Genomic DNA, 121,896 nt, shown 5'->3' on the forward strand with positions numbered 1-121,896 from the left:
GGTGCACATGCTCATCATGGTGCACATGCTCATCATGGTGCACATGCTCATCATGGTGCACATGCTCATGCTCATTATGATGTTGATGCTCATCATGATGCTCATCATGATGCTCATGCTCATCATGATGCTCATGCTCATCATGATGCTCATGCTCATCATGATGCTCATCATTAGGGATGAGCCGAACACCCCACGGTTCAGTTCGCACCAGATCTTTCAAACGGACCCCAAATTCGAACGAACTTTAGAACCCCATTGAAGTCTATGGGACTGGAACGTTCGAAATTTAAAGTGCTAATTTTAATGGCTAATATGCAAGATTCTGTCCTAAAAAGGGTTTGGGGACCTGGCTCCTGCCCCACGGGACATGGGTCAATGCCTAAAATGTTTTTAAAAATGGCCGTTTTGGCGGGAGCACTGATTTTTTAATGACGATTAAAGTGAAAAAAAAAGTGAAATATTCCTTTAAATATGGTGCCTGGGGGGTGTCTGTAGTATGCCTGTGAAGTGTCACGTGTTTCCCGTGTTTAGAACAGTCCCTGCACAAAATGACATAACAGAAATAACATCATTGAAAACTGCTTGCAGTTTTAATGTTATATCTGGTTCCTGCAATATGGTTGAAACCCATTGAGAAAGATGGAAAAAAAAGGAAATGCGTGTGGCCCCCAGGCCCTATATACTCAGAACAGCAGTATACAGGTGGTGCAAACAAGACAGGGACTGTGTAGGTTTGTTGTGTTAAGTTGAATCTGTTTGTAATTTTCAACTGGTACATTTTTAAAGTGTAGCTCCAGTCAAAAAAACTATTTTTAACCACTTCAATACAGGGCACTTAAACACCTTCCTGCCCAGACCAATTTTGAGCTTTCAGCGCTGTCGCACTTTGAATGACAATTGCGCGGTCATGCTACACTGTACCCAAATGAAATTTTTATCATTTTTTTCCCACAAATAGAGCTTTCTTTTGGTGGTATTTGATCACCTCTACGGTTTTTATTTTTTGCGCTACAAATAAAAAAATACCGAAAATTTAGAAAAAAAAAATGTTTTTTTTTTGTTTCAGTTTCAAAACTTTGTAAATAAGTATGTTTTCTCCTTCACTGATGGGGCTACACTGATGGGCACTGATAAGGTGGCACTGATGGGCACCAATGTGGCACCAATGAAGTGGCACTGATAGGCGGCACTGATAGGCGGCACTGATGGGCGGCACTGATGGGCGGCACTGATGGGCGGCACTGATGGGCGGCACTGATGGGCGGCACGGATGGGCGGCACGGATGGGCGGCACGGATGGGCGACACGGATGGGCGACACGGACGGACACTGATAGGTGGCACAAATTGGCACTGATAGCTGGCACGGATGGGCGGCACAGGTGGGCACGGATGGGCGGCACAGGTGGGCACGGATGGGCGGCACAGGTGGGCACGGATAGGCGGCACAGGTGGGCACGGATAGGCGGCACAGGTGGGCACAGATAGGCGGCACAGGTGGGCACGGATAGGCGGCACAGGTGGGCACGGATAGGCGGCACAGGTGGGCACGGATAGGCGGCACAGGTGGGCACTCATAGGCGGCACAGGTGGGCACTCATAGGCGGCACAGGTGGGCACTCAGGCGGCACAGGTGGGCACTCATAGGCGGCATCGGTGTTATAGTAATGGATGCCAATCAGTGCCAAACAATAATGCATGCCAATCAGTGATGCCCATTGTGGCCACTGATTGGCATCCATTATGGGCACTGATTGGCACCCATTGTGCTGACTGGCACCCTGGTGGTCTAGGGAGGATTATGGATTTTTATTACCTTTTCCCTGGTGGTCTAGTGGTGTCCCTGGTGGTCCAGTGTGGGCATTCTCGGGGGGGCTGTGCTGATAATCGATCAGCACAGACCCCCCCTGTCAGAGGAGCAGCCGATCGGCTCTCCTCTACTCGCGTCTGACAGACGCGAGTGAGGGAAAGCCGATCACCGGCTCTTCCCATTTACACTGTGATCAGCCGTGATTGGACACGGCTGATCACATGGTAAAGAGTCTCCGTCGGAGACTCTTTACCGAGATCGTAGTCGCCGGGTGTCAGACTGACACCCCGCAACAACGATCGCCGCGATGCGCGCCCCCGGGGGCGCGCAGCGGCTCATTATCCTAATCACGTCATATGACGTCCGGTTAGGATAATGAAACCACTTTGCCGCTGTCAATTTGTAATAGGACGGGCGGCAAGTGGTTAAGCTTTTTGGAAAACATAGGGAAGGGTTATCACCCCTGTATAATTTGTTTTGTCGTCCATCTTTTTTCATCTCACTTGCTGTTGTCTCCTTCCGTTTGCAAGTAGGAGATGTTTGTAAGTTGGATGTTTGAAAGTAGGGGCCTTCCCTATATGCTCTGCAGAAATGACGGAACAAGGTGTTGGTTTTGCCACAACATTGTAAGCCCTCAAAGTGACTCTTGGTGGGCGCTGGAGCGCCCTGCTGTGAACGATTATATCAAGAATTGTAATTACATGCCATTTGTTGAACAGTGGTAGAAACATTGATCTTTGGTGGTTGTGGTGCTGGTGCAACACTATAAGTCCTCACAGTTACTCTGGATGGGCACAGGAAAGGGCCCTCCTGTGAAATACAACAAGAATTGTAATTACATGTTCCTGTTAAACAGGGGCAGAAAAATTGGGCCTTAGGCACTGGTGCTGGTGCCACCACACTGCAACCTCTCCCATATACTCATCATCATCATCATCATCAACATGCACTAGATGCACATGCTCATCATCATCATCATGATGCACTACATGCTCATCATCATGATGCACTAGATGCACATGCTCATCATCATCATCATGCACTAGATGCTCATCATCATGATGCACTACATGCTCATCATCATCATCATGCACTACATGCACATGCTCATCTTCATCTACTACAATATATTCTTCGTCATATTCTTCATCTACTACATCATATGCTTCATCTACTATATCATATTCTTCATCATATTCTTCATATTCTTTATCATATTCTTCATCAACTACATCATATTCTTCATAATATTCTTCATCTACTACATCATATTCTTCATCTACTGCATCATATTCTTCATTTACTACATCATATTCTTCATCATATTCTTCATCTACTACATCATCTTCATCTACTACATAAGATTCTTCATCATATTCTTCATCTACTACATCTACTACATCATATTCTTCCTCATATTCTTCATCTACTACATCATATTCTTCATCTACTAAATCATATTCTTCATTTACTACATCATATTCTTCATCATATTCTTCATCATCTTCTTCATCTACTACATCAGATTCTTCATCTACTACATCTTCAACATCATATTCTTCAACTGCTAAATCATATTATTCATCATATTCTTCATCTACTACATCTACTACTTCATATTCTTCATCTACTACATTTACTACATCATATTCTTCATCTACTACATTTACTACATCATATTCTTCATCATATTCTTCATCTACTACATCTGCTACATCATATTCTTCATCATATTATTAATCTACTACATCATATTGTTCATCATATTGTTAATCATATTGTTAATCATATTGTTCATCATATTGTTCATCATATTGTTCATCATATTGTTCATCATATTGTTCATCATATTGTTCATCTACTACATCATATTGTTCATCTACTACATCATATTGTTCATCTACTACATCATATTGTTCATCTACTACATCATATTGTTCATCTACTACATCATATTGTTCATCTACTACATCATATTGTTCATCTACTACATCATATTGTTCATCTACTACATCATATTGTTCATCTACTACATCATATTGTTCATCTACTACATCATATTGTTCATCTACTACATCATATTGTTCATCTACTACATCATATTGTTCATCTACTACATCATATTGTTCATCTACTACATCATATTCTTCATCTACTACATCATCTTCTTCATCATATTCTTCATCTTCATCTATTACATCTACTACATCATATTCTTCATCTACTTCATCATATTTTTCATCATATTTTTCATCATATTTTTCATCATATTTTTCATCATATTTTTCATCATATTTTTCATCATATTTTTCATCATATTTTTCATATTCTTCATCTACTACATCATATTCTTCATCTACTACATCTACTACATCATATTTTTCATCATATTCTTCATATTCTTCATCTACTACATCATATTCTTCATCTACTACATCATATTCTTCATCTACTACATCATATTCTTCATCTACTACATCATATTCTTCATCTACTACATCTACTACATCTACTACATCATAGTCTTCATCTACTACATCATAGTCTTTATCATAGTCTTCATCTACTACATCATATTCTTTATCATAGTCTTCATCTACTACATCATATTCTTTATCATAGTCTTCATCTACTACATCATATTCTTTATCATAGTCTTCATCTACTACATCATATTCTTCATCATAGTCTTCATCTACTACATCATATTCTTCATCATATTCTTCATCTACTACATCATATTCTTCATCTACTACATCATATTCTTCATCTACTACATCTACTACATCATAGTCTTTATCATAGTCTTCATCTACTACATCATATTCTTTATCATAGTCTTCATCTACTACATCATATTCTTCATCATAGTCTTCATCTACTACATCATCTTCTTCATCATATTCTTCATCTTCATCTATTACATCTACTACATCATATTCTTCATCATATTCTTCATCTACTACATCTACTACATCATATTCTTCATCTACTTCATCATATTTTTCATCATATTTTTCATCATATTTTTCATCATATTTTTCATCATATTTTTCATCATATTTTTCATATTCTTCATCTACTACATCATATTCTTCATCTACTACATCTACTACATCATATTTTTCATCATATTCTTCATATTCTTCATCTACTACATCATATTCTTCATCTACTACATCATATTCTTCATCTACTACATCATATTCTTCATCTACTACATCATATTCTTCATCTACTACATCATATTCTTCATCTACTACATCATATTCTTCATCTACTACATCTACTACATCTACTACATCATAGTCTTCATCTACTACATCATAGTCTTTATCATAGTCTTCATCTACTACATCATATTCTTTATCATAGTCTTCATCTACTACATCATATTCTTTATCATAGTCTTCATCTACTACATCATATTCTTCATCATAGTCTTCATCTACTACATCATATTCTTCATCATAGTCTTCATCTACTACATCATATTCTTCATCATATTCTTCATCTACTACATCATATTCTTCATCTACTACATCATATTCTTCATCTACTACATCTACTACATCATAGTCTTTATCATAGTCTTCATCTACTACATCATATTCTTTATCATAGTCTTCATCTACTACATCATATTCTTCATCATAGTCTTCATCTACTACATCATATTCTTCATCATATTCTTCATCTACTACATCATATTCTTCATCTACTACATCATATTCTTCATCTACTACATCATATTCTTCATCTACTACATCATATTCTTCATCTACTACATCATATTCTTCATCTACTACATCATATTCTTCATCTACTACATCATATTCTTCATCTACTACATCATATTCTTCATCTACTACATCATATTCTTCATCTACTACATCTACTACATCATATTCTTTATCATAGTCTTCATCTACTACATCATATTCTTTATCATAGTCTTCATCTACTACATCATATTCTTCATCATAGTCTTCATCTACTACATCATATTCTTCATCATATTCTTCATCTACTACATCATATTCTTCATCTACTACATCATATTCTTCATCTACTACATCATATTCTTCATCTACTACATCATAGTCTTTATCATAGTCTTCATCTACTACATCATATTCTTTATCATAGTCTTCATATTCTTCATCATATTCTTCATCATATTCTTCATCATATTCTTCATCATATTCTTCATCATATTCTTCATCATATTCTTCATCATATTCTTCATCATATTCTTCATCATATTCTTCATCATATTCTTCATCATATTCTTCATCTACTACATCATATTCTTCATCTACTACATCATAGTCTTTATCAACTACATCATATTCTTTATCATAGTCTTCATCTACTACATCATATTCTTTATCATAGTCTTCATCTACTACATCATATTCTTTATCATAGTCTTCATCTACTACATCATATTCTTTATCATAGTCTTCATCTACTACATCATATTCTTTATCATAGTCTTCATATTCTTCATCTACTACATCATATTCTTCATCTACTACATCATATTCTTTATCATAGTCTTCATCTACTACATCATATTCTTTATCATAGTCTTCATCTACTACATCATATTCTTTATCATAGTCTTCATCTACTACATCATATTCTTTATCATAGTCTTCATATTCTTCATCATATTCTTCATCATATTCTTCATCATATTCTTCATCATATTCTTCATCATATTCTTCATCATATTCTTCATCATATTCTTCATCATATTCTTCATCTACTACATCATATATTTCATCATATTCTTCATTGTATTCTTCATCTACTACATCTACCACATTATATTCTTCATCTACTACATCTACCACATTATATTCTTCATCTACTACATCTGCTACATTATATGCTTCACCATATTCTTCATCTACTACATCTACTATATGGAGCAACATCGAGGGCATGTTGGCAGGGTGCTGCTCCGGCAGCACGGATTATATGCCAAGGCTGAGAAATGCAAGTTTGAGCAGCGGACTATTCAATTTCTCGGTCTCGAGATTTCCCCGGCAGGCATCAGAATGGATCCACAGAAGGTATCCACTGTACTGGACTGGCCGGCACCCACGGACGGGATACATCGTTTCGTGGGTTTTGTGAACTTTTATAGGAAGTTCATCAAGGGGTTTTCTGCCATCATCACCTCCATCACTCAACTCACTAAACAGAATGTACGTTTCCGTTGGGGCTCTGAGGCTCAGGAGGCCTTCAAGAGGCTCAAAGGTCTGTTCACTTCTGCCCCCATTCTCAGTCATCCTGACCCATCTCAGCCCTACATCCTTGAAGTCAATGCTTCCGAAGTGGCTGTGGGGGGCGGTGATATCACAACGTCAAGGCAGTAATGACCTGATGCACCCCGTAGGGTTCTTCTCCTGCTGAAAGAAACTATGACGTTGGAGACCGGGAGCTGCTGGCCATCAAGTCAGCATTGGAGGAATGGAGGTACTTGCTGGAAGGTGCTGTCCATCCTCTATTGATTTACACCGACCACAAGAACCTCGAATACCTCCGAACCGCCAAGCGTCTGAAGCCCCGGCAGGCCTGCTGGGCCCTGTTCTTTTCTCGATTCTGCTTCCATATTACATACCGCTCTGGTTCGAAGAATATAAAACTGGACGCGCTATCGCGCATGTATGACTGTTCTAAGAATGCTGCGCCTCCAAATACCATTCTTCCTGCAAGAGCAACTCTGGGGAACCTGATGTTAATTTGTGGCCTTTTTCTCTGCACATCCTGAAAAAAGAGACGTTAGGGGCACCTGGAGATTGCCCCTTGTGGGGGGCAATGTCAGGGTTCCGCTCCCACTGTGCGAGCGAATTGCCGCACACGCGCCATTAGGCAGCCTGGGCATCGGCACGCGCCGCTGTGCACCCCCGGTGCGCGCGCGTGCTAACACGATTGGCGCCAGTGGCCCTATTTAAAGGTACAGCTGCAGATGTTCTGTGCTGTTTGCCTGCAGCTAGTACCTGAAAAACCCTGTTTTCTGTCTGCTGATTCCTGTTATTTGACCCGGCTTCCGTTTGACTCTGCTGTCTTCTCTTGCCCCGATCCCGGCTTGCCTGACCTTGCTACAGACTGTTTGCTGTTGCTGAACCTCTGCCTGTTTGTGACGTTGCACTGCCTATCACCTGCCTGCTTGTCCCAGCCTGCCTGACCTGCCTTGTCTGTACCCACGTTCTGAGACCTTCCAGGATCCGCTGCTGCCTTCCAGGGTCCACCGGTCTGCCTGCCCTGCCGCCAGCTCTGCCAGCCGTCTCCTGCTTCCACCAGCTCCTGCGGTTCCAGCATCTGGAGGTTCATCTGCTCCTCCTGCATCAGCTGATGTATCCAGCCAGACGCTCCTACCCCGCTGCGCTCACGTACTACTGTTCTCACTCCAGTGGAACTTGAACCAGAGCCGTAAGAGAGGTCTTCTTCCGTAAAGTCAGGCTCACCACTCAGGTGCCTAACACTCTCCTACGAGTGATTTTCTTTTTTAAAGTTACTTTGCAGTAAAGCAAGGAATCAAAAAACCCTCTGTAGTATATTAACCTCCCTGGCGGTATGATTCAGTCTGGAATTAGGTGCTGAAAGCGGTACAATTATTTTGCACGGAAATCTGGCTTTTATTTTGTAGTCCTGTAATTCTTAGGAATAACGCTCTTAAATCTGTTAAAACCAGAGTCTAGCAGACATCCCGGGTATGATAAAGTTTATAATATAATAAAGAATAATAAAAATGATTCAATAATGTAATCAAATCCAAAAACACTGAAAATTTACACTTTTTGGTTGCTATGGACAATCTCCAAATTCCAGGCAGTAAAAAACAGTATTTATAATATAAAAGTGCATGCAGGGCACTGCACAGACCACTAGGGACAAAGGGGGGTGTATTTTTTAATACAGCACTGTAATCTGTAAGATTACAGTACTGTGTGTGTTTTGTGTCCTTTTCCATTTTTAAATTTGCCGCCGTTCTCCGCTCCCGTGCGCCGTAACGCCGCAGGGAATGGAGCTCGGCGGCATTCGGCACTGTGAATCGAGCGGAGGACGGCTCGATCACACAGCGCGGCGGACATCGCTGGATCCAGGGGACAAGGTAAGTAACTCTCCCTGTGTCCTCCCCTGCATCGAGCGAAGCCATCCTGAGTCTGGCTCGGGGTTACCGCTCCTATCAGTATATTCCTACCCCGAGCCAGACTCGGGATTACCGCTAGGGGGGTTAAAGGGGTTGTAAAGGCAGATGTTTTATCTTAGTGCATTTTATGCATTAATATAAAAAGCCACCTGTGTGTAGCAGCCCCCCTAACACTTACCTGAGGCCCCCCTCTGTCCAGCAATGTCCACGAGTGTCTCAACCATCCGAGAGTCTCCTTCATGATTGTCTGAGTCACAGCAGTGGTGCAATTTGCTCCTGCTGCTGTCAGTCAGCTAGCCAATCATGGGAGAGGAGATGAGGCCAGAGGGCTCCATGTCTGAGTGGACACAGGGAGCTGTGACTCGGCTCGGGTGCCCCCATAGCAAGTTGCTTGCTGCGGGGGCACTCAGCAGGAGGGAGGGGCCAGGATCACAGAAGAGGGAGCCGAGAAGAGGAGGACCTGGGATGTTCTGTGCAAATCCACTGCAACAGAGCAGGTAAGTATAATTTATTTATTATTATCTATTTATTATTATCTATTTATTATTTTGATAGGGAAAAAAGGAGGCTTTACTGAAATGCTGTACTCACACACTACATACAATTTTATGAAAATACACAACATACAGAGTATCATAAAATATGCATACAATATATGCATGCAAAAGCTATGCCATCTACCCAGAATGCCAGGCGACCTACCCATGATCACCTTGTACTGAAATGCATGCTGGGTAGGCTATAAAAGGACCCCGCATGGCCCTCTTAAGTCTCTTCTGGACGCATGAGGACCTGTGGAATGCCTGGAAGACAGTCCAAGGTATTTAGTAAGAGGCATGGTGAGTTTTTTGAAGTTGTCATTTTTTCCAACAATTCTTTGCAAAATCAAGATTTTTTTTTCCTTTTTTTTTTTTTTTTTTCACAAAATTGTCATATCATCAGGTTATTTCTCACACACAGCATATGCATACCACAAATGACACCCCAAAACACATTCTGCTATTACTCCTGAGTATAGCGATACCACATGTGCGAGACCTTTACACAGCCTGGCCACATACAGAAGCCCAACATGCAGGGAGCACCATCAGGCGTTCTGGAGCACCCAGGCCAATTCTAAAATTTCTCTCCTATATGTAAAAATCATCATTTGTTTGCTATAAAATAAAATAGAACCCCAAAACATTATATTTTTTTTTTTAGCAAAGACCCTAGAAAATACAATGGCGGTTGTTGCAACTTTTTATCTCGCACTGTATTTGTGCAGCAATTTTACTAACGCGTTTTTTTTGGGGGAAAAAAAGTTTTGCGCTTTCAAAAAAACAAAACAGTAAGTTAGCCCAATGTTTTTGCATAATGTGAAAGATGAAGTTACGCCAAGTAAATAAATACCTAATATGTCACCCTTCAAAACTGCACACACTCGTGGAATGGCGCCAAACCTCGCTACTTTAAAATCCCCATAGGCAACGCTTTAAATTATTTTACTGGTTACATGTTTTTGAGTTACAGAGGAGGTCTAGGGCCAAAATTATTGCTCTCACTCTAATGTTCGCAGCGATACCTCGCGTGTGTGCTTTGAACACCTTTTTCATATGTGGGCAGGACTTGCGTATGCGTTCGCTTCTGCATGCGAGCACACGGGGACAGGGGCGCCTTAAAAAATAAATTGTCATTGTTCATTTTACTTTATTTATTTTAGTTTAACACTTTTTTCCCGCAAAAATAAATTTTTTGATCACTTTTATTCCTATTACAAGGAATGTAAACATCCCTTGTAATATGAATATGGCATGACAGGTCCTCTTTACAGTGAGATATGGGGTCAATAAGACCCCACATCTCACCTCTAGACTGGGAAGCCTGAAATAAAAAAAAAAAAAAAAATAAAAGATTCCGGCTTCGATCGTAGCGGTGAGTCAGTAGAAGCACCGGAGGGTGGCGGGGGGGAGGGGGTGTCCCCCATGCCATGCATGCTCAGATCAAATTACAAGACCAAAGCTATTGGCTACTAGCCGCAACGTAGTCCCGTCGCAACAAACAAACGTCATCACGTTCTGAACGATCGGATTTTCTGACAACTTTGTCCTACCGTGTGTATGCAACACCAGTTTCGGACAAAATCTGTCTCAAAAAATCTGACGGATTTTGTTGTCGGAATGTCCGACCATGTGTACAAGGGCTAAGTGTCACTGGTGACGCTGGTTAGCCAGTTAGTTATTTAGGTTCCCCGTCAGGTATCCCCATGTATTACCTAATAAAGATTTTAACCCGATTGCCCCTAGAGTTAATCCTTTCACCAGTGATCACTGTAAGTGTCACTGGTGACACTGGATAGCCAGTTACTTAGGTTCCCCGTCAGGTTTTTATATAGCGTCAGGTACCCCCATATATTACATAATAAAGGTTTTAACCCCCTGATTGCCCCTAGTTAACCCTTTCACCAGTGATCACCGTATAAGTGTTACGGGTGATGCTGGTTAGTTAGTTTGCTTTTTATAGCATCAGGGAACCCGCCATTTATTACCCAATAAAGGTTTAACTCCCTGATCGCCCGGCGGGTGATATCAATTAGGTTTTAGGGCCAGATAGGGTCTGTGTCGCCCCAGGCAGCATCAGGATAGTGCCAGTACCGCTAACACCTACGCGCAAAGCATACACCTCCCTTAGTGGTATAGTATCTGAACAGATCAATATCTGATCTGATCAGATTTATACTAGTGTCCCCAGTAGTTTAGGGTTCCAAAAAACGCATTGTTAGCGGGATCAGCCCAGATACCTTCTAGCCCCTGCGTTTTTCCCCTCCGCCCAGCCTCGATCGATCACTGTCACTTACAAAACACAACACACATAACTGCAGCGTTCACAGTCAGGCCTGATCCCTGCGATTGCTAACAGTTTTTTTTGGTAGCGTTTTATACAGTTGCTGACAGCCTAGGTGCGTTTTTACCTGTGAACCTCACTAGCTGTACCACTAAATTTAGAGCCCAAAATGGCAAATCAAAGGTACACTAGTGAAGAGGCCTACACCTTTCTGAGCATGACAGATAGGAGGTCACTCATCTGTCAGATTCAGGCTCAGAATACGATCCTGTAGACGACAGCGGCTCCCTGACAGATAGCTGATGATGAAGGTGAGGTCCCTGCTAAGGTCAGGCGTACTTGATCTCGATCTTCTGAAGTTATTCAGGTGCAAGAACCGCAGGTTCCTCATATGGAGCAGAGAGCCAGTACTAGTGCCGCTATTCCTTCTGGTGAACTGGCAAGCACCAGCTGCCTAGTACACCCTGGACATACATCCAGCACTGCAGTAACACTTGGTGAGTCCCTTAAGTGCAGTTCAAGCTGGCGAGGTGGCAAGCACAAGTGGTTTCCCGCTGCCACCAAGAAGAAGACAAAGGCAGGCCCGTCGTTCCCAGTGTCCTTCCTGCAGAATTCGCCAATCCTGATTGGGTGCCCACCACTTCTGCAGAACCCGTACTTCACCCATTCACTGGCCAATCCGGTATTCAGGTGGAAACAGCTGATTTTACGCTGTTTTTTATTCGCTGTTTTTCACTGAAGATCTCTATAGATCTATTGTGGACCAAACTAATTTTTCTTCATCATACATTCATGGGACACAGGAGCTTCATTACATAGTGGGTTATAAAGGAACCTCTGGTGATTGGACACTGGTTAACCCCCAATTAAGGAGAATTCCTCCCCTATATAACCCCTCCCATATGGGAGGCACCTCAGTTTTTTCACCAGTGTCTAAGGTGGTTGGTCACGTAAAACATGTGCTATGAAGAAAGCTCTGTGCAGGTCCCTGCAATTCCTGCGGCGAGGACAGGTAAGAGAAGTTAATCCTATATAAATTATATATTATGGATTTCTTCATGTGAGTAGTTGTATGTCTTACCTGGGTTCCACCACTAGAGGGAGTAAGAGCAGCCTGATGCATACTTACATGCCTTTCAGATACACACGCTCAGTGAAGCCTGTTTTTTCCAGATGACTCACGTCTCCACTGCAGTCTCTGCCACAATGAAGGTAAAAAGAGGGGTCCCACGTAGTCTAGGGGTCCCGAGCGGCTCCTTAGGTGATCTCCTTCCCCCTTTGACAACCGGCAGTCCTCGTGCACGCGCGCTCCCATGTTAATGGAGGGGGGGGTGTGGTTGCGAGCCGTGCACGTCGGCGTGCACGGTGCTGTACTGCGCAGACACCAAGCGGCAATTTTAAAAAGCCCAGAGCGCCAGGGGGCTGTAAGTGGAAGACACATGAGCTGTGGGCAGTAAGCATCCTAAGGGATTGGATCCAGGCAAACCTAAGACACCTACTCAGCATCAGGTTGTGCAGTTTAAGCATATATATTTATTGTGAGACTTGGAGCACAACAGTGATTGCACTTTTGTACTAGTACCTTTGCTTTGTAGCTTAGGACTATGTCTCCTCGTAAGAGGGTCTCAAGGGGAGGTAACAAGGGCACTGGTAAATCACCGCCTAGGTCTAGGGGTTCTAAAATGCCTGTAGATTACCATCCCCCCCTGCAAGACTGGAGCCAGCCTCACAGGATGAATCAGTGCCCCTGTCAGGTTTTGCAGCCTCTCCTAATGTTTCAGCCCCGGTATATGTCACTGAAGACTCCCTTAAGGCTACATTAGAGGGTTTTGAAGGGAGAATTATGAATTTTATTTCAGCTTCCCTAAAAGATAGCAGGAAAAGGGGTAGATCCCCTCCCTCTGCTGAGATTCCTCTTTCAGATGACACCTCTGACAATGAGGAGAGATCCCTATCATGGGATAGGGATCAAGAGCAGTCGGATGAATCAGAGGAAGAGGAGAGAGTCCCCTCCTCCCAGGCACTCAGAAAACAGGTTCAATATGCGTACCACATTCAGAATGCCCGCTGCTGAGGTCGCCACATCCTCTGTTTCTTCCCTGGGGGTCAGGAAAATCCCACAGACTGCCTTTACCTTTCCAATTCATCTCTTAATGGATAAATTGTTGTATGAGGATTGGGGGCATCCAGATAAACTGTTTGCTCCTCCTAAAAGGTTTTCTATGCTTTATCCTCTGGAGGAAAGTTTCATAAAAAAATGGGGGGTCCCATCGGTCAATGCGGCTGTTTCTTGTGTGAATAGAAACCTGACCTGTCCTTTGGATAATGCTCAGGTATTTAAGGATCCAACTGATAAGAAGCTGGAAACTTTATTGAAAGCCTCCTTTTCCATGACTGGCGCTGTAGTGCAACCGGGGGACTTTACTACATATTTTCTGGACATGTCCCAGGATCAAACAGTATTGGAAAGACGTGCAAAAAATTATGCAAAAATTTACAGAATATCCAATAACGGAGGACCCGGCTTTTTTCTTGTTGCACCTCTCACATATCCCAATAAGAAAATATAAGGGCTCGGTATTGTGTCACATGGTTAATGAGGCTAAGGGTTGCATTGCTCGTTCCTGGAAAGACTCTAAACCACCAACAATAACAATGTGGTTAAATAAAGTGAGGAAGGTGGGGGCTGTGGAAGATTTAATATACTCGGCCCAAGACAGAAGCGAGCAATATGCTAGGATATGGGCGGGATGGAATATTTTCCTCTCTTCAGAAGAGGGAAAGAAACTGCTGGGGAATAGGGAAAGATAAGGAGATCACCATGTAGTGGGAATAAGTAAATCATATGGGCTGGAAGCAGAAGGGGTGGTGTTTTTTTTTTTTTTTTTTTTAAGTCCGGAGGGTGGGAGGGAAGGGGGGGAAAAAAAAAAACTAAAATAAAAGGAGGGAAAGTGGAATACGTAAAAACAGTAGAGATAAATAAGAAATGGGCTCTCAGTTATGTAAACCAGGGAAATTGTATTTTTGGTAGAGATTGAAAGGGACTGAGCACCGACGAATGTTTGTATGTATTTATGAAAATGTATGTAACTGGACTATGTAACCTCCTTGAAGTTTAAATAAAGAATATTAAAAAAAAAAAAAAATGGGGGGTCCCATCGGTCAATGCGGCTGTTTCTTGTGTGAATAGAAACCTGACCTGTCCTTTGGATAATGCTCAGGTATTTAAGGATCCAACTGATAAGAAGCTGGAAACTTTATTGAAAGCCTCCTTTTCCATGACTGGCGCTGTAGTGCAACCTACAGTCGCAGCTGTGGGGTTGTGTCAGTTCCTCAAGGAACAAGTTAAGCAGATGCTTGGCTTTCTTCCCAGTGAGAAAGTAGAGAATTATGCAGAAATACCTCAAATTCTGTGTTTTATGATTAATGCAATTTTGGATTCTGTCCAACAAGCGCCTCGTTTGTCTCTCCTGTTGGTTCACATGCGAAGGACCCTATGGCTAAAAAATTGGACAGCTGAGCTATCATGTAAGAAGTATTTGATTGGGTTCCCGTTTAAAGGGGAACGCTTATTTGGAGAGGAATTAGACAAATTCGTCCAAAAAATTTCAGGGGGTAAATCTACTCTTCTTCCAATCAAAAAGAGCAAACGTCCATCATTTAGGTGTTCTCTTTCTCCCGGAGCATCAAGCTCTAAGCAGTGGCGACGGCCTTCCCAACCTCCCTCTACAGGAAAGGCTCAAGGCCATGCCCAGGGGCAGAAAAAGACTTGGGGGCGAAAGCCTGCCAAGCAGAGCCCAAAAGCTTCCTTGTGAAGGGGCGCCCCCGCTCGGCCGAGTGGGGGGAAGGCTCCTGCAGTTTGCAGAAGCCTGGCGGGAAGAGATCCGGGACAAGTGGGTAACCTCCTCGGGAATCTCTGGGCTACAAGCTAGAGTTTCAGGAGATTCCACCTTTTCGCTTCCTAAGGTCAAGGATCCCCAAGGATCCAATAAAGCAAAGATCGCTATTTCTGGCCTTAGATCACTTACTATCCCAGGGGGTGATAGTGGAAGTGGACCCAAAAGAACAGGGTTCAGGCTTTTACTCAAATCTCTTCACCGTTCCAAAGCCAAATGGAGGTGTCAGACCTATCCTGGATCTGAAGGATCTGAACCTGTTTTTGCGCAGCCGGTCTTTCCGAATGCAGTCAATACGCTCTGCGGTCTCCTCCCTGCAAGGGGGAGAGTTTATGGCATAGATAGATATCAAGGATGCATATCTTCATGTGCCAATTTTTTCCGCACACAAAGTATCTAAGGTTCGTGGTAGATCGGCGCCATTTTCAGTTTGTGGCCTTGCCACTCAGTCTCGCTACGGCTCCTTGAGTCTTCGCGAAGATTCTAGACCCTCTCTTGGCAAACCTAAGAGCTCAGGGTATAACCGTCATGGCTTATCTAGACGATTTACTTCTCATAGAGAAAACAGTAGCGCTTCTAAACCACCGTGTTACCAGAACGCTAGAACACCTGGAACGCCTAGGTTGGATTATAAACCTAGAAAAGTCATCCCTACAGCCTGCTACCAGCTTGGAGTATCTGGGCATGGTCATCGACACCGCTCAGGGTGGGGTGTTTCTACCAAGGCCAAAAGCCATGGCTATAGGGAGTCTGGTGCGCCTAATTCTGGGCAGATGATCTTCACCCATTCGGTTGTGTATGAGACTGTTAGGAAAAATGGTCGCCTCCTTCGAGGCCGTTCCATTCGCCCAGTTTCATTCAAGGCCTCTGCAAAGGTGCATCCTTGCGGCTTGGAACAGGAAGCCCCGGGCCTTGGATCTTCCTATGTGTCTATCCCCAGCAACACGCAAGAGTCTCGTTTGGTGGTTACAAACCAAGAATCTGCTGAAAGGCAAAACTTTTCTTCCTTTTCCATGGAAGATCATAACTACAGATGCCAGCCTGACAGGCTGGGAAGCAGTGTTGGAGGAGAGGTGCTCGCAGGGGAAATGGTATGCGATCGAGAAGCTATTGCCCATAAATGTTTTGGAGATCCGGGCAGTTTATATGGCTCTCATAAACTGGTCTTACAGACTACGGGGTCTCCCTGTTCGAGTTCAGTCTGACAATGCCACAGCAGTGGCCTATATCAATCACCAGGGTGGCACCAGGAGTCTGGTTGCACAAAGAGAGGTGAATCGCATACTTGCTTGGGCAGAAAGGCATGTTCCATGCATTTCTGCAGTCTTCATTCCAGGAGTGGAAAATTAGCAGGCGGATTTTCTGAGCCGGCAGCAGTTGTGCCCAGGAGAATGAGCTCTACACCCCAACGTATTTCGGAACATAGGTCGCAGGTGGGGCACTCCGGATGTAGATCTGTTTGCGTCCAGATTCAACAGAAAGCTGGACAAATTTGTGTCAAGGACAAGAGATGCACTTGCTCAGGGGTCAGATGCTCTGACAGTTCCCTGGGATCAGTACAATCTAATTTATGCCTTCCCACCATACCCACTTCTACCACAGTTCCTGGGAAGAGTCAAGAGGGAAACAAAGTCGGTTCTTTTGGTAGCCCCGGCTTGGCCCAGGGAACCTTGGTACGCAGAGATCATGAAGTTGGCAGGCCATGGATCCTCCCTCTCCGACCAGATCTACTCTCACAGGGTCCAATTTACCATCCTGCTTTACACAGTCTGAGTTTAACGGTTTGGCTGCTGAGACCCACATTCTGAGAGATCGTGTGCTTTCGGGGCGAGTCCTTTCTACTCTGGTCAATGCCAGAAAGCCGGCCTCCAGGCTTATTTACTACAAAATCTGGAAGGCTATGTTTCCTGGTGTGAACCCAGGGGATGGCATCCTAGAAAGTATGTCGCTAGCAGGATCTTGGCCTTCCTCCAGTCAGGCCTAGAAATGAATTTGGCCGTAAGCACTATCAAGGTGCAGATTTCGGCCTTGTCAGTGTTTTTCCAGAAGCCACTTGCATCACATTCCCTTGTGCAGGCTTTCATCCAGGGGGCTATGCGGTTAAGGCCGCCAGTCGAACCTCCGGTTTGCCCATGGGATCTGAATTTGGTTCTCTCGGTTTTGCAGGGGCAACCATTTGAACCTTTGCATCAGGCTTCATTAGTTCTTTTGACTAAAAAAATTGGTTTTCTTGGTAGCCATATCCTCGGCTAGAAGAGTGTCAGAACTAGCAGCTCTCTCCAGTAAGGAACCTTATCTAATTATCCATAAGGACCGGGTGGTAATGCGTCCCAACAGGTCCTTTCTGCCTAAGGTGGTTTCAGGATTCCATTTGAATCAAGATGTAATCCTACCATCCTTTTTTCCAGACCCACAGTCCGCAGAAGAAGAATCTTTGCACACTTTAGATGTGGTAAGGGCAATCAGTATCTATCTTCAGGCAACTTCTCAGATAATAAAGACTGATTGCTTATTTATTTTGCCGTAAGGCCCTAGGAAGGGCCAGGCGGCATCAAAATCCACTCTCTCAAGGTGGATTAGACAGGTTATTTTTCAGGCCTATAGTGTAAAGGGGAAAATCCCCTCCTTTTCAAGTGAAACTCAACGAGGGCTATAAGTGCTTCTTGGGCAGTGCATCACCAGGCCTCCCTGGCTCAGATCTGTAAGGCTGAAACTTGGTCATCAGTCCACACATTCACCAGATTTTATCAGGTGGATGTCAGAGGGCAAGAGGATATCGCCTTTGGGCGCAGTGTACTGCAGGCTGCAGTTTAGATCCTCTGGTCCTTGGCGGTCTATAATTCTGATCTGTCTCTCCCTCCCCTCAAACTGAGCATTGCTTTGGGACATCCCACTATGTAATGAAGCTCCTGTGTCCCGTGATGTATGATCAAGAAAATAGGATTTTTATATACAGCTTACCTGTAAAATCCTTTTCTTGAGAGTACATCACGGGACACAGGGCTCCCGCCCCTCTTGGGTTTTACATGGTTTCTTATTGCTTTGCTACAAAACTGAGGTGCCTCCCATATGGGAGGGGTTATATAGGGGAGAAATTCTCCTTAATTGGGAGTTAACCAGTGTCCCATCACCAGAGGTGCCTATATAACCCACTATGTAATGAAGCTTCTGTGTCCCGTGATGTACTCTCAAGAAAAGGTAAGCTGTATATAAAAATCCTATTATATGCTGGTCAACACATCGCTGCTAATCCCCAGTTGCCTTCCCTTGCCAGAGATTGGAAACCAATTACGGTTTCCAAATTTAAGACCTTTCTGGGCCTTTCCCTCAACATAGGCATACATAAATTCAAGACGTTGCGGACATATTGGTCCACGCGCCCAATTGACCATATGCCCGTGTTCTCTGCCTCCATGTCCAGGAAACGATACGAGCAGATCTTGCGGTTCATGCACTTCAACAACAATGAACTTTGTCGTCCTTATGGAGACTCTGAATACGATCGGCTTTACAAAATTTGGCCCCTCATAAACCACTTCAACCAACGTTATGCAGCCTTGTTTACTCCCGATCAAGTTGTCTGCGTTGATGAGTCCCTGATTAAATTTTCTGTCCGCTTGTCATTCAAACAGTCCCTTCCCAGCAAGCGTGCCAGATACGGGGTCTAGCTCTATAAGTTCTGTGACAGGGCAACAGGCTATAGATGGAGCTTTATGGTTTGAGGGAAAAGTTACGTAGAGCCGGAGAACTGCCCAGATCACATAGGGAGCGCTGGCAAGATAGTGTGGAACTTGGTGCCACCCTTATTCGGAAAGGGGTACCTCTTGTACGTGGACAATTATTACACGAGCGTGCCAGTGTTTAGTCATTTGTTTGACCAGCAGATTGGAGCACGTGGCACTGTGCAAACTAATAGCTGGGGATTTCCCCAGCAGCCTGTAGATTCTCGTCTTAGGCTGGGGGAGAGAGCCTGCTTGCAGTGTAATAACTTGCTCGCTATGAAGTGGAGGGATAATAAGAATGTTTTTGTTCTTACCTTCCTTCATGCAGACACCACAGTCCAAGTTATTAAGGCCACTGGTGTTGTGGAGAAACCCCTCTGTGTCCACGAATATATAACCAAAATATGGGAGGGGTGGACCTCAACGACCAGTTGTTGGCGCCATATCTAGTTGCCCGATGGGCAAGACGCTGGTACAAAAAAGTGCCTGTTTACTTATTTCAATTGGCTTTGCTGAACGCTCATGTGCTATACAGAGCTTCAGGCGGGACTTTATCCTTCCTTACATTCCAGGAAGAGATTGTCACAGACCTTCTGTATCCAGACGGTTCTGCACCTCACTAGGGATGGCCGAACTGTTCGCCCGGCGGTCGGTTCACGGCGAATATCGGCTGTTCATGGTCCGCCCGATCGGCGGACTATTGCCGCTGTTCGCCCGGCGCACTTGCGTGCTTACTGTGTGAAAGAACTTTGACCTATGATGACACATCCATCATGGGGTACAGGACAGCCAATTGAGACATTGCAGCACATGGACAATTGGACATTCCCCCTAACTTATAAATAGACCCGATCCGGCGGCCATTTTACATTCTTTCTACTGTCACTATAGGGAGAGGTTGCTGTGTGGAGCAGGGAGAGACTGCAGTGACCCAAATCGCTAGCTATTAGGTCCACAAAAGTCCTTTTAAGGACTGGTATGGTATAGGTGTAGTTCAGGATATAGGTTTGAGGCACTGCTATTCAAGTCATTGTTGCAGCAGATTGTCTTTTGTCAGTGCAGATAGGGACAGACAGGATGCTGTGTGTAGCAGAGAGGGACAGTCAGTTTAATCTTTAGCTGTCACTATTAGGTCCACAAAAGTCCTTTTCAGGACTGGTATGGTGTAGTACAGGATATAGCTTTGAGTGCACTGCTATTCAAGTTATTGTTGCTGCAGCCTGTGTTTTGTCAGTGTACAGAGAGACAGACAGGACGCTGTGTGTAGCAGTGAGGGACAGTCAGTTTAATCATTAGCTGTTACTATTAGGTCAACAAAGGTCCTTTTCAGGACTGGTACGGTAATAGGGTTGTACACGTATAATATTCTTTCTTCCAAATATAGAAAGAATATTATACTTGACTGCTGCCCTTATGCTGCAGCAGTCCTTTATCAGTATAGGGACTGAGGTACAGTCTGCTAATCACAACCTACTAGTTCTACAAAGGTCCTTATAAGGACTGGTAAGGTATAGCGTAGTACAGTATATAGGGTTGAGTGAGGTACAGTCTGCTAATCCTTAAGGACTGGTATAGGTCCACAATATATAGGGTTGAGGTGCACTACTGCTGAATGCTGCCCTATTCTGCAGCAGTCCTTTATCAGTATAGGGACTGAGATACAGTCTGCTAATCACAACCTACTAGTTCCACAAAGGTCCTTATAAGGACTGGTAAGGTATAGCGTAGTACAGTATATAGGGTTGAGTGAGGTACAGTCTGCTAATCACAACCTACTAGTTCCACAAAGGTCCTTATAAGGACTGGTATAGGTGTACTATTTGGTGTGCAGTATATAGTTGTGTAATACACGTATAAAATACTTGCACATATAGATAGTATAGTGTGTTTCCACTGTGCAGCATTGTGACTAGAGGTCGACCGATATGGGTTTTTCTCTGGCCGATGCCGATATTTAGAAATCATGGCGGCCGATGACCGATATATGATGCCGATTTTTTTTTTTGGGCCGATATGTTAGGCCGATTTTTTTTTTTTTTTTTTTATTTTTTTATCCCCCTTCATCTCATAAAACCTAACAGACACCTTTCCCACTGGGGCGTTTTTTTAGGCGCTTTTGGGCTAAAAATAGCGCCTGTAAAGTGCCTGCAAAACGGCTCCCCTGCAGTCTGTGTGAAAGACAGAGTGCTTTCACACTGAGGCGATGCAAGCAGCACGTTTGGAGTGGTGTATACCGCTTCTCCACCACTCCTGCCCATTGATATTAATGGGCACCACTGCCCAAGCGTGTGCAATGCGATTTGGCAGCGGTGCTTCACGGGCGCATTTAACCTCTTCTTCGGCCGCTAGCTAGGATTATATGCGCCCCACTGGCAGCCGAATAGCACCGCTAAAATGATGGTAAAGCACTGCTAAAACTAGCAACATTTTACCATCAACGTCTGCCGGCTCCAGTGTGCAAGCAGCCTATAAAATAAAAACAAGTACTCAAAACTTTTGGACAAAAAAAAAAAAAGGGGACTAACTTTACTGTTTTAGTTTTTTTTTAATTTTTTTTTTTTTTTAAATCATTTAGTGTATTTTTTTTCCCCCCAAAAAAATGCATTTGAAAGACCTTTGCGCAAATGCCGTGTGACATAAAATGTTGCAACAACCGCTATTTTATTCCCTAGGATCTCTGCTAAAAAAATATATATACTTTTTGGGGGGTCTAAGTGATTTTCTGGCAGAAAATACAGGACTTTTACTTGTAAGCAACAAGTGTCAGAAAAGATTTAGTCTTTAAATGGTTAAACTGAGAACTCTACACACTGAGATGACTTCATTCATTCAAGTGTAAACATTGTATCTTTCTGTTCTTTTCTTGGCAGGCTGCCCAGAGAGGAGGAAAGACGTTTCTATGACGACTCAGGCAACTTGCACTGACTTCTATTACAGAAGTCATTTCCAAGTCCCGCTGTTCTAAATCGGCCTTTTTATCAGCTCAATCGGCCGATGCCGATTAATTAAAAAACGGCAAATATCGGCCGATATATCGGTCGACCTCTAATTGTGACTGCTGAGCGGTTCTGCAGCGATACTACAAAGAGTGACAAACGCAATCCAAAAAAAAGTATTGTAACTGATGTGATAGACCAGTGGCCCTCAAAAACAACAGATTGAAGCGGGGTGTTATATACCTTCTTCCACATACATACTGCACTTCTGTAGAGAGTTTTGTCACAGGGTCATTTAAAAAATTACAGGCAGAGGAAGAGGCAGGCCTTTCCGCAGGGGTAGTAGGGGTAGGGCAGGAGCAACAGGCTTGAGCCAAAGTGGGAAATTGCAGAAGGTGCGTGCGATTACGTCAAAGGAAGCACCAGAATTGGTTGAGTGGCTCACTCAGCCTTACTCTTCTGCACCCTCCTCATCCTCTTGATCTGCACCCTCTTCTTCACTCTCTGCTATGTGCACCCCCAAAGACACTACCACCAACACCACCACCATATACCTTCCACTTGAGTCACAGGAATTATTTTCCGATCCATATCAAGACATTTCTGATGCGCAGCCACTCTTGGCATTGAATCAGGAAGAGGAGGTAGCAACAACCGCCACTCAGCAGTCTGACGAAAGTACGCAGATCAGCCTAAGGAGGAGGTTGGTCCCCGGTGTTGCTGCCTACTCCGAGATCTCTAATTATAGCGGTGGGGAAGGTGACGTCGATGATGACGTGTCTAGTGATGTCACGTGGGTGCCCACAAGAGAGGAAGAGGAGGGGAGTTCAGAGGGAGATATGGACCAGCAGATAGGGAGGAGAAGCAGGAATAACTTACATTGCACAGGAGGGACAAAGACTGCTAATGTATCAGGAGTGAGTCATCGACCATGTACGGTCATATCTGGCGCTCCCAGGACGCCGCCACATGGCTCCGCAGTGTGGGCTTTTTTTAACGTGTCCGCTGACAACAGTGTTGCCATCTGTAATCTTTGCAGTCAACGCATTAGTCGCGGTAAGCCCAACACTCACCTAGGGACGACCGCCTTAAGAAGGCACATGAGCTGCCATCAACGAGCCCAGTGGGAGCAACGGAACACACAAAGCCACACTCCAGGCTCTCACCGTCCAGCCTCGTCTTCTACTTCTCCTTCTCCTCTCTCCTCACAATTGTCCTCCACTCCACCTTCCATCATGCCAAGCTCACGTTTTTATGCAAAAAGGCAGTCTTCCGTGGGCCTAATGTTCGAGCGTAAAAAAATGATGACGCCGGATAACCCTCTTGCCCAACGGTTGACGGCTGGCTTGTCAGAACTGATAGCCCGCCAACTACTGCCATATAAACTGGTGGACTCGGAGGCCTTTCGAAAATTTGTGGCCATTGGAACACCACAATGGAAGGTCCCAGGAAGGAAGTATTTCTCACAGAAGGGCATCCCAGAGCTATATGGCCATGTTCAGCGGCAAGTGAATGTATCTCTGGCACACAGTGTCGGTGCCAAGATACATCTGACCACCAACACATGGTCTAGCAAACACGGGCAGGGAAGGTATATCACTTTTACTGCCCACTAGGTGAACCTTCTGACGGCCATCAAGCATGTAACCCGTGCAGGGCCTTCCGGGGGAGGAGCCTGTAATGGTGTGTGTCTGTATCTAACGTCCAGGAGCTCCATGGCCCCCACCGCATGGACAACGCCGCCGATAGCGGCTCCCCGATGATCTCCTCCTTCTGACCCGTCCCCCTGGCTGCCTCTCTCTGCAAGGATCTTCCCTACCTTCCTCCTTCGTGCCTTCCCCTCGGACCGGGACGCACGACAACGGGCTGAGCGGCACCCTCGTTGGTGACTGCGACCCCCCAGTGCGGCTTTGGTGACCCCCTCGTAGGAGCGCTCGTTCACCGGCGCTGGTCTATTTGCTCTGCGGGCAGCGCAAGGCTCCGCTCGGAAATGTTCGGTAAGCCTCGGAAAGGTATGCTCAGAGCTCCGGACGCCATCTACTGGACAAAGTAAGATACTGCCCATAGTATACATAAGAATGTATTGTGCTTAGGAAAAAAAAAAAAAAGGGTTTGTGTTTGCTGAATCTTGGATAGATCCCAATAATGAAGATAAAGTCTTACTCTAAAAAATTACGGGGTAAGTGGATATACTAATATAAAATATTGAAAGTACACCGTATTGTATTTTCTGTCAAATATTGGGACTAAGTGGTAAAGCAGCAAGATCAACATTTGCAAATAACAAGGAATATACTTTTTCTGTGGCGTAAAATTTTTGGCAAGTAAATGTATTGGCAAGTAATTAAAGCGGCAAAGTAAAAGTAAGCGAGTTACCTCAATAAAAGGAAAGTTGGTATACTATGTGATCCTACTTCATTAAAAATGAAATAGAAACTATTGAGTGGAAAAACGAATATGAAGAGGTTGGAATGAGGGTTTATTTGGGCCATACCGAAGGTAACGCAAAAACACAGTGATAATAAGAAATTTTAAAACTATAACGCAGTAGATAAGGAAGATAAGGAAGATCGCTGACACCCGTGGACATTAAATAAAATACAAAAAAAAAAAAAGGGGCAAGAACGGGGAAGAGGCACATCTAATAATAGCAATAGAGGCGATTAATTAAAGCTGTGCTAGATGAAGGGAAAAACAGCAAAAGCAGGGGTAACCCCGAAATCCCCACGTCGGAGCTTAGTCGCCAGCCCAGGTGCTATGAACAAATATGTTACACAGACGGCAATCACAGAGAAACAACAGGCAGAAAAACCTCAATCCCAACACATAAAAATCCAACAGACAGAAAGTACCGAAAAAAGGGAAAGAGAAAAGAGCAGAAAAGAGAAAAGAAAACTTCAAACACAAAATTCACATGACATGGATGTATTACTTGACGTTCCACCAGAGGAAGGAACAGGCTCAATAACTGAACCAGATCAAAGTATTGAATTTTCAACATCCCAACAGACACAACTAGAAAATCCTCAAGTATTGCCCACTAAAAATGAGATAATCTCTATGTTTGCAGCTCTGGAAAATACCATGAAAGTAGAAATGGAAAGATTACATCAGAACCTAGGACATATACTTGAAAGGATGGTAAAGGTGGAAGAAAAAGTGGAAAAAGACACGAACATAATAAAGAATTTGGAAGCAGAAATACAAAGTTTAAAAATGACACAACAAGAACAAGCATATCAGATCGAAAATCAAGAAAATAGACACAGAAGAAAAAATCTAAGAATACGAGGGGTCCCAGACGCACAACAACGAGAAGATTTAACGGTTATAATTAAGAAGATTTGCATTCCTTTAATGAACAAAGAAAGAAGTAATGAGATAAAAATAGAAACGGTTCATAGAGTAAGGAAACCTAAAGGTCTCCCACAAGAAACGCCACGAGACATTATAGTGCGATTCCAAAACGAAGAAGATAAATATCAAATATGGAAGAATATTAGATCAAAAGCACCATTAACATATGAAGGAAATGTTATTCAGATATTTCAAGACATCTCCCTGGAAACTTTGAAGAGGAGAAGAGCCCTTAAACCGTTACTGACAATCCTGGTTGAGAATGAAGTGCAATATAATTGGGGCTTTCCTGCAAGTTTAATAGGGAGAAAGGACGGCCGCACAGCAAGATTAAGATTTTTAGAAGAAACCGCAGAATTTTGTGGAAAATTGGGGATCCCAGTTCCGGGGGAGGGGACGAGGTGAGGGGAGGGAGCAGAGATGAAAATTAGTCCCTCCTCTTCTCACGAGGAGATGGAGGGTGACGTGAAGGATAAAGTTACAAACTAGTGAGGGGGGAGTTATACTCCCAGTAGGGTGGGACGTTTTTCTTTCTGGGTGAGGAGGGGGGGGGAGGGTGCGGTGGGGGTAGGGGAGCCCCTTGTACGTGGATTAACCACCCCGCCAATGAAAGACGGGATGGGCGATCGCACCTTTGAGCAGAATTCCACCCTAGGGCCAAGGGATAACTGGAACGAGGAAGTTCCAGATAAAAGGTCCCGGACCAGTTGGTCAAATATACATCTAATGGGGGGATGGGGTGGGGGACGGGATGGGAGGGTAAAGGGGAAATGGGAGGTGGGTGGAGGGAGGGGGGGGAAGGTTAAATCTGTTGACAAGAAACCATTGCTCCTACTAAAAAAGGTTAGAAAAAATTTTAAACACATATAATGCCGGAAATTAAAATAGTAACATACAATGTCAGAGGAATGAATTCTCCAAAAAAAAGGTATAAAATACTAAGGGAGCTGGAGGGCTATTCAGCAGACATTGTGTTTTTACAAGAAACACATTTGGCTCTTGATCTAAGTCTCAGATTAAACACACAGAATTATCCAATGTGGTATTATGCAGACACCCCAATCAGGGGCTCTAGGGGAGTGGCAATTGGGATCTCTAAAAATGTCAAATGGAAAGTAGAAGAAATAAAAACGGATCCACAGGGGAGGTACTTATTCGTAAAAGGATTAATAGAAAGAGACAGATACACACTAGTAAATATATACTGTCCCAATAAAGGCCCAAAGAAATATCTAAACAAAATGCTGAATATTTTAGAAACATGCAAACAAGGCCATATAATTTTTGGAGGGGACCTAAACTTCGCCATGGACCCATATATAGATAGCACTTCACTGGGTATGGTACACGAAATCAAACAACATAGAACCTTGAAAAAGAAGATGTTGCAGCACCAATTAATGGACACTTGGCGAATATTTAATTTAAGGAAAAAGGATTACACATATTATTCCACAGTACACGATATGTATGTTAGGTTGGACTATATATTTGTAGACCACGAACTACTAGAAAATATATTAGAAGTTAAAATAGGACCTATAACCCTCTCGGATCATGCACCTGTAATAATAAAATTAAAAGATCTAGGAAGAGAACATAGTAAACGGTTATGGAGACTAAACGAGTCCCTTCTGGAAGACGTGGAAACTGAAAACATTATTAAATATGAAATTGAACAATACTTTCTAGCCAATGACTCAGAGGAGATCCCAAGGGCTACACTCTGGGAGGCCCATAAAGCCCTAATCAGGGGGAAATTAATATCTATAGGATCCTGGGTAAAAAAAGAGAGTGAAAAGAAGCTAAACGAGTTAAAAAAAGAACTTCACTTATTAGAACAGAAACACAAGGGTCAACTTGATAAAAACATTTATAAAGAAATAATACATAAACGTACGCAACTAAACAATAGATTGGAGCAAGAAGCAAGAAAAATCTATAAGCACGTAGCTAAAGAAAGATACATGTGGGGTAATAAACCTGGGAAACAATTGGCCAGAATAGTAAAGGACAAAAAAGCTATGAATTATATAGAAAAAATCAAAAACGCAAATGGTGAAATAAAATATAGAACATCAGAAATAGCTAACACGTTTAAAACATATTATAGCGCCCTATACTCAATCAGGAACAAGGAGACTGAAAGTCAGAAGGAGACCAGGAAAATTAAAATACAAGAATACCTGAGGGAAGCAGATCTACCAAAGATAACCCCTGAAGTGTCTAATAGCCTAGAAGCCCCAATCACGCCAGAGGAAATTGAGTTTGCAATAAAGGACACGCCCAACGGGAAAAGCCCAGGACCAGATGGTTTTACCATCAGGTATTATAAAAAATTCAAACAGCTGTTGGTCCCACAGTTATGTAAACTCTGGAACAAATGGGCAGAGGAGGAGCTTCCGAGGAAAGAATCACTCCTAGCTAATATCACATTAATTCCAAAACCAGGTAAAGATCCTTCGAGTTGCTCTAATTACCGTCCAATTGCACTCTTGAATACAGATATTAAACTGTATGCAAAAGTGTTGGCAACGAGGATAAAAAATCTACTCCCAGAATTGATCAATGAAGACCAAGCAGGATTTGTACCAGGGAGGGAGGGTCGTGATAACAGCTTGCGAACGCTGTTATTAATGGGGAAAGATAAGGAAATCTATCCTCCAATGATTTTGGTCTCGATCGACGCAGAAAAAGCTTTTGACCGAGTCGATTGGAGCTTTATAATGGAAACATTACAGTCAACGGGACTAGGCCCAAAAATGTTAAAATGGGTAAACAATCTATATACGTATCCATCAGCCAGAGTGGGGGTAAATGGGAGTATGTCGTCCGCGTTTGATATGCAGAATGGTACAAGACAGGGGTGTCCCCTTTCGCCATTGCTATATGTGTTAGCTCTGGAACCCTTACTAGCAAAAATTCGCAACAACGCAGATATCGAAGGAATAAGATTGGGGGGGGAGGAACATAAAGTGGCGGCATACGCGGACGACATACTCCTATACTTGACCAACCCCCAAACATCTCTATCAGGTATGATGAAGGAGATCAGAGACTACGGGGCCCTATCCAATTTCAAAATAAACCCAATTAAAACCGTTATCCTGAATATCGGATTAGATCTATACGAAGAAGAAAAGATACGGCATAAATTCCCTTTTACATGGGAAAAAAAAGAAATAACATATTTAGGGATCAAAATAACAAAAACAATCCGGGGGCTATATCAAGCTAATTACATCCCGTTGATAAACGAAGTCAAAGCGCTATTAACGAAGATGAACAAAGGAAAAATATCCTGGATGGGAAGGGTTAATGTGCTGAAGATGGTGGTATTACCAAAAATTGTATACAAAATGCAAATGCTTCCGATAAACATCCCAATAGGTTTTTTCAATATATTAAGAACGTTATTTTCAAAATTTATTTGGCTAAACAAAAAACCCAGGATAAAATTTAATTTATTAACCAGGAAAAAAAATAGGGGAGGAATGGCACTACCAGACATTCACAGATATTACTTAGCAATCATTTACACGAGATTGGTAGAATGGACAAATCAAAACACGAAAAAAAAATGGGCAAAAATGGAGGAGATATTGACCGGGTCACAATTAAAAAAAAAATATATGGATTCCACCAAAATTTAGAGCAATTAGTAGTAGGACGCACGATATCACTTTAACGGCACTAAAAAAATGGGACACAACACAGCGTAAAAACAAATGGCAATATAATTCACCATTAATCCCCCTGGAGGGAACGAGTTTTTTTATACCAGGTCATGACACATCACTAGGGAATCGATTGAGGGATTTACAATTAAAAGACATCATAAGGGAGGGGAAGTTAATGTCAAAACAAGATTTAATGACGAACCATAATTGGCAAATATTGAAGGACTGGGAATACCTCCAGATTCAGCACTTCTTTAATTCCATCCCAAAACCGATAAGAAATGAAAAAAGGTTAACAGCAATGGAAAAATTATGTACAAAGAAAAGAGCAGTTAAACATTGTGTCTCACAGCTATACGACTGGTTATCGGAAATAGAAGGCCAAGGACAAATCCCATCCATAACTAAATGGGAGAGGGACTTGGGTTATGAAGTTGATGAGACCCAAATGATTAACTCAGTATATCACTCTGTATCTGATATTAGATCAATTGAAGTAAATTATAAATGCCTAATGAGATGGCACTTAACACCAGATAAATTACATAGTATGGAACCATCCAACTCCAAGTTATGCTGGAGAGAATGTGGGATACCGGGAACGATATTCCACTTCTGGTGGGAATGCCCAGTAATAAATCAATATTGGAGTAAAATTACAGTATATATAGAGAAAATAACAGGGCAAAAAATACCTTTTAACCCCAGGGGTATGTTTGTTTTTAGGGGTAGATGTAAAAACGAGTAAGCTCCTTAAAAGAAGTATACAAAACTCATTAACACCCGTTTTACTCAATGCCGCAAAAGCTTTAATACCAAGAAATTGGTTACAGGTGAAACAACCCCTGATCAGGGACTGGATCCAAAGAATAGAATATATCAATAATATGGAATACCTAAGAAAAATGGAGGAAAATAACATGACAAAATACCGCAAAATGTGGGAAAAGTGGAGAATATTTAAAAAGACGAAGCATTATACTCAAGCATTATTGGAATAAAGAGTAGTGGGTATGGGGAAGGTCAACAGATGGGGAGAAGATGGAAGGGTGGGCGGGAAAAAACTAAATAAAACAAGGAGTCAAAGAGTTAAAGAGTTAAGGTAACAAGAATAAGAAGGCAATAACAACTAAGTAGAGGTCAATTTTATTGTTGGTTCTTCTTTTTTTTCCTCTCGATTTCCCCCTTTTTTTTTTTTCTTCTCTATGTGGATAGTTCTTTCTTTTTTTAATGTAAAATATTAAACTGAATTATGCTAATAAAGGAAAAATTTAATTATAAATAAAAAAAAAAAAAAAAAGGGAGATCGAGAAAAGAAAGTGAAATTTTTGCCACAATGATGTTAAGAACACAGGATAAGATTCAGACAGTCAATCTGATTAGAATCCATAAAAAACAAACCTAAAAGAAGCATGTAACCCGTGGCACCCGTGTAGATTTGGTTTTACCGCCACGGATTGCATGCAGGCCTGGCTCTTCTTCTCCTCCTCCTCCTACTCCATCCTCCTCCCTCTCCTCCTCGGCTGACTCCTCCTTTTCCGCTGCTAGCGTCTCTTCCGCTGCGCCGCCCAAGCTCCCCAGAACCTATTCGACATGCCAGGTGAGATGTTGCCATGCCGTGCTGCCTCTGTTGTGCCTGGAAGCCAAGAGCCACACTGGCCCGGCACTCCTTTTAGCTTTGCGTTCACAGGCAGATCAGTGGCTAACACCGCTCAATTTGACAGTTGGTAAAGTGGTGTGTGAAAACGGTGCCAATCTGCTTAGCGCATTGAAACAGGGCAAAATTACGCACATGCCATGCATGGCACACGTCTTAAACTTGGTCGTTCAGCGATTCGTTGTCAAATACCCTGGGGTCCAGGACATCTTGCGGCAGGCAAGGAAAATCTCGGCCCATTTCAGAAGATCTTACCCGGCCATGGCTCGCTTTGCTGACATTCAGCGGCGACACAATCTGCCGGTCAGACGTCTTATTTGCGATTGCCCGACGCGATGGAACTCAACCTTCTATATGCTTGATAGGCTGCTCCAGCAGAAACGTGCAGTTAATGTCTACCTGTATCAACTCTGCGGCAGAACAGGTTCTGGGGAGCTGGGGTTTTTTTCACCGCGCCAGTGGCTGCTCATGCGCGACGCATGCAGACTTCTGCGGCCATTTGAGGAGATCACCAAACTGGTCATTCGCAGCCATGGCGCCATCAGTGACATGGTACCTTATGCCTTCTTTATGGAGCGTGCATTGCGTCGTGTCATTGATCAAGCTGTGGAGGAGCAGGAGCTGGAAGATGAGGAAGTCGCAATGCTGGATGAATCCCCAGGGGGGCCTACTCTATCTGAGACGAGTCAACAACAGGAGTCTGAAGAGGAGTCAGAGGAGGATGGTGCCGGGGCGGATGAGGAGGAGCAAGAATAGCATGCTTTAAACCTTTCTGGGATCCCTGTTGTTGTGCGTAGATGGGGATAGGAGAATGAAGAGGACGACATTATCCTGGATGATGAGCAGGAGCCAGGCCACCACACCGCTTCCAGTTTAGTGCAAATGGGGGCCTTCATGCTCCAGTGTTTTAATAGGGACCCCCGTATAAAAAGCATAAGGGTCAAGGACCAGTACTGGGTGGCAACGTACTTAGACCCCCGGTACAAACACAAAATGGCGGAAATGTTACCGCCGTCACAGAGGGCTGTCAGAATGGAGCACTTCCAGGCCTTGCTTCGAGAAATGCTGCATTCTGCTTTTGCGTGCGCTGGCAGAGGAGCAATTCCCACTCCCAGAGAAGGAGTTGCGGGTACCAATCCAACAGCGCCTGCAAGAAGAGGGCGGTTTGAAGATGTGTTGGTGACTTCTGATATGAGGTCATTCTTTCAGCCGACCCATCGACAGGTGTCATCCGGATCCAGCATCAGGGAACGCCTAGACCGTCAGGTGTCCAACTACATCGGGTTAACGGCCGATGTGGACACTCTGAGGAGTGATGAACCCCTGGACTACTGGGTGGGCAGGCTTGACCTCTGGCCAGAGCTTGCCCAATTTGCAATCGAACTGTTGGCTTGCCCCTCATCCAGTGTCCTGTCCGAAAGGACGTTCAGCGCAGCAGGGGGGATCGTGACCGATAAGCGTACTCGCCTAGCTCACGACAGTGTTAACTACCTCACATTTCTAAAAATGAATGAGGCATGGATCTCGGAGAAATTCAACACATGTGACCAGTAGACCATGTATATGTCTATAAACGATTTTTTTAATTGAGCATACAGACCTTCTTTCTTCATTTGGCTCACTTCCTTGTACAAAAAAAGCACACCGTTCTATATGCCCGTACCCTCCTGTTTGAAGAGGTTGAGCTGTGTCATAATTTTGGGGCCCAGCAGCAGGTTGCTGGTGTCAGTGCTGCTGTTGGTGCTCTCTATCACGGTGCAGGTGTCAGTGCTGTATATCACGGTGTTGGTGTCAGTGCTTTATGTCACGCTGCTGATGTCAGTGCTCTCTATCACGGTCCTGGGTTAGACATGGGCGCCGTCAATAAATTTGTTCCGTTACGATTCGTATTAAAATTAATTCGTATTTCGTGTCCGAAATTCTGTATGGTTTCATACGAAATACGAATTTCCGTTAGCTTCGTTAATTTGTATGAACGACGTTCGTTGCGATGAATTTAAAGGCAAAAATATACCTCAATATGACAGTCGATGCTGATGGAAGTTTGGTTTTTATCCGAAATACGAAATTCCGTTGAAGAATTTCCTATCCGAAATACGAAGTTTCATTAGATGAGAGAGAGAGAAGCGGATTGTCTGCCATGCACCGCTGCTCCTCCTGGGGCTGCTTATTATGAGGGGCTCCCACCATCCCTGTGCTATGCTGACTTCCTTCTGGGGCTGCTTATTATGAGGGGCTCCCACCATCCCTGTGCTATGCTCATTATGAGGGGCTCCCACCATCCCTGTGCTGTGCTGACTTCCTCCTGGGGCTGCTTATTATGAGGGGCTCCCACCATCCCTGTGCTATGCTCATTATGAGGGGCTCCCACCATCCCTGTGCTATGCCGACTTCCTCCTGGGGCTGCTTATTATGAGGGGCTCCCACCATCCCTGTGCTATGCTGACATCCTCCTGGGGCTGCTTATTATGAGGGGCTCCCACCATCCCTGTGCTGTGCTGACTTCCTCCTGGGGCTGTACCTCTGCTGTGCATATTAATGAGGGGCTCCCACCATCCCTGTGCTATGCTCATTATGAGGGTCTCCCACCATCCCTGTGCTACGCTGACTTTCTCCTGGGGCTGCTTATTATGAGGGGCTCCCACCATCCCTGTGCTATGCTGACTTACTCCTGGGGCTGTACCTCTGCTGTGCATATTATGAGGGGCTCCCACCATCCCTGTGCTATGCTGACTTCCTCCTGGGGCTGCTTACGGTGCAGGTGTCAGTGCTGTATATCACGGTGCTGGTGTAAGTGTTTTATGTCACGGTGCTGATGTCAGTGCTCTCTATCACGGTGCAGGTGTCAGATCACTCTATCACGGTGCTGGTGATTAGGGATGAGCCGAACACCCCCCGGTTCGGTTCGCACCAGAACTTTCGAACGGACCCCACGTTCGTTACGAACGTTAGAACCCCATTGAAGTCTATGGGACTCGAACGTTCGAAATGGAAAGTGCTAATTTTAACGGCTAATATGCAAGATACTGTCCTAAAAAGGGTTTGGGGACCTGGCTCCTGACCCAGGGGACATGGGTCAATGCCTAAAATGTTTTTAAAAATGGCCGTTTTGGCAGGAGCACTGATTTTACTGACGATTAAAGTGAAAAAAAAAGTGAAATATTCCTTTAAATATGGTGCTTGGGGGGTGTCTGTAGTATGCCTGTGAAGTGCCACGTGTTTCCCGTGTTTAGAACAGTCCCTGCACAAAATGACATTAAACGGAAATAACACCATTTAAAACTGCTTGCGGTTTTAATGTTATATCTGGTTCCTGCAATATGGTTGAAAATCATTCAGAAAAATGGCATGGGTAGCCCTCCCTGCCCATTACCAGCCTATTTGGGTCTTGTACGCATATTAAGGGGAACCCTGTACCCATATTAAAAAAAGGAAATGCGTGTGGCCCCCAGGCCCTATATACTCAGAACAGCAGTATACAGGCGGTGCAAACAAGACAGGGACTGTGTAGGTTTGTTGTGTTAAGTTGAATGTGTTTGTAATTTTCAACTGGTACATTTTTTAAGTGTAGCTCCAGTCAAAAAAACTATTTTTAAGCTTTTTGGAAAACATAGGGAAGGGTTATCACCCCTGTATAATTTGTTTTGTCGTCCATCTTTTTTTCATCTCACTTGCTGCTGTCTCCTTGCGTTTGCAAGTAGGAGATGTTTGTAAGTTGGATGTTTGAAAGTAGGGGCCTGCCCTATATGCTCTGCAGAAATGGCGGAACAAGGTGTTGGTTTTGCCACAACATTGTAAGCCCTCAAAGTGACTCTTGGTGGGCGCTGGAGCGCCCTGCTGTGAACGATTATATCAAGAATTGTAATTACATGCCATTGTTGAACAGTGGTAGAAAAATTGACCTTTGGTGGTTGTGGTGCTGGTGCCACAACACTATAAGTCCTCACCGTTACTCTGGGTGGGCACAGGAAGGGGTCCTCCTGTGAAATATTATATCAAGAATTGTAATTACATGTCCCTGTTAAACAGGGGCAGAAAAATTGGGCCTTAGGCACTGGTGCTGGTGCCACCACACTGCAACCTCTGCCATATACTCTAGTTTTATTGCAGGAATTAGCCCTGCTGCAAAGCATTGCATCAAAAACTGTAATTAAACGCCCCTGTTAAACAGGGGCAGAAAAATTGGGCTGCTGGCATCACCCAGAACCAAAAATGTTCTTCCAACATATATATATGTATATATATATATATATATATATATATATATATACGTATATACAGATGTATACTGTGCTGTGCTGGAGGCACACACAACTTCCAATAACTCCTGCAGATGGCAATTGGGCTCAAATAGAGAACAGCTATGTAGGTGGATTATAGCGGTATGTACTGGGTACAGAGCACGCAGACAGCACGCACTATCTCCTAACACTACTGACTGCAAGCTCTATTATTAAAGATAGATCACTAGCTATATAGGTGAGGTGAATATAGTGGTGTATACTGCGGTCAGGGCACAGACAATAACCACTACCCAACAGCAAGATAGGAAATCAGCCAAAAACGATCGGTGTGTACTGTGTTGAAGGTACACAGAACACCCACTGCTTCAGATGCCAACACACTACACGAGGCCGCCTCAATGGCGGCCTTATATAGTGTGGGGCGTGCACTACACAGCCTGGGCTATGATTGGCCACAGGCATCCTGCCTGTGGCCAATCATGGCTCTCCTCGCTGCTGGCGCTGCGATTGGCCAAGCATGCGGGGTCACAGTGCATGCTTGGCCAATCATGAGCCAGCAATGCACTGCGCCATCGCAGTGCATTGTGGGCCGTGAGCGCCACGCGAATTTTGACGCGAACGGACCAAGTGTTCGGATTTCGCCGAACGGACGTACAGCCAATGTTCGAGTCGAACGTACGTTCGACTCGAACACGAAGCTCATCCCTACTGGTGATCATCTCCTGCACCCTCTTCTTTGCCTACCCTGACCTTCCCTCTCCTCCATTGCCTTTATGCGCTCCTGAGTCCTGAATTGTCAGAATTTCACATATAAAAAAAGAATGCTTGTAGTTGTCGATCCCAGATTCACCTCATACATGTGTTATGTCATTGGCCATGTGGTGGGACTATGTGTGCACAGCTAGTAATTATTTTGTGGCTGCAAATATGACCTGTAGGTTTGTAAAGTTCGCCTCCCATTGTAGTCAATGGGGTCAGCCGTGAACATTACGGTTCGCGAACTTTCGGCCGCGTTCACGTTTTGCGTTTGCGAAACGTCCCGTCGGAAGTTCGTCCATCACTACACCTCACCTTTCCCAACCAAATGCAGTAAGACGGCTGCATGAGAGGCATTTTCCGTATGTCCTCGAGAGTACCTCTACCCAACGAGCCCCCCAAAGATGTCCTGACAATCCTGGTCTTTGCATTGGTGAATGTTTTGAACGCTACCATGCACTAGTGAAGTTTTAACGTAGGGTACAGCATTTTGCAGACTAGGACACACTTACACAGGGTCTCCCAAGATGCCATCGCATTTTGAGAGACCCGAACCGTTACAGTTGTTACAAAGATGGGGGCAGCAGGGGTGGAGGAGCATTTTGCTCCTAATGCTGCGTACATACGTTCAAAATTCCGACGGAGGCTTGCCCGTGGAAAAGTCCGACCGTGTGTATGCGGCAGAACTTTTGTGGGAGGATGCCTCCATGCTTCGGCATATATAAATGGTGCAAGTATGCCCATCATTAGAAGTGGGTGGATGAAGGGAGGTATTCTAATGGTGGGCATACCCACTGATCAATCTCTTTTTTTCTTCAGCCAATAGGCTGCATGAAAAATAAAGATTACAATATATGTCCAACAAGGACCAGCAATGTACTGGTATGTTGCTGGACTTTGAATGGTTATACCAGAATGATGAGTGCGGGTTTAGGTATCATCTTTGTATAATTCTTTTCAGCCAGTGATCGGCTTTCATGTAAAAGCAATCCTAGCGGCTAATTCGATTCTAGACTGCTTTTACAAGTAGTGGGAAGGAATGTCCCCCCTCCTGGATATAAACAGCGCCATTGGGAAATTGGGAAAGCATTTTATCACACCGAACTTGGTGTGGTCAGATGCTTTAAGGAAGGACAGAGGAAAGATCTAGGGTCTAATAGACCCCAATTTTTTCAAAAAAAGAGCACCTGTCACTACCTATTGATATCATAGGGGATATTTACATACCCTAAGATGACAATAAAAATTATTTTAAAAAAAAAATGGAAGAAAAAGTTTAAAAATAAAATAAAAAAGCAAAATATATAATAAAAAAAAGCACCCCTGCCCCCCCCTGCTCTTGCGCATAGGCGAACGCAAGCGTCATATGTCTGCCGTCATATGTCTGGCAAAACAGCAATTGCACCATGCATGTGAGGTATCACCACGAAGGTCAGATCGAGATTGTCTCCACTGCATGTTTGTACGCAATTTTAAAGCATGTTGTGTTTGGTATGCATGTACTAAGATCATATTTTTTATTTCATCAAAAATTTGGGCAATATAGTGTTTTAGTGCATTAAAATTTAAAAAAGTGTATTTTTTCCCAAAAAAATAAGTTTGAAAAATTGCTGTGCAAATACTGTGTGGAAACAAAAATGCAACACCCACCATTTTAATCTGTAGGGCCTTTACTTTAAGAAAATATATAATGTTTGGGGGTTCAACGTCATTTTCTTGCAAAAAAAAATGTTTTTATGTAAACAAAAAGTGTCAGAAAGGTCTTTGTCTTCAAGTGGTTAGAAGAGTGGGTGATGTGTGACATAAGCTTCTAAATGTTGTGCATAAAATGCCAGGACAGTTCAAAACCCCCCAGATGACCCCATTTTGGAAAGTAGACACCCCAAGCTATTTGCTAAGAGGCATGCCGAGTCCATGGAATATTTTATATTTTGTCACAAGTTGCAGGGAAAAAAATGTTTATTTTTTTTTGCACAAAGTTGTCACTAAATGACATATTGCTCAAACATGCCATGGGCATATGTGGAATTTCACCCAAAATACATTGTGTTGCTTCTCCTGAGTATGGGGATACCATATGTGTGAGACTTTTTGGGAGCCTAGCCGCGTATGGGACCCCAAAAACCAAGCACCGCCTTCAGGCTTTCTAAGGGTGTAAATTTTTTATTTCACCCCTCACTGGCAATCACAGTTTCAGAGGCCATGGAATGCCGTGATGGCACAAACCCCTCCCCCCCAAATGATCCCATTTTGGAAAGTAGACACCCCCAGCTATTTGCTGAGAGGTACGGTGAGTATTTTGCAGATCTCGCTTTTTGTCACAAAGTTTTGAAATTTTAAAAAAGAAAAAAAAAATGTTTTTTTCTTTACTTTCTTCATTTTCAAAAACAAATGAGAGCTGTAAAATACTCACCATGACTCTCAGCAAATAGCTTGGGGTGTCTACTTTCCAAAATTGGGTCATTTGGGGGAGTTTTGTGCTATCTTGGCATTTTATGGCCTTCGAAACTGTGATAGGTAGTGAGGAGTGAAATCAAAAATTTGCGCCCTTAGAAATCCTGAAGGCGGTGATTTATGGGGAAAAAAAAGACGCAAATTTTGTTTGGGTACAACATTGCATGACCGCGCAATTACCAGTTAAAGCAGTGCAGTACGAAATTGTAAAAAGACCTCTGGTCCTTAGGCTGACAATTGGTCCGGGGCTTAAGTGGTTAATTAGTGTTCACCATTTTTTATGTCGGAGCTTAAAAAAGCTACATACAGGTGCATACAGGAAGCAATATTTTTCCTCCCATCCACCCCTCTTGAGCAGACCACCTCCTTTCTTGCTGTACACACGTCTGGTGAGTCTTTTGCAAAATAGCAAAGGACGATTCACAGTCACAGCTCATTGCTGCAGTGCAAATGCACCCTGCAATTTGGGACTCACCCTCACCATGGGGACCGTGTATCAAAAAGGAACGACTGGAATGAGATCTGCTGCAGCCTAACGGAGGACTGGGATAGAATGACCCATAGGATGAAGAAAGATCGAAGTGCATATGTGTGCATGAATGTAATGTTTTTATGTGCATGTTATATATAGTTTCAAAAATGCTTAATAAGTCCCTTTTTTTTCTCAGGTTGTGGCTTTGCAGACTCGATGGAAGTCACTAGATAAGGAGGGAAGTAAAAGAAAAGTTGCTTGCACACCGCAGTGGACCACATTCAAATATTAGACCGTACCCTTTAGTAGAAGAGCTGCCTTTCCTAAGACGCTCCATAGAGTCGAGAGCGTAAGTAAATTTTATTGCAGGGAGGGGCCAGTGGGGTGATGTAGCATTGGTATTACACTTTTTTTATAAGATATTTTTTTTTTTTAATAATTATTATATTTTATATTTAATTATATTTTTAAAATATTTAAACTAATCAAATATTTTTTTATTATAAAATGTTTTTTTTACACTTGTGTTTTTAAATTTTGTTAATTTTTAAAAATAAAATAAATTTAACATTTTTAAATATTTTAACTAATATTAATAAAAAAAAAATTTTTTTTTTTTATGAAAAAAAAACACTTTTTAAAATATGTATTGAAATGTTAAATTTTTTTAATATTTTTAAATATTCAATAAATATTGTAAACAATTTTTTCAAAATAAAATTTTCAATTTATTCAATTTTTTATAGCTTTACTTTGTAAATTTAAAACAAATATTATTTAATATTTTACCAAAAAATGTACAATAATATTTTTAAAAATAACTAAAATGTTTTTAACAGTAGTCACAACATTTCTGTTATCTTTAGAACCACATCAAACTGGAATGCTGAGACAGAGGCAGATGAGGAAGATGATCAGAGGGAAAGAAGTCTTGCACAGATGACTGTTTCCCCAAATCTTAGCACATTGAGCACGCCGTCAGAAGTTGGGAGTGTTGATCCAGAAAATGAGCAGGTATATTTTCTATTATCATCTAATCTATCTATCCATCTTTTGTAAAAATCAATTATCTGCTTTTTCCTTCATAGGAAAATACAGTTCACAATGCATGCTCTGCCAGTGGTGGTCATGGTAATCGGCAGCAGCGTGAACTAGACAACACCGACAGCAACCAAACGGAACGCATTGTATTTCTGATTGCTGATTTGAACAAACAGAACCGAAAGTGATGTCTTTATGGAGCATAGTGATCCTTGCCTAACTTTCTGTCGAAGCCTATTCATGCTGCTTTCAGATCTTGATACTGAATGGGAGAAGCAGTGCATGGAGAACACGTACACATATGTGTTGGCCTGTAGGGTGTCACAAAGGAGTGGAATGCCAACACCACCCATTTTAGTTTCTCATTTTGGCAACATCTCCAGCACTGCTTTCTCCTCTTCAAACAAATAATTCCAACTCATCTGAAATAGTGCCAGGTCCCTCTTCCACTGCTCCTCCTGGGCCACCAGTGTACCAGTCCACCTATTGCCAGGTCCCTCTTCCACTGCTCCTCCTGGGCCTTCTGCCTACTCATACAATGTGGCAGGTCTCTCCTCCTATGTACAAAATGTGCCTCCTGCAAACAAGCCATCCCCCCCTCAACACCAGGGACATTTATTTAGCACCACTAATGCCTCCAAATCACCACGCCAGGAATCAGAGTGAATATCCTGTTTATGAGCAATTATAATTTTATTTTTATTAAGTTTGTGTTTTTTGAAGTTGTCACCCATTTTATTGACCTCAGATAAAACGTTATTGGCCAGTTATTTAAAAAAAAAAAGTTATACTATATTAACCAGTTGCCGACCGCCGCACGCCGATGTACGTCGGTAGAATGGCACGGGCAGGCATAAGGACATACATGTACGTCCCTTGCCTCCCGCGGGTCGGGGGCCCGATCGGGCCCCCGCCCGGTGCCTGCGGCGGTCGGTTTTCGTCCGGGAGCGATCCGGGACGAGGGGGCGGCCATTCATTCATGGCCACCCCCTCGCGATCGCTCCCGACGAATAGAAATCCCCGGTGACATCACTTCCTCTCCTGTAATGTAAACACAGGAGAGGAAGTGATGTATTCTCTCCTCCGTGTCGGTATTTTTCGTTCCGACACGGAGGAGAGCGGATCAGTGAGTTGCACCAACACTCTACACACACAGTAGAACATGCCAGGCACACTCACACCCCCCCTTTACCCCCCGATCACCCCCCCAATTACCCCTGCCCCCCAGTCACAGTGACACCAATGTCATTTTTTTTTTTTTTGCATTGGTGTCATTTGTGACTGTAATAACTGTTAGGGCAGTTAGAGTTAGCCCCCTTTAGTTCTAATGTACCCCCCTAACCCCCCCAATAAAGGTTTAACCCCGTGATCACCCCCCGTCGCCAGTGTCACTAAGGCTGGGTTCACATTGCAGCGGTTTATGAGAACGAATGTGATTCGCACCGCACTGCAGTGCAAATCACATCCGATCTCTGTGCGATTCGAGTTCAGCCATTCGCCGCACCCGCCGCACCCGCCACACCCGCCGCACCCGCCGCAAATTCGCACGGGACCCTTTTTTTGGCCCGCAGCAGAATCGGATCGCATGGGTGTTCACACCATGCGATCCGAGTTTGCAGATCGCACTGCGATATGCGAACTGATCTGGGGGTGTCAGTAACATTTCACTGACACTCCCAGCAGTTCGCATAGGGCAGTGTGAACTGCCGCCGGGAGGCATGCGATGCGGGAACCCGCCGCGGATTCGCGGCGTTTCCGCATCGCTCCAGTGTGAACCCAGCCTAATAAGCGATCATTTTTCTGATCGCCGTATTAGTGTCACAGGTGACGCTAGTTAGGCAGGTAGGTATTTAGGTTCGCCGCAGCTTTTTATAGCGCCAGGGACCCCCATATACTACCGCATAAAGCCCCCTGATTGCCCCCTAGTTAACCCTTTCACCAGTGATCACCATATAACTGTTACAGGTGACGCTGGTTGGTTAGTTATTTTTTTATAGTTTCAGGGCACCCGCCATTTATTACCTAATAAAGGTTTAACCCCCTGATCACCCGGCGGGTGTCATTTGTGACTGTAATAACTGTTAGGGCAGTTAGGGTTAGCCCCCTTTAGTTCTAAGGTACCCCCCTAACCCCCCCAATAAAGGTTTAACCCCGTGATCACCCCCCGTCGCCAGTGTCACTAAGGCTGGGTTCACATTGCAGCGGTTTATGAGAACGGATGTGATTCGCACCGCACTGCAGTGCAAATCACATCCGATCTCTGTGCGATTCGAGTTCAGCCATTCGCCGCACCCGCCACACCCGCCGCAAATTCGCACGGGACCCTTTTTTTGGCCCGCAGCAGAATCGGATCGCATGGGTGTTCACACCATGCGATCCGAGTTTGCAGATCGCACTGCGATATGCGAACTGATCTGGGGGTGTCAGTAACATTTCACTGACACTCCCAGCAGTTCGCATAGGGCAGTGTGAACTGCCGCCGGGAGGCATGCGATGCGGGAACCCGCCGCGCATTCGTGGCGTTCCCGCATCGCTCCAGTGTGAACCCAGCCTAATAAGCGATCGTTTTTCTGATCGCTGTATTAGTGTCACAGGTGACGCTAGTTAGGCAGGTAGGTATTTAGGTTCGCTGCAGCTTTTTATAGCGCCAGGGACCCCCATATACTACCGCATAAAGCCCCCTAATTGCCCCCTAGTTAACCCTTTCACCAGTGATCACCATATAACTGTTACAGGTGACGCTGGTTGGTTAGTTATTTTTTTATAGTTTCAGGGCACCCGCCATTTATTACCTAGTCTCACTAGTGTACCCCTAAATTTAGGGGTGTCTACTTTCCAAAATGGGGTCATTTGGGGGAGGGTTTGTGCCATCTTGGCATTTTATGACCTTCAAAACTGTAACGCCCTTAGAAAGCCTGAAGGCGGTGCTTGGTTTTCGGGGCCCCGTACGCGGCTAGGCTCCCAAAAAGTCCCACATATGTGGTATCCCCGTACTCAGGAGAAGCAGCAGAATTTATTTTGGGGTGTCATTTCACATATGCCCATGGCATGCGTGAGCAATATATCATTTAGTGACAACTTTGTGAAAAAAAAAAAAAAAAAAAAAAAAGTTTGTCATTTTCCCGCAACTTGTGGCAAAATATAAAATATTCCATGGACTCAACATGCCTCTCAGCAAATAGCTTGGGGTGTCTACTTTCTAAAATGGGGTCATTTGTGGGGGTTTTGTGCCATCTTGGCATTTTATGGCCTTCAAAACTGTAATAGGTAGTGAGAAGTGAACTCAAAAATTTACGCCCTTAGAAAGCCTGAAGGCGGTGCTTGGTTTTCGGGGCCCCGTACGCGGCTAGGCTCCCAAAAAGTCCCACATATGTGGTATCCCCGTACTCAGGAGAAGCAGCAGAATTTATTTTGGGGTGTCATTTCACATATGCCCATGGCATGCATGAGCAATATATCATTTAGTGACAACTTTGTTAAAAAAAAAAAAAAAAAAAAAAGTTTGTAATTTTCCCGCAACTTGTGGCAAAATATAAAATATTCCATGAACTCAACATGCCTCTCAGCAAATAGCTTGGGGTGTCTACTTTCTAAAATGGGGTCATTTGTGGGGGTTTTGTGCCATCTTGGCATTTTATGGCCTTCAAAACTGTAATAGGTAGTGAGAAGTGAACTCAAAAATTTACGCCCTTAGAAAGCCTGAAGGCGGTGCTTGGTTTTCGGGGCCCCGTACGCGGCTAGGCTCCCAAAAAGTCCCACATATGTGGTATCCCCGTACTCAGGAGAAGCAGCAGAATTTATTTTGGGGTGTCATTTCACATACGCCCATAGCATGTGTGAGCAATATATCATTTAGTGACAACTTTGTGTAAAAAAAAAAAAAAATTTTTTTTTTTGTCATTATTCAATCGCTTGAGGCAAAAAAATAAAATATTCAATGGGCTCAACATGCCTCTTATCAGTTTCCTTAGGGGGTCTACTTTCCAAAATGGGGTCATTTGGGGGGGTTTTGTACTGCCCTGCCATTTTAGCACCTCAAGAAATGAGATAGGCAGTCGTAAACTAAAAGCTGCGTAAATTCCAGAAAACGTACCTTAGTTTGTAGATGTGACAACTTTTGCGCAAACCAATAAATATACAATTATTGACTTTTTTTTTACCAAAGACATGTGGCTGAATACATTTTGGCCTAAATGTATGACTAAAATTGAGTTTATTGGATTTTTCTAATAACAAAAAGTAGAAAATATCATTTTTTTTCAAAATTTGCGGTCTTTTTACGTTTATATCGCAAAAAATAAAAATCGCAGAGGCAATCAAATACCATCAAAAGAAAGCTCTATTTGTGGGAAGAAAAGGACGCAAATTTTGTTTGGGTACAACATTGCATGACCGCGCGATTACCAGTTAAAGCAGCGCAGTGCCAAAGTGTAAAAAGACCTCTGGTCATTTACCAGCAAAATGGTCCGGTCTGAAAGTGGTTAAAGAAGTAATTTGGTAAAATCATAATGTTTGGTTGTATTATTTTCCATTACCAAATAAAAAAAAGAAGTAAAAAGATCTGAAGTTTAATGTAATGTAATGAACTTTATTTAAAATTACATAACTTTATTGAAATGAAAAAAATATTAAATGTTTTAAATCTCTGATACCATTCAAGGTAAGTAACTAAAATGCTAATATCAAGAACAATTAAACTAAATACATTGGTCTTGCCAGGCCAAACTACCAGCAGGGGAAACCAAAAAATTGGTAAACTGATTTCGGATGTTTATAATTCTAGCAGTGCTGCGCAAGTCCATGAATTGCTCTTAATTTCCTGGGTTTGGGGGTGCAGGTTCTGTGGAGACTCTCTCGTTCATAATTAAAAAGTTATGCAGCACACAGCATGCTAGGATGACTTTTAAAGCGTTCTCCACGCCAAGCTGCATGGTGGAGAGAAGTACATGCCACTTTGCTGTGCATACTCCAAGGGTGCACTCCACAACACATCTGGCTCGGCTTAGTCTATAGTTGTAAATTCTCTGCTGGTAAGTCCGCTTTCACTATATGGGCGCATTTGATTTTCTGCTAAGCCCAATTCTTCATCAGCTATCATCACCAGTGGAAGACTGGGCTCTGTATTACCTGGAAGTGACCTACTAGGACTCACTAGCCATCCTTCGTGCAGCCAACGACCCAGTGCAGACTCACAGAATATTTGGGCATCCCCCTGACTCCTGTAGGCCCCCACAGCCACAAATATGAAGCGCAGATTTGCATCCACCAATGCCAGAAGTACAACTGAAAAGTACTTTTTAAAATTAAAATAACGCGACCCGGAGTTAGGTGTTTTTTTGACTCGGACATGCTTTCCATCCAGAGCTCCTATACAGTTTGGAAACTGTGTCTTTTCGCAAAATTCCTTAGTCACCTGTTCTCACGTTTCTTCTGTAGGCTCAGGCATCATATTGTTATTTAACTCCTCCCACGGAGAAAGGCAGGTCTCCCAGGTCACTTTTGCCACTGTGCTTAAACCCATCAGAAACTAGTGCTGTAGCGAGACAAACGATTGTCCTGTGGCCAGGAACCTACAAAAACCTTAAACGTTGTCAATAAAATCTAAAAATGGGGAAATATATATTTAAAAAAATATATAACAAAATCAACAAGACAGCACATTTTTAGTGGATAAAGCATTGTCCAAGTAAAAAAAAAATTCTGCATTAAAAAAAATTGGTTATATAAAAAAGCCAAACAATATTTAAAAATGTATATTTTTTAAAGACAATTGCGGAAAACAATAAACGATTTTTTTAATCGAGCACACAGACCTTCTTTCTTCATTTGGCTCACTTCCTTGTACAAAAAAAGCACACCGTACTATATGCCCCTAGCCTCTTGTTTGAAGAGGTGAGCGGTGTCATATTTCTACTGGGGCTGCTTATTATGAGGGGCTCCCACCATCCCTATGCTGTGCTGACTTCCTCCTGGGGCTGCTTATTTTGAGGGGCCCCCACCATCCCTGTGCTATGCTGACTTCCTCCTGGGGCTGTACCTCTGCTGTGCATATTATGAGGGGCTCCCACCATCCCTGTGCTGTGCTCATTATGAGGGGCTCCCACCATCCCTGTGCTGTGCTGACTTCCTACTGGGGCTGCTTATTATGAGGGGCTCCCACCATCCCTGTGCTGACTTCCTCCTGGGGCTGTACCTCTGCTGTGCATATTACGAGGGGCTCCCACCATCCCTGTGCTATGCTCATTATAAGGGGCTCCCACCATCCCTGTGCTATGCTTATTATGAGGGGCTCCCGGGATCCTGATGAGGGGGAGGAGACTCTGGAAGGAGTGCGTCCACACCTAGGCGTGCGGATGAGGAGCGGCTCCTCCCGCATTGCTGGGATACCGCCGTAATGCCGGGTCCGATATTGACCTAGGTGGTGTGGCGGTAGGCTCCCCCCTCTTTCCCTGCGAGCCCCAGTGTGCAGCGTCCTACATCTGACCCCCATACCTGTGCCGCTGTGGTCCACCCGACCTCCGTTCGGGGAGAGGAGAGGAGGCCACGGACGGGGCGGAGACGAGCGGCGTCGAAGCCAGCTCAGCGGTTAGCCGAAGGGGCACGGTGGCCCGATTGGAACCTCGGACGAGTCTGTGAAACCCCGAGGAAGCAGAGTGACAGTGGCGGTGTTCGAGATGACCATGTAGTCGGTCGCCACCTGCTGGCTAAAAAGTGGAACAGCGGCAAGAGGAGAGGCTGCTTCTCTGACAGTGAAGTGTTTAGACGGTGATCTAGAAACACAGGACCAGGTATGAAATAATAATAATGTACAACATATATTGCTGAAAGAACTTATCAGAGAGGAATTCAAAGAGAAGAAAAGCATTGTGCGTGCATGATATCAGCATTGGTTGTACTGGAGAATTTTCTCTACCTGGCTTTTTTCTACGCCCTTTTTAACATCCTCTGTAAATGCTGGTAAAGTGATATGAGCAGACACAGATTCTGCAGATAATCAGAGCAGAGAACTTATATTGACCGTTACGGCTGAAATATTTTTATGTTTAGTTCTTATACCCAATTACTACAAAGAGGAGAGACACTAAGAGTATCAGAGGAACTTTGAACTGTCGTGTCTTTTTTTTTTTCTTTCCCTTTTTTTTGTCTTGCTTGCTTCCCTCCTTTTTCTCCCAATCTCCCGAGGGGGATAATAGCAACCTGGTTAACAGGAAAATGTGTGCAAACAAATATAACATATTGTGGAGGAATTAATGGGGTCATAAGAACGGAAAACTTAAGGGGAACAAGGATATAGCGGTTATTAAGTGTTGGGTACCTATTGATCTAGCTATATGCTATTATACACACAATTATATTGCTGCAAGGCTAAAACCTCTGGTGTTAAGACACCCCCCTAAGGATAAAAGGAAGTGGACTACTACAGTTCACCCTCTGGGGCTGTCGAGAGACTTAGACAATGAAGGGAAAGACACCCAAGGCGGGAGCAACTCCTAAATCACCCCGTAGGAGCCTGATTGCAAGTCCCGGCCCCATGAATAAATTTGTCACACAATCGGGCGGTGTAGAGAAACAACAATCAGAGAAGCAATCAGGGGCGTAACTATAGGGGGTGCAGCAGTCGCGACCGCAACCGGGCCCTGTGATGCAGGGGACCCATGCAGCCCCCTCTACATATGGCCAGCAGCAGCATAGGCAGCTAGGGGTACCAGTGCACCATGCACACGGGTGGCTGGAGATGGAGGGTGACTAGCAGAGCTCCATGCTCGACTACCCCCCCCCCCCCCGCCGAGTCCGGCCCACTCTGCACTGCATACTTCTCCCGGATAAACAAACTTTAAGCACACAAATGCAGTGCAGCCCTATGAGAGCCAGCTCCCGGAGGACACTGCAGGCTTGTCTGCCAGACCTCCTCCTCCCCCGTCATACACAGATGATGAAAGGTCTTTCTGGGAGATATGCTGATCGCCCGTCCAGCACACTGGATGGAGCCCAGGCCAACATGGATGAGTGCGCGGCCTACAGCTTGGTCATGGTGCGTGAGAGGACCCCATCCCCCACACACCATTACATACCCCTCCATCTCCCCCTGGGGACAGGGACCCCTTCTCACCTGGGGGCAGTAACTTCATCTGCCCTGGAGAAAAGGACCTCATCTCTTCTGGGGACGGGGACCCCATCCTGCCTAGGGACAGTCCCCCAATGGGGCACCTAAAAAAAATTAATAATAAAAAAAACTACTGATACCAGTGGTGGAACTACAGGGCTCACAAAGGTCATACCTGTGACCATGCCCTGGAGTTCCACCGCAGGACTCGGAGGGAAGGGCCCTGGCTTGGGTTCAGGGGGGCCCTTCATGGTTTCTTGCATCGGGGCTCTGAAGGTTCTAGTTATGCCACTGGAAGCAATTACATACAAGAAGTTCTCAAGTAGAAAACAAAGATAAGAAAGATAAGGAAAGGAGGGATAAAAAGAGACAGCAGCAGCAAAGCATTTCCCCACAGCCCCAGGAGTGCATGTTGGAGATGGAGACAGAAAAATCAGCTGATGTAGATCATGATACAGAAGATATACAGTCCCACTTGCCGCACGTGGAAAATCCTTCTGCATTACCCACGAAAATAGAAATAATTTCCATGTTTGCAGCATTGGAAAACTCCATGAAGAAGGAAATGGATAGAGTCCATAAGAACCTGGCTCATGTATTGGATAGGGTGGAAGAAATAGAAAAAAGGGTAGAGACGGAAGCAAAAATAATAAAGAAATTGGATGCCGAAATAATTTCCCTAAAAAAGGCGCAACAAGCGCAAGCGTATAAACTAGAGGATCAAGAAAACAGGGAAAGAAGGAAAAATGTAAGAATTCGAGGGGTCCCTGATACAGCATTGCAAGAAAATTTTATAGAAATAATAAAAAAGATATGTAATCCGCTTATGAATAAAGAGATAACGAATACAATCAATATAGAAAAGGTGCACCGTGTAAGGAAACCTAAAGAATTGTCGCAGGATATTCCAAGGGACATAATAATGCATTTCCAGCAGGAAGAAGATAAGAATTTAATCTGGAAAAATATAAGAGTAAAGACACCAATTCTATACGAGGGAACAGACATACAAATATTCCAGGACCTATCTATAGATACTCTGAAAAGAAGAAGAACTTTGAAACCGTTATTGACAGTTTTGAATGAACATGGGGTCCAATATAACTGGGGGTTCCCTGCATGCCTAATAGGCAGGAACAACGGACGGACTGGGATACTGAGACATGTGGAAGATGTGTCCGAATTCTGTAGGAAGCTTGATGTGCCAGTCCCCAAGATTGGGGCGTAGGGGGGCGGGGGGGGAGACGCCAGGAAGATGAAGTAATATCCCCCCTCTCCTGTAAAAGGAGGAAGGGGATAAGCGAGAGCAGCCGACAGGCTGTACTATATGTCTATACGCTGATCTCGGGGCCTGTCTCCCCCCGTCGCCCCCCCTCTCCCCTCCAATTGTTGGGGGGGAGATGGGGAAGTGGGGGGGTTTGGGATCCTCTAGGCATGTTTGGCTCTCATCTCGCAAGTAATAGGCGAGAGGGACGACGACGCGGCCGAACAGTACTCCACCCTAGGATACAGGGGCACAAGGAACATGGAGGTTCCGGAGAAAGTAGCCCAGACCAAGGGGTCAAAATTACATCAAACAAGGGAAGGGGTAGGGGGGAAGGGGGGCGGGAACGGAGGGGGGGGAAGGGAGGGAAAGCATGTTGGCCCGTATCCAAAAAAGAGAAATAGGAAAGATTTTAGTACTACCGGGTGGCAGAACTTAAGATAGTAACATACAATGTGAGAGGAATGAATTCTCCAAGAAAAAGGTTTAATATTTTTTTAGAACTGGAGGGTTATTATGCGGATATTGTTTTCCTACAGGAGACACATTTAACCCTGGATTCCAATATTCGGATAGATACGAGAAAATATCCAACTTGGTATTATGCTGATTCCCCGATTAAGGGGGCTAGGGGTGTCGCCATTGGGTTTGAAAAGAACGCTGGGTGGAAGCTGGAGGAGATGAAGGTGGATCCGGAGGGGAGGTTTTTAATATTAAAAGGTAATATTTTAAGACAAAAATATACACTAATTAATATTTACTGTCCCAATAAGGCCCCAAAAAAATACCTAAACAGGATTTTGAAAATAATAGAGAAACATAAACAAGCTCATGTGATCATAGCGGGGGACCTGAATTTTACCATGAAGCCCGAAATAGATACAAAATCTGCTATTCCTCTTCAAGAAATCAAACAACATAGAATATTAAAAAAACTTCTTCATAGACAACAGTTTGTGGATGCATGGAGAGCTTGCAATCCGCGAGAAAAGGATTATACATATTACTCTCCAGTGCATGACACTTATGCAAGACTGGATTATATAATTTTAGACCATGAAACATTAGAAATGCTGGTAAAGGTCCTGATAGGTAACATTACGTTATCGGATCACGCCCCAGTGATAGCGAAAGTTAAGCAGCTGGAAAAAGAGCCTAGAAGGGGGAATTGGAGACTGAACGAGGTACTGATTGAAAATGAGGAAGTTGAGAGTATTATAAAAACTGAGATAGAACAATATTTTAAAATAAACGACACCAAGGAGGTCTCCAATTCCACCTTATGGGAAGCGCATAAAGCCCTGATTCGCGGAAAGTTAATTAGTATAGGTACAGGTAAAAAAAAGAAAGCAAAGCTAGATATGACGTCTTAAAAAAAGCTCTTGATGAATTAGAACAAAAACATAAGAGATATCTAGATAAAAAAATATATAAGGAGATCATTCAAAACGATCTCAATGAAATGATCTGATAGAGCAAAAACAAAGAAGTAAGTATAAAAACGTAGCAAAAAAAAGATATATGTGGGCGAATAAGACGGGGGAAGTATCTAGCAAGAATAGCTCGGAAAAAAAAAGCTGAAAATTATATTGAGAAGATTAAAGATGAACACGGAGAAATAAAATTCAAAAGCGTCAGAGATCACAGAGGCTTTTAAAACATATTATAAAACCTTATATTCATTAAGAAGTAATGAGTCAGGGCCACAAAAGGAGCAAAGGAAAATTAAAATCCAGCAATACTTAAGTGAAGCAGATTTACCTAAATTATCAGAAGAAAGGGTTAGAAGTTTAGAGGAGCCAATTAGGCCGGAAGAAATATATAAAGCTATAAAAGAAACACCAAACAGGAAAAGTCCTGGCCCGGATGGTTTCACAATTAGGTATTATAAGAAATTTAAACATCAATTAGTCCCTGAACTCTGTAAATTTTGGAATAGACTGGGTGAGGACGAGACTATGAGGAGAGAGGCCTTATTGGCAAATATTACAGTTATCCCGAAACAAGGAAAGGATCAATCCAGCTGCTCCAGCTATCGACCAATAGCTCTGCTAAATGTAGACACAAAGCTATATGCAAAAGTATTGGCAACAAGAATAAAAAATTTGATGACGGAATTAATAAATGGGGATCAGGTAGGATTCATCCCAGGAAGGGAGGGAAGAGACAACAGCCTGAGGACTCTGCTTCTCATAGGTAAAGAGTATAAAAAAAAAACCTCCAATGCTAATGATCTCTATCGATGCCGAAAAGGCATTTGATAGAGTTGATTGGTGTTTTATAATAGAAACCCTCCGGAATATTGGTTTAGGTCCAAAAATGTTGAAGTGGGTTACTAATTAATACACACAACCAACAGCCAGAGTGTGAGTAAATAGGAGTATGTCGTCAGTGTTTGAAATGCTAAATGGAACAAGGCAGGGCTGTCCACTTTCGCCCCTGCTATACGTAATTGCAATGGAACCATTACTGGCAAAGATTCAAAATAATGTAAATATAAGTGGGGTTAATTCGGGGGAAGAAGTTCATAAAGTGGCGCCCTACGCGGACGACATACTCCTATATATAACCAAACCAAGAATATCTTTACCTAGCTTAATAAAAGAAATAAAAGAATACGGCGGCCTTTCAAACTTTAAAATAAATCCGATAAAAAGAGTTATACTGAACATAGGACTGGACAACGAGGAAGAGAGGGCGTTACAATAAGAATATCCCTTCACATGGGAAAAAAAAGAAATAACTTACTTAGGTATTAAAATAACAAAAATGGTACAGGAGCTATATCTAGCGAATTATATTCCACTAGTAAACGAAATCAAAACAGTGTTAGGAAAGATAAGAAATGGTTCAATATTAGGGATGAGCCGAACACCCCCCGGTTCGGTTCGCACCAGAACTTGCGAACGACCCCCGCGTTCGGTACGAACGTTAGAACCCCATTGAAGTCTATGGGACTCGAACGTTCGAATTGGAAAGTGCTAATTTTAACGGCTAATATGCAAGATAGTGTCCTAAAAAGGGTTTGGCGACCTGCCTCCTGCCTCAGGGGACATGGGTCACTGCAAAAAAAAGTTTTAAAAACTACCGTTTTGGTGGGAGTACTGATTTTAATGACGATTAAAGTGAAAAAAAAAAAGTGAAATATTCCTTTAAATATGGTGCCTGGTGGGTGTCTGTAGTATGCCTGTGAAGTGCCACGTGTTTCCCGTGTTTAGAACAGTCCCTGCACAAAATGACATTAAGCGGAAATAACACCATTTAAAACTGCTTGCGGTTTTAATGTTATATCTGGTTCCTGCAATATGGTTGAAAATCATTCAGAAAAATGGCATGGGTAGCCCTCCCTGCCCATTACCAGCCTATTTGGGTCTTGTACGCATATTAAGGGGAACCCTGTACCCATATTAAAAAAAGGAAATGCGTGTGGCCCCCAGGCCCTATATACTCAGAACAGCAGTATACAGGCGGTGCAAACAAGACTGGGACTGTGTAGGTTTGTTGTGTTAAGTTGAATCTGTTTGTAATTTTCAACTGGTACATTTTTAAAGTGTAGCTCCAGTCAAAAAAAATATTTTTAAGCTTTTTGGAAAACATAGGGAAGGGTTATCACCCCTGTATAATTTGTTTTGTCGTCCATCTTTTTTCATCTCACTTGCTGTTGTCTCCTTCCGTTTGCAAGTAGGAGATGTTTGTAAGTTGGATGTTTGAAAGTAGGGGCCTGCCCTATATGCTCTGCAGAAATGGCGGAACAAGGTGTTGGTTTTGCAACAACATTGTAAGCCCTCAAAGTGACTCTTGGTGGGCGCTGGAGCGCCCTGCTGTGAACGATTATATCAAGAATTGTAATTACATGCCATTGTTGAACAGTGGTAGAAAAATTGACCTTTGGTGGTTGTGGTGCTGGTGCCACAACACTATAAGTCCTCACAGTTACTCTGAGTGGGCACAGGAAGGGGCCCTCCTGTGAAATATTATATCAAGAATTGTAATTACATGTCCCTGTTAAACAGGGGCAGAAAAATTGGGCCTTAGGCACTGGTGCCATCACACTGCAACCTCTGCCATACACTCTAGTTTTTTTGCAGGAATTAGCCCTGCTGCAAAGCATTGCATCAAAAATTTTACTTAAACGCCCCTGTTAAACAGGGGCAGAAAAATTGGGCCTTAGGCACTGGTGCCATCACACTGCAACCTCTGCCATACACTCTAGTTTTTTTGCAGGAATTAGCCCTGCTGCAAAGCATTGCATCAAAAATTGTACTTAAACGCCCCTGTTAAACAGGGGCAGAAAAATTGGGCCTTAGGCACTGGTGCCATCACACTGCAACCTCTGCCATACACTCTAGTTTTATTGCAGGAATTAGCCCTGCTGCAAAGCATTGCATCAAAAATTGTACTTAAACGCCCCTGTTAAACAGGGGCAGAAAAATTGGGCCTTAGGCACTGGTGCCATCACACTGCAACCTCTGCCATACACTCTAGTTTTTTTGCAGGAATTAGCCCTGCTGCAAAGCATTGCATCAAAAATTGTAATTAAACGCCCCTGTTAAACAGGGGCAGAAAAATTGGGCTGCTGGCATCACCCAGAACCAAAAATGTTCTTCCAACATATCAGCGGAGGAGGAAGAGGATAGACAATCAACATAACAGGACAGTCACTCAGCATCAGCATAGGCAGTCTTGAAGGGATGTGGTATTTCAAAAAAAATTATTCGGTTACATCAGCTTCAGGTGCTTGGTAGCTGTGGGTGATCCAAGACTGATTCATCTTGATGAAGGTCAGTCGATCAACTGATTCGGTGGACAGGCGCACCCTGTGATCGGTAACGAAGCCACCAGCAGCACTGAAGGTGCGTTCCGAAAGAACGCTGGATGCAGGACAGGCCAGTAGCTCAATTGCATACTGTGCAAGCTCTGGCCAGTGATCCATCCTCAAGACCCAGTAAGCCAGAGGATTTTCAGTGGGAAAGGTGTCCAAGTCTGACCTTGCCCCTAGGTATTCCTGCACCATGTAAATTAGATGCTGGCGATGGGTGCTGGAACCAATCATACCTTGGGGCTGCGGACTAAAAAATTGTCTGAAAGCATCAGTCAGACGGCCACCTTCTCCACCACTCCTTCTGACTGATGCCTCAGCAACACGTTGTCCAGGACCAGGAGTTTGTGACCTCCCAGTCTCTGGGAACGCGTTGCACAGAGCTTTCTGCAAGGCCTCCCGGAGATGTCTCATCCTCTGCTCCCTCTGCGATGGCAAGATAAGGTCGGCAACCTTACCCTTGTACCGTGGATCAAGGAGAGTGGCCAGCCAGTAATGGTCCCTCTCCTTGATCCGAAGAATACGAGGATCCTTCCGCAGGCTTTGCAGGATCAGGGAGGCCATGCAGCGTAGGTTAGCTGAGGCATTCGGTCCGGAGTCCTCTGGGTCACTAAGGACAACATGATCCGCAGCTACCTCCTCCCAGCCACGTACAAGTCCACGTGTTTCTTGGGACTGTAAATCATCCCTATAAGACTGCTGCTGCTGATGCTGAGTGCCAGCCTCCACCTCCATGCTGACACAATCATCCTCCTCCTCCTCTTCCTCCTCCTCACCCTCTTCCTGTGTGATGGGTGGCACAGCAGGAACACTGTCTGGATAAAGGGGGCCTTGAGAGGCAAGGAAGTCCTCCTCTTCCTGCCTCTGTTCTGCCTCAAGTGCCCTGTCCATTATTCCACGCAGCGTATGCTCCAAGAGGTGGACAAGAGGTATAGTGTCACTGATGCATGCACTGTCACTGCTCACCATCCTTGTGGCCTCCTCAAACGGTGACAGGACAGTGCATGCATCCCTGATCATGCCCCACTGGCGTGGTGAGAAAAAACCAAGCTCCCCTGACCCTGTCCTGGTGCCGTAGTCGCACAGGTACTCATTGATGGCCCTCTGCTGCGTGTGCAGCCGCTGCAGCATGGCCAACGTGGAGTTCCACCTGGTGGGCATGTCACATATAAGGCGGTTCTTGGGCAGGTTCAACTCCTTTTGGAGCTCAGCCAGCCGAGCACAGGCATTAAATGATCGGCGGAAATGCACACAGACTCTCCTGGCCTGTTTCAGGACATCCTGTAAGCCGGGGTACCTGCCCAAGAACCGCTGCACCACCAGGTTAAGGACGTGAGCTACACAGGGCACATGGGTCAGTTGTCCCTGTCGGAGGGCGGAGAGGAGGTTGGTGCCATTGTCGCAAACCACCATTCCTGGCTTAAGCTGGCGTGGCGTCAACCACCTCTCGGCCTGCCCCTGCAGAGCTGACAAAACATCCGCCCCAGTGTGGCTCCTGTCCCCCAAACAAACCAGCGCAAGCACGGCATGGCATCGTTTTGCCTGCGTACTTGCGTAGCCCCTGCAACGCCTACGGAGCACCGCTGGTTCTGAGGACAGAGCACTGGAAGAGGCCATGGAGGAAGAAGAAGAGGAGGGGGTGGAGGAGAGAGGTGTGTCACAACCAATAGTAGCATTTTGGAGGCGTGGTGGCGGAACAACCTCCAATACTACTGCACCTTGTCCTGCATCCTTCCCAGCAGCCAGAAGAGTGACCCAATGGGCCGTGAAAGACAGGTAACGTCCCTGTCCATGCCTGCTGGACCATGAGTCAGCGGTAATATGCACCTTACCGCTGACCGCCCTGTCCAGCGAGGCAAGGACATTGCCTTCCACATGCCGGTAGAGAGCCGGAATTGCCTTCCGTGAGAAAAAGTGGCGTTTGGGGACCTGCCACTGAGGAACCGCACATTGTACAAACTCACGGAAGGGGGCCGAGTCTACCAACTGAAAAGGCAGCAGTTGAAGTGCTAGCAATTTAGCCAAGCTAGCATTCAACCGCTGGGCATGTGGATGGCTGGGAGTAAATTTCTTCCGCTGGTCCAGCAGCTGGGGCAGGGACATTTTTCTGCTATAATCGGACGTGGATGTACCACTAGCAGAGTTCCCGGAAGCACTTGGCTGTGACACACCTAATTCTACACCTTCATTCCTCTCAGAGCAGGTTTCAGAGAGGACTGAAGGTCTAGTGGGGTTGGAGATGCCAGCTGATGAGGAGCAAGGAGAGGTCCGCTTTGTTCTTTGGTGTGGGTCTTTGAGGTATGCTTGCCAACGAGCTGCATGGCAGGTCAAAATATGTCTGGTCAAGCATGTGGTGCCCAAGCGGCTGATGTTTTGGCCACGTGAGATACGCTTGAGACATATGTTGCAAATAGCAGCGGTGCGATCTGATGCACTCGTCTCAAAAAAGGCCCACACCAAAGAACTTTTAGAATAACGCGCAGAGGAAGCGCTCTGCGCAGAGGAAGCGCTCTGCGCAGGCGGAGCTCTGCGGTGTGATTCAGTCGGTGTGCTGCCCCTAAGCTGGCCCCCGGAGGGCATCCTGCCTCGTTGGACATGTGCCTCCTCCTCCTCCTCCTCCCTCCTTCCAGGCACCCACGTGGAGTCAGTGCCCTCATCATCCCCTCCCTCTTCATCGCTGTAGCAAACCTGGCAGTATGCTGCAGCTTGTGGAACATGACTGCCAGATTGCTGTCCTTCTTGAGCATCCCCTCTCTCTGTGCTCACGCTACTGCCTTCCTCTAGCTGAGTGTCATCATCAGAGCCCACCAAACACTGGGCATCCTCCTGGAGCATGTACCCAACACTGTGCTCAAAGAGTTCAGGAGACTCCTCAGGAGGACGTGGTGGGTCTAGGGAAGGAGTCACTGATGATGACATTGAGAGGAGGGACGACGATGTGTTGGCAGCTGCTTTTCTACTACCCTGAGACTGGGTGAGAGAGGATGAGGAGGATGAAGAGGGCTTGGTCATCCACTCTACCAAGTCGTTGGCATGTTGCGGTTCAACATGTCCAGCTGCAGAAAAGAAGGACAAGCATGTCCCATGGCCACGTGCTGATGACAATGCACCGCGTCCACGAGCAGCACTGTTGTCTCTAGACACAGAGCCTGCTTGCCCTCTTTTATCGTCTCGCGCCTGTCTGCCTCTCCTTGCTGGCCTTCCAGACATGGTAATGGCCTGAAGGGAGTTGGGTAAAACAGTAGTTGGGTAGTTTATATTGTGCTGGAGGCACACAACACCCACTAACTCCTGCAGATGCCTTTTTTATAGAACAGCAGAGTTAAAGGGGTATATACAGATGTATACTGTGCTGTGCTGGAAGCACACACAACTTCCAATAACTCCAGCAGATGTCAATCGGGCCCAAATAGAGAACAGCTATGTAGGTGGATAATAGCGGTATGTACTGGGTACAGAGCAGGCACACAGCACGCACTATCTCCTGAGTGACACTACTGACTGCAAGCTCTATTGTTAAAGATGGACCACTAGCTATATAGGTGAGGTGAATATCACGGTGTATACTGCGGTCAGGGCACGCAGACAATAACAAGAAAACAGCAGAGTTAAAGGGGTATATACAGATGTATACTGTGCTGTGCTGGAAGCACACACAACTTCCAATAACTCCAGCAGATGTCAATCGGGCCCAAATAGAGAACAGCTATGTAGGTGGATAATAGCGGTATGTACTGGGTACAGAGCAGGCACACAGCACGCACTATCTCCTGAGTGACACTACTGACTGCAAGCTCTATTGTTAAAGATGGACCACTAGCTATATAGGTGAGGTGAATATCACGGTGTATACTGCGGTCAGGGCACGCAGACAATAACAAGAAAACAGCAGAGTTAAAGGGGTATATACAGATGTATACTGTGCTGTGCTGGAGGCACACACAACTTCCAATAACTCCAGCAAATGACAATCGGGCTCAAATAGAGAACAGCTTTGTAGGTGTATATAGTGGTATGTACTGGGTACAGAGCACGCAGACAGCACGCACTAACACTACTGACTGCAAGCTCTATTATTAAAGCTAGATCACTAGCTATATAGGTGAGGTGAATATAGTGGTGTATACTGCGGTCAGGGCACAGACAGTAACCACTACACAAGAGCAAAATAGTAAATCAGCCAAAAACGATTGGTGTGTAACTGTGTTGAAGGTACACAGAACACCCACTGCTTCAGATGCTAACAAACACTACACGAGGCCGCCTGAAAGGCAGCTTTATATAGTGTGGGGCGTGCACTACACAGTCTGAGCTATGATTGGCCACAGGCAGGATGCCTGTGGCCAACCATTGCTCTCCTCGCTACTGGCGCTGCGATTGGCCAAGCATGCGGGGTCACAGTGCATGCTTGGCCAATCGTGAGACAGCAATGCATTGCGCCATCGCAGTGCATTGTGGGCCACACGAATTTTGCCGCGAACGGCCCAAACGTTCGGAATTCGGCGAACGCACGAACGACCGATGTTCGAGTCGAACATGCGTTCGACTCGAACACGAAGCTCATCCCTATTCAATATCCTGGAAAGGCAGAATTAACATGCTCAAAATGGTAGTATTACCTAAAATCACCTATAAACTTCAAATGCTCCCAATTAATATTCCAAATAGTTTCTTTAAAATAATAAAATCACTTTTCCTAAAATTTATATGGCAAAATAAGAAACCGAGGATAAATTATAATATATTAATCAGGAAAAAAAAAAGGGGTGGGATGGCTTTGCCAGACATATATAGATATTATAGTGCAATCACGTTAGCGAGAATGGTGGAATGGGCAAATGTGGACACGGATAAAAATGGAAGAGTGTCTAATAGGTACACAATTAAAAAAAAAATTATATGGATCCCCCCAAAATTTAGATTTAAAGTAGGCACGAATAAGGCACACGAAATTACGAAATAATATGGGATGCACTGCACAGGAGAAATAAATGGGAATATAATTCTCCACTAATTCCATTAGAGAACACAGATTTTTTTACCCCAGGAAAGGGTACTTCACTAGGTAAACAAATGGAAAATACACAATTAAAAGATATCACTATAGGCGGTATTGTGAGGTCAAAACAATATATACTTGAGAAATATGGTTGGAAAAATTTAAAGGAATGGGAGTTTGCACAGATCCAACATTTTGTTAGTTCAATTCCAAAACCCATAAGAGATGAAAATAATTTAACACCAATAGAAAAATTATGTAACTCTAAAACAAAAGTAAAGCACTGTATGTCAAAAATGTATGAATGTTTGTCGGAAATGGAGCCACATGAAAAAATACCAGCTATAGGAAAATGGGAATTGGATATGGGTATCAAAATAGAGGAAAAGCAGATGATGGAGTCAATATATAGGCAGGTGTCAGATGTAACGTCTAGAGAGGTAAATTATAAGTGTATGATGAGATGGCATCTAACTCCTGACAGACTCCATAGAATAGATCCTTCTAGACCCAGCTACTGTTGGAGGGAGTGTAATCTACCGGGGACAGCATTCCACATTTGGTGGGAATGTCCAGAGATAAACTTATACTGGCAAGAGATTATAGTTTATATTGAAAAAAATAACCGGAGAAAAAATACCATGTAGCCCGTTAGAATGTCTGTTCTATGGAGTAGACGAAATAAGTAGCAACTTACAAACGGAAAAAAACAAGGGAAAAAAAAAATCAACTCACTAGTAGTTTATTTGCTTAATGCGGCAAAAGCCTTGATACCGGTAAACTGGACACAAATTAAAAAACCCACCATTAGAGAATGGGTGCAGAGAATTGAACATATTAATAATATGGAATACTTAATTAAAATGGAGAATAATCTAATGAAAAAATATTGGGCAATATGGAAAAATTGGAGATCGTTCAAGAAGACAGAAACTTACATCCAAGCACTTGTAGAATAATTAGAGGAGGACGGGCCAACAAACAGAGGGGGAGGATGGGAGGGGGGATTAGGGTATATTGGGGAAAAATGGTAGAGAGGGAAGATAGAAAATATATTGATTGTTAAGTAGGTAGGGTAATTAGGCCACGAAGTGTATTGAAGTGAATATTTGTTGTGTACATGTGTTCTTTTCTGCCACATGGTATTTTTGGCCTGTGTGGTGGTCATTTTATAATATTTTTTATTATATTATTATTATTATATTATTATTATTTTTTATATTATTATTATTATTATATTATTTTCTTCTTTGATACCCTAATGGATTGTCGATTTTTGTAAGTGTAAAAATTTAATAAAATTTTAATAAAAAAAAAATGAGGGGCTCCCACCATCCCTGTGTTATGCTCATTATGAGGGGCTCCCACCATCCCTGTGCTATGCTCATTATGAGGGGCTCCCACCATCCCTGTGCTGTGCTGACTTCCTCCTGGGGCTGCTTATTATGAGGGGCTCCCACCATCCCTGTGCTATGCTGACTTACTCCTGGGGCTGTACCTCTGCTGTGCATATTATGAGGGGCTCCCACCATCCCTGTGCTATGCTCATTATGAGGGGCTCCCACCATCCCTGTGCTATGCTGACTTCCTCCTGGGGCTGCTTACGGTGCAGGTGTCAGTGCTCTCTATCACGGTGCTGGTGTCAGATCACTCTATCACTGTGCAGGTGTCATTTCTGTATGTCACGCTGCTGATGTCAGTGCTCTCTATCACGCTGCTGGTGTCAGATCACTCTATCACGGTGCAGGTGTCATTGCTGTATGTCACGCTGCTGATGTCAGTGCTCTCTATCACGCTGCTGGTGTCAGATCACTCTATCACGGTGCAGGTGTCATTGCTGTATGTCACGCTGCTGATGTCAGTGCTCTCTATCACGATGCTGGTGTCAGATCACTCTATCACGGTGCAGGTGTCAGTGCTCTATATCACGGTGCTGGTGATCATCTCCTGCACCCTCTTCTTTGCCTACCCTGACCTTCCCTCTCCTCCATTGCCTTCATGCGCTCCACAGTCCTGAATTGTCACAATTTCACATATAAAAAAAGAATGCTTGTAGTTGTCGATCCCAGATTCACTTCATACATGTGTTATGTCATTGGACATGTGGTGGGACTATGTGTGCACAGCTAGTAATTATTTTGTGGCTGCAAATATGACCTGTAGGTTTGTAAAGTTCGCCTCCCATTGAAGTCAATGGGGCCTGCCGCGAACGTTACGGTTCGCGAACTATCGGCCGCGTTCGTGGTTCGCGTTCACGAAACGTCCCGTCGGAAGTTAGTCCATCACTACTATTTAGGCCATGAACATTCATAGAGACAATTGACAGTGTTATGAGTAGTGTATTAACCAGTTAAGCCCCGGACCAGTCGGCTGCCCAAAGACCAGAGCACTTTTTACGATTCGGCACTGCGTTGCTTTAACTGACAATTGCGCAGCCGGGCAACGTGGCTCCCAAACAAAATTGACGTCCTTTTTTTCCCCACGAATAGAGTTTTCTTTTGGTGGTATTTTATCACTTCTGCGGTTTTTATTTTTTGCACTATAAACAAAAAATAGCGAAAATTTTGAAAAAAAAAACACATTCTATACTTTTTGCTATAATAAATATCCCCCAAAAATATATAAAAAAAATTATTTTTTTCCTCAGTTTAGGCTGATACGTATTCTTCTACATATTTTTGGTAAATAAAATCGCAAAAGAGTTATTGATTGGTTTGTGCAAAAGTTATAGTGTCTACAAAATAGGGGATAGTTTTATAGCATTTTTATTAATATTTTTTTTTTACTAGTAATGGCAGCGATCAGTGATTTTTATTGTGACTGCGACATTATGGTGGACAGATCGGACACTTTTGGGTCCATTCACATTTATACAGCGATCAGTGCAATTAAAAATGCATTGATTATTGTGTAAGTGTGACTGACAGTGAAGGGGTTAACCACTAGGTGGCACTGTAGGGGTTAAGTGAGTCCTAGGGAGTGATTCTAACAGTGGGGGGGAGGGGCTATGTGTGACATGACACTGATCACAGCTCCTGATTACAGGGAGCTGTGATCAGTGTCCTGTCACTAGGCAGAACAGGGAAATATTTGTTCACATTAGCATTTCCCCGTTCTTCCTCTCCGCGAGAGGATCGCGGGTATCCATTTCACATAGAGGGGAGGCCGGGATCTGGGGATCCCCTTGTTAAAGGGGGCTTCCAGATTCCGATAAGCCCCCCATCCGCAGACCCCCACAACCCTTGCCTGGTGGTTGAGGCCCTTGTCCCACTCAACATGGGGACAAGGTGCTTTGGGGGGGGCCGCTACCCCAAAGCACCCTCCCCATGTTGAGGGCATGTGGCCTGGTGCAGTTCAGGAAGGGGGCCGCTCTCTTGTCCCCCCTCTTTTCCTGCGTTTGGATAAGGGTCTGGTATGGATTTTTGGGGGACCCCCATGCATTTTTTTTTTCATTTTGGTTCGGGGTTCCCCTGTGGGGGAATCCCATGCCGTTTTTTCCAATGACTTTTATGATGTGTATTGCTGGGACCGAAAATTCATTATAACCGCAAGTTCGGGGTTCCCCTGTGGGGGAATCCCATGCCGTTTTTTCCAATGACTTTTATGATGTGTATTGCTGGGACCGAAAATTCATTATAACCGCAAGTACTTTTTTTTCCCCCTTACAAATGTAATTTTGCTCTCGGACTGTTCTAAACACAGGAAACACGCGCTACTTTACAGGCATACTATACCGTAGACACCCCCCAGGTACGAAATATAAAGGAATATTTCACTTTTATTGTTTCACTTTAAGCATTATTAAAATCACTGCTCTCGAAAAAAAACTTCAGTTTTTAAAACTTTTTTTTGCATTGATACATGTCACATGGGGAAGGACCCAGGTCCCCAAACACTTTTTATGACAATAACTTAATAAGTATATAAGCCTTTAAAATTAGCACTTTTGATTTTTTATTTTCGTGTCCCATAGACTTTAACAGTGTTCACATGTTCAAACAAATTTTTTGCCTGTTCACATGTTCTGCTGCAAACCGAACTGGGGGTTGTTCGGCTCATCCCGACCAGCCAGTGCAGAGTTAAGAAGGTGAATTCTTCATCAATGGATAGCCAGTGTAGAATTAAAGTGGCTTCTTCATAGTGCTCCTTGGCTATAGTTGGAACATAGAAAACAAATAAAATTAGGAACAAAAACATAAAAAGGTGGGGGGCGTGGCCTGGACATGGCTGTGTGAGGCTGCTAGTCACAGGAGCTCCCGGCCTGAACCCTAATGTTCCAGCAAAACATACCTCCAAACCGGCATGAGCTTATCTAAAAAGTACAGGACCAGAGCAGCAACACGAGGGACCCCCTCAGGGAGAATTTCGGGAGAGATCCACCGCTATTTTAGGCTGCTGCAGGAGAAATCTCCCGGAGCTAGAGCAGCGGCACTAGTGTGCGGAGCTACACAGAAGGCCCACGCCTCATGCTCTGGTGAGTCTCTGCCCGTCTCCGCTGACGCCACCTGACTGCTCCCCAGACGGCGCTACAGAGCCCCAACGGGCCGTAATGTCATCTCCCAGCAACCAGATGCCTCTATGCTAGACCAGGACATTAGGGAGATGTTACAGGCCCTCCCAACCCAGTCAGCCGTAGAAGCCCTGATACTCAGCCTAGAGGAGACCCACAGGTGAGACATTCAAGAAGTGAGAGGGGAGGTGTCTGGCCTGGCAGACCGGGTGACTACGGGAGAGGCTTCGCGACATCCCTGGAGGTTCGGGTGTCGGCGCTGGAGCAGTCCCGAGACCAACATGGGACACCGCGGTGGCGCTCCAACTATACCTGGAGGATATTGAGGACCGGAGCCACCGCAAATACCTGCACCTCGGATGCATCCCGGAGACAGCGGAAATGGAGAACGTGGGAGATACAGTCCAGAAGATTTTACGGACTGTACTCGAGGACCCTGAGGCAGACATCATTCTGGACAGAGCTCACAGAGCCTTGAGTCCCAAACCCACCAACCCAAGTAGACCGCGGGATGCGATTTGTAGACTGCACCGCTATACCCAGAAAGAAGCCATTCTGAGGCGCCATTCTGGAGACATAGAGCTGGGGGGTTCGCAAGTCAGAATACTGCAGGACCTGTCCAGATAAATGCTACTTCGCAGCAGAGCCCTGCTACGTCCACTTCTGGACCTTGCCAAACAGAACGGTTTTACGTATCCCCTCAGTGACTTTTCACAGAGAAACCGGAGCATTCACGCTTCACACCACCGCAGACCTACCAGCATGCTTCCGTTTCTTTTTTTTTTCTGCACACATCAGCGAATTTCTCTAATGAGACATAAATCAACTTTCCGTTCAATATTGTCTCCTTATGTATTCACATCATTGTGGCATAGTATATATGTGTAATTTTTTTTTTTCCCGCAATCATCAATAAATATACATTTTTATAATAAAATACAATTAATTTATTCCTCGTAACACTTTATTATTCTTCCCCATCCCCCACCCCTCTCCCTATTCCCTGATTGTATGTCAGTATTTTCCCTCCTCCTCTTATTCCTCATCTCATATGGATTCTTTTTATGGTCTTAAATGTTCTACGTAGCTCCAGTCTTTCTTAAAATCTTTCCAGCATTTCCATTTTTTTACTACTGCTTCTCTTTCCATATCCTCTCCACCAATTCGTTTTTCCATCTTATATGTCGCTTCGACCGCATCTACCCACTCCCACATCGATGGGGTTTCCATTTCCTGCCAGTTTTTTGGAATTAATTTTTTCGCTGCATTAAGAAGATGTGGGATTATAGTTTCTTGATATTGTTTTATATTACACTTTGTAGCATGGAATAATATAATCCAGGGATCTATTTTCAGACTTATTTTAGTTATTTCTCTTATTTTTTGTAAGATCTTCCCCCAGTAGATTTTGATTTTTGGGCATTCCCACCATAAGTGTGCCATTGTTCCTTTGGTTTTACAACCTCGCCAACATTCCGCCGATCTTCCCTGCTGGTATTTCGCCATCTTATTTGGTGTATTATACCATCTGGTAAGGCATTTATAGTTCATCTCAGCTGTTTTGCTGTCTATTGCCGAACTATGTGTTAATCTCATTATTTTACTTATTGGGTCCTGATCACACTGTGCTCCTAATTCATTTTCTCATTTTCTGATGTATGGCGGGACCTCCAGCTCTCCCAACGTCATCAACAATCCGTACATCCTTGATACAATTCCTTTCGGGTTGTTGGTTGCACAGAGTCGCTCCAGCTGGGTCAGCTCTTTTTCCGATCTTACTGGTTGTGGTAAGCTGCCAATAAAATGGGCCAGCTGGAGGTACCGCCACCCATCCACAAACATTAAATCCTTGTGCTCTAATTCACTTCGTGTTATAAATGTACCTTTTTTCATAATATCTTTTATTTGTGTTTTTTCATTTTTTATCCAAATTACCTCCTATTTCCTTTTTCCCCGGTGGAAATAACTCATTCTCCTTCAGTGCAATGAACGGTGAATTATAGTGTCCATTTAATTTTTTATAAACCTCATCCCAAAACTTAAATACTATTCGTGTCATCTCATTTGTGCTCCCTTCTAAAGCCCTATATTTTGGAGGATTCCACACTGTTTTTCCTAAATGTGTCCCACTATATTTAAATTCTAGGTTGACCCACCTTTTCTCTTTGCCTTTCTCTCCCACCCAATCGACAATTCTGGACAACACTATTGCCTTATAATAGTTAAACAGGTCAGGGACGGCCAGTCCTCCTCACTTTTTCCCCTGTTTTAACACTGAGAAAGAAATCCTAGGTTTTCTATTCTTCCATATAAATTTGAGCAGTAATGATTTTAGCTTTGAGAAATAACCAGCAGGGATTTCGATCGGCATCATCTGGGATTTATATAGAATCTTGGGGAGAATAACCATCTTCAGTGTGTGTATTCGCCCCAACCAAGAGAGTGAGTTCATTTTTAATTTCGTTTAATAGTGGGATATAATTTAATTTTTTTGAGCGAATTAGCCAATTTTATTCCTAGATATTTCAAATTTCCTCTCCATGTGAATTTGCATTCGTTTTGGATCTGCTGTGCTTCTTGTTTCCTAAGATTAATATTTAATATCTCGGATTTTGTTTGATTTATTTTAAAATTCAACATTTCCCCATAGTATTCCAAAGCTTTATTTAGTTTGGGTAGAGTGTCCCTAGGATTACTTATATAGAACAATACATCGTCTGCAAAAGCTGCAAGTTTATGTATTTCTTTCCCCACCTTAATTCCTGTGATTCCAGGGTTGTTTCGGATCATGGAGAGAAGAGGCTCTAACGATAGTATAAATAAGAGGGGCGATAATGGGCAGCCCTGTCTAGTCCCATTTTCCATCTCAAAAGGCAAGGAGGATGTCCCATTAATCTTTATGGTTGCTGTCGGGTGGTAATAGAGTGTTTTAATCCACTGGATCATTCTTAATCCTATGCCCATTTTTTCCAATGTCTGGAACATGAATCCCCAGTCAACCCTGTCGAAGGCTTTTTGAGCATCCGTCGACAGTAGCAAGGCCGGGGCGTCTAATTCCTCCCTTTGAGATATCAACAGGAGGGTTCTCACCCCATTATCTTTACCTTCCCTCCCTGTTACAAACCCGACTTGGTCCGGATGGACCAGATGGTTCATCAAGGTTTTCAGTCTCCCTGATAATATTTTAGCAAATAGCTTAGTATCAGCGTTTAGTAATGATATTGGTCGGTAGCTGGAGCAGATCGTCTTGTCCTTTCCTTCTTTTTGAATTACAGTTATTTAGGCTGTCAGTGCATCTTTGCTCATTTCATAGTTTAGCCCTAGGCCATTCATGTAATTACACAGTCTCGGGATCAAGATATCTTTAAATTTTTTATAATAATATATTGTGAATCCATCAGGTCCAGGACTTTTCCCAGGGGCTGAGTCTTTTAATGCTTTGTTTATTTCCTCCTCCGTGATGGGGCTTTCTAGATTTTCCTTATCATTTTCAGTAATCTTAGGCAGTCCCGCTTTATTTAAATATTCATCTATTTTACTTTTTATTTTTATTTCTCCTATTTCCTTTTCTTTTTTTTTTTACTGCATATAGGCGTTTGTAATAGATTCTAAATGTTTCTGCTATTTCTTTAGTTGTATATGTCATAGCTCCATGTTCTGTTTGGATTCTCTCTATATAATTTATAGCTTTTTTCTTTTGAAGCATTTTTGCTAGGTGTTTAGTAGGTTTATTACCTTCCTGGTATCTTTCTTTAGCCAATTGCCCGTAAGTTCTATTTATTTCCTGTTCCATTAACTCACATAGCTCTTCTCTTTTATTCATTAATCTTTGCAGGAATTTTTTATCGGAGACTCCTTTTTTGTGCTGTTGTTCCATTTCAGAGATTTCATCTCTCAATTTTTGTTTCTTAATATTTCGTTCTTTTTTTTTCCTAGACCCCCAGGCTATCAAGATCCCTCGGATATATGCCTTGTGGGCATCCCATAGGGCTTTTCCTGAGGTCTCTTCTGTAGCATTAGTTATAAAATACTGTTCTAATTCTTTGCGCACTACTTCATACCCCTCTTTGTCCTGGATTAATTCTTCATTTAAATGCCACGAGGGCGCTTGTCTGTATAGTCCGGGGATCGACATTCTCATCTTTACGGGAGCGTCGTCTGATAGTATAGTTATTTCTATATTCGTTTCTATTACATTTTCCAATACTCTATGTTCCACAAAAATATAATCAATTCTAGAGTACGTCCCGTGCACAGGGGAGAAGAACGTATAGTCCGATACTCCCACATGTTTGGCCCTCCAGGCATCTACCAGCTGACAGGTAATCAATCTTTGTTTTATCTTTTTTAATTGAACGTTACTCATCCCCTGTGCACTTGACGTACTATCTACCTTAGGTTCCAGGCAGAAATTAATGTCACCCATCATAATTGCATAGCCTTCCTTGAACTTCTGTAATCTAGCCAGAATACCCATTAGATATTTTATTGGGTTTTTGTTCGGTGAGTAAATATTAGCTAGTGTACATCTCATACTTCCCAACTTTCCCTTTAAGAAAAGATATCTTCCCTCTGGGTCTATCTCTCTGGCCTCAAGGGTAAAACGAATATTCTTTGCAAATCCTATTGCTACGCCTCTCCCTCTATTTGATATTGTATCTCCATAATACCAATACGGATAGTCTTTGGAATAAAGCCTAATGTTTGAATCGTGGGATATGTGTGTTTCTTGCAGGGATATCACATCCGCCTCATAGTGTTTTAATTCTCTCAAAATTTTTAACCTCTTGTTGGATGTGTTTAACCCTTTCACATTATATGTTATGAAATTAATAGCCATCTTCTTTTTCTTTTCTTTTTTTTTTCCCTCTTTTCTCTTGATCCCTAGGACTCTCTACCCCGACCAAATTTTTCTTATCCATACTGGGAGGACTACTTACTGACATACATTTCCCCTACCTTATATTGACCCACACCCTCCACCCTGACCCCCCCCCCCTCCCCCCTCTCAGACCGATTCTCCCCCCTCCCTCCACCCCCCCCCCCCCCCTGGCCCTACTCCAGCCTTAGACTTATTGGTTGGTCCAGAAATCCTGACCATCTCTAAGTCTTATTTACACCTGAGGTGGGGTTAAATGTTTTGCCTCCACCCCCCCTCCCCAAACCTAAAAAGGAGAGAAGAGGGGGGGGTGGACCCACCCCCGCCTTGCACTGAATCCAGTCCACACCGTCCCGTGCCCTCCCCTCACCCCCCACCACCCCCCCGAAATCCGCCCCCCCCCCCCTACAGTATCTCCCAACTCTCATCCTCCCAACCCGGTAGGGCTGGGACTTGAATCTCCAGTCTCTCACAGAATCCAGCCAGCTCTTCTGGAAATCTTAGCCTGGCTGATCTGCCATCTTTAAATCCTACTAAACAAGCCGGGAATCCCCAACTATATCTTATATTCTGTACTCTCATCTGTTCTAGTAGAGGTTTCAAAAGCCGCTTTCTGGTCATTGTTTCTGAGGCTAGGTCCGGAAAAACCTGTAGGTCTGACCCTGCGTATTTTAATACTGCTTTCCCCTTAGTTTTATCCATATCTCTTCTTTGTCTTCGTAAAGTCTAAATCTTACAATAATATCTCGCGGCTTAGCGATTTCATCTTTCCTTATTTTACCAATTCGGTGTACTCGTTCTTGCTTTGGGAATCCTTCCTCCCCTCTATCCAAGAGTGGGCTAAATATGTTTTTAATAATTTCCCTTAGATCTTCTTGTTCATTTTCGGGTACCGAGCGTACCGAGGTTTTGTCTGCGGTTCCCATTTTCTTGGTCTTCTAGTCAGTATAAGATTTTCCTCTGATGTAGGTGTACTGTTTTAATTTGTTCGTTTACAATACTTATTTCCTGGACCTGCCTATCAACTCTTTCCTCTACTGCTTCCACTCTGTTTAGTATATGTCCCAAGTCAGATCTCAGCATACCCATCTCCGATTTTATGGCGGCTTCTAGTTTTGAGAGCATTTCCCTCATTATTCCCTTTGTTATAGATTGATCCTCCACCTGATGCTCATCGTTTTTACTTGATTCTAGTTCGCTTTCAGTTGTAAGGTCATCTCGGGATTGATCCACAGTCTTTTCTAGTTTTTTATCCAATCCCTTTCTCTTCTCTGGTTTGGGGGGGCAGCCTGTCCATCCCTTCTCCTCTTGGACTAGCCCTTTGAGTCATATATTGTTTAATTGTGCTTTCTGCCACTGTATTTTTTGGGGTTTTAGGCCCCCCGCCCCTGGTATTTTGTTTTGAGAATTTGCTCATTTTGTCTTTCTACGCCTCGCTAGGTCGTTTCCCCAGTTTGAAATCCTTTCGTCTCCTCCTGACTTGGAGTAGAGTGGTATACTGGGTTCTCTTTGGGCACCCCTTTTTCCTTTGATGTTTCAAGGGGAATTATGGCTTCCCTTTCTGCCAGCCCCCTCTTCTTCTCTTATTTGCTGTATCTGTCTTCTACGTGTAGGGGTGCTGGGGAAGATAGTCACAACTCCCTGGAAATTGTTTTACGGTAGGTTTTGCGCAGTTAGATCAAGATCAATGCAATTATGGTCTAATATAGTATGTAATTCTCTCGTTTATAAGATAGGCAGGGTTACCAACTGTCACTAGTAGAGTCTAGTATATTACCGATGCTGGTTAGTAAATAGTTAGTTATCCCCTTGTTAGTAGGTCTACGAGTACTCTACTCTATTAGTGGGATAAGGGAAAAAAAAAAAAAAAAAAAAAAAAAAGAGAGAGACTTTCCCCTATATTTTCCCTTGTTCCGTATCTCAGACTCTTAATATTCCTAGATGTGGAACAAGTTACAAATATTCTCCTTGTCAGAAAGTTCCAGAGTACTAGGAAATAGTTACTGTAAGACTTATTGCATCCTATTTATCTTTTTGGGTCAGTGAAAACCATTGTCCAAGAATCAAACCCTTTTCAATCCATTTAGCCTTTTTTACAGGAATTCATGTATGAGTTCTATTTAGATTTCCACATTTAAAACGACCAGGCAAAGGAATCAATTCACCTCTCTAGTTTGTATATATCTGTGTTATTTATGCATTAGGGCACCCTTCAGTGAAAAGATTGCAGCATCACACAGCAAAGCCTAGCTTAATTGTCCTCTTCCTTCACCTCTTCACACAAGCATTAGACTGCAGCCGGAGATCTGTGCGGTGATAGGCACTGGTGAGACCCGACCGGGGGGGGGGGGGGGAGGGGCGAGTTGGCGAACCGCGGTCTCTCTGTTATATGAATTCCCTATGCTCAGGCTGGCAGGCGGGCGGGTTCTGGAGCTGGTTCGGGCGGTTGATCATCCCCATTCCGCCGGAGCTTCTCACCCTCCGGCTATATTGTATACCACGCCGCGCGCCCGCTCCGTCCGGCTTCCTCTAGCCCCTCCCTCCGCCTCTGCGTCCTCACGTCATCACTCCTGCAGATGACCTTTTCTGACCGTGCACGTGATGCTTCCGTTTCTTAAACGCAGAGCCAATACCAATTCCCGACTGGCTGCAGATTCTCCTGCGCCAATTAGGCAGATCGGGTGCCCCAGCATACTGTGGCCCCCCCGCCAGAAACAAAGCAGACAGACGCCGGTCCGCGTCCAGAGGCGCACAACGTGAGTACGCCCTGGGCCACCCATCCCTGTCGGCTAACCCACCGCCTGCCTTGTTGGGAGCCCCCCTGATTGACCAAGTTAGAACCATCGGTATCCCGCCCCCACACGTTTGCACCATTATACTCTTGGCATAGAGACCCCCGGCAGAGGTCCCCCACATGGTGACTTCCTACCCCCCCCTCGTGCTCCCCGAGGACAACCTTTACTAACGCTCCCCCCTAAAGGTACCACCTGCAGCAGCTACCCAGGTCGGTTGATCTGAGGACCCCTAGCTGTCCATCTGACTCAGACAACAGCCACCTTCACCCGAGGAATGACTATCCCACTCCGTTTCTCTTTTTCGTGTTTTAGCTACTGTTTGCCACGGAGCATTCCTGGGCTAACCCAGCCACAATACCCATCACACCAAATACCAAGTCAGGACTAGGCAGAGAACTACAGCGTACCACCGCTCCAGTGGAACATGGGGTGACTTGTGGACATAAAAAGTAAATATGCCTCCTCAGTACGTGGGAGGAGGGGGGGTGCTTGGTATGCACCGTTCCCACGGGGGTGAAGCTTACCAGGGTGGGGGAGGGAGATCAGGGCATCCCAGTATATTAACATGGGCAGAGAGGTCCCATCCATGGTATGTGATGGAGAGGCTGAGGAAGTAGGGAATGCACCCCCACCTGGAACTTTGCTGCAAAGTCAACTCCCTCCCCCCCCCCTTCTTATTTTTATTTTTTGTCCTCCGGACCGTGCCTGTATCAACTACTAGGGAAAACACCAGGATTGTTCAGTGCCACATGGGGCTACACTTGACCGCAAACTGTTGTTCTACGGCTTCCGGGAGAAGGGGGTGGGATCCTGCGGTCAGGGGATGGGGAATAGTCACCATTTGAACAAAGCGTTATACTCCTTTATTCCTACCTGATAATAATTGCACTGTACTTGCTGTTCTTGTTCTGTTAACTGTTAAATTTAAGCTACTGTATTTGAGTCTTATGAATGTTCATTCACAGTTTGATGTTATAAATTGTTCGACTCGCTCTATCGGTATATGATTACTATATCACCACAAGCTTCCGGGGGGTGGGTGGGGAGGGCATCGGGTCTGCCTCCTGGCTCTGTCTACCCACTTCCCCACTTAGGACTTAGCTCCATATCCAGAGAATTCTCTGGTGAGAGTCTTAGCCAATAAGGCTTCACTAGATACTCTTCTGCTGCTACACACTCTTGTGACAGCCTCCTAACTTCCTTTTCATCTTCTTGAAGCCCGCTCCACCTAATCTATCCTTTCTCACTGCTGCCTTCTACCTTGAACCCCTATCCCTTCACTTACCTATCAGCTGCTGTAACATTCTCAAAATATTGATTTTGCCCAAATTCCTCTACCTCCTCCAAGCACTGTCAATTCATGTACCCGGTGACTACTTCAAGCAAGTACACTCCACATTTACTCGATTCCTCTGGGTGGAGAAACATCCACGTCTAAACAGGAAACTACTCTCCCTCCCCAAAAATCACAGGGGCCTGGCAATGCCGGAGATTTGCACATACTACCACACAGCCCAACTAGACAACTGGACTTGTGCTGACATAAAGACACAAAGCTATGGACACAACTGGAACAGGACAAATGCGAGGTACCCCTCCACAGGGCCCCCTGGTGCCATACCACTCTACCACCTAAACTTAAATGCCACCCCCTGATAAGCAACACAGCTAATGTATGCTCGCAACTGCTATCGAAATCCTGCCTCTTAACGTGCAACTCCCCCTTAAGACCCGTAATCGGCAACCCACTATTTGAACCAGGCTTGCGTGACAAGAAAATCCACGACCTTTGAGTCGCAGGTCTCTACCAAGCATTCCAATTTAGCACCCTGGGAAGGTGGAGGACATATACGGAACTGAGAGATCCCAATGGCCCATACAAATTACACTATATGAGAGCCTTACAGCTCGGCCACTTCCTCAGCAGGCCCCCCCCAGCGACTTGCAACAACCCTTACGACCCTAGAGGAGCTCTGCATGGAGCTTTGCTTACACACACACTATCCCTGATGTATGCCATACTGACAGAGCCGCCGAGAGACTACCAACTCCCATGCCTTACTAAGTGGGAAAGAGACCTGAACTGCCAATTCACTGACAATATAAAACACATAAATTAAATTCACCCACAAATCCTCCCTGTGCACCAGAATCCAGGAAAAAAATTACAAGATCCTTACACGTTGTTACAAGACCCCCGCCCTAATACACAAACTCTTCCCAACATCTTCAGATCTTTGCTTGCGGTGTCAGAGGAGGATACCCTACTACATATATTCTGCTCATGCCCTCGGCTGCAGAATCTCTGGGGAGAAGTTTGACGTATAACTCAAACATTTACAGATCGGATGGTACCAGGCCTACTTTCTTTTACATGCGATGGAAACACCTACACGGGTGTACAAAAAATCCGTGATCCGACATCTCCTAGATGCAGCCAAGGCTTGCATACCACTCAACTGGAAATCCCCACACCCACCGACTATAGCCCAATGGCTACATAAATTGGATGAGATTAGTAGGATGGAGGACTTGATCCTCACAAACCAACATCAACAGGAGGCATACTCCAAAACATGGCAATTATGGAATGTATTTAAGTACTCTGAGGGACAAAGCCTCAGAGGGACTGCTTAGCAACCTGACTAACCGACCCACCATATTGTGCTAATGTTTAGACTCTTCACCTCTGGATAATCAAGAGGAGTGATGCTGCCCCACAGGTTCCAGGTTTCCACAGGTTTCCGGTTTAACGTAGTGTCAGTCCATCAAATTTGCGTTAAACACAAATCAGGATCAACCAGATAAGCAATCAGCTGGATGAAATTGGTATGTATATGACCAACAGATTGAATTCTACCATAATGTGAAGAGGATTCTCAATAAAATCGGCTATTAGTGAGTAACCAAAAGAGCTTTATATATGGTTTTCATTGTCTAGAGGATATACCTGCATGTTGTGGGCACCTTGACAGAAGGTTACACTGAATATATGTGGCTTTACTTGTTTGATTAACTTGGACTGCAGTGTTTAATAATTCAAATAGTGTCTGTCACTTGTTGCACTGTGCAGGACAAAAAACAGCAAGAAATAAGCTGGACGATAGCCGGAAATATTGAGAGGAATATGGTACATTCCCTTAACTGACTGTTATCTGAATTTTTACACAATATTGATGATGTCTTAAGATGTTTTGATGTCCCGGATTGACCAGTGACTGTTGGGTTTACTCTGTGCAGTTTGAGCTGAGCCGTGCCGATTCCGAACAGTGTGAATATTTCTATATTTTAGAATCACACTGTCCTCTTCAGGAAAGTTTTCAGCTTAGTTCTCGTCTTAGGTGATTTGAGTTAATGACAGGTGCTGTTTTGGGAGTGTTCTATATTTAGGGAGGGAGGGATCCAGGGACTGTGTGTCTTTATCTGCTTTTAGTGTTTTTCTTTCTCTGGGGAGGAGATGGACCTTTTTAGGGAGTCAGCTGTTTTGACAGGACTTCCTCTTGGTCTACTTATAGGGAGTTGGGGACATTTAGGATGCCTATTTATATTCTGCTTTATCATAGCTAATAAATTATGTAGTTTTACTCTTTAGGGCGTGTCTATTATTATATTTTTTTGTTTTCATTTTTTGGGTCTAACTGTTGGATCTACACCCCCCGAAATATATTCGGTGAGTGCTACTTATTAAATATAGGTGAGATTGCCATGTGCTCTTCATTTTTCTCTACATGTTTCATAAGACTGTTGCTATAACAGGGCAATAGGGAAACACAGGAGCCCCCAAGGGCCACACAAAAAGTACCAATTGGGCTGCATCATACAGCCATTGGGCACCAGCGATTTAGATCCTGGGGGTGGCAAGGAGTTCAATCAGCAAGAGGAACAGTACTTCTTTGTGCTGGTGGCTGCTATGTTCCTCTGTTCCCATATACAACCACATCTGTGATCTTTTGGTGCTGCGGGGCCTAAAATAAGCCACTTTACCTGTCATAGATGCTCATTAAAAGTGCTGATGATGCCCGCCCTTTCTGCTCCCTCCTCCAATCATAGAAGCTGTTCTATCAGCTCCCGCAATGAAAAAACTGTATGAGTGGAGGATAGCGAATGAATTAAAGGTCCGCCTCCTCCACTCATAGAGTGTTTTTATTGCGTGAGCTGCCAGTACATTTGATTTTGGAATGAATGGACTTTACCAAATGCAAAGTACACACTCTGTTAGAAGATAATTTGTCTGCAAAAATGTTTCCATCTTGCTACTTTGGATTTTCTTGTCAGGGAAAATGAATGTCGATTTAAGCTCACTAAGGCCGCGTACACACGAGCGGACTTTTCGACATCCAAAGTCCGACGGACTGAGTCCGTCAGACTATCCGATCGTGTGTGGGCTGCAACGGACTTTAGCTTCGCTAAAGTCTGACGGACTTTAGAAATGAAGCATGCTTCAAATTTTCCCGACGGAACTCCGCCGGACCCGGTCCCCTTCGAAAAATCCGCTCGTGTGTATGCTACTCCGACGGACTAAAACCGACGCTAGGGCAGCTATTGGCTACTGGCTATGAACTTCCTTATTCGAATCCAGTCGTACGTCATCACGTTCGACTCCGTCGGAGTTTGGTGTGATGGTGTGTGTCCAAGTCCGTTCGGTCGAAAACTCCGCCAGAACTCCGTCGGAACTCCGGCGGAACTCCTTTGGAGGTCTGTCGGAATTAAGTCCTCTCGTGTGTACGGGGCATAATGATTACAAAAATTAACTAAATCTTCTAGAACCTTTTATTTCTAAGAATTTTTTTTAGTCACTTGTCTAAAGGCCCATACACACGATCAGACTTTTTGACAACAAATATGCAAATTAGCTGTTTTGGAGCAACATCCGACCGTGTGTACGCTCCATCGGACAAACTTTTTGAGTTTTCATCTGACTTTTGTTGGCTGTGCCAACAGACAAACTTTCTGGCAACAAAAGTCCAATGGAGCAAAGTCCAATCGTGTGTACAGAAAACCATAGGACTTTTGTACAAAGTACAAACACGCATGCTCAGAACCAATGCAAAAGATCAGACAACAATACAGAAGTTGACCAAAGGTGTCGGTAAAGAGCAGAAAAACCACATAATTTGGTGAAAGTTGGCTGAAAAAGTCCTGCCATGTGTATGCAATACAAGCTCTCGGCCGACGCCCTTTGTACGAAAATCCACAGGAACGTTTGTACAAAGTCCGATCATGTGTATGAGACTTAAGTCATTTTTCAGAATAACTTGTCCAACTCATTTTTCACAGTTCCTAGTCTAAATTAGAGGTCGACCGATATGGGTTTTTCTCTGGCCGATGACGATATTTAGAAATTGTAGCGGCCGATGGCTGATATATGATGCCGATTATTTTGGGCCGATATATTAGGCCGATTTTTTTTTTCCCCTTCATCTCATAAAATCTAACAGTTACACCCCTTTCACACTTGGGCATTTTTTAGGTGCTTTTGGGCTAAAAATAGCGCCTGTAAAGAGCCTGCAAAATGGCTCCCCTGCAGTCTGTGTGAAAGCCCGAGTGCTTTCACACTGAGGCGATGTGCTGGCAGGATGTTATAAAAAAGTCCTGTAAGCATAATCTTTGGTGCAGTGTATACCGCTCCTCCACCACTCCTGGCCATTTAAATGAATGGGCACCGCTGCTGAAGCATCTGCAAAGCGATTCGGCAGCGGCACTACACAGGCACATTTAACCCCCTTCATTGGCCAGGCAAATGGCAAATGGGCATACAGGTACATCCCTTTGAATTTGCCACCGGTCAGGACCTCCGTGAGTCCGATCGCAGGTCCCGCAGACTCCATCGCTGCGGGGATACCGCCAATCGTCTCACTGGGAGATGTTGATGTAAACAGCATCTCCCCGTTCTGCCTAGCAACAAGTGAAACTGATCTCTGTTCCCTGTGATTGGAGCAGAGATCAGTGATCTGTAAAACACAGCTATGCCCCCCCCACAGTTAGAAACACGTCCCTAGGACACACTTAACCCCTACACTGCCACCTCCTGGTTAACCCCTTCACTGCCCCTGTCATTTACACAGGAATCAGTGCATTTCTATAGCACTGATTGCTGTATAAATGACAATGGTCACAAAAATGTCCAATGTGTAATAGAGGGGGCTTTTGGGACTTTAAATGAGATGCACAGTAATATGCATCTCCATCCCTGTTCAAGTACATAGAGAAAAAAGGTTGGGACTTTAAATGAGGTGTCTATATTGTAGCTAATCGAAGGAGTCAAAGTAAAACATAAACAAGTATTTATTTGTTTGCCATGATTGAGTAGGTGCATAGCAGACAATACATGCAATAATGGCACATAGTGTAACAAATCATGTATCCAAAAACATTTGAATGTTAAAAACATGAATAGAATATACAATAGTATTGTCCTCAATCAAAAAAATCATTATAATATAGCAGTTATAATCCACGGCATTGCCTGAATCCAAAGACCATGCAAGTATGTATACATTGCATCTAGGTTAGGCCTGACGCATTTCATGGGATCTATCCAATCAGGGGCGGATGACGATACATCTATAAAAAGAGGTAAATATATCAACATCAACCATTCATGGACAAGAAATGAACATACATACAGGGAGGATAAGGTGGTCATCCCTGTAAAACTCACGTATCTGCTTAGTGTGAAACAAACATACCGCCGGGGTGCTAGGACCGAAAGGAATGCCTGTTCCGAAAGCTGTGGTAGTAGGGTCCAATAGGAACACAGGGAACATGAGTATGGGCATAACGCAGAGTGTCTGGAACAATGCAACAAAAGGGCTCCATTCTGTGGAACAATAAAAAACATAAATACCCCAAATGGTGCTAAAGATATAAAAATGTGAACTAATCAAAGAAAGGAGCCCAACTAAAATGGGTGTGAACTTCTATCAAAACAGCATAGATCCCCAGAAAATATAATAAAATCCTGGGATTAAAACCATATATGAAATAAGTGTCATAGTGGTAGTTACCTAGTGCTGCCGATATAGGAGTAAAAGCCAGCGATATCTGGTGCAGACTGCACAAGAAGTGTATCAGTCAGACGACTGCCTGTGAATGAAAGAAGTGATGAGCGGACCTCGCCCAATGGGTGTGTACACCAATAGTGACAGGTGCAGGCTGCACATATTATGTGTCAATGTGAGAACTGGCTGTAAGTGAACCTGCACCTGCAAAGTGCTTTGGCAGCGGCGCTTTGAACCCTTTATTCGGCAGCTAGTGAGGGTTAAAAACGTTACCGCTAACGCCCCCTCATGCCAGTGTGAATATAGCCTTATCGAGCAAAAAATAAAAAACCCAGTAGTAAACAAAGTTGAAGTAAACCCTGTTCTTGAACTTGTACCTACAGGTAAGCCTATATCAAGGATTACCTGTGGGTACAGTAAATATCTCCTAAACCTGCCACACTGCATGCAGTCGGTGACGTCACCGGCACATATTCTCTGAAGGGGTGGCATACCATGCCGTGGTCCATGACTCTTGTGCGCAAGCGTGAGAGTGATGTAATCGTCGCACGGCCAATCAGATGCCTGGAGGACACGAACCTGATAGGAAGACCGGGTGAAGACGGAAGCCCTGTCAACAGTGACAGTGCACCACTCGAGGGCTTTGTCCTAAGGTAAGCATTTTATAATGTGCTAGCATGTAAGGATGAGCTCAGGTGTGTTTGCATGGTCCACGTGCAGAGCCCGCCAGAAAGTGGGTGCAGCGATGCACTAATCACAAGCAGTGACACATTTCCCGATCTCTGCAGCCGTACATCAGGGCAATGTCTCGCTGCCTGTGATTAGCGCAGCGCTGCGCCCACTTCCTGGCGGGTTCTGCACGTGGACCATGCGAACACACGTGAGCTCATCCTTACTAGCATGCGATGCATGCTAGCACATCATGCCTTTACCTCGCAGGTAAAAAATAAATAAAAAATAGACTGCAGTTTACTACTGGTTTAAATACCACCAAATGTAAGATCTATTTGTGTGAAAAAATTATATACATTTAATTTGTGTACATTGTTGCATATGACCGCGCAATTACCAATTAATTTAGCACAGCGCTGAATAGCAAAAAAAATGGTCTGGTCATGAAGGGGGTAAAACCTCCCCAAGGGAAAAAGGTAAAATTATAAAACGTTTATGAACACATCCCCAGTCTCCGTCTTCAGCTGCAGCTTTCCAGTCAACAACAGCATAATGGCTATAGACTCTGGCAGTCTGAATAAGATGTGTTATTAATTACTTCCTACACCTCACCAAAGGATAACCACTGCTGCTCTGTAGTTTCAGCTTTCACACAGACTACACTTCCCACAATGCATCTGTGCCGGCTGTACAGGAGGTGGGCGGGGCCGGGAGAGCACGGCGTTCCTGTATTGTGTGATCCTCGCTGTGTGTCCTCACGATGTTTTTCCGCAGAGCGCTGCTAGTCGGAGGATCAACTGCTGCTACCGCAGCGCTTCTGGCCGCTGTGGCTGTCGGTAAAAACGGAGGAACATCCGAACCCGATAGTCTGACACCGCCGGTAGCAACGGGGAAATGGGACCGCAATTGGGACCGGTGAGGCTGCGTTTTGCGCATGCGTGGTGCTGGATGTTGGAGCGTGAGCTATAGATTTTCCTAGTCTTAATATTGCAGACACAAATTATTGGTATTTGGTCTAAAAATGAGGGCCTCTTGTTCAGACCCCGATGCTTCTGGATGTCCGCTGTAGTAGTGCGTTGTGCCAAGGTAGGCTGCCCAAAAGTGAATGGCCTGTAATGCACCTCAGCGCCTGAAAATATTGATCCTGCTGCATTTCTTTTTGCAGCATATTGCAATTTGAAGCAGGTGGGAGTAAAATAAGCCCTGTCAGCAGGGCAGGACTCAGGGTGGTGGGGGGCCCCTGGGCTTGAGTCACTTTCGGGCCCTACCTTCTATACATTACCGTATTTATCAGCATATAACACGCACCCCAAGTTTAGGAGGGAATTTTAAGGAAAAGAAAATTACATTTAAATGCCCATCAATGCAGCCTTATCAGTGTCCCATCTGCAGCCTTGTCCAGTGTCATTTGCAGCCTTGAAGTTTAAAAATGGCGCAGCGAAGATACAGAGTCCTGTGTATCTCGGCGGCTTTCGGGCCCTCTCAGCGGTGTAACGACATATTCGGCGACTCGGGCCCTCTCAGCGGTGTAACGACATATTCGGCGACTCATGACAGTTTGCTACGTAAGTGATGTTCCGTCGCCATCTTGGTACACCCCACACTCGTCCACAGTAAGGATACACAAAGGGTAAAGTGGACCTGTCGTTACACCCACCGGAGTTTTGCATTTTACACGCATTTATAACAGTAAAGTCAGTTTATATAGTGAAATACAGGACTTAGAACTCCGTCTGACTACTTAGATCTTGAATTTTAACCACTTCGCATCCAGGCCAATTCTGACATTTCTCTCCTACATGTAAAATTAATAATTTTTTTTTGCTAGAAAATTACATAGAACCCCCAAACATTATATATGTTTTTTAAGCAAAGACCCTAAAGAATACAATGACGGTTGTTGCAACTTTTTATCTCGCACAGTATTTGCGCAGCAATTTTTCGAACGCGTATTTTCAGAAAAAAAAACAGTTTCATGCGTTCGCTTCTGCGTACGAGCTCACGGGGACAGGGGCGCTTTAATTTTTTATTTTTTTATTGTTAATTTTACTTTAATTTTTTTAGTTTGATACTTAAAATTGATTACTTTTATTCCTATCGATCACGATCGGACCTTTTTACAGTGAGATATGGGGTCAATAAGACCCCATATCTCACCTCTAGGCTGGGAAGCCTAAAATAAAAACAAAACCGATCACGGCTTCCCAGCCAAGGTGGCGCTGTTATTTTGAATGCAGAGGCCGGGCGTGACGTCATAACATCGCACCCGGCCTCCGAATGATCATAGAGACTCCTGGGACCATCTGGTCCACCGGAAATCTCTATTGTATCATCCGGGGGTCGGCGGATCCTGTGACCGACTCGCCGATGGAAGCGGTGAGTCGGTAGAAGCACCGGGGGGGGGGAAGTACCCTACCACCGCCCATAAGAAAGATCAAGCGGTGGAACGGTCGCTATGATTGTTCTTATGGTGCAGGGAATCGCCGGCTGAAAATGCCGATATCTGAATGATGTCTGTGGCCTCAGGCATCATTCAGATATAACCACCGAAAGCCGAGGCCGTCCCTGGATGTCCTACCGGCGCAAAGTGGTTAAAAGCAGCGGCAACCCTGCTCATCTCAGGTTTTCTAATCTGACAGAAGTTCGCTGCTTTTAAAATTCAACATCTAAGTAGTCAGACGGAGTTGTAAGTACTGTATTTCACTATATACTAATTTTAATTATATAAATACATCTAAAATGCAAAACTCCGGTGGGTGCAACATGTCCGCTTTACCCCTTTCTTAGTGTATCCTTACTGTGGACGAGTGTGGGGTGTTGCAAGATGGCGGCGACGGAACGTCACTTCCGTAGCAAACTGCAATGGGGCGCCAAATATGTCGTTACAGCTGCTCTCGGGTCCTCTGTCATACCTTGTCCCTGTGTTATGTCCATCATAGGGCAGGACTGGGCGTGACTGTGAGCTGACCTGAGTACACTCGGCTATGTATCTTGGCGGGGCCATGGGCTTGAGCCCAGTCAAGCGCAATGGTAAGTCCGGCCCTGCCTGTCAGTGTTGCCAGTGGCTGCAATCCAAACCTCCAGCATTTATATCAGTAACTGATCTAATAACCTCCGTCACTGGTGTCAGCGGAAGCAACAATAACCTCCGTCACTGGTGTCAGCGGAAGCAGCAACAACCTCCGTCATTGGTGTTTAAGGATGAGCTCAGGCGTGTCCGCAACCTGCATGTGCAGAGCCCGCCTGGAAGTCGGCACTGCACAGTGCTAATCACAGGCAGCGTGACATTTCCCGATCTCTGCAGCCGCCAATGGCTCACTGCCTGCGATTAGCTCTGTGCAGTGCTGACTTCCTGGTGGGCTCTGGACGTGCAGGTTGCGAACACACCTGAGCTCATTTTTATTGGTGTTAGCTGAAGCAATAATAACCTTTGTCATTGGGCACGCTGATGACCGCCAGCATTGGTGTCGGGGGGAGGCGCTGCTGTCAGCGGTCGCAGTAATAACTTTGTTTTAGAGCTGCACAATTAATCGTCAAGAATTGTTGCCACAATCCTGACTAAAGTGTTTCACAAATCTTTCTATGCAAAGACTTCTCTCCACTCTTCTGAAGCCACAGCCCTCAAAAGAAAGGAAGAGGAAAAACTGGGCAGTCTGCCAAGAATGAAAACATTCACTGTAGTATGCAAGTGAAAAAAGTTTAACCACTTAAACACTGAGTCCATTAACATAGGGGCAACAAGACTTCCAGCATGACTTTGGGAGGCAACTTGGGCACAACTTGAGTATGAATCACAGCATGACGTGAGGCAACTTACAAGGCAACTTGAAGTTGCATCCAGGACAGGGGACTTTGCTAGTGGCCATTCACATAATCACCTCTGTGGGAGGGAGGGGTTTGCCTAGAAAACTATTTTTACTTCCTGGAAAGTTGTTTCAGTTAAGACGGGATCAGACTTGGAGGCAACTTCCTTTGAAATCAATGGGTACAAGTTGCCTAGAAGTCGGATTGAAGTAGTACAGGAACCTTTTCTGAAGTTGGAGCGACTTCAGTAGTGTACATTAAGACGGCTCCATTCACTTTCATTGATTTTATCATGTTGCTTGACTATAGGCAACTTGGGACAACTTCAAGTCATATCCAAAGTTGCCCCTGTGTGAATGGACTCTAAGGGCCGGTTCACACAGGGGGCGATGCGAGGCGACACCGACTTGCCTCGCCACGACCTGCCGCGACCTTAGCGGCGACTTGCAAATGACTTCTGTATAGAAGTCAATGCAAGTCGCCCCGAGGTCACCCAAAAGTAGTACAGGAACCTTTTTTCTGAGTCGGAGCGACTCGAGTCGCTCCTCTCAGAACGGTTCCATTGTACAGAACGGGGGCGACTTGTCAGGTCGCGGCGAGGCAAGTCGTGTCGCCTCGCATCGCCCCCTGTGTGAACCGGCCCTAAATCTTTTTCTGACATTTGTTTGAAGTTAAAATAATTTTTTTTTTTCTTTAAAATTTCTTGGAACCCCCCAAACATTATATGTATGTATGTATGTATGTATATGTGTGTATAACACGCACCCCAATTTTAGGAGGGCATTTTAAGGAAAAAAGTTTTAGGAGGGAAGTTTAAGGGAAAAAAAACTTACATTTAAATGCTTATCAGTGTGCATCTGCAGCCTTGTCCATCATTGTAGAATGATCAGTGTCATTTGCAGCTTGCCCAGCGCCAGAAACAGCAGGGAGGCGGGACTGTGAGCGAAGCCAATCAGTCGGCTCAGTCTTTTTCGGCGGCGCTCTGCATTTTTCGGCGGCGCTCGCTCCGTCTGTCTGTCTCGGCGGAGTTCAATTTAAACGTGGGCAAGGCGCTGCTGAAAAAGACCGAGCCGACTGTACTGTGTACTCTGCTCGCAATCCCGCCTAGACTCGGTATTTTTTGGCAGCGCTCTGTATTTTCAGCTCACAGACAGTGGGGATTGGAGTATAACATGCACCCACGACTTTCCCCCGATTTTAAGGGGGAAAGTGCGTGCTATACGCCGATAATTACGATATACATATCATTTTTAGTAGACACCCTAGAGAATAAAATGGTGTTTGTTGCAATATTTTGTCACTGTATTTGCGCAGCGGTCTTTCAAATGCAACTTTCTTTTGAAAAAATTACTTTAATGAATTTAAAAAAAACTAACCAAGAAAGTTAGCCCATTTTTTTTTTTTTGTATAATTTGAAAAGATTTTACATTGTGAAAATTGTGAGAACATTTTGATTCTCATTTTGGCCAGAATCGTGCAGCTCTGCTTTGTCTCACTAAACAGACTAAAGCAAAGTTTCTGTAGAGTGATAATGAACACCAATGAGTTTTTTACAAGCTGGTGGTTAAAAGATAAGTAAAGGTATGTGTGTGTGTGTGTATGTATATATGTGTATATATGTGTATATATATATATATATATATATATATATGTGTATATATATATATATGTGTATATATATATATATATATATATATATATATATAATGGGGTTGACAAATTTGCTTGGAATCTAGGAGCCAGCTAAAAGTTAGGAGCCAGGTCCGTGACGGCGGTCTGGACCTGTCCCTGGCCTGACATGGAGACGAGTGAGGGGAAGATAGCCCCAGGCTATCAAGGCATTACAAGGGATTTTCACATTCCTTGTAATAGGAATAAAAGTGACACACTTTTTTTTTTTTTTTAAAGAACAGTGAAAAAAATAAAAATAAAAGTTAAAATAAGAAAAACATTTTTTTTAAATGTGCCCTGTCCCACCAAACTTGCGTGCAGAAGCGAACACACATATGAAAGCGGTGTTCAAACCACACATGTGAGGTATCGCTGCGATCGGTAGAGTGAGAGCAATAATTCTAGCCCTAGACCTCCTCTGTAACTTAAAACGTGCACCTGTAGAATTTTTTAAATGTCGCCTATGGAGATTTTAAAGGGTAAAAGTTTGTCGCCATTCCATGAGCGGGCGCAATTTTGAAGCGTGACATGTTGGGTATCGATTTACTCGCCGTAACATTATCTTTCACAATATAAATAAAAAATTGGCTAACTTTACAGTTTTTTTTTATTTATTTTTTTAATTAAATTATTTTTCCCCCCCAAAAAAAGTGTGCTTGTAAGTCCGCTGTGCATATATGGTGTGACAGACAGTATTGCAACGACCACCATTTTACTCTCTAGGGTGTTAGAATAAAAATATATATAATCTTTAGGGGTTCTAAGTAAAGGGAAGGAGATAGGCTGGCAGGCAGAGGAAGCTCCATTAGCATTGCTGGTTGTAATGCCAACGGCCACCACAAGAGGGCGCCAGATTCCAGAAGGACCCATAGGATCGCAGAAGGCCTCAAAGCCGGGGGCTCGATTACTGGCGGCGTGGCCCGACACGATCACGCCGGGGGGGGGGGGGGGGGGGTCCACGGAGACAGGATACCCCCAGCTGTGCTGCGCCAGGTCGCTAATTCTAGTCGCAAATGCGACCTGGTGCCCGGGTTTTGTCGAGCCTAGATATAGATATCTCTATCCTCTATCTATGTGTGTGTGTTTTTTTTTTTTTTTTTTTTTTTTTCCCTGATGCATACTTGCCTAGGTGGATGCAGCATCTGTCCCCTGGTGCCTCTACACTGATAACTGAGCGATTGAACACCACTGATCACTTGGCTTTCAGAGCTCCATGAGCAGAGAACTGCAGACTGTCAGTCACATCTGTTTACTCTGCCCCCTCCTCGCTTACTGGAGCGCTGAGCTGTGGAGGGGGCGGGGAGTGGCTGCCTCAGGCTCTGTGGCTTGCTGAGATGCTGAGCTGGTCATCAGGCACCAGGCGGAACCAGACTTTATTGATGCAGTGCCTGGACTGATATCCGTGACGTCAGCAGAGAGCGGACTTCAGCCTGCTCTCTGCTGAAGATGGGTCAAAGAAGTGCAAAATGAACTGCAATCCTGTGATCCATAGGAGAAGTACAGCCAAACAAGCTTTGGCTATACTTCTCCTTTAAAGTATAGCCAAAGCCATAAACATTAGAAAGGGAAAGGGTTGCAATAACTTTTGTTGAAGTATGTATAGTAATCTTTGGATGCTTATTTTGCCTTGTAGTCGGGAACCGATGTCAATGGTGAACCTACAGAAGATCAATGGAGAAACTGGAGAGGAAGAGTTGAATGAAAAACTGATTAAGCACAAAGCTAAAGCCACTAGGCACATCTTTCTTATACGACATTCACAGTATAGACTCAATGGAAAGATGGATGAGGAAAGAGTTCTTACATCACTTGGTGGGTATCCTAAAACATTTATTGTTGATGTCCAGATCATGTTAACCATTTGCTGTCCTGACCAATTCAGACATTTCTCACATACATGTAAAAATCAGCATTTTTTTTCCTTAGAAAATTATTTAGGAACCCCAAACAATATATATTTTCTAAAATCAAAGTCCCTGGAGAATAAAATGGTATCACAATTTTTTATGTTGCACGATATTTGCTCAATTTATCAAATGCAAACTCTTAGAAAGACTCTTAATGAATTTTGGTGCACACAAAGTCAATATAATATCCATTTTTCTTAAAATATAAAAGATGATGTTACGCCAAGTAAATAGATACCCAACATGTCCCACTTTAACCACTTAAGCCCTGGACCATTTTTCTGGCCAATGACCAGACCACTTTTTGCGATTCAACACTGCGTCACTTTAACTGACAATTGCGTGGCCGTGCGACGTGGCTCCCAAACAAAATTGACGTCCTTTTTTCCCCACAAATAGGGCTTTCTTTTGGTGGTATTTGATCACCCCTCTGCCTTTGTGTTTTTTTTTTTTGTTTTTTGTTTTTTTGCGCTATAAACAAAAAAAGCGACAATTTTGAAAAAAGAAAAACATATTATTATTATATATATATATATATATATATATATATATATATATATATATATATATTTAATTTTTTTTTTTTTTTACATTTTGCTATAATATCCCCCAAAAATATTTAAAAAAAAATTTCAGTTTAGGCCTATAGTTTTATGGCATTTTTATTACTTTTATATTTTTACTAGGAATGACGGCTATTTATTTATTTTTTTCACCCGTCACCGTTTACAATGTGATCGCTATGAAAAAATGGCGTGGCTTTGTGTGACACGTCACTGATCTCTGCTCCCGATGGCAGAGATCAGTGACACTGTCACTAGGCAGAACGGGGGAGATGCTTGTTTACATTAGCATCTCCGCGAGATGATCGCGGGTATCCCCAGTGATAGTCCGCGGGACCCCCGATCTGACTCCAGGAGGTCCCAACCAGCTTGTGCGATGGCACGGCGGCAGATTTAAAGGGACGTACAGGTACGGCCTGTCTGCCATTCTGCCGACGTACATCGGCGTGCGCCGGTCAGGAAGTGGTTAAAATTGCACACGCCCATTGAACAGCGACAAACTATGGTACCTAAAAATCTCCATAGGCAACACTTTAAAAGCCTTTACAAGTTACCAGTTTAGAGTTACACAGGAGGTCCTGTGCTAGAATTAATGCTCTGACTGTTGACATTCTCAACAATGCCTCATGTGTGGTGCGATAACTGTTTACGTATGTATATGGCACCTACGTGTGGGTTCAAATGTATGCATTAGCATGGGGGACAGGGGCAATTGAGAGACAAGCTTTGTTGACACTGCTCCTATTAATTTAATTTAACTTTATTTCTATCATAAGGCGTGAACAACATCCGCTTTGAAAGCATTGGCTGTGACAGGTCCTCTTTATGGAGAGATCTGGGGTCTATTAGATCCCAGACCTCTCTGCCCTTCAAAGCAGCCAATCAAACCGAGATTGGTTTGATCAGCTGCTTTACAAGCTAGTAATGGCTTGTAAACAAATTGAAACTGGAGATAACAAAATCCTGATTGCTTCCAGTTTCTGACATCACAGAAGAGTGGAAGGAACCTCTCTCTGTTCCTTCCAGTTTTCAGTGTATCCGATGTGTAAAAGTGATAGGATGGCTGTTTAGCCTGACCTTCTGGCGCCCCCCGTCAACGCTCTCAGCTCTGCTTCCTATGTTGGCACACACGTGGTCTCACTCCCAAGCCATGCTGTGTGCATCCATAGACACACACACGGCATGGCTCTGCCCCACCCCCTGCTCCTTCCTCACAGGATTTGACTAACGGCTACAATGTCAAATGGCTCCCGCAACTTACAGCCAAGCCTGTGGGAGAGGGGAGAGAAGACCTGCAGATGGGCACAGTGCTAGATTAATGTAATTATTAGGGAGGGGGGATGGAAGAACAGCTACTGGAAGTTTTTTTTTTTTTTTTTTTTTTTTTTTTACCTATAGAATCCTATAGGTAAAAATAAACATTTGACTGTATAACCACTTAATGTATGCTTTTTCAGAAGGATGCAAAAACTGATATTCCTTTCATGGAATGCCTGATATTTTATCTGCCTGGTTTCAATTGAATTACAACTGTTATGCTTTGGTTTGTGTAAAAATGAAACAAAGATTGTAACCCTTGGACCGGCCATAGACGGAGCGAATTTCTATCCTGCAACCACATCTTGATTCCCCCCATCAACACCGACGGGAATCTCTCACGCTGAGCCATTGTAAAATCTGGCAGGCTGGTTGTGTAGTTGCTGCCCATACATGGTTTGAATCTCAGCCAGTTCAGCAGGAACCTTCTATGGCCGGCTTTAGCTATCAAGTGAATTAACTTTATTTGTTTTGAAGGTCGTGAGCAAGCAGAGCTAACTGGGCGCCGTCTGGAAAGTCTAGGATTGAAATACACTCATATTGTACATTCATCTATGACCAGAGCTAAAGAGACAGCCGAAATAATAAGCAAATTTTTTCCAGGTAAGGTTTTTTTACAGTAACCCTGCCCATACCCACTCTAGTGGGAGCAGTGAGATCTTCTTTAGGGCCTGTGTTGATGTGATTTGAGCTTGTGTCTCTGCCATCTCTGCTAGTAAATACCTTATACAGCCCACTTCCTGTTTCTTGTCTGGTCATTAGCCTAGGCTTTATGACATCATGCACAGCTCTTGCTCTTATGACAGTTTGCCAGGATGGGGGGGGGGGGATGTGTCATAAGAGGGCCAATGAGAGCTGCAGAGCTGGAGGTGTGCCTCTGTGTAAATCCAGGAAGTGAACAGGCAACAGCTGCTTCAGCTTCCCACAGTTAAAATTATTGCAGCCAGACTTGGTGGAGGAAGCTTTAATCACCATATTTGGCAAGTACAGAATCACAGTGTGTATATATGCAAAGTGGTTGGAGGGAAGCTTCAGAATGGCAAAGATGTTTTTATTACAAATTATGTGAGCAGACTGCAATTTCTCTTTAAGATGCCTCTGAGATAATTTAGAATTAATGACAGATACAAGTGCAGTTGACCTCCTCCTGACCTTCCAAAAATGGATTTTGCATTCCAATAGATATGCAAGGGAATTCAAAACCTGCTTGATGCTAACAAAAGCCCAGAAACATTTACCCCCTTCCTGACCAGAGCACTTTTTGTGATTCGGTACTGCATTGCTTTAACTGAAAATTGTGCGGTCATGCGACATGGCTCCCAAACAAAATTGACTTCCTTTTTTGTTCGCACAAATAGAGCTTTCTTTTGGTGGTATTTGATCACCTCTACGGCTTTTATTTTTTGCACTATAAACAAAAAAAGAGCGACAATTTTGAAAAAAAAAAAAAAAGTTATTTATTTATTTTTACACTGTTTGCTATAATATCCCCCAAATATATATATATATATGTATATATTAATATATATATATATTTCTCAAGTCATCTTCCAGGACGGCACACCTGAGAGATGAGAGGCTCCTCCCTACAGGAAACACAATCAATCGACAGCTGTTTTAAGTCCCCACCCTTCCCCTTGATCCTCAGTTTTTTGATTGTGTTTCTCCCTACACAGCGAAACTGTTTGTTTTTTTCCAAATGACCCGAAGCCTGGGGCTGGTGGTCTCCCCCTGGGAGCCGGACCACAAGCCTGGGAAGCCTCTGGGTCTGGTAGGATATTCTTGTCCTTCCTGGGGGGTTCCCCTATCTTTTCCTCAGGGCGGGCAGCAGAAATTGGAAGAGCCGCCCTGAGAGCTGAAGGACCCTGGGTACAGTGGTGTACCCAGAACTTCAGGGGCCATTATCCTGTCTCCCCCTCCTTACCTGTACAGGTGGCTGTTCAGACGGGGGTGCTGGCCATCGGTTCTTTCCAGGGGGATCTTGTCCCCGACTCCTGGGTCCCCGGTAGCTCGCGTGGGCTGCCGGAGAGGGAGCGTGGCAACAAGCACCCGCGTCATTTTCAAACTTCGGGAAAATGGCAGCGGCGTTCTTACCCAGGAGGGAAGGCTGAGAGTCAGTAGGAGCAGGCGCCCACATCCTCCTTTCTCTAGAGCGAGGAGGCACCAGTTTACTACGGTGGATGTCTGCCTTAACCACCTCAGATATGAAGATGGGAATGAGGAATGGAAGGCATTGCCCCCCCCCCATGTATATAGACTGACTGACTGGTACAGTGCAGGACACAGCCTAACCTAGCACCTCCCTATGGGGACAGCAGTTGGGGGGGGGGGGGAGCACGTTGGCGGCTATCCTCCTTGCGTGTGGACCATAAGGATGGAAAAGCAAGCCCGCTGGCTGTGGCAAAAAGAGGAAGACGACAACGGTGAGTACTTTACTTTCCTTTTGCCGTGGGAAATTATCTGCAAAATCCCCAATTCCAGCCAGAGGGTTTCTGGGCATTTGAGATCTCACCTGGGGTCTGGATTCAAATAGCCCTTAAGCTTCTGCTAAAAACACCAGCCGCAGCTCCCTCTTGCATCAGAGAAGCTGTATGGTGGACAGGTGGTGCAGAGGAACGAGTGTGCCTAAACCACCTCAGATGAGAAAGAGGTAGGTAGGCCATTGCTCCCCCTTCCCCGTGTATATACTGACTGGTGCAGTGCAGAACTTGGGGTCGGGATACAAATAGCGCAGACGCCACTGCTAAAACCACCAGCCACAGCTCCCTCTTACAGCAGAGACACTGTGGTTATCGCAGCAGTAGGTTGCCAGCCTCTCCCTACATGCCCAGTTGTGGTACATTTAGTAGGGATGAATATAGCGTACAGAGGGGACCTGGTAGATACAAAGTTACTTACAGGCCAGGTATACCACTGAACAGGTTATTAATTGGGCAGTGGTTGGTGGATTCAGAAGCTCCCCTGGTCAGCAGGTGCACTAGGTTACCGGCCCTATTAGCCCAGCTGCTAGGAATCTGAAGTTGCTTCACAATGTTTAAAAGCTGACCTAACATTCAAGGATGGGCAGAGACCAAGCTACTGTGTGGCACAGTAGGGGTTCCCTTGTCACAGATCCTCCTTTTGGGGGTTGCCTGCTATAGTTAACTTTCATAAGCTCCAACCTCCCACTCCACCTTTACACTGTGTTTATATTATAATGTAGGAGGTAAGAAGAAACTTTTTTTATTGGTTTGGGCTACAATCCACTCAGTGGCAGATCTAAAGGCGATTCACCATAGATCGCTCCCTACATCCTTTTAATTGAGGATTTTCTGTGCAAACCTATGCAAGAGCTACATAATTGATTGTTTGAAGCCTGCAAATAGCTATTTACCTCCCAGGCTAAACTGGTAACCACCTCTTCTAGAGAGGTCTTAAATTGGTCTCTAGGGCTGGGCTCATTGAGACTTTAGTTGCTAATCAGCACCACCTGGATTTGTGCTGGCTAGCGTTTGCTCAGTCTATGGAGGTAAGGTAGGACAACAACTACTACTAATAGTAGGGTGTCCAACCATTTTAGGATCTGTTCCTTCACTGGTGGTGAAGGTTTAGTATCTACAGCCCAGGCTATGCCTATGAAATAAATTGCCTGTTGGTTATTTCATAAAGGGATAGACCATGACTCCTCATTGGCTGCACACCAGTAGATCAGTAGTGAAAGTTTGTCCTTGCTGGGATGTTTTTGTGGCACAGCAGAAATACACATTGAGATTTGTGACATCTCTGCTTAATAAGGACTATATTGCTGTACATCAGAAATGCACTGCACTGAAGCTTGTTTTCTGTCCTTTATATACTAAAGGTACTGCTTTGTTTGGCTACAGATCAGAAAAATACAACAGTGAAGGTGGTCTGTACTTTCTGGTTTTGTGTTGCACAGCAGAAATGCACATCATTGAGTCTGGTGACATCTCTGCTCATAATGGATATATTGCTGCACATCAGACATACACAAGATTGAGGTCTGTCTGTGGGGCTTTGTGTCCTGTTTTACTGCCTTGTTGGTTACTTATCAGAAAGGCAGCAGTGAAGTCTGATGGTCCTGATTTGCGTGGCGCTGTGCTGATTCAGACAGTGCTATTAACAGCAATGGCTGCCGAGTTTAAACATGCGATTTGACATGTTGAGTCGCATGACAAATCATTTCAATATGGATGTGCTATCTCTATTCATAGTGTTTTATTGTTGCACATCAGATTTATACAGCATTAAGGTCTGTGAGGTTTTTGTGTCCTGTATTATTGCCTTATCAGAAAGGCAGCAGTGAAAATTGATGGTTCGAATTTGTTGGGCTACATAGTAGAAATACAAATTGAACCCCTGCCAGGTGTAGTACATATACTGCCTTTGGTAATCCGTGTAGCACCAAAAAGTGGTGTTGTGCTGATTTTAGCCAATGCGATTTGACATGTTGAGTCGCAAGGCCAAATCGCTTCAATATGGATGTGCTATCTCTATTCAGAATTGTTATATTGTTGCACATCAGACATATACAAGATTGAAGGTTGTCTGTCCTTTTATGTCTTGCATATACTGCCTTATTGGCTGCATATCAGAAAGGACACAGCAGTGAAGGTTGCTTGTCTTTTTCTGATTTTGTTTTTGCTGCTCAGCTGAGAGACACATTGAGGATGGTGGCCTCTCTGCTCAGTATTGGTATATTACTACACATCAGACATACACAAAGATTGAATGTTTGTGTCCTGTATGTCCTATATTTACTGCCTTATTGTTTGTATATCAGGCTAAGCAGTGTTTCTCATGGATCTACCTTTCTGCATCTTGGGGATACACAGCAGGGGTTTGTTGGCTGCAATCCTCCAGGGAGTCACAGCATTGGGGACCCCTTACTTGTTCGACCTGAAAATTGCTATTTGTTTTTTTCCCTGCGACCTGTGTAATCTTGAGGTCTGTGGATCCAGGAATCAGGGACTGCTGGTGTCGCACAGACACAAATGGTACCCATTGGAAGCCATAGTATATGACTTCTCATGCGTCTTGCAGTCCCAAGTCGCAGGTTGGGTCGCACAGGTGTGGGAACCCTAAACTTATCTGTCCCTTCTGATTGAGGTTTTGCTACACAGCAGGAATACTCATCATGACGTTATTGTTTTATTTTGCAGCAGACCAGAAAGATTGCAGCTGTAAAGGCTGTCTGTCTTTTTCCTCAGTGTCTGCTTTTATGTTGTTGCACAGCAGAAATACTCAAGATTGAAGCTTGTTGGTGCTTTCTGTTTCAGAAAAACACAATGCTGCAGGTTGCTTGTGTCCTTTCTCAGTGTTGGTTCTATCTGAACTACACTACAGAAGTGCATGACGGAAAGGATTGTCTTGTGTTCCATATTTTTCCCTGTGGCATAGCAAAAATGCACAACACGGGAGTTTGTGTTCATATTAATCTTATAACTGTGGTGGTTTGTCAGAAATACACAACATAGAAGTTTGGGTCTTTCTGTCTTTATAGCCTTGTTTTGCTGTACATAGGTAAAGCACAACAGTAAAGGGGGTTCCTGTCCTTTCCGTATTTATATATCAGTTATGACCTAGCTAGCTGCACTAAAGAAATACGCAGCATTTAGGGTTTGCTTGAGTCTTAATGTTTTTACATCTTGGCAGCACATCAGAAAACCAGACTATGAGGACTGTTTGTCTACGTTGAGGTTCAGATTTGGGTCTCTTCCCATATTTGATATATTGGTTTAGCTAGTCACACTCAGGCACACAACATTGTTGTCTATGCTTGTGTCCTTTCTGTCTAAATCTATTGTGCCGTGCCCACAATCTATGATCATTTTATTTGTGATATTAATAATACATGTATCACCTTTTTGTATTTCAGCCTTCTTTTCCATGGAGGGGCCAGGAGTTCGGGCTGCAGCTGCCACATGTCAGAAAACCTTGACCACTTGCATTCAGGGATGCCAGAACCATTTCCTAGGGTTGAAGCCCTGTAGGGTTATGGGACACTGGAGGAAGGGGATAATGAATCGCCCTGTTTAGTAAGAACTTGGAGAGTTCTGTTCAGAGGAGTATTAGGGCCCAAGGATGAAGTATAAAGATGTATACCCGATCGAATAGGTTTCGGCTCGGTGCATGGCCTTCATTTTGCCCTTTTAGCAAAACTAGACATAGCAATATGGGTAGTCTACTCCTGCTAGGGACTTTAATCTCCTGAAGAAGGCTCTCAGGCGTAAGTAAGGACATAGATTGGGGCGTGCCTTAAACCCAGGGTTCAAGCTTCTGTTAATCTATTTCCCTTAAGTAGGCTTCCCTTTAGTCTTTTGCTGACATAAAGATAAAAAGGAAGCAGTTTTATTTCCCTCAACAGGATAGTGTTAAGACAGGCCCTCTTATTGATTAATGTAGTGTCCTTGTCTTACACAGGTCTCTTATTTATCTTTTTAGTGGTTCTAAGTAGCACCTACAGGCATAATAGGCCATGGTTGTTAGATGTGTGAGATAGGCAACATTGCTAACCTACAAGTTTAACATGTTTTCTGATTCCATTTTTAAGAGCCCATTTCACCTAGATACTGCATCTGAAGCGGAAAAGGCAGGAACATCTGTGGAGCAGACCTGCAGATCAGCCGCATGATCCAGCTAAGATGCCTTCATCAAGCATATGAGCGTATGGAATGGAGGTAAAGCTCACTGCAGAGCCAAGGTTCGCCAAGAGGGTTTTGCAGTGGCCCCACCCTAAGGTAGGCCTGAGGTACTTGTTTATCCTCTCAGGTGTGCCGTCCTGGAAGATGACTTGAGAAAAGTACCAGTTACTTACCGGTAACTGTCTTTCTGGGAAATCTTCCAGGACGGCAGGCCTACTTCCCGCCCGTTGGAGGAGGGAAAATTCTAGAACACTAGAAGGTGAGTACCTATGAGGAATGATTTCCCTTGTGAACCTGGTTCAGGAGTTACTTCTCTACAAACTGAGGATCAAGGGGAAGGGTGGGGACTTAAAACAGCTGTCGATTGATTGTGTTTCCTGTAGGGAGGAGCCTCTCATCTCTCAGGTGTGCCGTCCTGGAAGATTTCCCAGAAAGACAGTTACCGGTAAGTAACTGGTACTTTTTCCTCCGTTTAGGCTGATACATATTCTTCATATTTTTTGTAAAAAAATCGCAGTAAGCGATTATTTGGTTTGCACAAAAGTTACAGCGTCTACAAAATAGGGGATAGTTTTGACATTTTTATTCATTTTTTTTTCTTTTACTAGTAATGGCGGCGATCAGTGACTTTTTTCGTGACTGCGACGTTATTGCGGACATATCAGACAATTTTGACACATTTTTGGGACCATTGGCATTAATACAGCGATCAATGCTATAAAATTGCATTGATTACTGTAAAAATGTCATTGGCAGTGAAGGGGTTAACCACTAGGGGGTGAGGAGGGGTTAAATATGTCCTGGGCAGTGATTCTAACTGGGGGATGGGCTAGCAGTGACACGACACTGATTTCTGCTCCCGATGACAGGGAGGAGACGATCAGTGTCCTGTCACTAGGCAGAACGGGGAGATGCTGTTTACATCGGCATTTCCCCGTTCTTCAGCTCCATGACACGATCGTGGGTATCCCAGCAGCGATCGAGTACGCGGGCATGGTCACAGAGCTCGCGGCAGGCGTGTGCACGGCGGGAAATTCAAAGTAACGTATGGGTACGTTACTTTGCCCAGCCGTGCCATTCTGCCGAGGTATATGTGCTGACAGCGGTTGGCAAGCGGTTAAGCTGGTTACTCGTGTTACAATCTGATTGTGAAATCTATTTTAGATTTTCTAGCTAAGTAGTTGCCATTCTTCCATTTTTTTTTTTTTTTTTTTTTTTTTTATCCTTCCATCATTCTTTTAAACTTGTCCCTTGTGTTGCTGTTCCCAGACATAAATTGTGCATTGTCTAGTTTAAAGGAGAAATCCAGCCAAGCTTGTTTGGCTGTGCTTCTCCTGTGGATCACAGGAGTGATGTTCGTTTTGCACTCCTTTGACCCGTTTTCAGCAGAGAGCGGGCTGGAGTCTGCTTTCTGCTGATGTCACGGGTTTCAGTCCAGTCATCGCGACAATACAGTCTGGATCTGCCCGGTCCCTGGACTGACACCCGGCTCAGTCTCTCAAAGAACCGCTGAGAGTCTGAGCTGGCCGCCCCTCCACAGCCCAGCTCTTCAATGAGTGAGGAGGGAGCAGAGCATAGAGCTGTGACTGAAAGTCTGCAGCTCTATGCTCTTGGAGCTCTGAAAACCGAGTGATCGGCGATGTTCGATCGCTTGATTCTCAGTGCAGAGCTGCCGGGGGACAGATGCAGCATCCACCTAGGTAAGTATGAATCTGCAAAAAAAAACTTTTTAACCCCTGATATGGCTCTTACTCTGTTGTACCTTTTTCCCCTTACTTCAGGTGTGAAAAAATCGAGCTCTGATTTGCTTCGTGAAGGAGCTCCTATCCGACCAGACCCCCCTGTGTGCCACTGGAAACCAGATGTAGAGGTCAGAAGAGTTTACTATACGTGAAACAACCTATGTTGTGTATATAAATAGCAGTTTACAGTCTGTATGGCTTCTGATCAGAAAACTATTTCCAGCAGTATTATGAAGATGGGGCACGTATTGAGGCTGCATTCAGGAATCTTATTCACCGAGCTGACCCTAAGCAAGAAGAGGACAGTTATGAGATTATTGTCTGCCATGCCAATGTGATCCGGTACATGATCTGCAGGTGAGACTCATCCTCTGTTTATCCCGTTTAAAAAAAAAAAGACTTTAAAATTGTCTTTCTTTTCATACATCAGGGGACACCGAGCCATAGTAGTTACTATGTGTGTTATAGGCCACCTTTTAGGTGATGGACACTGGCACGCTCTAAGACAAAAAGTGCACTCCCTATATAACTCCTCCCACTGGGAGTACCTCCATTTTTTTTCACCAGTGTCAAGGTGTTGGTCACGGAGTAAAGTTGTGCTAAGCTGAGCTCTTCTGGAGCAATCCTTGCTGGGGCTAGCTGTGCAGACGGATCCATTCAAGGTGTCTTTCTGGCCAAATTGAATGGTAACTGGGCCTTGTGTCTCTCTTGAGAGCTGGACCCCGGAATCCAGTACTTTATGGTATTAAGCCCATAAGGTTTGCTGCCGGTGGTGTTATTGCAGGACCAGGATTGTGGGTTTCCTCGGGGATCCCCAGCGCCTGAAGGGTGAAGATTGGGTCTGTTGGTTTACCACAGAAAACCCTGCGTGGGGAAAGGTACCGTATATACTCGAGTATAAGCCGAGATTTTCAGCCTCTTTTTTGAGGCTGAAAGTGCCCCCCTCGGCTTATACTCGAGTCATCGCTGTCTGCCCGCTCGATCAGCGTGTCGAGCAGACAGACAGCGGCCATTCTATTCAAAAGCCGCGCCTCCGGCTCCGCCTTCGCCTGTGATAGGCGGAACACTGAATTTCCCAGCAGCCTGTGTTCCGCCTATCACGGACATCGTATCATCCTCGTACTACGGACGAGGATGATACGACGTCTGTGATAGGCGGAACACAGGCTGCTGGGAAATTCAGTGTTCCGCCTATCACAGGCGAAGGCGGCGGCGCAGCTTTTGAACTTTACAATGGCCGCCGACGAAGAGGGCACGGGACGGAGGCAAGGCAAGGCACGGCACGGCACGGGACGGGACGGATGCAAGGAGGCAAGGCACGACACGGGACGGATGCAAGGAGGCAAGGCACGGCACGGGACGGAGGCAAGGAGGCAAGGCACGGGACGGAGGCTCGGGACAAAGGTAGGCTGGACACACACACACACACACACACACACACACACACACACACACACACACGGATGGAGACACACACAGGGATGGATGGATGGATGGAGACACACACACACAGGGATGGATGGATGGATGGAGACACACACACACAGGGATGGATGGATGGATGGATGGAGACACACACACACAGGGATGGATGGATGGATGGAGACACACACACACAGGGATGGATGGATGGACACACACACACACAGGGATGGATGGACGGACACACAGGGATGGACGGACACACAGGGATGGACGGACACACAGGGATGGACGGACACACACACAGGGATGGACAGGCATGTCTCACCCTCGGCTTATACACGAGTCAATAAGTTTGCCAGTTTTTTTGGGGGTAAATTGGGGGCCTCGGCTTATATTCGGGTCGGCCTATACTCGAGTATATACGGTAAGTGTATATTTTCTTATGAATTGTCTTTAAAGTAAATGTTGTTATGCCTATGTGTCACCACTGAGGGCTGTATGGAGCACATACCTTCTCATGCTTTGCTCAGAGATCACGCTGTGTCACAGAACCAGCAGACTCTTTTCTTCCAGCCAACAGGTAGACCTCCGGTAGGATTGGGGGATTTATTTTTTTTGCTTCCTCCAGACACCCCCACCTGGGCTGAACCCTTCCTCTCTTGGTGAGGCTGAGTATAAGGGACAACTGAAAACAATCAGCAATGACGTTTTCTTTCACCACCCCTACATGGGGCGGCTTCCAGGTCTGCTCCACGCCATCCCTCCCTCATTCACAAGCCGATCCCGTCGGATCTGAGGCCCGTGCTTGCATGGGAAAACTCTTTTTGAAAGAGGGGGGGGGGGGGCACGATGCAAGGTGGGGGCATTTCCTGCTTAACACATTTACTATTTGCATGAGGCTGAGCATTAATGGCAGTGGCTGGACTATTGCTCAAACAGTAGATGCGACTTCTTCTGATCGTACCTGTGCATTGGGCTAAGGTCAGAAGGGGGGTTAAAACACCCCCAAAATAGAGCTAAAATGGTCCCCAGCAAGCACTGGAAAGCCTACTCATCTTTACATTGGCATCCTCCCCTGAGAGGGAGTGACTGAACAGAATGAGCATCAGGGCCATGAAATTTTTGCAACCGTTTTCTAAACTGCAGCCCTGTGTATTTTACCAAAGATCTTTTTTTCCATGAGCCATGATGGGTTTAAAAAAAAAAAAAGTTTAGCGACTTTAATCGCACAGGTGCTCTAACATTGCTCAGGACCCTCAAACTGAAGAACTAGAGTTGGGAGCAGACCAATCCCCCTCAGGGGACAGTGGTGAGGCCGATGACTCCTCTTCTGAGGTGTCAAATGTGGGAGAATCAGCTGGTTTCAATCTTAAGATTGATGGTGCAACTTCTTGCTGTACGGATAAAATTTTGGAATTGCTGTTAAAAAAACAAAAAAAAAAAAAACTTTTTTTCTCTTGCTTAATCATTGTGAAGCCAGTTTAACAGGTGTTCAGGTATCCTGCTCAGCAGGCCCGGGATTTGGCAGCTTTATGTTTGCAATAATTGCTTTGTGAGTTTCTATTGTAAGAACCTCCACAAGGTCCTCATGCAGGTGCTTGCTTATAAACTAGCCAGACGCACAACTGCTGAGATGCCTATGGCCACATCACCCTGAAAGTGCCTGATTTCAGAGACTGAGCAGGGTCAGGCTTGGTTAGTACCTGTTTGGGAGCCCGCCTGGGAATACCAGGTGCTATACACGGTTCTGTGCACATTGTTGCTAAACGCATGTGCGGGAATGCACGTCAGCGGAGGATAAACTTCCTTTCACCATGCAGAAGCTCCTGACTAGTCTTCCTTTTGCGGTGAAACAGCTATTTGAGGATGTTTGGATTATTCAGCCAAAGAAATTCTAGTGGGAAAAGTACCCCCTTTTGCCATTTAAGTAAAGGAGTAATTATATTTTCATTTTTAAAGCTCCTTTTGTGCCATGGGCCTCCAGGCACTCACGATGGCTTCCGCTGTCAGGTTCAAAAGGTAATCATCAGAATTAACCCCAGGGACAAGAGAGGACTTGGGGGAGGAAACCTACAAGATACTGAAGCCTCCATATTGAGTGAGCGGGGCGCCTCCTCATAGGGGGAATTCTTCTGCCGTTCTCAAGGATCTAACAGGAAGACGAATAGTGGACTTCCTCAATAGCTCCAAGGTACAAGCTGGAGTTCCAAGAATTCTCGTCTCCTTTTTTTTTTTTTTTTTTTTTTTTTTTCTCTTTCTCAAATCAAAACATTCCTAAGGATCCAGAGAGAGTCTTTCTCTCAAGCATTGGACCTTCTTCTTCGTCGTCTTCGTCTTCTTCTTCGTCGTCTTCGTCTTCGTAGAGCAGAGGTTGGGGTTTGGTTAATCCAAATGGATCTCCATGTGCCGATCTTCCCCGCTCACCAGAAATTTCTACGCTTCGAGAGGTAGAAAATCTTCATTTTCCAGTTTGTAGCTCTACCTTTTGGGCTAGCTACTGCACCTTGAGTGTTTTCTAAAGATCCTGGCTCCTCCTGTAGCCAGGTTAAGGGCTCAAAGTATAACGATACTAGCCTACTTAGACGATCTACTCTTGATTGATCAATCGGTAGCCTGTTTTAAACCAAAGTCTGGTCACCACAGTCAGCTACCTGGAATACTTTAGGTTGGATCCTCAACCTAGAAAAATCATCCTTAAAGCCATCAAGGAGAGTGCAGTAGTTAGGGCTGATCATAGATACAGTCCAGAAAATTGTATTTTTGCCCCAGGAAAGAATCGATTCCTTAAAGGAACTGTTTCGGTTGATCAAAACTGAGAAGAATCCTTCTATTCATCTTTGCATGAGTTTATTGGGAAAAATTGTGGCTTCTTTCGAGGTCGTTCCTTATGTGCAGTTTCATTCAAGATTCTGCAAAACAGCATCCTGTCAACTTGGAACAAGAAGGTCCAAACTCTGGACTTTCCGATGCATTTATCCACCAAAGTGTGTCAGAGCCTCAATTGGTGGTTAATGTCTAAAAAGCTTCAAAAACCAAGGATTCTTTCTACCGGTTACTTGGAAGGTAGTAACAGATGCCAGCCTTTTGGGCTGGGGAGCAGTCCTGGAAGGAGCTTCTGTCCAAGGGAAGTGGTTCAAATCGGAGTTGACCTTGCCCATCAATATTCTAGAGATTCGGGCAGTACGCCTGGCCCGAAAGGCCTGGACGCTCCGACAACGGGATTATCCTGTTAGGATCCAATCCAACAATGCCACAGCTGTGGCTTATATCAATCACCAAGGGGGCACGAGAAGTCGTGCGGCCCAGAGAGAGGTGAATCATATTCTGTCTTGGGTAGAAAACATCCCTTGCCTATCAGCAGTTTTCATTCCAAGGATGGGTAATTGGCAGGCGGACTACTTGAGTCGCCAACAATTGTTCCCGGGAGAATGGTCCCTTCACCCAGACATCTTTCTGTCAATATGCTAAAAATGGTGAGTTCCGGACATGGATCTGTTTTTCGTCCAGGTTCAACAAGATCAATAACTTTGTGTCAAGGACAAGGGATCCGATGGAATATGGAACAGATGACTTGATCTTTCCATGGGATCAGTTTTCCCTGATCTATGCGTTCCCTCCTGTTCTGCTGCTGTTTCCGTGTCTCCTACGCAGGATCAAGCACGAGGGAAAGGAGTTGATTCTGGTGCCCCAGGAAATTTTGGTTTGCCGAGATCATGAGGATGGTGGTAGGGGACCTTTGGACCCTGCCCCTGTGGCCAGACCTTCTCTCGCAAGGTCTGATGTTCCATCCTACCTTACAAATGCTAAATTTAACGGTTTGGCTTTTGAGACACACATTCTAAAGGACCGTGGGCTGTTGGCTTCAGTAGTTCTACCTTGATTAATGCTAGGAAGCCAGCCCCCAGAATTGTATATATTAGAGTCTGGAAAGCATATGTCTCCTGGTTTGAATCCAGGGGTTGGCACCCCAGGAAATGTCATAGGTAGTTTTCTTGAGTTCCTACAGATGGGATCAGTAATGTAGCTGACCTTGAGCACTATCAAGGGCCAGGTGTCAGTCTCATCAGTGTTTTTTCAACGACTACTTGCTCTTCACACTCTGGTTCGTAACCTTATCCAGGGGGTAACACAGATTAATCCCCCAGTTAGGTTACCCCTGAACCCTTGGGACTTAACTTTAGTCCTGTCGGCTTTACAAAAACAGCCTTTTGAACCAATTCAAGATATTCCCTTGATCCTCTTGACAAGGGAAATAGTTTTCTTGGTTGCCATATCTTCTGTAAGGAGAGTATCGGAGTTGGCTTCTCTTTCCTGTAAAGAACCATATTTGATTATTCATACGGATAAGGTTGTATTGCGGCCTCATTGTAATTTTCTACCGAAGGTAGTGTCAGGTTTTCATTTAAACCAGGATATTGTCCTGCCTTAATTTTTTTTTTTTTTTTTTTCCAGAATCTCGTTCTGTGGAAGGAAAGTCCATTACGTTCTCTTGATGTGGCGAGAGCGGTCAAGGTCTATTTAAAAGCGACTGCTCAGATTCATAAAACAAATGTTTTGTTTGTGTTGCCAGACGGTCCTCAAAAAAGGATATGCAGTGTCAAAATCTAAAATTTGTAAATGGATTCGCCAAGTGATTGTTCAAGCTTATGGTTTAAAGAGGAAAATTCCTCCTTTTTATATTAAAGCGCGCTCCACCAGGGCTGTTAGTGCTTCTTGGGCTGTGCATCACCAAGCCTCCATGGCTCAGATCTGCAAGGCTGCAACTTGGTCTTCAATCCATACATTTACCATATTCTATCAAGTAGATGTAAAGGATCATGAGGATATTGCCTTTGGGCGCAGTGTACTACAGGCTGCAGTCCTCTAGTCTCTTGGTGCCCTACTTTTGTTGTCTCCCTCCCTTCAGTTGGCATTGCTATGGGACATCCCTCATAGTAACTATTATGGCTCTGTGTCCCCTGGTGTATGAAAAGAAAATAGGATTTTTAAATGGCATACCTGTAAAATCCTTTTCTTTGAAGTACATCAGGGGACACAGCGGTTCCCCCCCCCCCCCCCTTCTTGGTATACACGTATATTGCTTTTCTATAAAACTAAGGTACTCCCAGTAGTGGAGTGCACTTTTTGTCTTAGGGCGTGCCAGTGTCTATCACCTAAAGGTGGCCTATAACCCACATAGTAACTACTATGGCTTTGTGTCCCCTAATGTACTTCAAAGAAAAGTATTTTACAGGTATGCGGTTTTAAAAATCCTATTTTTAAGTCTTAGAATTCGATGATGTTGCTAAGCCCTTCTTCAAACAAAAGGAAAAGCAGCTAATTCTACACCCAAGATGAGGCTTTTTTTTTTATTATTTTTTTTTTTTTGAGTAGCTAAGTTATTTTTTTATAATAGTACAGTCCTACCTCTCGGTGATCACTGAAGTGTCAGGCTGTCCAGCTTCAGCTCAGTGCTAAGACATTCAAAATGCTATCATAGCAGTGGTGCTGCAAGGATTACATGATAAATATAAAACTAAAGGCTTTAAAAATCCTTTTACTTTTTAGATACAGAGGCAGCTACTGCAGACGACTTTTACTCTCAGTAACTGAGATTCAAATTCTTACAAATGCTCAATCCTAATTTGACTCTTTCCAGCTTTTATGATCTTCCAGAGCAGTGCAAGCGTCTGCGTTGCAAGCCAAACAGGCTTAAGTGCACAGTTACTGGAGGGGTTGTGTTGAGGCCGATGGAAAGGTTAAATGATGACTATAGGTCAGTGAAAGATGCATGCAGTAATGAAAAGAGGTGACTCTTTATAGCCCTATAGAATTACAAACACTTCTAAATCCAGAAGCTGACTGAACAAAATTATAGATTTTGGCAGCTTAAATCCTCTCTCCATTCTTTCTTAAAAATCTTTCCCGTAGAATTCTACAGACCATAACAGTGGATTTAATATAGCATGGGTTATGTTCTTATACTTTCAGGTGATTTTGATACTGGCAAGCTTTAATGACATGCCTCTCTTGGGTGCCCCCCCCAAACCCTACCCCCATCTGTAAGAGCCTCAATTTTTTTTTACTAGTGCCTGAAGGTGATGGACTTATTTTTAGTTATTTTTCCTTGGTGGTAAGACAGTAATACAAATAAAAACAATAATAATGAGGATATGCACAAAAAAAATGAATGAAACTAAATAATAGCAGTGACTTAAAAGTCCACAAATGTCAACATGTTTCAATCCACTCTTATTATTCTGGATACATACTATTGTGAATGTGCACTAAAAGTGAAATAAGTCCACTCTTGGAGGATTAAATCTTCTGAAATCCACAAACCCAGTAGATCTTGAATCAGACTGTTATAACTAACATGCACGTGGATGGGTACTCTTTCCATGCATGTTAGACACATCTACCCTAAGGCAATGTGTCATACGAGCTTAAATGGCTACCACAGCCAAGGATGATAGGCGTCCTGCTAGATGGTATCCTCCTCTAAGATGGATTAGGTCCTCATCCACTGTCATCAGAGGCCCCCGGTTCCAACTTCGTAGCTCGAGATGGATGGATAGCCCGGATTGGAAGCTTGATCTTTAGGACAGCTCGACAAAGCCCAAACAAGAAAAAAAAAAAAACATGGCGCTCCACATAGTGTAGGTCAACCGATAAGGGTTTATTAAAAAAAAAAAAAATTAGTGGAAAACACCAAACAAATGATGAAATTACATAAAAATCACGTGATAGAAAAAAGATAAAGCAATATGGGGAGCAAAAAAATGCTGTCCCTACGCGTTTCGACCACGAAGTCTTCTGCTGGGGCATAACCGGACACCCCCCCATATTGCATATGTATATATATATATATCTATATCTAGAGCAGAAGTGAGCGTACATCCAAGCCTCGATTCTAGAGCGGAAGTAAATGTAGATCACTTCAGCTCAGATACAGAGCGTGATGATGCTCTCTCTAAACAGACCGGCATGCGTTCCAAACCTCGGGTGACCCACGGGAGTAACGAAAACGTCACTTCCGCTGTGTTATAAACATGTCAGCATGGGAAGCCTAAAGGTGACTATCGAACGTAGATAAATCACACAGCAGAAGTGCACAAATTATCACACTTCTGCCAGTGTGAGTCACCAACAAAGCTACACAGACCATAAGACAACATCATAATATATGTTGTACTCCCATAGTCAGCTTAAGTTGAGGCTTAGCTGCCGTAGGATAGTAAAATGGCTACCTCTTAGGCTTACGAACAATACCAGAAACAAGCTATTCAAAGTGAGACCCCAACTCAGGAATTTCTTATTTATCATTATCATCGGTACCTCAAGCATATTAGATGCATGGATAAAAAATACCCTATATGGAAAACTGAACATAAGATGGAGCTCAACTGTTCTGTACCTAGGTGTTATAATATAACACCATCTTATGCAAAGTGGTGAATATATATCTAAAATAAAAAATAAACTACCCAGGATGAAAGCTTATGAAGACCTATCTAGGGATCTTAGGGATGTTCCACGAATCCGAAACCAAAGGACGAGGAGAGGTGCCACTCACGCCCGTTCTATGAAACCGTTTGTCCCAATCAACGTTCATGCCGTGGGGCGAGTAGCACCTCAGCTCATGTATCCAATAAGTCTCGAGTCGCGAAACTCCCCTAACAAGGGGTTCCCCTCCAATGTGGAGTAAATTTATCAATAATATGAAATAAGGTCCCTTTAGAGTCCCTCCCATGACATTCTAAATAATGTCTAGGAACGGTGTGTTTGTCACAGCCCTTTTTAATCTTTGCAATGTGTTCATTAACACGGACTGAAAAGGACCTTTTTAGTACAGCCCACACATTGCATCTTGCACGGCAAGTGATCAAATACACAATGTATTTTGTGGCGCACGTAGTGAAATGCTTTATATTGTAGGTCCGAGATGTAACAGACTTAAACGTCTCCGATTTCCATCTCAAAACGTTATGTGAGCATACATTGCATCTCCGGCATTACAAATAACCCTTACACTCTGAAAAGAATAACACCTTCCTAGGGGGATCTATAGTATTGGGAGCTATCTCTCCTCGAATAGAGCGAGCGCCTCTATCAGCACCTTATCATTACATAAGACATTCCAATGCCTAGTGACAATTTTCGCAAACTCTATGTAGCACAGAGAAAGATGTGAAGGACCATTTTGAGCGATCCCTCGGCCTACTCACCAAGAGAGATCGACTCTCGATCGCTTTCACGGCATGAATATCTTGATCCGTTCTAGAACCGAGGCTTTGAGCGCGGGTCATGCGGTATTACGGACCGTACCCCGTGTTGTGTTTGGGTGATGCTCTATGGATATTTTGGAGGGTTTTCCCGATGAGGAGAGGAGATGTGCCAAATCCTTGTTTCTATATCGCAGCAAATCATGTTTTTAATTTTGGATTTGGAGTCAGCCAGAACAGGAAGTTGATCTTGGGTCCACTTCCTGCTTCCGGCGTTTGGTGTGGAACAAAAGCTGAGCGGCCATTTTGTCCACACTTGCATTCTAAGAATGGGATCTGGACTTGATTTGTAGCAGACATTGGTATTTACATTTTATGACTTTTTGAAAGGAGACTTAATTTGAGACATATTTTTATGGAGTCATATAATGTATTTTATTCAGGTGGTTGAATTGGGGCACTTCTGGGTTAAGCATGCGTGAGGCGGTCCCTTTAACGACCGAATATCACAACATTATATATATATATATATATATATATATATATATATATATATATATATATATATATATATATATATATATATTTATTATTATTATTATTATTATTATTATATATTTCAATCAGGTTATGCCCCAGCAGAAAACTAGAAAACTTTGTGGTCCAAACGTGTAAGGCCAGCATTTTTTGCTCCGCATATTGCTTTATCTTTTTTGTATCACGTGATTTTTATGTCTTTTCATCGTTTGGTGTTTTTAACAATAGTTTTTTAATAAACCCTTATCGGTTGACCTACACTATGTGGAGCGCCTCCATGTTTTTTATTTTTTTTTCTTGCTTGGGCTTTGTCGAGCTGTCCTAAAGATCAAGCTTCCAATCTGGGCTATCCATCCATCTTGAGCTACGGTTCTTTCAGTATTTCCAAAACATATTTCCTGTTTGCGGTCCATGCTGGTTGTCGTCCGCTCCCGCTGAAGTAATTTCCGGTATTCATGCTCCACTCTGAGTCAGACGGAGCGATTGCTTCACCAGTGTTCCCAGAGCCTGGGGTGTTCACCTGCTGGTTATCCTGGGACCTTCTTCTGCTGCATATCATTATCTCTGGAAAGCTGTGAGACACTGGGACATCCTGATGCCGGATCACCTGCTTCATACATCCACGTTATGTCTTTTCTTATCCTTGATTCTATATTGGAGAAACATAGAGGTCTCCATCATTGAGCTCACCATCTGAACAAGTCACCTGGCTGTCATTCTAGAACAGAGCACTTTATGAAATTTCCAAGGGGGCCAGCTCTTCTACTGAAGTGAAGGATTGTATACCTTTTGATCTACATCCCTGCAAAAAGGGTATAAAAAGGGAGTTTAGCCAAACACGATAAGTGCAAGGCTGAATCACATTTCACAGCGGTGTGGTGAAGTAAAGTAGATGTGAACGGTCTTTTTGAGAAAACACTGATCATCATCAGATGCCTGATGAAGGAGCACGCATGCTCCGAACGCGTGCGCAACGACGTCATCACAGCACGACCCCGAACGATCCATCAGCTGACCCCCGTGATGCTGCGATACCGAGCCGGAGACGCTGGGAACCACCGGCGCCACCGGACGAGAATCCACAGCCAAAGAGGACAGCTTACCCCAGGGAGCCCTGTTATGTACCTGATGACCATATAAACGATGTGCCTGATTTACTCCAATAGAGAGTGAGTGGATTACCTTGTGAATAAATACCTGTGTTTTATTATACTGCACTTAGGTTGGCGCTGTTTTTTCTGTTTGTATATCTCTTAAAGGTTCCTTCTACCCTTGAACATGCTGCCTCCCTGCTTGTGCTAAGAAACACTTTTCTCCCTGTTGCTATAGGCTACCATTTCCTGCTAATAACTGCACAATGTACTATTGACTATTATCTGGCATTGCTTATTAAGAACTGCAGTACTTTGTGGATTTGTCTTTTGAAATACTACACTAGAAGTCCAAATACTGCTGTCACAGTACATACCTTCCATCTCCCTATCTTCCACCCCATTTCTTGTTTGTCCTCCCCCCCCCCCCCCCCCCTTTTGCCTTCCCATTTAGTCTTCCTCCACCTTGGATATATGTAAACCAGCAGCGCAACAAAAAAATCTGCTTTCTTTTACTTTGTAGCAACAGGTTAGTACAGCCATCCTTGCTAGAGGTGCACTGAATGGGTTTTTTGGTGCTGAAACCAAAAATCTAAAATACACTAGGCCGGAAACAAATACCCAAAATGACTGTAAATTTATACAGTAGAAGGTCAGAGACTGCGGACGCGGTATAGGAGATGGAAAAATTTGTAAACTGCGCTTGGATGTAAATGAACAAAAAACTATAAATTAAAAATTATACTAAACATAAATAATAGGCAGCAGCTCAAAGTGGGATACAAGCACAAAAATACAAAGAAATATAAAAAGAGCTGCGCCAATAGCACTAAACAATAAAAATAACCATATACATATAACTATGCAGAGCACATATGGCATAGATGTCTATTGCCAAAAATGGTCACTAAACATGCGTATAGTGTTCCCAGAAAGATATATACATCAATTTAAATAATGTATAAAAAATAGGGACCATATATAAAGATAAAAATAAACATAAATTATTATAAATTAAAGTCCATTAAGATGTTCCAATATTCCAAGCGATCAGCATATCACCACCGTGATCACACACACACACTCCGAGATTCTGTGCCCGTCACCAGATAAGTGATGCGCTTACCAGATGAATGAACAATTACAGCCTTAATGGTATTTAATTCGAAGCAGAGAGGTTAGAGCATCAATCAAGGCTCCTGCATCCAGATAACCCCCAATGTAGATAAATGGCCAAATCCCAGTCTTTGGAGCTCCAATGGATATATCATCAGCAACACCGTTAAAGAAAAAGAAATGCCTCCATAGCGTAAAAACGTAAAAAAATGTATTAAAGTAAAAGAATCGCACTTACATATAATAGCTTTCTGTCAGGCATTAGAACAGAACAAACTACGCCGGCCGGCATACAAACAAACGTCCCGTCCTCCCCTCGTAGAGCGTGGTGGCGTCACTGCGTACCTTCCCAGACGCGTTTCGTCATAGATGACGTTATCAATGGGGAACGGGCAACGCAGCGACGCACCACCTTTTATACCCGGACCTCGTTCTGAGATGCGGGTTCCGGCTTCAAACGCCATCTTAACTAATGGCAAATGTAACTTAAGTTCCCATACAGTGAAGGGGGGAAAAAAAGGGACAAGAGAAAAAGGAAAAAAGAAAAGGAAAAAATATGGAAATATAGATCGTAACCTAATAGGTAAAGTGACCCATAGTGGCAATATTAAGTGATAATCACAGAAGGCCACACTATATAGGCAATATTATACCAAACAAAACCCCAGTGAAAATATGAGTTCCGTTATGGAAAGCGAAAAGTGACGCCACCACGCTCTACGAGGGGAGGACGGGACGTTTGTTTGTATGCCGGCCGGCATTGTTTGTTCTGTTCTAATGCCTGACAGAAAGCTATTATATGTAAGTGCGATTCTTTTACTTTAATACATTTTTTGACGTTTTTACGCTATGGAGGCATTTCTTTTTCTTTAACGGTGTTGCTGATGATATATCCATTGGAGCTCCAAAGACTGGGATTTGGCCATTTATCTACATTGGGGGTTATCTGGATGCAGGAGCCTTGATTGATGCTCTAACCTCTCTGCTTCAAATTAAATACCATTAAGGCTGTAATTGTTCATTCATCTGGTAAGCGCATCACTTATCTGGTGACGGGCACAGAATCTCGGAGTGTGTGTGTGATCACGGTGGTGATATGCTGATCGCTTGGAATATTGGAACATCTTAATGGACTTTAATTTATAATAATTTATGTTTATTTTTATCTTTATATATGGTCCCTATTTTTTATACATTATTTAAATTGATGTATATATCTTTCTGGGAACACTATACGCATGTTTAGTGACCTTTTTTGGCAATAGACATCTATGCCATATGTTCTCGGTACAGGAGATGGCCAGAGACTGCGGACGCGGTACAGGTGATCAATGCAGCCTTACCAGGTTACTTTAAATGCAGCCTACCAGTGCCCATCATTTGCAGCCTGCCTGTGCCTCACCAGTGCCCATCATGCAGCCTGCCTTAGTATGTCAGACAGGATTAGGATAGGGCAGTGTTAGCAAGGCAAAGCCAGGAACAGTGCTCTATCTATGGAGGAGCTGTCAGCACACCACGTTAAGGAGCAGCTTGTCAGTATAATCAGCGGAAGGAGCATTATCAGTGTGCAGCACCACGGCGCGTTAAGTGTGGAGGACTTGTTTGACATGCTGTTAAAAACAGTGAAGTGAGTGGGGCTCACTGATTTCCTCGGCGTGATTTCCTTTTCAGCATTTTCCTGAAAAGGCCATTTTCGTCCGATATGTTTCGGCAGCCGAAATTTCAGGTGCATCCCTAATCCTTGCCCAGAACTCAGAAGCCCCTCAGCTCTTCTCCTCCTACTTCTCAAACAGAGCCCATCCCTGATATGCCAGTCCTAGAGGATGCAGAATTGGGGGAAAGAAGATGATTTTAAGGCAGTGTTGGAGGAAGCTGTAAGATTTCTCTCTCCTGCCCCATTGCCATTAGTTTTCCCTTAAAGCTTCCATTTGACAAATGGATTCCCTGTTTGTTCTATCCTCAGGACCTCACAGGGGACACTCTGCTTCAAAATCCACCATTGCATTTTGGATAAGGAACCTGCTTACAAGAGCCTAAGCGCTTTATCAAAAAAACTCTTCCTGTATTATGTACCCACTCTACCAGATCTGTTGGAGAAACCCAGTGTCTTTAGACACCAAATCTCTGTTGTCTAAGGCTGGCCATACATTCAACCAATGGGTTGCCCAAAAAGAAAAATGTACCTCGATTGTGTGAATCACTACCACAGTGTTATTGTATTCTGTGGCACTGATTGTTCAGAAAAACCACAGACTGGTTCTGCACAAGTGGATCAACTTCTGTACAACCAGCAAGCCCATACATGGATTGAAATTGAGCTGGTCCCTGCTGAATAGGATGAATTTCAATCTGTCTTCTGTTCATACTTTCTAAAAGTTTTACCATGTTGATGTCCAGTCTTGTGCAGATGCAACTTTTGGTCGCAAGGTTCTTGCAGTCTGAACTTCGGTGCTTTACCTCTGTTTTTTGGGCCTGTTGGCACGGTTCCATTTGCCTAGTTGTTGCCCATCTTTCTATTGCCTAGGCACGTCCCATGGTGCATGAATAAGTTGCCTGTGTCCTGTACTGTACAATTAGGATAAGAGGAATGTTGACTTGCCTGTAAATTCCACAAGCCACTCTCGAAATTTTCCTTGGTACTCTGCATTGCTTACTACAAAACTCCATGGAATGGGGTAAGGTGCTTCGGGGGGGTTGCCTGTGTCCTGAACTTTACTGCAAGATAAGTAATTTACAAGCAAGGCAAAATTCCAGATTGGATTGATAAATATTGTTTAATAAATGTGTACTTTAATGTAAAGTTCAGCCCCTACTGGTCGATAAGGCACACTACAGCTAAGAACTAATAAACTTCAATATATTACATTTTTGTTTTTGAGTTTAAATATGCTTTAAAGTGGTTGTAAACCCTTACAGACCACTTTAACCTACAGGTAAACCTAGATTAAGGCTTACCTGTAGGTCCATAAAATATCTCCTAAACCGTGTAGGCAAAAAGACAGCACCGCTGTCTGCGGCGCATGCGCCAAAGACAGCGGCGTTCAGGCGCAGTGAGCATGCCACTGCTAACAGCGATGTGCCGATAGTGGCGGCTCCCATGCGCGGGAGTGACGCCATCACTGCTCCGGCGCTATGAGTGGCCGGAGCAGCGATACCCGGAAGATGGATGCTTGTGGTACAGGGGACAGCAGTGACATCGCTGGCTCTGACACATTATGGGCTACTATTTGATGCATAGTAGCTAATTATGCTTTACCTTTGCAGGGAGACAGAGGAAGTAAATCCGTTAGGGTTTACTTCCTCTTTAATAAAGGTATGCTCTAACTAATAAAATGTATAATTGAAGACCATATAGGATTGCACAACCTGCTAGCATGAGGCTTTATTTTATTTTTTTATTACCCTAACCATGTTTGAATACACACTTTTATAAAACACTCTGGGTTCAAGTGACCTGTGATTCTGTGAACAGACTAACCTGAATCTGTTATTCTGCAAGCTATATATTTTCAGCTGTCTAGCGCCCTGTTCTCATTTGCACATCCTGAGAATAGATTATAGGAAGTAGTACTACTTTCAAGTTTCGCACTAAGGACTATAAATTAATTTCACCACCTATTGTACTGTCAAATCAACACTAGCTGCGTAAGCACAAGATCATGGGAAATGTATTGACTTAAAGTGGTAAAGGCAGAAGGTTTTTTATCTTGATGCATATGCATTAAGATAAAGGACCTTCTGTGTGCAGCAGCTTCCCTAATACAGTATTATGCAAAGTGAGTACACCCCTCACATTTTTGTAAATATTTTATTATATCTTTTTGTGTGACAGCACTAAACAAATGACACTTTGCTACAATGTACAGCTTGTATAACAATGTAAATTTGCTATCCCCCTCAAAATAACGCCACACACAGCCATTAATGTCTAAATCGTTGGCAACAAAAGTGAGTACACCCCTAAGTAAAAATGTCCAAATTGGGCCCAGTGTCAATATTTTGTGTGGCCACTATTATTTTCAAGCACTGCCTTAACCCTCTTGGGCATGGAGTTCACCAGAGCTTCATTGGTTGCCACTGGAGTCCTCTTCCACTCCTCCATGACAACATCATGGAGCTGGTGGATGTTGGAGACCATGCGCTTCTTCACCTTCCATTTGAGGATGTCCCACAGATGCTCAATAGGCTTTAGGTCTGGAGACATGCTTGGCCAGTCCATCACCTTTACCCTCTGCTTCTTTAGCAAGGCAGTGGTTGTCTTGGAAGTGTGTTTGGGGTCATTATCGTGTTGGAATACTGCCCTGCGACCCACTCTCCGAAGGGAGGGAATCAATGCTCTGCTTCAGTATGTCACAGTATTTTGGCATTCATGGTTCCCTCAATGAACTGTAGCTCCCCAGTGCTGGCAGCACTCATGCAGCCCCAGACCTCGACACTCCCACCACCATGTTTGACTGTAGGCAAGACAGTTTCTTTGTACACCTCACCTGGTTGCCTCCACACATGCTTGACACCATCTGACTCAAGTTTATCTTGGTCTCATCAGACCACAAGACATGGTTCCAGTAATCCATGTCCTTTAGTCTGCTGGTCTTCAGCAAACTGTGGGCTTTTTGGTGCATCATCTTTAGAAGAGCTTTCCTTCTGGGACGACCGCCATGCATTCCAATTTGATGTAGTGTGTGGCGTATGGTCTGAGCACTGACAGGCTGCCCACAGGAGAGCCACCGAACGCCTCTACTCGCGTCTGTCAGACTCGAGTGAGGAAAAGCCCATAAACGGCTCTTACTGTTTACACCGTGATCAGCTGTGATTTGGACATGGCTGATCACGTGGTAAAGAGCCTCCGTCAGATCTCTTTACCGAGATCAGTGTAGCAGTGTGTCTGACACACCGCACCACTGATTGCTGTGCTGCACGCCCCCAGTTATCATGAAAGATGTCGTATGAGGCTAACTGGACCACCGCCCAGCTGTCATTCTGCTAAAGGCCGGGCGGGAAGTGGCTAATGAGTCACAGAAAATGGTCAGGAAAAATGGCTAATTGGGCCCAATTTGGACATTTTCACTTAGGGGTGTACTCCACTTTTGTTACCAGTGGTTTAAACATTAATGGCTGTTTTGAGTTATTTTGAGGGAACAGCAAATTTACACTGTTATACAAGCTGTACACTCACTACTTTACATTGTAGCAAAGTGTTGTCACATGAAAAGATATAATAATAAAATATTTACAAAAATGTGAGGGGGTATACTCACTCTTGTGAAATACTGCACCTGAGCCCTATCTCTATCCAGCGTGTGCACGAATGCCTTGGCTATCCGGGACTCTCCCTCCTGATTGGCTGAGACACAGCAGCGGTGCCATTGGCTCCTCCTCCTGCTGCTGTTAAAGTCAGACAATCAGGAGAGGACTGGAGCTGAACTGTGGTTCCACATCTGAATGGACACATGGAGCTATGGCTCAGCTCGGGTGCCCCCATAGCAAGCAGAAGGGAGGGGCTAGAAGCTCTGAAGAGGGACCCAGAAGAGGAAGATCTGGGCTGCTCTGTGTAAAACCACTGCACAGAGCAGGTAAGTATATATAAAAAAAAAAAGTTTTTTCTTTAGAAATAACAGACTTTACAATCTCTTTAAGCTCAAGCTGAGCTGCCTGATCATATAAGGGGTCTATTTATTAATGTTTTCACCCATTTTTCTTACTGAAACCTGAAAAAAAGAGTAAATCTTGAGTAAAAACTTGTTCCCGTTTTTGACATGATTGTCTTTTTGCACAGGGCATTGCAGATCCCTCCTGAAGCCTGGCTCCGTATGTCACTTAACAATGGAAGCATCAGCTACTTGGTTATCCGCCCCACTGGTAATGTCTGTCTGAGGATGCTTGGTGACTCTGGCTTCATGCCACCTGAGAAAATTAGCCGGACGTGAGTGTCCACAGCTTGTTGCACCATGCAGCTCTATCACTGCCTGCCCTGAAGATACCTGGATAATCTGACGCTGCATTTAATGTGACCAGCACGCACCCTTTATGTGCCTTCTTCTGTGATTCACACATTTTAACAAGATTGGATACTGTTGTAAAAACAATCACTGTGTGGGTTTTGTTTGGAGGGTGTTATTTTCATCTTCAGGATATCAAGCACATCTGCCTACAGCAGATAGGATGCGGACCACTTTGGGCTTTCAGTTTTGTAAGAGAAGTACAGCGCAGGTGGCCAGATGCTGTAATACAGAAGGGAAAGTAGTATTAGTACCTGTTGTGTTGTTCATAATGACTTTATTCCTAATTAATTTTTTTTTTTTTTACAACATAAATGTATATTAATGTGTTTAAATTTAGCAATCACAGATGCTTTCTACAAGATGGGATTTTTCAGGTTTAAAGAAAATAAATTCAGGGATGATGTTTACTGTTAATGTCTAAGGCAAAACCCCCTTTTAAAGGGATTGTAAAGTCATATTTTTTATTTTTTTTAAATAACAAACCTGTTATACTTGCCTCCACTGTGCAGCTCGTTTTGCACAGAGTGGCCCCGAACCTGCTCTTCTGGGGTCCCTCGGCGGCTGTCTCGGCTTCCCTCCGCAGGTACTTCCCACGTTCATGCGAGCTCCCTCGCATGGTGAGAAGCACCTGCGGGTGCGCTCCTGTGATACAGCCGGCGGCTATAGCCGCTTGCTGTATCACACGCCCCCGCCGCTCCGCGTCAGTGGATGTGATTGACGGCAGCGCGAGCCAATGGCTGCGCTGCTTTCCATCCACTCCAGCCAATCAGCGGCCAGGCTGAGTGGTGAAGAGGACGTCGGGGGCAAGTGCGGGATTTTCGAGGGGTCAGGTAAGTAAAACGGGGGGGACTGGGGGCGCAGGCAGTGTCAGATGTTTTTTCACCTTAATGCATAGAATGCATTAAGGTGAAAAAACATTTACCTTTACAACCCCTTTAAGTATAATCGGTTAAAACAACTTCTTTTTTTTTTTTTTTTTTTTTTTATATCCCAGTAGGAAGTGTTCACTTTACTTCCTGTTCATTAAATTTATCCAGTGCATGGAGAGCCTGTTGTCTGTGGAACAGCTCTCACCATTTGAAGATTTGTTCTCTAGTCCTGTTACGGTGACAACTGTAAAATTTTAGTTTGGGCTTTAACTATCAAAATATTTTGGTGACTAAAATTGTGCTAAAGACGATAGTGGTAAGCAAAGTACAGTAAACTATGCCAGCATATAATTGATCAAATCATGAAGGACAGTGTGCTTACTTGTTTGAGGTTACAACTCTTTGCACATCATCTGTGAGCTTGCCAAGAGTTATTGAACAAGTATAGTAGTTCCTATATCATGTATGTCTATGACCATTTTCTCTCATGTCATATCAGTAAATCTTCCCAAATTCTCCTTCTCCAGCAATTTTTTTATTTTTATTTAAATGGAAGACTACAAGGATCTTTTTGTATTGTAGTAATTTTTACCAAGTGTTCCTGAGCATCTGATGGGTTATTAAATGACTGTAGTTAATGCATTTATTTAATTAAAATGTTATAGTTATTATGCTGTTTATCTCATAAGCTATGTTTATATAAACATTGCATGAAAGGTTCATTTAAATGAAAGCTTGCAATCTTAATAGCCGTTATATATGAAAAATGTAGAATGAATTGACACCATGATGTTGCCGAGCTGTTACTGCACAAAGATTGTACATATTTGACCTAGTGCCACTCTACTGAGAATACAGGCGTCTTTCTGTACCTCTTCTCTAGAGGTCTTAAGGCATTTCCCCCTGATTTAGGCTTGACACGGCACACATTTCTTGAAAGACTTTGATGCCTTCATGGCAGCATACATATTGTGGGTTCCCTCCTCCTCCACCACTGAACCAATAAGCTTTGGGCATGCCATTTCTTCACCATTTTCTTTTATGTCTCTCCACGGGACCATTTTAAACCTCTTACCTTAAAGCGGGAGTCCGCCGTTTTTTTTTAAAATCCAGCAGCCACAAATACTGCAGCTGCTGACTTTTAAAATAATGACACTTACCCGTCCAGTGCGCCCGCGATGTCGGCACCCGAAGCCAATCTCTCGATCGTCTCTCGGGTGCTGCCGCCGCCATCTTGGGTATGGGAATCAGGAAGTGGAGACTTGCGGCTTCATTTCCTGGTTCCCTGCTGCACAATAAGGATGGTCCCCGCTGTCTCTGGGATCCGTGTGTTTCCCAGCAGACAGCGGGGGACCTTCGGAAAGGGGCGTAGATTCTGCAGAAAGGGGCGTAGCTTCTGCAGAATCTAAGCCGGAAGTGGGTGCAGATACCTGTACTGTACAGGTACCTGCACCCCCCTCCCCCCTGAAAGGTGCCAATTGTGGCGCCGGAGGGGGGGGGGTTCCAATGAGCGGAAGCGCCACTTTAGGGTGGAGCTCCGCTTTAAGTCTAAGTTTTACCCATCCGGTCATGCTTTTCTGGGTGGAGTTCTGCACCTTAACCACTTTGCGCAAATCCCCGTACGTTGGCTTGAGGAAGTGGATGTGTCAGGATATAGCCTGCAGCCACAGGCTATACCCCAGTACCGTTTTTCAGAGCTGGCGGTGATAATGGCCGATCCACCTCATCCGCTCGTCTGTTATTACAAGCAGCTGGAGGGGGCGCCCCCTCCTCCCTAGGCTGTCGCCCGAACGAAGCCAGATTCTGCTTCGATCGGGTCTCCATAGTAACAATTACGGAAGCAATGTCACAACAGCGTGTTCAGAATTGCAGATTTTGGCGATCTGAATACTTTGAAGTACAAAGGAGGGATTGGGGGTCTTTTAGACCCCCAATCCCTCCATAAAGAGTACCTTTCACTGCCTATTACTGTCGCAAGGGATGTTTACATCCCTTGTGACAGCAATAAACGTGATCAGTTTTTTTTTTTTTAAAGGGACAGTGTTAAAAAAAGAACTTTTTATTTTATTTTTTTAAAGCGCCCTTGTCCCTGCGTGCTCACGCAGCAAATAAAAACACATACGCAAGTCGTGCTAGCAAATGTAAATGGTGGTCAAATTACATGTGAGGTATCGCCATCATTGTGAGCAATAATTCTAGTACAAGACTAACTAACCTGGTAAGGATTAATTTTTAAAAGCGTTGCCTATGGAGATTTTTAAGTACCATCATTTGTCCCCATTCCACGAGTGTGCACAATTTTCAACCTGAACATGTTTTGGTATCTATTTAGTGTAACATCCTATTTCACAATATACGAAAAAATACTTTACTTACATTTTCTCAAATCGCCTTTCAGGACAACCCCGGAGAGAGTGTAGCTCCACCTTGTCATTAGGAAACACATGCCCACTTTAAAAACACCTCCTTTTCCTCCATGGCTTCAGTTATTGTGTTTCCTCCATGGAGGAAGCATGTGCCTGAACCAGGGGAGAGCTACACTCTCTGCGGGGGGGAGTAAGGCTTACCTTAGGTACTGGTTGTTTTGTTTTTTCTTTTGACCCCCAGCAGCATCTCCAGTGGGAGAGGACTCCTGGAGCTCCTGGTCCCGCCATCTCAGGGGAGTAAGGACCCTCAGAGTGCCGGCGTCGGGTGTCCGCTGGACTAGCACAGGGAGGGCTCTGTCGCTGCAGGCCAGCGGCGTGGCTCCGTTTTCGGCGTTGGGTCCCGGGCGGCGACAGCGTCGTTTACGGTGACGTGCGGGTGCTCTGAGGGGGCGTGGCGCCGTGGTTCAAGCGCCTGGAACGCAGGGATCATGGGGCGGGTCAGGTGACCGCGTGCTTCCGGCCGTCCCTGATGGCGCGGCGGCCGGAAAAATTTAAAAAAATGGCGGAGCTGTTTGTGAATGCTGCCTTACTCAGCGATGGAAGAATGTAAGCCAGCTATGGCGGAGACAGGCGCCCCAAGCACCGGTCCAGACCCAGGTATGTAAGGTGCAGTGGCACCCTCTGCTTCACTATTGGGCTGTATATATCTTTGTCTGTTCCCCCCCTCTTGGGAGCCTGTCGCTGCAGGTCAGAGGTGACTTCGCTCTGACCCTTTGCAGCCTAGTTCTGGGGTCTCACTAGTGGTCTGTTTGGTGGTGGGTCTCTGCACTGGCTTGGTGTTAACTAACTGGTTGTTGAGAGCTTTTAGTGAGTTAAGCCTGCATGTCGTTTCAGGAAAAATCACTAGGAAAAGCTAGACTGGGTCAGAGAAAATGTCCTTCTTGCAAGACCCCCCTCAGAGATTCATGGCAGAAGGCAATGTGCAGAAATTGTATCAGAGAATTAGTGGAAGAGGAAACATCCCAGCAGTATAAGGATTTGTTTTCTTCGGTTAAAGAGCTGACAAACTCCTTGAGTTCAGTCAGGTCCATCCTGATACAAAACCCTCCCGCACAGACCGAGCCTCAGAACTTTCCGCCCAGCCCCAGGGCGTCGTCATCCAGACAGGTGGAGACCGAGGATTCTGGAGACGAAGGGGGTAGTACTCTCATCTCCTTCAGGGACTCTGAGGAGGATGAAGAGGAAGAAGATAGCAGGGGCTCTAAGTACAAGCTATCACCAGAGGAAGTAGATGACATTCTTAAAGCAATCTACACTACTCTAGAAATTCAAGAAGAAAAAGTACAGCTGTCAATTCATGACAAAATGTACCAGGGGTTGGACGAAACAAAACGGAGAGTTTTTCCAGTCCACAGGGTCCTCTCAGATTCGGTGAGAAAGTAGTGGAAGGACCCAGAAAAAGCCTCTTTCTTTGCTAAAGCTCTCAAGAGAAGGTTTCATTTAGAAGATAAAGACTCAGAGGTTTGGAACAAAAAACCCAGAGTCGATGCAGCTTTCTCGCAGGTATCCAGACGAACGGATCTAGCCTTTGAGGATATGGGGATCCTTAAAGACCCAATGGACAAAAAAGCTGACTCCATCCTTAAAAAGGCTTGGGATGCTGCGTCAGTCAGTCTAAAGCCAGCTATGGCAGCTACGGTAGTGGCCAGCAACCTGGAATGTTGGGTAGAGAAACTGAAGAGCTATATTGAAGCGGGGACACCCCGAAAGGATCTCTTGGCGTCCTTTCCACTGATCCTGAATGCTGTCAAATATATGGCAGGTGCATCAGCAGAATCGGTCAAACTGGCCGCCAGGTCCTCAGCTCTTGTAAATTCAGCCAGGAGAGCAGTTTGGCTGAAAACATGGTCTGGAGACACGGCCTCTAAGGTCAAACTGTGTGGTCTGCCCTTTGCGGGTGACTTGCTTTTTGGACCCAATTTAGAGTCTGTGCTGGATAGGACGGCCGATAAAAAGAAGGCTTTTCCAGCTAAGAAAAAGCAGGTTGCCGAAAAGAATTTTCGTGCTTTTCAGCAGTCCCATAAAAAAGACCAGGATCGCAAGAGCAGATGGGGTTCACAGAAGGGCAAAGGTAAGGGTGGAGTCCTCTTTAGATCTCCCCCAGAGCAGACCCCCAAGAGCAAGTGACATTCTCTCCCCAGTGGGGGGGGGGGACTGTCAGCTTTTCGCGAACAATGGGACAGGCTGTCTCCAAATCTGTTCGTGAAGGGCATTGTCGATCAGGGGTACAGGTTGGAATTTTCAGAACCATCCCCGAGCAGGTTTTATGTGACAACATTGCCAAGGGATCAGGAGAAGGCCTCTGCAATGAAGCTTTTATTACAGGAGCTGATACAGCAAGAGGTTCTAATTCAAGTCCCAATAAACCAGCAGGGCAGGGATTTTTACTCGCATATTTTTCTGGTGAAAAAACCCTCAGGGAAGTACCGTTTAATCCTGAATCTGAAAGTTCTGAACCGGTTCATTCGGTACAAACATTTCAGGATGGATACAATTTTTTTCCATCACAAAGTTGTTGACCCCAGAATGCTTCATGGCATCCCTGGATCTAAGGGATGCCTACCTTCATATACCCATTCATCAGGCATCGCAGCAGTTCCTGCGCCTGGCATTGAAGGTGGGGAGTTCGGTATGGCACCTCCAATTCAGGGCTCTGCCATTCGGACTCTCCTCCTCTCCCAGGGTCTTTACAAAGATTATGGCAGAGGCTCTGGAGCCCCTGAAGTTAAAGGGGATTTCAGTAGTCCCTTATCTGGACGACCTTTTGTTTTTTGCAGACTCCAGGGAGCAGGTCCTAGTCCATCTCCAGAGGGCCCAGTCTCGCCTCGAGGGCCTGGGGTGGCTTCTAAATCTAGAGAAGTCGAACCTGATCCCCTCACAGGAAATGAAATTTCTGGGGTATACGTTAAACTGGATTCTCCAGAAAGTTTTCCTGCCGCTGGAAAAACAGAAAAAGTTGCAGCTAGCTGTACAGCGGATACAGAGCAACCAGGCAGTCTCGGTCAGGACGGCTATGGCAGTTCTGGGCCTGCTTACGGCAGCAATCCCGGCTGTTCAGTGGGCCAGGTTCCATTCCAGACCCCTTCAGAGGGAGGTTCTGTCAAGCTGGTCCTATCAGGATCCTTTGGAAAAGCAGTTAAGAATTTCGTCAAGGACGAAAAGGGCTCTTTGGTGGTGGAGAGACCAGGTAAACCTCTCAAGGGAGTCTGGCGTGGACTTTTCCCTTGGACAAGCGTCTAACAACAGACGCAAGTGCCTGGGGCTGGGGGGCCCACCTGGATGGTCAAACATCTCAGGGTTTGGTCCAAGCAGGAAGCTCAAAGATCATCCAACTGGAGGGAGTTGAAGGCGATCTTTCTGGGTTTGGTGGCCTTTCAGCAGAATTTGAGAGGTCACCATGTCCAGGTGTTGTCAGACAACACAACAGCGGTTACCTACATAATGAAACAAGGGGGAACCAGGAGCAGGAGCTTGATGGAGTTGGCCAATCCGTTGTTAGCCTGGGCAGAGCAGAACA

The 121,896-nt window shown here is 44.3% G+C and overlaps 1 protein-coding gene and 1 long non-coding RNA gene across 3 annotated transcripts; one reads left to right on the forward strand and one right to left on the reverse strand.

Moving 5' to 3' along the window:
* Positions 1-77,655: 77,655 nt before the first annotated feature.
* LOC143940407 (uncharacterized) lies at positions 77,656-79,070 on the reverse strand. The gene is made up of 3 exons (XR_013263866.1): positions 78,396-79,070; positions 78,078-78,208; positions 77,656-77,952 (listed from the first exon to the last, which is right to left on the reverse strand). It is a non-coding gene; the product is annotated as an uncharacterized LOC143940407 (long non-coding RNA).
* A 681-nt stretch (positions 79,071-79,751) lies between these two features.
* On the forward strand, positions 79,752-116,624 carry LOC143940406 (serine/threonine-protein phosphatase PGAM5, mitochondrial-like). 2 transcript variants are annotated; one of them, XM_077461718.1, is made up of 6 exons: positions 79,752-79,976; positions 86,170-86,348; positions 88,801-88,926; positions 96,749-96,837; positions 96,933-97,066; positions 114,859-116,624. In XM_077461718.1, exons 1-6 carry the CDS (start codon positions 79,822-79,824, stop codon positions 115,007-115,009), a joined length of 834 nt encoding a protein of 277 aa, XP_077317844.1. In that variant the 5' UTR covers positions 79,752-79,821; the 3' UTR covers positions 115,010-116,624. The 2 variants fall into 2 exon arrangements, with proteins under 2 accessions (XP_077317844.1, XP_077317845.1); XM_077461719.1 differs by having other exon boundaries at positions 79,753-79,976; positions 96,936-97,066.
* The last annotated feature ends 5,272 nt before the right edge of the window (positions 116,625-121,896 follow it).

Source organism: Lithobates pipiens, unplaced genomic scaffold, assembly GCF_037356315.1.
Source record: "Lithobates pipiens isolate NorthernLeopardFrog02 unplaced genomic scaffold, aLitPip1_a1.2 Scaffold_3, whole genome shotgun sequence".
Lineage (NCBI taxonomy): Eukaryota > Metazoa > Chordata > Amphibia > Anura > Ranidae > Lithobates > Lithobates pipiens.

Bases quoted from the DNA above. Each gene is read 5' to 3' on its own strand.
- LOC143940406 (XM_077461718.1), top strand. From the start codon at position 79,822: ATGTTTTTCCGCAGAGCGCTGCTAGTCGGAGGATCAACTGCTGCTACC. The intron at 88,927-96,748 runs GTAAGGTTTTTT...CCCTTACTTCAG, and splicing joins AATAAGCAAATTTTTTCCAG to GTGTGAAAAAATCGAGCTCT. The intron at 96,838-96,932 runs GTCAGAAGAGTT...AACTATTTCCAG, and splicing joins ACTGGAAACCAGATGTAGAG to CAGTATTATGAAGATGGGGC.